This window comes from Strix aluco, chromosome Z (assembly GCF_031877795.1).
Source record: "Strix aluco isolate bStrAlu1 chromosome Z, bStrAlu1.hap1, whole genome shotgun sequence".
Classification (NCBI taxonomy): domain Eukaryota; kingdom Metazoa; phylum Chordata; class Aves; order Strigiformes; family Strigidae; genus Strix; species Strix aluco.
In genome coordinates, this window is record NC_133971.1 from 20,284,200 (window position 1) to 20,391,449 (window position 107,250).

Here is a 107,250-nt window from a genome sequence, read left to right on the forward strand (position 1 = left end):
AAAGGATCTTGTCAACCACACCTACTGCATTTTTAAAACATCTTTCCCTGTAGCGTTTAGAGGGATGCAAACTTTAAACTTTACTTTCTCGTTAACTTAAACAGGGCAGACTTGGAAGGGACTGAGGTCTTTGGTCAATGCTGATGTGGTAAAGTGATAGCACTGGGGAGGGCAAACTCCTCCTGAGCCATGTGTCTATGAGGAGCCCTGTGAAAGAAGGTCGTGGTGGTTGAGATTCTCCTGCTGCTAGTTACAGGCTCCATGACAGGTCAAAGTTCAGCATTAGTTGCCTAAACCGATCTAAGTTTTCCACTAAGCTCTGCTAAGGACGGCGTAAGGTTAGGCCTCCTCCCGGCAGCAGTGGGGAAAGGGGCTGCCCCTCAGACGGGGCGCAGGGGAGGGGGCTGCGTGGCGTGGGCTGGGAGGCCTCGGGGCGCCCCCGGAGCTGAGGCGCGGGGTGGGAGCTGCCGGGCCTGCGCCCCCGCCCCCGAGCCAGGCGCGGGGCTCCCCTGAGGGCGGGCGCCGCTGCCGCCGCCGCGGCGCAGGAGCCGGGCAGGCGGGAGGGCAGCGCCGCCATTTCGGCCGCTCCCGCCGCTGGACGCTCCGCGCCCGCCAGGGGGCGGCCTCCGCCGAGGGCCGCGCCGAGCGTGTGGGGCCGCGCGGCGGGAGCCCGGGGCCGGCGGGGGGGCGGGCGGCTGGTAGCGCCTTGCCGCCGCCGGGGCTGGCGCGTTCCTTCCCTGGCTGTCCGGCGAGGAAGGCACCTGGGAGGGCGGCGGCACCCGGAGGGGTGGAGGTAAGACGGGGCGGCGGCGGCGAGTCGGCTCGGTTCCTGTGAGGGGAGAGGTCGGTCCCGCTGCCCCACAAACTTCCCGCCGTGAGCGGGCCGCCGAGTGGGACGCGCTCCCAGCGCTCCGCCCGCCCGCCCACTCCCCATCCCGCTCAGCCCAAATGGAGGCGCTTCTCCCAACCCCGTGGAGGGGGCGGCCCACGCTGTCCAAACGCGGGGGCTCAGCCGGTGCCCGCCCCCACTGGCGAGGATCTCCCGCTCCCCCACGGCCGTCGTGACCTGCTGCCTGGGGCCTCCTCCCTCGGAAGGTGCCGGGGCGGGGGGGGGGGCGGAACCGGCCCCCTGTCCTGGCCGAAACGGCAGGTGGGCGCCGTGTGAGAGGACGGGACGGTCCCTGTGAGGGGCTCTTGGCTCCCTGGCCACGGACACTGTGTAGGCACACCAGCCGACTGGCCCGGAGCCCGTGGGAAGGTGCATTTTCCTAAGGGCTTTTATTTATTTGTTCCCACCCCGCCCCCCCTTACCCTGTCTCCGAAAGGTAGGTCGCTGCGTGCTTTCCTCCAGCGCTCCAAGGGTTTGCTCGGTCTCGCTCAGGGAGCTGCTCGTTCTTAGACCTGTTGCCGCAGGGTGGATGCCTGGAAGCGGCACCAGGGCAGGGCGCGGGGGGCTCCCGGCGCCCGCCGTGTCAGGCACCGGGAGAGGGTGCGCACAGATTAAAGAGAGAAGGGAGGAGGCAGCAGCCGTCAGGCTTGGGTTTGGATGGTCTTTTCCCCCCTCTATTTATTTAATCGTGTCCCCCTCCCAGCCCACTCGTCCTGCTGTCTGTCTGCACTGTACTCCGATGCGGGGAGGTGAGATCCAGAGCCCTGCTTGCGGGCCCTGTTATACCCGCGTTCAGCAAAGCAATGGGAGCCTCAGAACCGCAGGCTGGGAGTTTGTCTTCTGTCATGGCAAACGCTGAGGCACAACCCGTTTAAAAACGACAATTTTGCTGCAGTTCTTCTGGTGCTGGGGATGAAGTTAGTGTCTCAAGAAACCTGCAGTGCAGCTGATCTGTGAGGTTTTTTAGTTGTGGAGTGACAGGCACAGGGTGACAGATTTATCTTTTTAGTTTGCAAGGTCGCTCAATGAAAACCAGTTTGTGTTAAACTCCTTGTTCACTAGTGGAACACAGGATTTGAAATCTCTGTGTCTGCAGCATCACAGTGTGACAGCCTGACAGCTAGCCTCTCAGAGTCTGACCCAGGGCTTGTTATGGAGAAACGAGTAATAGCCAGTGGGAGGACCAGCGAACCCTAGAGGTACCCACTGTTGGCTTAAAAGAGAACAGCTGCAATGCAAGCACAGGGTGGTTCTGCTTGACAGGGGCTCCTGGAGAGTCCTGCTTTGCAGCTGATTGACCCTGCAGATCATCTGTCAGTTTTCTGGCAAGCCTGCTGCCAGCTGACATTTGAAGATGTAGGGGGCCTTCTTGCTCCCACTTGATGGTGAGATCAATGTGCTCTGTGGCTGGTTGTGGGCAGCTCTCATAAACAAAATGTTCTGATTGGGGTGCAGGGGTGTGTCCTAAACCAAGTTAGAGCAAGAACAGGTTACCTGTATTATTATCAGAGGGATAAAAGGTGGTTAAGGATCCTTCCCACCCCTGCTTAGATTGCAGTGATTTCTTATATAGACAACAGGATTGTTTCTGTTCTCCAAGCCATTTAGTTGTGTTTTTACACACAGGTATAATTTGTATGTAATGAAGGATACTCATGAGAAAATCTTCTGGACGTTCTCAGACTGGAGAGTTTGTGGGCCAGATGCTCTGCAGTAGTTAGATGGAGACCCTGTTTCCCCCTTTTCCACCACAGCAAAGCATGTTATTCTAAGATTTGTAGACTCTTCTGAGTGGACCAACATTTGTGACAGCTTTGCTTCCCAGCTCTGTGGGGTAGAGAAAAGAGTGTTCCTGGCAGAAGAAAACGAGGAAACTGTTCTTTTGTAACAGAGAGTATGCACATCTCAAGGAGAGGGGGGTGGGCAGAAAGAAGAGGAACACAGGTAGATATGGTATGGTCAAGCAATACTGAGTTCCAGAAAGTGCTGAAGAGCAAAACGAGATGGATGGAGAATAGCGTGATGTTGTTTGGCATCAGGCAGTTTGCAACGATGATGTAATGCTGTTTGCTGCGGTGTTGGTGTAGTAGTGGGTGCTGCTTAGAGCACATTAGTGAGTGATGTGAAATTTGGGACTGGACCAAATCACTTCATCTCCTTTGCTGATATTTCTCTCACAATAAATGTTTCTTTATCAACTGCCAGCAAAGTACTCAGCATCGTTTGAGATCTCTGAGGAAGGTACTTGCATTCTGGAACAGAAACTAAGAGAATCAGAGAGGGCCAGGTGCCCTGGGAACATGAATCGCAGAGCTATTTGGAATAGCAATTGTTTAAAAATGTTACAGGAAAAACGTGGTGCTGTTCTTCGTTTAATACCCAGTCTTTATCATGAGTCAAGCAAACTGACATCTCAGATGGAATGGTTTATAGACAAAACTCAATGTTATTTTAATTTTTCTGTATTAGGATAATATCTGAGGATTAGATGCTTCAGGAGTACTTTTGACAGATAGGAGTCTTGTGAGCCTCTTCTGAGCCAGGGACTTTTGCCTGTGCAGGTAAGATGGAGACAGAAAGCTGAAATAAGTAAGATATAACCGGAATCTTAATGCTAACTACTGTACAATTAAATTTGCTTCCAGAGAAATTACTAGCTTACTACTGCAGTAAGCTTCTTTGGTGATGGGTAATTAGCAGATTAGTATATTAAAGGAAAAAGGATTACGAATGAACTGCAGGTATGGCTGAAGATCTATTAGTTAGTTGTATGTACACAGACTAACTGAGAGGCTCTTTTAAAGGAATTTGGACCAGATAACAACAGAAGAGGAGGTTTTGCTCACTGTTCTGCTGTGGTTGTTATGCAGTCTTGCTGCTGCGCTCCCCTTTCTCTTTTGTGCCGGTTCTCATATGCAGTGGGTGTTCTTCCCTGCTTTACTTTAAATCTTTACCTTGGAACAAAAGTATGGATTTTGTTTGTTTGTTTTGTTTGGATAATTTCCCGTTGGTCTGGTGAGCCCAGGAAAAGATGCAACAAATGTTGGAGCAGGACAAAAATATGGGATTGAAAAGTGGGAGAGGGAGGAAGAGAGGGTGTAAAATTGAACCTTGTGAACCGTAACTTTAGTTTGATTTACCCCAAAAAGATAAAAAGGGACTTAGGCTAATCAAATAACTTCATGGGAACACACTTTTTTTAAGAGCAGGGAGCTCTTCAGTCAATGCTTTCCAAGATCTGCTTGATCTAGGAAATCTGTGTTCAGATTTAATTTAAAATATCTGCCGCTTTTGCTGTTGAGGGTGTTTCCTTACCACACCAATACAATCAGAAAAAACGGATTTTCTATTTTTGTGTGAAGATTGAACATACCCTCATGCTATCAAAAGATGCAGATTTTTCATCCAGAAAAACCGTAGCAAACTCTGTGGCTAGAAATGTGCAGTATGTCCAGGTGCTTGATAATAGAGGACCCCTCCTCTTTTAAAAACAAGTCTTTTTCCACTGTAGTATTCATTGGTTTGGGATTTTTGTTTTTGTAATTTTACACTTACTACCACTTGGGGGTACAAAAAATGAAATTATTTCTATCATAATTATGCAGCTCTGAAGTTTTAAAACAAATGCTAGCAGACAGATGAGTGCAGTCGCTAAATCGGGGACTGGAGGATGTGCTGAACAGGCATTTAAAAAACAGCTTGGAGAGGCCTGACACCAGCCCTTGACTGGGTGGTATTCTCAGTGTGCTGAAACCAAAGAAGTGTGGATGAGGTCTGTAAGAAACGAAGTTCTGTTTTATTTCTCACCTTTTGGTCATGCATTCCTTACCCCAGCTCTAAATCTTGGGGAGAACTGGAATTTGTCTTCTCCATCTCACAACTGTCTATATTTCAAAGTGATCCAAGCTTTCACTGACCAGTACAACATGGTACAAATGCTAGCAGTGAACATTTCAGATAGCACTTCCCTGAAAAATATGGACTTCCACTTCTTTTTTTACCCAGAAAAATAGTTGAGAAACTGTCCAGTTAGAGGATCTTGAAACATAGTCAATTTTTTTCCTAAAAGAAATTTTAAGTGACTTTGAATCTCCATACTAAGTCTAAGAGTCTTAAAACACCATTTTTACTTTCTCATTTTAGTGTCTTTTTTCCCCTTGTTCTTGTATGGAAGTACCCACTGACATAATAGAGTGCTTGATAAGGTAGACATTGAAGTGGTGTGTATCCACAGTGGTATCAAAAACAACAATCTAAAAAAGCTTGAACAAACGGACATGGTTTTGTTTCTTTGAGTCTCCAGTTACACTAATCATAAATAATTACAGAAGTTACAAAAAGTTTAATTGTAAAAATTACACGTAATGAAGTAATCTAGAATTTTTCATAGAATGGTGCAGTACTTAATTTCTAAGTACTCCTGTGTATTGGGTTTGCATGGCAAGGTTTTGGTAGTGAGAGGTCTGCAGGAGCAGCTTCTGTGAGAAGCTGCTAGAAGCTTCCCCTGTGTCTGACAGAGCCAATGCCAGCCGACTACATGACGGACCCGTTGCTGGCCAAGGCCAAGCCCATCAGTGATGGTGGTAGCACCTCTGGGATAACATATTTAAGAAGGGGGAAGAAAACTGTGCAAGGGCAACTGCAGCTGGGAGATAGGAGTGAGAATATGTGAGAGCAACAACTCTGCAGACACCAAGGTCAGTGCAGAAGGAGGGGGAGGAGGTGCTCCAGGAGCAGAGATTCCCCCACAGCCCGTGGTGCCACCCATGGTGAGGCAGCTGTGCCCTGCACCCATGGAGGTCCATGGTGGAGCAGATCTCCACCTGCAGCCCGGGGAGGAGCCCAGCCCAGAGCAGGGGGATGTGCCCGAAGGAGGCTGTGACCCCCGTGGGAAGCCCGTGCTGGAGCAGGCTCCTGGCAGGACCTGTGGCCCCATGGAGAGAGGAGCCCACGCTGGAGCAGGTTTGCTGGCAGGACTTGTGACCCCGTGGGGGACCCAGGCTGGAGCAGTCTGTTCCTGAGGGACTGCACCCCGGGGAAGGGACCCACGCTGGGGCAGTTCATGAAGAACTGCAGCCTGTGGGAAGGACCCACCTTGGAGAAGTTGATGGAGGACTGTCTCCTGTGGGAGGGACCCCATGCTGGAGCAGGGGAAGAGTGTGAGGAGTCCTCCCCCTGAGGAGGAAAGAGCAGCAGAGACAATGGGTGATGGACTAAGCACAACCTCCATCTCCTGCCCCGCTGTGCCACTGGGGAGGAGGGGGTCAAGTTAAGCCTGTTAAGAATGGAGGGATCGGGGGAAGGTGTTTTAGGATTTGTTTTATTTCTCATTATCCTACTCTGATTTCATTGGCAATAAATTAAGTTACTTTTCCTGAGCTGAGTTTGCTTTGCCCATGATAGTAATTGGTGAGTGATCTCTCCCTCTCCTTATCTTGACCCATGCACCTTTTGTTATATTCTCTCTCCCCTGTACAGTTGAGGAGGGGAGTGATAGAGCAGCTTTGGTGGGCACCTGGTGTCCAGCCAGGGTCAACCCACCACGTCCTGTAAGGGAAAAGGTCAAGATTTAAGGTTCCTTGACTTCAAATAGTAGAAGACCATATTCAGTCTCAGACAGTGCAGCTCTTTCGACAGGAATAAAAAGTTGCAAATATATCCTCTTTGAGGGTTAACACTGAATTCCAGATGGGAAATGTGAAAATAATATTGTCTACAGTAACTTATTTTTTCTTCTATAAGATACAATTTACTTTAACTTGTAAAAGCAAAGATTTTTTGCAGAAAGCTAGCATAGGCAGTTCTTAAACACCTGTTCCTTCTAAATGCTTTGCTGACACCAGTCAGTTAAGCTCACCTGGATACCCCAAATTATTGCCTAATAAGTGTATGGCTTTAAAACCTCTCCATCTCCCTCTTTCAAAAAAACCCCTGCATCTTGAAATGGAAGAACAATTTACAGTACAGCATGCATGAGTTGATAGGCATATCTGCCTTAGATTCATGGAAGTACCTCCCCAGAAGAGCAGATGAAGGAAGCAAATGGTTCCACACACTGTCCAGGGATGGGCTTTTGCTCATGGTGCTGTCATTACCTAACCAAAATACGCTGTGATCCCATGAAGAATTGATGGAATCTAGTAGGATGTGTAAGGTTGTGTCCAGTCATATCTGCTAAAGTCTGTGCTGACTCTTGGCTTTTCAGAGACTGAAATCCAAGTGCAGATTTGAGCAAAGAGAAGTATGATCAGCATAGATAATAGGTACATAGATACAACTTGACATCATCTTGCACAATGCTTTATGCATAGGGAAACCTCAAGTTCATGGGCTTCAGTTCAGCAACTTTCTTAAGTTGGGTATACAAAATTGAGCTCTGTTAATTCCCCACAGTAACCATACATTAAAAGCAGTAAATTAAAAAAAAAATAATTTAATGTGCTTGAACATATTTTGCTGCTGTCAAATGTCACTATGGTGTCAACATAGTTGCAGAGTGTTTAAATTAACAAAACAGCGATTCCAGAGATTGATTAATGAGGTTATTGTGAATTTAACATTAACTATGTGCCAAACTGATCTTATGCTCCCTATACAATGTTAACTGTGCTCTTATGACTGTGATTGGAAGTAGATTTATATTCAGGAGTCTGAAACCCATTCTTTCCTCCCCTGTTTCTGTAAAATAGAAGCACATGAGAGTGAACTGGATGGGCCTGATCTCCTTAGCTCAGTGTCTAATTTAGATGCCTAAAATTAAACAGTTGTAAGTATCCTGTTATTGCACTCCTGAGATCAGGAATAATAATTGCATTCCATTAAGATGGCTACATGCAGAATTAGTTTTCCTTTTTTTTTTTTTTCCCCCGAAGTGGGAAGGGATTTTGAGATATATATTCCATTTAAATAAAGGAAAGACATGGGACTAAAGTTGCTGTCCAGCCCTCAAATTCTCAGGCAAAATGTTGAGATTATGTTCTCAGGTAATGGTAACAGCACATTGCATTTTTTCTCTTCAGAGTATTCCCTTTTTCTTCACCAGTTTCATATACTCACATAAATATTTTAACTCTTTTCCTCTTACATTCCCATTCAACACATTTCATTTATGATGAACATATTTTAGGAATCAATGAATTCTTAGAAATCTGAGGTGGGAAGAACTCATCTGATCTTCTAATATATAATGAATGGCAGTGAGACCCAGGATATTCAAGGTCTCTTAAGTAGCAGTTAAACTGATGAAGATGATGACTTAAAGCACTGCTTGGGTCTGCCTGTATGAGGGAAAGAAAGGGGGGAGAGAGAAGAAATTTGTTTGTATCTGTGTCCATATAGTAAATATTTTCAGATTAATCTTGTCTGCTTATGAACTCAAAGCAGATAGAACAGATACATATTTTTTATAGCGTTGTGAACTAGCATATCCTAAAAAACCCATGCTGTAGTTACTGATTATGCTGTAGTTACTGAATACGCTGTAGTTACTGAATATGCAGTAAAGATGGGGTTTATGTTCCCACAGGATATAGAGATGTTTACTTGCAAAATAAGGATCAAAGCTGGGAATTGACTTTTCTAGCTCAGAAGGTCTAGCCATCATTATTTCTGAGTTTAAAGAAGTCCAAGTCATGTTAAACTTTCATCTGCTTTGTAAATTAAGATCTTTGTAGCATATAGGACTTCAGGAAGGTCTGTCTTCCTTATGCATGTCTGCATCTTGTACTTTTTTCTGCATTAGTGAAGTAATGCAAAAATAAAATCTATGCAGTGTCAATGCAAGAGTTTCAGGTCCTAAAACAATTGACATATTCTGTAGAAATACTGCAAAACTTTTTTATAGTGCAAAGAGAGAATACAGAGGAGCAATATCCACTTGTTTTTTAAAGAGCTTACCTTCTACAGAAGCAGTGATACCAAGTGCCCCATTCACTCTACATGTTTAACTTAAAGCACTGAATGCTTTTTAAAAACAGGCCCCAGTTATCAATTTGAAAATGATTAAAATTTGGAAATTAAAAACCTATCAAAAAGGAGAAAATTATCAGACTCTTACAAAGAATCCCAAAAAGATTGTTACCTCTTTACGACGTGTGTTTTTTCATAAGACTGTCAAAAATTATAAGGCATGTTCTCAATTCCATTTGGACTGCTTTCCAGGAACAGTGGCTGTATTTCTTATCTTTTAGGAAATTGGTGATTCTTTGGAAGTACTTTTTAACGCTGAATGTAGTGCTTTTTAGGATGCATGTTTGAAAGCTGTTTCTTGCTTTTGATTGCTCTTCTGACAAACATACTTCTAATTGTTCAATTTGCTGGTGAATTCCATTTTGGAATTTCTGAATCTTGCTTGTATTCCAAGCACCAACAGGAAGATTTTTGCTAAACAGTTGGAAGACCTGTTGGAGGAACTCATAGATGATCATTGTGACATTCTTCTGTGTGACCTTGGTAATCTCCATGGGGAATCTGAAATCAGTTGTTTCACTGAGACATTCTTGAGAAGAATAGCCACCCATTGTCCACAGAAAGTTCATGTTGTAGTAGTTCACTTTCATTGCTTGGAAGAGACAAACTGGATGTGAGATTTTGATGTACAATGCCAGTGCAACGCAAACTCGCAGTAAACTTCTCTGAACCAAGATGGTCATGCTGATGAAGTAGTCAGCAGTTTTTTTCTTGCTTTTTTGCAGATCTGTGAGCTTACAGTTTCTTGGTTGTCTTGTCTGTGCTCACATACTTCTCTTTGGTGTCTCTAAATTTATTTCGTCTGTATGACATGCTGAGTATTACTCATTTTGTAGGAATTGTGTTTTTGTCAACTGTGATCCTGCCAAGGATTTACTGTTTATTTCAGTTTCAAACAGTTGCAAAGGTTTGCTCATTTCTGCTTTGACTGTGTTTAACTGAAAAAAGAGTACGTGAGTCAATCTGGCTAGTCAGAGGACATGGACAGATTAGCAGGTTAGAATCTGGTAAGGGCATTTCATCTTCTCATATTCTTACTAGAATAGGCAGTCTTGCTTTATGGTGAGAAAGTCTACTTTTATGCTTAAGTTGGCGAAGACTGTGAAAAAGAATCACATCCCCAGATAACAGATATGCAAATATGTGCTCTAAGCAAGATGTAATTTCATTGATTTAAAAACAATTGTCTTTTTTGGTAGGACAAATTGTTTCGTTTGGGGAGTGGCTTAAATTTTACTAGCAAACTGTTGACACAAGCATTGACTTACTAGGGCCATGTGTTGCTATCGCTATGGTGGCAATAAAAGGAGTATATACAATTCTTAAAACAGATGCCTTTTTTTCCAAAATCTCTGATAGTTTGCAACTCAGAAGACCTTTCTTCTACTTCATTACTTGATGAATTGCATACATTTTTAGAGCCGTAAAGAAAAGCATGCTTTTATGTAAAAAGAGGAATTCCTTACATTTCAGAGTAAGAAAACTTCTGTTCTGAAGCCTCCTTCTGTGAAGACCAGCTGTCAAAGAGACTGAATTTATTTGTGTTGGTAGCAAAATGTCTTGTCTTCAGGACTACCCCAGCCAGTGTAATGCTGGAATGTGTCTCCCAGATCCTGGCCAGTGTACTTCTCTGAATATCTAGTCTTTGGGCCATCTTGTAGTAGGACTGCCACCAGTATGTTAATTTTAAGTGCCCAAAACAGTCTCAGCTTTTTGTGATGACAGTTCTGAGATAGTGCTACCTAAGCACTATGCCTTAAAATTAAAGTGCTTGGTTGGTTCCTGAGTATGCACTAGCAAAGTGCCATGTTGCTAGGTACTGATGGTTTCCTCTAGTGCAGTACAGCCCTTTTAACTGGTTCCTGTAATCACAATATGAGAATTCATTGGTGACTGAAAAGAAAGATTGGGTTGAATATTAAGATAAGCAAAAGTTACAAGGCATTTAGCAGGCAGATTTGCTTCCTTGTGGAAATCTTTAAGGATTGCTAAATCTATACGTGAACCAAAGTGATTTGGCCACTGAAATGTACAGTTTAGAAAGCCATGGGACATGCCCTTATGTAATTCAACCTGCATAATTACAGGGGTATTTGAAAAATAATATGGAAGATGTTGAAGCTCAGGAATGTTTGGTGTAAGCAGAAAAGAAACTCCTGGATGCTCTTGAGATTTTAAAGTATTTTGTTAGAAAAAGTAAATCCTGTTGATATTTGGGAGGACCTGTTAAAACGTGACAAACTGAGTGATTACTATGGATAAGCAGTTTGTTTAGCAAGCCACAGCATGACTTCAGCAGTTACACAGTAGGACTCTACTACTACATTAATGCTCCTATGGTTATTCTTCTTGGTTTGCTAATGCTGTAGTAATATTGTGGTATTGTCATAAATTACCCACATCGAGAGATCTTCAGAGAAGTTATTTTATGAATGAAATTGCGGGGATGATGGTTTTGTGTTTGACAGAGAATCAAGAAGGCTATGGTAGATTTGATGCATGGATTTTCGACATATATCTTTTGGTGAGACACTGAATTACTTTCTCTTTCAGCTCTTACTTCAGTTCTTCCTGCTCAGCAAGAGAGAGAAGCAGGAAGAAGCTATTGGTATTCATGTGACTGCTCTGTGCGTCTGCCTGTGTTGTGGTCATGTTTATGCATATATATGTGCTGTACATGTGTTTGAGTGTGTGCCTACTGGGAATGCACATTCAACCTCACTACTGATTGGACCTGGGGGCATGGGGCTGCGGCAGCTTCATCTTTGTTGGGCTTCTGAATTCTGCCCACTCTAACAAATTACGGTCATCTTCTCTTAGCCAGGGACCAGACCAGCAATTCCAGCAGGAAATCCATAGTCTCACCTGAGTGCTTTTAAAGTACCTATCTCACCTCATTCATGTTATTGAGGGCTGTACAAGTGAAGGAACACTTGCAGGGATGAGTAGTAAAGATTGGTCTTTATTGGAGTGTCTGCCATGGTAAAAATGTAGAGGTCATAGCCTACCAGAAAAACAGAGGTGGAATATCCTACAAAGGCTGTTTGGCTTTCCAAGGGAATTTCCATTTGGCTGCACTGTCAGACTCTTTGTGTTAGATTTTTGTGACTCTAGTGTTCTCATCTGCTTGCAATCAATTGTAATAAACAGTCAGACTAGCATTATTGTTCATCTGTCTGTAAAAAGGTCATCTTGGCAGGCAACAAAATAGCAGTCATGAAAGCATCTCCACAGTGATAGGAGATCCAGGGTTCCTAATGCTGGTCTTGTTAAAATTTGTGTTTTTGTGGTAAAATAAGAAACCAAAATGCCAGACTAGTTTCCAGGAGAAAGACTCACTTGGTTTTCCTGCTGAGCAGTGTTTCTTTCTGGGAAGAGTGCAAACATCACTGTAATTCTTCTCTCAGATGTGAAGAACCCTTAGGCCTCAATCACAGAATCCAATAAACATGATAGGGAAGGTTCCACCCAGCCAACTTGTTTACCCTTAACTGCAGAGGAAATGTTTCATGCTGCATGTGTTTTTTGTAGATCTTTGTCAGTCAAATTACTCTTGGGAGCAGGCATCCAATAGGGCTCAGATGATGTTGAGTTTAGGGTGAAATTTTACCACACACACCCAAATTGATCTATTAGCTCCTTACCCAAAGAGCTGGTCCTGTTTCCCTCCTGTTTGGCCTTAGGGCTGCTTCTGCTTGGGAGACTTAATGTGACTGAAAAGCCAATCCCCTTCCCTTTCTCTGAGAGAGGCCGGGGGAGTGGGAAGGACAATTTTTTGCCTGCTTTTCTACCTTGAACTGGCTAATCAGAGTAGAACTGGTGCTGCCACATAGGGACAACCAGAAGAACATGGCTATTAGCACGTAAGCAGGACCTGCTTTCATCAGCAGGGAGCCTTCAGATCACCTGAGATGATATGTTTAGACTTGGATGATCTGATCTTGCTGATTTCCCATGGTAAGGCCTGTGAGGAAAAAAAAAATATTTTCTTAGCTTTTAGAGTGATGCCAACAATTTGTATCAGGTCTTTTTGCCTTCAGACCTTTTTAAAGGAGACATGACACTAAGAGGCTGGTATTCTGAATTTAGGAGCTTGTGCTGTGTAGAAGGCAACTTGAAGTAGTCACGTGCTGTTGTCTCGTCATGACACCCACGAGTCCTATTTTGCGAGAGAGGGAAGCATTAGCTATATTGCACGTGTCTCAGCTGCTCATTTCTAGTACTTGGTCCTGAGACTGGCTGCAGAATGTAGAACAAAGCAAAACCATTTAAAACCAAACTAATAAAAAGCTAAGAACCTTCCCAATTTAACTTGAGATTTCTGGTTATGGTATGTGTGCTACAGACCTCTCTCTTACAGAGTTGATGCCAGATACAAATCAGTCTGTGTTGCATGTTAGCCTGTATGAGTATCAGAGACCACAAACGTGCGTTAATATTATTCCACTTTAGAATATATGCATACAGTGGTTCTGTAGCCTATCCTGTATCATACTCATAATAACAAATAACAGAGTATTTCTGGTTGCTTACATTGGGTAGAGGGCAACTACTCTTATGATGTAATGAAAACGTCTTTGTGTTGCTGACAACATGGCATTTTGCTTGTGAAAAATGTCTTGAACAATCTGGCATGACTGTAGGAAGACTGCTAACTGAGTAGTGATGCAGAATTGTCCAGGCATGGTGAGGTGAAGACTTAACTGTACGTGCCAGGTGTGTTTATAATTCTTAAAATTCTATTTCATGAACTAATGAAGCCTGGTTTCTGACCTATTCTCACTCGATTCTCCAAATTCTTCTCCTTATGTTCTGTCAAATCTTTCAAAAGGTAAGACAGGATGTACTGTTACTAATTTTCTATTTCAATTCCACATGTACTCAGTGATTTGATTTTTCCTTAGTGATGTCAGTAGGCTTGTTTTCATTCCCATCCAGCTGCTAATTTTGTGAACTCTGGATGACAGTATTTATTTTGAGGTTTGAACTACTCTCTCAAACATCATTGAAGCTGGATGATGGTTCAGAAGGTTATTGTGGGAAGCAAGACAGACAGTTGGACTATAGCATCTTGTTTCTAGGAAATCGTTTGAGAAGTGTAATAGATGTATAGTTTTCCCTTAAAAAGTTGTTAGAAGTTAATAACACACATAGTATGTCTTTGGAATTAAGCATTATTGTCAAGTGTAGTTGCAGTGGGCTTTTTGTGAACATCTGTGAAACAGAGTATTGACATCGACTTGGTTTAACAGCAAGAGTAATGCCAGCTTCTGCTTGTTTGTTTTTGTTTCTTTTTTTCCCCCAGGTAAATGTTAGTGTTTCAGATTAGTTTGGCTGAAGGATTAAATGTTAAATGGTCACAGAGATACTTCACTCTGTGGTTGAGGGATTATCAAGTAACAAAGTTGTTGTTGAAGATTCTCATAAGCCTTGACAGGAATGTGTGATCCTATGTTCCTGCAGCAGGACAGATTCCAAGTTGGGAACAGCTCATGTTGCTCCATGAAAATAAGACTGTATCTGCTCCCTGTCTGCCACGTGCATAGGAGTGACTGTAGTACCATCTGTTCTTACACTTTACACTACATAAGAAATAGTCCAGACTTCCTGCTTGAAGACCCCCAATGAATCCAGTGACATTCAGTTCACTTGTTGTGTAGATTGTGACTCCAGACTGAAGAACTATTTGTACTGTGTGTTTTGCTACGTAGGATTTTGTGGAAGTCCTGTCTGTGAAAGAGCTAGGTGAGTTTCCTAAGCATTTTCTTGGTCCTTGCTCAGTAAGAGATTGTTTGGACTGTATGGGAGATCGCTTCTGGAATTAGTGAATTGACACATGTGCCTTTTAATACCATGCAGTTAGTAAGTGGTCTAGGCTTTTGGCACCGATGCTTATTTTGAAATTGCTTAGCACACACGACAGGCAACTGAGCAGGCTAGAGCATGACACATCAGTGTTTTGGACAGCGTCCGAACACAGGAACTTTTGATGCTCCAAAACTGTGAACCAGTTCACCATAAAGCTTACTTCAAAGCCTATAGGAATGACAGCTTTAAAACCCTGGATAGAATAAAGAGTATAGGTTGCTGGGTTTCTGTCTGGACACTTGCATATTAGGCAAAGAGGGGTACTATAGCAAACTGCCACAACTGGCTGCAGTGCTATAAACTTACTCATCCCAATTCCAGTGATTGACACTGACTAAGCAGCTACATCCTCACTCCAGAGGCCTAGTAGTCACCTTCTGTGAACGATAATTCAGATTAGCTGTATGGATTTGTATCAGCATTGCAGTGGGATTGCATGCTGAATGCTGTAAGGAGAAAGCAGCTGTGGGCCCTAAACTCCCACCTATTTCTAACAGTAAGGTTAGCAAGTTTCTGGAGAGGTTGATGATTTCCTGGAAAAAATAAAACTAGGCTCAGTGAATGAGTCCCCTTTTAATCCAGTACTCCTCCTGACTGAAAAATAACCTGACCTGGAAACCCTGAGAGCTGCAAACTTTCCTAAAGCTTCTTTCCTAAATGCCACTGTTGCTTTTGTAGAGATTTATAGCAGAATCTTAGCACTAATGAGGAGAGAGAGGAATTCAAACCAGTAACAGTATTTTATTGTCAGATATAAAACACACACCTACCCTGTAACAGCATACTGAAGGGGCTAAAAGTTTTTTATTATGAGCATGCCCTTGGGCTGCTGTTTATGTGGCAGGATTTATCTGCTGTGCACACCTCTATACTGAAAGGGTGAAGCAACTGAAATTTCTCTTGCAGTTCCCACACCACAAGGTGTTACAAGGTGAACCCCTGAAATGTACCAGTGTTTTGGCAGGTATGTCAGTTTTGTTCACCTGTGATGCTATATTAAAATAATAAACTAGAAATGTTCTGTAAGAAAAACTCTTGCAGCAGTGGCGTCACTGTTTATACAGTACCATGATAGTCTAAGGATGGGGGAAGAGAATTACTTTCATTCAGCAGATACAGTTGAGAAAGAAACAGACAGGTTTTCTGGTAGAGGAGCTTTTCTTGGAGGGAAGAGATGCGATTCAGAGGGACCTTGACAGGCTTGAGAGGTGGGCCCATGCAAACCTCAGGAAGTTCAACAAGGCCAAGTGCAAGGTCCTGCACATGGGCCAGGGCAATCCCAAGCACAAATACAGGCTGGGCGAAGAGTGGATTGAGAGCAGCCCTGCGGAGAAGGGCTTGGGGCTGTTGGTTGATGAGAAGCTCAACATGACCTGTTAATGCACGCTTGCAGGCCAGAAAGCTAAATGTATCCTGGCCTGCATCAAGAACAGTGTGTCCAGCAGGTTGAGGGAGGTGATTCTCCCCCTCTACTCTGCTCTCATGAGACCCTCCCTGCAGTGCTGTGTCCAGCTCTGGGGCCCACAACATAAGAAGGACATGGACCTGTTGGCGTGACTCCAGAGGAGGCCACAAAGATGATCAGGGGGATGGAGCACCTCCCCTGTGAGGACAGGCTGAGAGAGTTGGGGTTGTTCAGCCTGGAGAAGAGAAGGCTCCAGGGAGACCTTATAGCAGCCTTCCAGTACTTAAAGGGGGCTACAGGAAAGATGGGGAGGGACTCTTTATCAGGGAGTGTAGGGATAGGATGAGGGATAATGTTTTTAAACTGAAAGAGGGTAGATTCAGATAATAAGAAAGAAATTCTTTACTGTGAAGGTGGTGAGACACCTTCAGAGAAGCTGTGGCTGCCCCCTCCCTGGCTGTGTTCAAGGCCAGGTTGGACGGGGCTTTGAGCAACCTGGTCTAGTGGAAGGTGTCCCTGCCCGTGGCAGGGGGGTTGGGACTAGATTATCTTTAAGGTCCCTTCCAACCTAAACCATCCTAGGATTCTATAAAGAGCAGGAGGAGTCCACACTACGCTACTTGTTATGTTATTGCTTAAAATGTAAAAATGATTCTGGTTGTCCTGCATTTTTTAAGTGAAATAGTTACTTCTGGGTCTGAAAGCCTCTATTTGAAAGGAAAGTCTTGTCTGCTACTGTGCGGTTAGTAGACATCTATTTTTCTGTTCAGAATTTGGACATTAAAAGAAGAGGTGAAATGGGATATGATTAGTTTCATGAAATAGAAATTTTAGTCCTTTTAATACCTCTCTGAGCTCAGAACAGGTTTCTGTTTAAGCTAGTATTGTATGTAGTACTCTCAAGACTGCTGAAGTGTTTTTATAACCAGAATGGAGTATGATCTTTTTCAGATTGGATTAGGCCAGCTGTAAACAGAGCAGGGTTCTGATTTGCCCTGCAGGTGGGTCATTTAGTAGGATAGCATTTGTGTGAGTCTGGAATTTCCCCACAGTGCAGAGTCTTCTTTAGTAACTCTTAGGAGCAAAACTGAATAGGACCACTTTCTAAAAGACAGTTCCCACTTTAGGCAGTGCTATTATGTTCGTGATGATAGGCAAGAGGACAGCCCAGTACATATGTCATCTGAGACAGCTGAGAGGAGAAAGCAATATTGGTAGTTATCTCTCTTCTCCTTTATTTCTTCCTCTGCTGTGACTGCCAGAAAGATGCCTTTATTTTTTGCCAGCATTTAGGTCCCAGGCAACCAGGACAGCTGTAGCTGGACTGACCAGTTTGAGAACTGCTGTTAAAAAATCCTTAACTTGTCAGCTGGGCCCCCCACATTTCATGTCAAAGGAAAAAACATACTTGCATGATCCTGATTACTAACAGAGCATTTTCTGTCTACAAATGCTTGTGTCTTGGCAAGGTGATGAAGAGAAGTAACTTCGGGTAACCTGCATCAAATTTCTGTGGTGCTAAAAGGGTAAGGGTTTCCTTGCATTATTTCCTATTTTTAAAAAATTAAAGAGTATTTTGAGAAGTGGAGGGAAAGTGCTGTTCTGGTTTTATGGCTTTTTCTACCCATCTCATCTCCTTGTTCTGGGCCATGTTTACTTTGTAGAGATGTTATTTCATTCACAAAGAGAGTCCATTTGTAAACTTGGTGAGTGGTTTGTGGTTTGTTTCTGTTTTTTTCCTGTAGCTTATGCAGCAGCTTAATTTAAAATGCTCCACAGGAAGGGTGTTGACAACTGCTGTTGCTTATGAAGCAACTAATAATTATATGATGCACCTATTCTCTCCCAGCATGGGGTAAGAAGGAATGGGAACTCCGACCACTCACTGAGTGCTTAGCACTGCCATTCTTTTTTCTGGACAGAATTTGGGCTGAAGGATTTAAGTCTTTCTATCTCTGTAAAGAGAGTGGGATGGGATACTCACATAGACATTTGGATCTTGAGCAATGGAGATAAATTGTAAGCTGTTTCTAAGAAGTTTAATTTCTTGTAAAGAATGTCCTATAACTAATATATACCCTTATAATTAATATCTTTATAAATATAGCGCATGATATTTCTAATGGGGTCTTGAACAAAGTAATTTCCTGAATTAAAATATTTTTTCCTTTATTTTGTTGTGGTTGTCAGCACCAGAACTATTATTAGCAAATAGAGGCCTGACTTCTTCCTTCAATGGGATAATGATAATTCAGCTTGGAGGAGATGCCTTTTGTTCACCTGATCCAAAGGACTTGGTTCCAGAGAACTATTCACTGTGGTAGAGTCCAAACCTACACACAAGTGGGGAGGTGTACAGAAATCACTTGATTAAGTTCAAACATACAGAGGCCTTTACTCTAGGTGCCCCAAGTTGAATGAGTAACTTCTCTGTTAATCACAGATTGATGAACAGATGTGCTATGTTGGAAAGAGGCACAGGAATGGGTGAGAAGATGCTGGGCCTTGGAACCTCAAGAGGTTTTTCATTTTCTATCGTCAACTACATTTGCCCTTGATACCATTTTTCTTTCTCCTCCTCAGAATTTACTGTTTTCAGACAGTAATCTTAGGCAACACCTTATGAAACTTCAGTCTAAAATACTGCTCTTTCTTTGGAAAGTGATACAGTTTCCAGAGCTAAGAAACAACACAGTGAAGAAGTGACTATCAGGCAGTTAGATGAAGGACTAGAGTACCTGCAGGAGACAAAGGTGAACTCATAAAGTAAATCAAATTCATCCTCTACTCTTACATCTGTCCCAAAAAATCTAATGAGTCATGTCCATACTTTTTCCAGTAACTTGAGCTGACCCCTCCAATGGCTACTATTTTCTGCTTTGCTTGCAGGTTGAACATGTTAGATTAATAATTATGACCATGCCTATTCTAGTTTAATGACATTGAGACTTTAAGAGCAGTGCAATTTCCTAGTAGGCCAGAGAAAAAAACTGGAGGAATAAGATGATGTCAAGTCTGTGCTACCCATTTTTCTGCCATCTGAAAGTCCAGACATTTAATTTCCAGTGTGAATCTGTTAGATGCAGATGACTCTGTTATCCAGTGGAAATTGGGACGTAGCTTGAACCTGCTCACTGAAACATCATGAGTTAAACAGAGGTGCCAAAGTCTGCTTCAAGAACATGTTTGGAGTCTAGCTTTATGAACAGATGGCAACTCCAAATGAGGCAGCTGTGATTTTCTTCCTTGGTCTTCTGTTGGCGTGATGGACAATTGACCTTGGACAAATGACTTGCTCTCATGTTTCTTGCTTTCATCTGTTGTTCTCAAAGGACTTGAGGAGACAAATATTTTGTACAAGAGACAGTGGGATTGATTTTGGTAAGAATTCTGTGGTTATATCTTACAGCAGAGAGAGAGGCCGTTTGAAAAACAGGTCTTTTGCTATTATAATAAAGTAGCTTTTATACTCTTCTTTTTGGTTTATTGTACTGACAAAGACACCAAACACAACTTGATTACATTAATGGCCTTTAAAGAATTATAAAGAAGGAAAATTCTCCTTGGGTCGTACAGGCCTGCAGGTGTAGGCTTCTTACCTCCCAGCTTTTTCTAGTGCATTGTGCTAGCAATTTACTGGTTTCTGCAGTGTCACCAAATGTGGCAGATTGCAGGGGCAGTGTGCTTCCACTGTAGGACAATGTAGGGGACAAGAGTCCTAAAATGTAATGTAAAGCATGTAGAATACTAACGGCATTCCACTGTAATCCCTGAACAAAATCTTGATTTGACACTACCTTTAAGATACCTCTCTTTCAACAAAATTGCTTAAGCTGAAAAGCCCTCTGCTGAAGCATCCTTCCCCTGGTGATGGAGGGAAAGAATAGAATGAGGTACTAAAAAATATGTCTGATCTCTGTAGTGCATAGCATGGGGGGTACATGATTTAACTCCCTTAGTGTCCTGAGAGCAGAGGAATTAGCAAAAATAAATTTTTACTTGCAGAATCCTTGGGAATTTTGCATTCCTTCCAGACTGCATATCTGCTTTTCTCTCTCTTTTATGAGGGATTTGGGGGAAGCAGAACTTTGCTTCTGCTTTTTGCTTTAGACAGTCCTGAGTCCTGCTGTGTGCTGCTTTACAAAATACAGTCACCCAAGTGCCAGTGCCAGGTCACTTTTTTAGGCAAAATTGCAAATCATGTTATTAATGGTTCAGCTCTTACCAGTAAAACTTGGAGCATGAGCTCAGAGAAGCCTGTGTAACCCAGCCCTCCCACTCAAACAGGTAGGTTTGCTGCAGACAGTCTCCAAAATTCTCAAGTCTGGATGCTTTCCTTTGAGACAGGCTGCAAAATCTGTACAGCATGATGGATGAGAGTCTGCTTTGATTATCTCATTAACTGATATCCTCTTTTCCGGGTACTATCTTCTGCATAATACTATAAACTAACATGGTAATAAAACAGAATTTACCATAAAAATAAAGGCCTGGAGAGAGAGCTGTGCCAGTCATCACTAGTATAGCTTCTATTTTCCAAATTCTGGCATAACGCTATTCTCGTCTAGGAATTAGTTAGGATTAAAAGATGGTTATAGCTTGAGGTCTTCTAAGAGAAAGTAAGGCAGGTGTAAGGGGTTAATTTATGCTGTAGTAGAAGGCTAATAGGGAGTGCATATGATTTATTAGATAAAGGATTTAGCCTTGAGAGTCTATTCAACTGGTTACAGCCCTTTAATGTGAGCCTGGTGCCTCATGGCAACCTATTCAATACAATGAAAATAAAATAACGTGACTGGAAGGAGACTGTATTTGTAAGGACATGGGTGGAGGCCATGTAAAACCATTTGAATTTAGCAGTCATTTGCTTTGGATGGGTAAGATCAAGAATAGTTTCTGGGGAACTACCAAGGAGGAGCAAGAAAGATATGTTAGTTTCCAGTGTTTTTCAGCAGGGCTGAATTGTTCAATAGATTACTAACAGTATTGCTTAAAAATTGTTACTGAGTTCTCACCAGCATATTCTCACTCAGTGGAGTTTCAGCTGTTACACACCTTTGCAAGTAAGTTACTTTAATGAAGGCCATGAGGGCTTTCTGTCTGCCATGTTAGTGGTTAACCTGCTTAGATTTCTGAATTCTTTGTTATATTTTATATCTGAATGTATTGAGTCAATGGAATTGCCTTGTGTTTAAGAGAAGTCTGGAAGAGCTAACTTTTAAGTATCAGTGCAGTATGTGTGAGGACACCAGTGGCTGCACTAACACCGTAAGGCCCCTAATGGGATTAGATAGAAAGTGTCAGGGTTTGGTTTTTTTTTTTTTATTGTCTGGTAGATTTTAAGTCATGTGTGTACAAGAATCTTAGTTCTCATAATCTGTTGCAGCAGTATCATTTGCCATGGGAGGCACTTTACACTACCTGTATTAAAATTCAGCAGAGAACTATTACTCCTTTTCGTGAAGACCCACTACAATTTTTACGTAATAATAATTCATTTCTCAAAATGTCTTGTATCAGAGAAACACACAATGTTTTTCCTGGATGTATTAATGAAACCTTGTTTCACATATAGGCATTACTGTGCTTCCGTTAAGACAGTAGAAGTAAAATGGGCAGAGGACCTTGCCCATAATCTAATGGTATGCTAATGATGAGAGCATGAAGGGGTGTTAAGGATGGGATCTGCAGCTTCCAACTTATACTGTAAGAACTGCACATTTGGGCTTATTACCTTAGGCTGCCTTTATTATCAGGGGAGATGAGCATTTTTAAGTTTGGTGCATGTATTGTATTTTACGTGTCTAGGATGAGATGAGTTGTGTTACGGAAATATGTTTCTCTTCATTAACTGTAATGGGAGTCAAGAAACAAATGTGTCAAAATATACAGCAGAAATACCTACATTTGACAGATGACTCCCTTCCCAAAGGTTCTAACTGTAACCCCCTGCTTCTTACCACTACCCTACACCTCATCCCAGAAGTAATAAATTTCCTGGGTTTATGTACTTTGCTGTGACAGTAACCCACATGGCTTACCTGAAAGCTTTAACTTTTGCCATGTTCTCAGTCACATCAGTGGCAGCTGTGCTTGCTTTTGCTGGACTACTGTATTTATCTGTGCCAGAGCCACCAGTAACTTAGGTGATTAGGCTGTGCTCTGTATGAAATTGTTTCCCTTGCTGGAATTGTTTTGTCCCTCTAAACTGTACAGTCAAAATTTGTTTAGTCCTAAGCCCTTTCAGAATTTAGCAATGTCAGTTCAGAGGCACAGTTGCCTTACTCTCCCTTCTCCAGGTTTCCTACCCTATAAGCTACTGATAGGTAAGAGTTGCTAGAGTTGCTTGTTAGGTACTCTGTTCATGCACTTATTTGATTTAATAAGTGTGATTGTTTATTATGCTATATAATCTGACATTCAGTCCAGAAGAGTGGCTGAGTTATTATTTGTAGTTATTACATTTCTAAGGCAGGGCCATTAGTTGCTCTTACTACAGACTTGCGCTCAGCAATGCAGTAAATAAAGCTGATTGTAAACTAAGCTAATTACATTATTGTGTTGTTCATATTTCCCTGTCACTGGTAAATTGTGGGGTGTAATTATGTCGTGATCACTGTGTTGATATTGCTGCAGTAACACTATCAGGCGTTAGTATTAAATTCAGCACAATCTGTACTGGTTTTAGTGATCAAAGCTAAGCTTCTCTTTAGACAGGTCAGTCTCGTTCTGTTAGTTAAACTAAAGTAAGGAATGTACAATGGTCCAGTATATTTCATCTGATGTCACAACTATTTTTCAAACATGTCTAGGGCTCTTAAATTCCAGTATTTATTTTCAAAAGCATTTTATGGGAAACACACAAAAAAAATCAGATTCACTAAAAGTGTATTTTTGCCATGATTTTTCAGGTTGAAAGACCAAATCTTTGCTGGCCCTCCAGACTACTCTTTTACAGTTTAGGCAGAAAGGTGACAGAATTACCATTAGTGGGCTGGTTTAGTACAATATTATGTAAAGGAGCAATTTCAAGTGCATTTTCTGAAATGTTAAATCCTCATGAAGAAATGGCTCTTAAAGCTTCGCAGTTAGGAGGTCCATTAACATCCCTTTGCATCTCATGGTTGACAGGTTTAGTTCTTCCAGAGATGACTTCTTCCTTTAACAAAAATAGTTAAAACGGATTGTTACTACTTATCTTCCACAGGGTCATCATTATAGTTTTCCTCTGGAACTAATGTACTGCACTACTAGAAGATATTTGTTTCAGATCTGTAAGCATAAGTGACTGTGTATGGGTACAATAGCAGAGAAGGACTGATACTCGGTCTGCAAAACTAACATGGAAGCTGGTTTTGAAATTTGAACTTAAATGGGAACATGTTTACTCACAAAAAGATTGCTGCTTTACTTTAAGAAGGTGTTAATCTGATTGTGGGGTAAATTTAAGTCTTTACAGGATAGTTTTGTGCTATTCTGTGCTCCTTTTTACGTCCATCTTGGGGAAGCAAAGCATGCCTCTGTTCTTACTCTCTGCTTGGAGTGAGTATAGCTTAAATGAGAATTTGTCTTTATACTGAAAGTTTATTCCTGAAGATCTTTCTGTGTGCATGCTAGTGTTTCAACTCAAAGCAGACAGTAGGATAACAGTAGAGGTTATTTTAGTTTTCAGGCCTGAAACAATAAATTGATTCCTTGTATTCCCCACAGATGTCCCTTTTCCTCAGTCCACTTCATTATACCTTCACACAAACAGAAGTGCAGCTGAACCAATTTACGTGTTTCGGTTGCTGCCCGCACTCTTGGAATCTGTTCCAGTGAAGTCTCATCTTCTAATGCTCATGTGAACAGTAGTACAGCAGTGCACCATCTGCACCCTAGACTAATTGTATTCATCTGATAATGTCTTAGAAACCAAAACATGATGAAGTCTTAAGCAGACAAGAAGCGTAATGCTTCACATAATGTTTCCTGCATTTTTTCAGTGAACCTGTTCTGTAACATCTGCCTGATACTGGAATAAACCATGCAATTAATCTAACAGTCCTATTGACAAAGGGATGTGACAGATCAGAAGCGAGCATATAAAGTTACCCCTTACCCTTTATCAGCCGTATGTTGTAATCTCTTTTGTGCAAGGCACAGTTCAAGTACGGAGTATGCAGTTTCACAGTCTGGATACAGTATCTCTGCCACACAGATGAAATATGAGTCAGTATATGCAAAGACCTCTGTCAACAAGCAAAAGTTTTATGTGTCCAGCCTACCATATATTCAACTGTTCTGTGGAGTTTTGCAGCATATTATGTCATTTGGCTTAACGGGTGTTGGTAGGTACCTGTGTATTAGAAATTAAGGATTATATTCTACCTCCATGGTTCTGTCTCTTGAAAAACTGGAGTTTACATCAAATGTACAAGCTTTGAAGGAAATCTATGGAATGTGAAGGAGGCCCGTTTTATCTCTAGGGCAGAACAGCTACATATTACATCTGTGTATCTCTGTAGATGTAACCTGCTTCACTAAATTACACTGGACTTTGAATAGTACAGTGTGCATGGGGCCTACACAATTTCAGAAGCAAGATTGTTTTCCATAGTTGAACCTAGGGGTAGAAAAATCAATAAAGACAAAACAGAATGTAGCCAACAGCCTTTGCTTTGGTGCTTACTGTCAGCCTTCTAAATTGCCGTTCAGCTGGCACTTAAACTGAAGCCAGTTGCAGTTCCTGAACGTGACTGGGAAACACTAAGTAGAAGAGTGAAGAAGGGGAGAAAGTGAAAAAGCATAAGGAAGATGAAGAGGATATTTTGGAACAAAGAGATGACTAGGAGGGATGGAAATGACTTGTAGAGAAGAAACAATAAGGGAAGGCATTTCTGAATCTTTTTCTGATTTTACAGCATGTCTGAGATGTGTGTTTTCAGCATGTGAAACAGTATGGGAAAAGCTGTCTATTAACTACCATCCAATTTGCTGTAATGATCTTCAGATACACCTCCAGTAATTTGCACCTTGGTACTCCTCCGGTATTATCAGTGGTTCCTAAAGAAATATCTATAGTCTAAGTTTCAAATCTTGCTGGAGCCAGAGTAGTGGTCTGCAAGACAGTGAGTCTGCAAGACCTCAGAAAACTGCTTGCTTATAAACTCAGTTGTGTGGCTTGCCATCCTGGGTTCTCATGCATATTTCTAAAGAAAACTTGGACTTCTGTCCCTGCTGTGTTAGGATAGGGATTCAGTCATCTTAGTCACCTGGGTGGCATGCTTTTCAGAGAGCAGATGTATTATTATTTGGGAGTACTCTTGGGATCTGTGGTGATTGCTGGCTCAAAAATTATGATGGCATCTGCCTCTCTAGTAGCACATATTGTGTATGATACAGCTGGGTTTACTCAAATAATTTGGAGCTGGATCAAAACCATAATGCATGGAATGCATGGGTGGCAAAAGATCTGACTGAAATGGGATAAAGAATAGCAAGGTAGCAATGCAATTTCCTAACCATTTATTTATGTAGCAATCGGAATGATGAAAGCATCCTAAAGGACAGTAGGTCTAAGGCTGTTTGGGCTTAATGCCAATTTAGGAATAGATTACAAGTGCCAAAATTTCTGTGAACATAATCAGTATTCTCAGTATTGTTAAAGATTCTGTAAAATTCTAATGGATAAATTAAAATGTTAAAATAAATACAATAAAGCCAGGTAGCAGAAGTGCTAAATATATAGTGAGAAAAATATCTCGACGCCATTATCTTCTGGGTGTTGCAGGATGTGTGTTTCTGGTAGAAAGTAGCAGAGGGAAAGAGATACAGAACCTGGGCATGGAGACATTCAACAGTGTAACAGATACTCACTTCCATTATGATGTGAGCCAGGGTATGGCATCTTGGCCACAGTCTGGATGAGTGGGTGAAAAGTGTGGTACTGATCCAAGTGCCTCCTGTAAGGAAGACTGTACAAAAGTGAGGGGAGGGCTGGGGTAGGGTAGAAACCTCAGGTGCTAATAACCTGCTAAGACCAAGCAATAAATGATGTTTTGGGAGGATATTCTTTTGGTGTTATTTTTCTTCAGTTATATACAATTAAGTTGAATGTACAAATTATCATTTATGTAAGGTTCTCCAAATTATCTGCAAAAATTGTATCTTGCAGCCTGCCTGGGAATACTTTTAAGTCAGTTTTCCAGCAGCAGAATATTAGTGGATAATGAAGTGCCATATATTCAGATTTTCACACTGGGAGTGAGCTGTTAAAAGACTAAGATAGAAGACTCAGAATCTGAGTGTAGCTAGTCCAGATGGTGCAGGTTTGTTTACCCCAATGACTTCACACATTTTGGAGGCTTTCCTGCTTTTGATCTCACAAAGCCCATTTTCTCTCTTCAGTGGTCTTCTGGGTTGTTTGTTTTTTGCTAGAATTACTCTGCTTCTGATGTCTTAAGGGTTATGCGAGTGTGTGAGTTTTATGAAATCTAATTTTGAGTGAATAAGAATCTTACTGGTGTATGGGTTATACGCATATATTTAATGATATACTGGAGGTGCTGTGAATTCCTCTACTGCTGTAACCACCAGTTGGTTTGGATGTGTCTTTGATAAGATAGACTCTCCTGCAACATAAGTTCCGCAGCATCTACACTCTCTTAGCAAAAAGTGCCAGGACTTAGGTCCTGCCTTTTAGCAGTTCCCTCTAAAGCTCTTCTGTCCGGCTCTGCTTTAGGAGATGGGAGGCCATGGAATGATGTATGATTGAAAGTGGCCTTAAAGCTTCAAGGATTCATTAAGAAACATCACCACAGAACCTCCCTACTGACATTGTAGTTGTACTAGCAAATAAAAGTTTGTAGTGGTGTTGCTCTGGTCAGGGCCTGAGACAGATGGAGACCTTTCGAGTCACAGCATGTGCTACATACAAGTGTACAAGTAGAAACAGGAAGCTATCAGGTTTCCTTTTTTCTTGGTCAGAAATTGTTGGGGAGTTACTGAAATCATGGTGTGGGAAACATGATGCATGAACTAGTTCTGTAGGAGGAAGCTTAGCCAACTTGATGACTTCCAACTTCAAACTGTGCCAGCTTTACAGTCAATTTTTGATTAAAATCAGCAATTGGCTTTTAGTTAGAGCTAAACTGAGCAGTGCCAGGCTGTGGGGAACCACTCTAGTTCAAAGCAGAGTCCTTCAAAATGGCACCTTCCAGAGACTGTCAGCTGTGCTTTCCCCATTTACTGGCAGCTATGTCTGCACAGACCACAAGAGGTACTCAATTTTTGCTTCAGAGTAAACTGCTTGCTATAATGGTCAGGAAAGAACCAATCTTAACCCTCTCTGCTGGTCATTTTTGCATGCTCTATGAATAATGATTTTTGTTCCCTTATTTCTGTAGTATTGGGTATTTACTGGTCACAGTTGTGGGCAACTTGGTTTGAAAAGCCAGATTCTTAGCTTGCAGTGAAGGGAGTTTTCCTCTTTTTAGACCTGTTAAGAGCTTGGTCCTATAGCTCTGTCACAGTAAATGTTTTTGTGCATGATTAGAAGCAGAGTACTACATAGTGCAGAATGGTTTAGGGGAACACAAAAACCTGATTTCAGAGCTAGTGCTGGATGAGAGTTGCTTTGACCACAAACTGTAAAGAGTAATCAAATACTGTACTTTTGCCTATAAAGTGCTTACCACAGGGACTAATTAAAAACCACGCAAACCTTCCTTCCAGATCAGTTTGTGAGGTAAGTTTTGTTTGCTGTGTTAAATGCCTTCTGAAGCACAGTATGGGTTAAGCAGTATGTGGAAAAGGCTTTGAAAGTAGTTTAGTTCACTAGAAAGTTAAAGTAGAATCATAAACTGGAAAGCTATTCTTTGGTGTGTAGGGGGAGGAAGGCAATTCCACAGTTGTTCCCCACAGTGTACTGCTAGCGCATTGCTCCTCTAGTGCTGGTGTATTATGGTCTGTGCAGAGCTATCTAGTAAATATGGTCCTGGCCACTTACTATCTGCTAAACTGCATTGAAGGACAGCACATTTTTTTCTGTCCTATACACATCTCAGGGGAACAATCCTGGTTACAGCAATGGTTGTGTCATGAATCGGAGAGGAGGCTGGCTGTCCTTGGAGGAGGTAGTTACTATCCTCAGTGTTCTTTCCAGTATCAAGTGTTTGATGTCTCTGACTTAATTTCCTTGCTTTCATTATATTTCAGGTATCACAAATGGCAAAGAAAACACTGGTTTTTTTCCTCCAAGTGAGTCCTGCAAGACTGCTCATCTAGAACTCTGGAGTGTGGATGATTACCTCACCCTAGGTATTCTGTTTCTAGCCTGGTTTATAGGGGGGTGCATATATTTAGCAGATTCTCTGTTTCCGCCCCTGTGCGTAATAGTAGGTCATTTTGGCCAAATGGTAACGTTGAACATGATAAAGTTGCAGGGTGCTGATCAGAATAGTTACCTGGAGAAAAATCTCTTCAGCCATCAAGTCAGTTTAGTCCTGCAAGTTAAGACCAATATAGAAAAACACAGTGGATGATTTATTTTTCTGAATTTTGAAAGCACAGATCACACAAGTAGACACTTATGACCCCAACACCAACTGCAAAGGCTATGCCTTGTAACTGCATGCTGTTGAAGCACAGTATGACTTGCCAAGTTGCGTATTGAGCACTTTGATTCAAACCATAGGAAGCAAAGATTTCTTCTGTGGTTTCATACACTTTAGCTTTTCTGATAACCATGCAAAGCTGTTGTTTAAAGTCAATGGATTGAGTCCTACAGCTGCTGGGCTTCCATTTCAGGACGAAGTTTTAGATTTGTGATATAAATAACTGAAAGATTAGCAATTAAATGGTTGTGGTTTTTTTCCATATTTCTCCATTTGTAGAGAACTATGCATTTTGCCTTGTCTTGATCAGCCCTGCTTTATAAAGACAAATAAATCCTATTTCCCCTTTATTAATACTGACTTCACTGTCCTCCTACTGGAGTGTTTAGTGCCCACAGCAATACCACTCAGTTTTGAGTTATTGGCAGTCAATTTGAGGGGCTGCATAGGTCAGGCTTGACCTCAGTTACTGACTCACACATGATTTTAGACAAATTTTGTCTCTCAGCATCATGGAGTTAAGGGTAATTTTTTGTAACTGAAAATCACCATGCCCATGTTGAGAATTACGTGTTTGTTAGAAAGGGTGCAGCACACCAGTTGATGTCATAACCTCCTTGCACATCTTTGCTTTGAAAAACATCTCTGAAATCCTGAGATTCTTAGGACTGTTGCTGAGGCACTGTGTCAGCAACCTGCCTCTCCCCTGTCCGCCCTCCCCACATTAACTTGAGCTTTGGTGGGAGAAGTCAGACTAAGGCTGATGGATCTGAATAGATGTCAGCTGACCTTTTTACATCTTGTTTTCAGCATCTATGCTTGCAGTAATTCCTGTTTTGTCCATGGAGTGTTAGTTATTTGTCTCTGCCAGCATAGTGCACATAACATGATTCTGCATTTGTATCTCTGTTTCTTTGCATGCTTTCCCTGGACAAGAAAGTGAATGGCTTTAATTGAAATGTCACTGAGATGAAACATACGATTTAGACTTTTTTCTTAAAGCAGAACACATACATGGTTTCCTAAAGCTAAGATTTAGACCAAGAATAAAACTGAGTTTGGCCTCTGCATGTAGAGCAGGGTGGCTGAAGTTCTAGGAGATAAACTGCTGGTTTCTAGCAGATAGGCCACTATATTGCCTTGTACAGAAAGACCTGCCCTCTGGTTGATCTGCTCACAAAGGAGAAGAGTAAGGCCCTGACAGGAGGTCTGAGACCATACTTTTCTGTGTGCATGTTTTCCTGTTCCCTATCACTCACATGACTTGACTGGTATTTTTTCAACAGACTTCAGTAGATTTAGTTTTTGTATGGGAATTGTGCAGATGTTCCCAGAGTGTAGGAGTGAGCAGTAAATCATATTTTAACTCTCTCACTCTCTACTCAATTGTGCCTGTGCTTTTAAAAGCCAGAATGTAGATTTAGGAGCGAATTAAACTGAACAAAGAGATTTGTGAAGATGAACTGTAGTTTAATAAGGAGTTCTTACTGTCTTGTCAAAGGAGGGTGCTCAGAGTGTAAAAGTAAAATTTTAGCTCTGTTGAAGGAAGTATCAGAGCTCCCACTGACTGCAGCATAGTCAAAATTTAATCTTTAGAAACAGGGTAGAGTCAGAAATGAAACAAGCTGGAGGACAAAAATGTGTATTATCATGGAGAATGACCATGTAATTTAGTTTGTATCTTGTCTTCTTCTTCAAGACTGTTAAAATTTTCTTACTCCTTTCACCTGTCCTCTGTATATTGTTTTTAAAGAAATGAAAGCTAACAGTTCTCTGTTGCAGCAGATGATGCAGTAAGCATGCTACAAAAGTGTAACAACCATACACTGTTGTGGTGAGGACTCCATCCTCAGAAACAGCAAGATTTTGACAGGAGCAGCGTTAGTGAGCTGTTCTACTGCTGCTCCTGCTGCAGCAAGCTAGCCTAAGCGTCCAATCCACCTGTATGGTAACTGTTTACAAGAGCAATGATTGTAACAGCAGCTGTGGAAACAAGGCATGTGCACTCCTAGAGGCTTTGCTTTATTAGTGGTGGAAGGACATAGCCGGTTGCGAGGGCTAGATAACTGAAAGCAGAGGCTGTTTGTGTACTTACAGAGAATGTGGTTTAGTGACTGCTTGTACATGTGATAGCCACAGCTCAGACCAGTAAAAGCCTGTGAGGCGGGGAGAGAACTGGGAGAGCCTGGGTGTGTAATAAAAAAAGTCGTTCTAAGGGACTATCAGAATTGCATGCTTCACTGTGATCTGTCACTCTGTCAGACTTCAGCCTTGGTAATTGCCTGAGCTAAAGCGAGTTCCCCACGTGCTGTAAAAATCTGGGAGGTCTGAAACGATCATGGCAAACACTGCAATTCACTAAAGTGGCCATGGCTGAAAAAGCACTCCCACAGGTTTCCTGTCTATCTGTCTCATTCTCTGCCTTCCACACAGACTTTTCCTTATGCTGTCCTCTTTCCTGTGCTGTGTGTCCAGGCAAGGGATCAAATAAATTGATTGGGATGAAAAATTGGTTTGTTGTTTAATTATTGCAATTTAGGTCTTAGTCTCATAGAGGTCCTTTCAAGGGGATATATAACCAGCTGGGCCAAGTATCATAGGGGAGGTGGCAAGAAGGCAGAAACATGAAAGGGGAGAAGGTGAAGCAGGACTGACTTTTCAGAAAAAAAATGTAGCCATACATGCCCCTGCATGACTATCCATCTGTAGAGGGTCAAGACCTTAAGTTCCTGTATGACAGAGGAACAGAGGCTGAACTTCAGTGTAATCTAAACCATGCAATTTTTGCAGTTTCTTTACTGTGGTTCTGAGAGATGCCTATTTCAGTTGACCTTAACCTGTATGCTACAGGAAGGCCCTGTTCCTGACTGGATTGCCATGGATACTGTTAAAATATAAACTTGCAGTGAAGAAGTGCGTGCCAGGGTATGCTCAGTTATCTTCATAGTGATCTGTGTACCTTTCCAGAACTTCAGATGATATGTAATTATATTTAACGCCTGTAAAAGGCATTAGAGTGATACTAGTTGAGAGGTGAGTCCTCTGTTAAAACGTATCTATCCTCATGGTGAAAAGCATGATTCATTTGGGTTAATAAACAGCACCTTATCACCTAAGATTTGAGCAGTCTTATCTCATTCTCCTGTTGTCAGACAGCTCATGTACTTCATCATAGAAATGTCTGTTGTTTAAGTCCACTTCTAGTTGCTTTGTACAATTTTCCTAAAAGGAAAGGGAAACTTCTTTTTGTAGTCTCTATAGAAGGGAGATTTGTTGAAAGAAGTGGAATTAAATGGTTGTCAATAAAGCATGGGGATACTAAAATGCAACAGTTCTACCTAAAATCACCTCTGAAACATGCTCATGACGAGTATGGTGATAATATGATTAATGGCATTTGTCTAAAAAGGACTGCAAACTTCATGTTTTATCCACAGATGCCTGCCCAAGCCATTGCTGCTCAGTCACATCAGAGGGACCAATCCGGCTCTTTAGCTATTTATTATTTTTCAATTTTATCCCTACAAAAATCTCTGTATTTTGGCAGAATCATAAAGCATCATTTTATTCCCTTTGTCAAATGTTGCTGTAATATTAGCAGAGCTTAGAGATTTTCAGACAGGAGCTGATCCAATTTAGTTATTGTTTGTCACATGTTACATAACTGCATTCATTTTTAAAGCACCCAGTTTTATAGACAGTTACCCATTGTATTTTGCTGTCCCTTTCCAATCTTTTACATTAGAAATGGGGTGGAGTGGTTATTAGTCTAAACAAGAAAAGAATCAAAGGTCATTTATATTTACTGCTTTGAGTCTTGACATTTTGATTATGAAAATACTATTTATGCTATTTTCTGTGATCTTACACAACTGTGGCTTTTATTAGTTTCATGAAATCACTTGCTGCTTTTTTTTTCCCATGCACAGACAGAACAAAGGCTAGTAATTGCATGTCAAATGAATGGATGTTGCTATATGTGGGAACTGTTTCTCACTGTGGGAAGGCTTCTTTCCAGTCAGTGCTTTTCACCTGAGTACCTTGAGGCTGCAGTGTTGGTACTGTGGTTATCACATATGGATTAGTGTAAGGTAATCCTAGTACCTGTAGAGGAAAAGGAAGAACTTGGAGAAACCTCAGGAATCCTTTCTTGGGAAAGACTTTAAGCCAAATTCTCTCTTTTTTTTTTTTTTTTCCTAAAGTTTCTGGGACTTCTACAATAAACAGAAGAAAATTCTTGTCCTGAAGCATCAGTAGGCTTCCTTTCACTGGATCCTACCATTTACTATTGTTAATTTGTGTATTAATTGACATGTTCTAGGATTCACATAAATAAAACAGAAACCATGGACAAAGGCTGCAACAGGACATTGTTGTCCTTAATAGTGATGGTTTTACCTGAAAACTTCCACTGTAGAAGCCATGGAGAAGCCATCCAAGGCAGCACCTGGGAAACTAAGACATTGTGGATACTTCTTCTAAGTCTTACAGTAGGAATCAGACACCCTTAATTCTGGGAGCCTAGTCTTTATGGAACTTGCAAGATTGTGGAGGATAGGATGGAATGTAGGAAAAGATACACTGACCCTCAGAACCTGGTTCCTGTGTTTGTATATGCTGCTTTTAAGAGACATATTCTCTTGGTTTGATCCTTTTTCCTTTCTCTTTCAACTCTGGCACAACCATCAGGCAAATCTTAATCTCCTTTTGTACATAATAGGTTAGTAAGGGGAGGGGTTTTTTGCCCATGAAGAATATCTTCTCATATCATGAAGTTTTCACTATGAATACAAATAATTGTACAACTTTTTTTTTCCTTGTGATTTCAGATAAAACTTAGCTGAACTGCATAAATTTGAGTATGTAAATAAGATATATGTAATATTATTGTTCCTACTCACTTGGCTGATTTTTACTTTGTAAATAGGAAAGCTGTTTTCAGATTTCAGGACAGGCCTTTCCTTGTTGGATAATTCTTTGTACTTCAGAGTGTTAAACAGAGAAGCTGTTCATTGTATAATACAATTCTGGCTCTCAAACAAGAGCCTGGAAATAGAAACAGTGTACGTTTGCTCAGTCAGAAAGGAGCATGGTTCTATGTATGTGCCTCCAAATAATGTGTTTGCTGCCCCAGTTATCTGATATAGCCATAGTGAAATGGCCCCTTGTATGGATAGTGAAGTACGAAGCCAAACATGAGAAGTCCACAGAAGGTTGGACCTTAACGAGATTTGGATCAAATGTGTGCTTTCCTGCAGGCTTCAGCTGGCTTTGGATCAGACTATGCAAGTGCTCAAAATGGAGAGTAATATTTTGGAAAGAAAAATGTGAAAATCAGCTGATGCTGAGTTGTTTTTCAGACAATGTATTGCGGGATAGACGGCTTACTGTGGGTTTGATGCTGGAGAAGTCATGTCTCCTTACTTTCTTGATTAATAAAAAGGAAATGATACCAGCTACTTTTCCAGCAGCCTTCTAGAGTTTGCGTAATGCTCAGTAGAGTGCTGTGATGAAAGATGTGTGTTTATAAGCCGTGTGTGTGTCATTTAACAGTCTTATTACCTGTGATTTAATAGAAGGTATATGACGAAATGATACAGTATGTTTTTAACTCAGCAGTGACTCAGACATGATGGTGATCACAGCATGTGGTTTGTTGTGGGTGTTTTTTTAGTGGTATCTGCATGGGTAGGACTGGTTTATTATTTCCATATGTTGACTTGGTATACCTGATATTTAGACTGAGTCTCTCTGTATGTGCATGTTTCTACATAAAGCTGGGGACAACATTGATTACTGTGGTGCTGACGCCATGGATGAAACTTGTGAGAGTCTGGTTCTCTGTTCTGAGATCATCTCCAAATCTGCAGTTACCATTCTCAGTCATGGCTCTGCGAGCAAGGGAATTCACCCAACTGCATTATTCATGCCATGGAACAGTCCCTCAGAAAAAGCTGTTGGTGACTGTCACACATCTTCAGAAATACATTGCCCTGAAAAGAAGGAAGAGAAGCTGAAGTGTTGGAAGGAGTTATCTGTCTGAGCTGCTCACACCAGGACAGACATATATTAAGCACTAAGTTCAGAAGAGCATTCAGAACATTCAGAACCCAAACACTATGAGCCACAACATCATTCTTTATGCCCCGTTGTATAGTTAGGACCTGTCATAAAGGATCAGAAGCCAGATTCTATCAGCTTTGGCACAGGTATAAGTCAGGAGCAGTTCTGCAGGCATTACTATGATATGAGAGGAGACTGCAAAATACCTGTTAGCAATAGTAAAATTTAATTTTATGTGGAAGGAGGGTGGGTGCTACTGTACCACAGATTTCAAGGAGTTATGATCCAATCTAACCAATACCACAACACTGTTCATAGTGTTTCATCTCTGAAGTAACTCTCCCAAGACCAGTTGTGATAATGAAACTGGGAATGTTTCTCATTATCATCAAGTGAAAATTGTCATGAAAGTGAAAGTGGTGGCCAGCAAGCCAAGTTACATTCTCAGTGCTTTAAAAATCAGGTTTTGCTCACCATTTGTTGTTGAGGTTATCTGGTAAGTTTTCCTTTTGCTAATGCTACGTGATTTTGAAGCAATAGCTTTGCTTTCCAAGTCCAACACTACAGAGTTTTAATTGACAGTATGTGATCTGGGGTGGAATGACAAACCTCTCATCACTGATTGTTGATTCAAACACAGTGCAGCAACATGTTGGAATTCTAATGGTGAATGAGTTCCTGCAGTGGCTTAGTGATTCAGTCCAAAGCAGAGGAGTGGCCATCCTACCATTAACCACTGCCACTTTATTGCCTAAGCAGTAAAGATGCTTTTAGAGCCCACAGACTTGGGCTAGAGCTTTCCCATTAGCTTCAGCCTCTGAAAAATCCAAACCTAAAGTGTCTGTGTTTAATCTCTGCTGAAAATCAGGTGAGCCTGTTCTTTTGCCTCTTGTGAGTAAAGTGAAAGCTGCTTTATTTCAGGGAAGTAATTGTGGTGCTGTTTGTAACTGTTAGAAAAGCCTAACTGAGCTGGTTGCTTGAGTGGTGGGAGTAAGGGCAGCTGCGTAACCTCCAGGAAAGCAGCCGGTTTCAGCAGTGAGGGGGTGAGTCTCAGAATTCTAGTTTCTTTCTTCGTTCTTTTCTGTTACCATTTGAGTGAAGACAAGGGTTAATTAGATAGCAAGTACACTCAGGAAGCAGCATGCAAAAAAAATATTTCGGAGGGCTGATTCGACACAGTATTTCTGTGAAATCCAGGTTATACACTTTTCTGTTTTGTGTTCTTGCACGTGGAAATGCATGAGAAAGTAAGTTTATCCATACCCTGGATTTGCACAGTCTTTGGTCACCTTTTAAGAGAAAGAAAAAAAATCATCTAACAGAGCTACGTCTCTAAGAGAAGTTAAACAGTGAATTTGAATTCTGCAGTCCAGCTTTGCAAAGGTAGTGTGTGGTTTTGTGTAAAGTGATAGAAAGATGAAAGAGGAAAAGCATTAGATTTTATTGCAAGATGCTGAATAGAAGATTCTCCAGACAGGAAAGGTATAGGAAATTCTTGTTAGTTCTGATTCTGTTTTGATGGGTTAAAGAACAGTTTCATGTGGATGTGTAGTAGAGCAATGTTTTGGATTAGTCTTTGGGTTGAATTTGACCATGATGTATGTGTGCTTCCACAGACATTTCAACATGTGACTCCTGGTACACAGAAGAGTTGCGAGAATGAGTTGTTTGCTGAATGTTTTGGTTGCTTTTATTCTGTATGAATTAGTTTTAGGTAGACTTAATGTATGGAGAGGAGTGGGAAAGAGTATGTATTTAATATGGTTAATTATGTTTGCCTATTCAGCAGAAAATAGCTTATGAAATATGGTGTTGGAAAAAGTTTAACACCAGTGAGTACTGTGCTTCAAAATGTGTCTTCTGAAAATGAGTTTTATGTTGTGTTAAATAAAAACTCCTTGCATGTTCTGGTGAATATTTGCAGGTGGGGAAGGGAGTCAAAGTAGCTACATAAGAGCACCAGGTATAAAGTGGGAAAAAGCTGTTTAACTGTAAAGCTCTGGATCTAACATCCTTATTGCAAACTGGGACATTGGCTCCACGCCATCTCAAAGTGTGTTAGTCACAAGCTCAGTCTGTGCAGCAGTACTCACCTATTCTTTGACAGGCTTTTACATAAACAGCTGACTGCCACAGAGCATTTGAGAGCTGGGGGTTATGGCTCTTAGTAACAAACAAGCTGTAAGGCAAAGTTGTCTCTTTAAAGTGCCTTCATTTCCTGCCAATGACACTTAACTAAATTGTTCAAAGGCTAGTTTTGTTTAAAGTCTTCTTTCCCTGACCTTTGTCAGGTTTCAGGATCTCTGGATTTGAACATTGAGGATCTCTGTGTTTGAACATTACTCCAAGGGGCATGTCAGATATGACAACAGTCTCCCTGGAGTTCATCTCTGAACTTCTCACATTTTGCTGGCATGGAAAGAATGTTTATAAACTCATGATTGGAGTATCCCTCCATCATGCCATCAGCAGAACAAAAACCAAGCAGTTTTCTGCTGGTTTTGTTTACCTGCTGCTTGGTGGCAAATTGGCTGGGATGCTAATCTTTCAGCTATTTGGGAGAGGATTTTTTTATGGCACCACATTTCTCTTTGCTTAGGTATGCGTTGCTTTCTTGTGGTGCTTCAGAAAAAAAGAAGCACCTTTTTCTCTTAATTTCTGTCCCTCAGCAAAGCTTTGTGCAACTGTCTTTGCAAGAATTCAGTGCTTTCCATACACAACCTAGTAAAGTTTTCATGGGCATGATTTCTGTTATGGGGAACAGTGGAGCATACATTATCCCATGATGAGAATTCATCAGCCGTTGATAGGTTAGGGTTTTTGTAGTGCTGTGCAAATTTAAAACATATTGTGTTATTTAATCTAAATAATGCACAGCATGAAATGTTTGCTCTCTGTCTTTAATCATAAAACCTTCAGTATTAAAACAAGTCTGATTGAGATAGCCCCTATCTATCCTATCACCTACTAATTGCCTCCATTTACTGATTATAATACTTTTCCACATATATGTATAAGAATAAACAAGTCTCTAATGCAGTAATTTATTTTTTCAGTCAGACTGGCTGTTAAAAAAACATTCTTTGTTGCCACAGCAGGTTAGATGGAACAACTCTATGTCTATGCTCTTCCTTTTGTAAGAACGGCAATGCCAAGCATTCCCTTGTGGAGAAGATGAATAGAGCTATAAAGAAAGTGGCAGCTTCACTGTTGCTTTCTAATCATTCTACACAGTCCAATAGAAAATTAAGACCACTACTGAATTCCTGAAAGTGGGTCAAGAAAAATCACAGTCTCTGTACAGTTCTGTGGGAAACAGGAATTACTTCTGTGCAATACTGTTGGTTTCACTCTAACTAGGTTCTGTGAGGTTTGCAAAAACAAGTATCTTGTTAATTAAAAATAGAGAACAAATATGTAAAAATCTTGGTTGGGGATTTTTTGCCTACAGAGAAGAGCACTGAAACTATGGTGAATGCTTAGGGGCACCACTGGTCACTTCAGGAGCAGTTAGATAAGACTTATAAATTGTCACATAGTGTTCTGTCTACTGAATTTATATATACATTATGTATGGTATGCGGTCACTGTAAAAATGCAGCAAAATTAAAAGGTTGGTTTAAAAATGATCTAAAGATGGGAAGATTATACAAGATTTATTGAATTCCCATTTTATGATAACCTAAGAGCCTCTATTTGGGTAAATATTTAAAAAGGACAGAGAAGTTATTTCCTTAATACCTTAAAAAATGACACTTGCTTTTTTCTTTCAAATGTTCAGCAGGTTAGGAGTTGGACGGTTTTTAAGGCTATCTTGTTATGTATTTTTCAGCTCATAATTACTAGAAAATGATGGTAAAACAGTAACAGACAGGGCCAGATTTGAGCTTACCACTAATGTATATTGTTTTCATATCCTTAGGGACATGAAGCCTTTCGGGAAGGCTTTCAAGAGGAAGAGCTAATAGGCTACTCTGAAGTTGATACAAGCTTCTCTGAGAAAAAGAGCAGGACCTGGAGGACCTGTGATAGGGAGCAACTGTTTTCAGATACCTTCATTAAATCTCAGCCGTGCTTTTCTGCCAGCCACTTCAGAGCAGAAGATTAGCAGACATGTCCATAGCACTCAAGCAAGTCTTTAATAAAGATAAGACTTTCCGCCCAAAACGCAAGTTTGAACCTGGAACCCAGAGGTTTGAACTTCACAAACGAGCACAGGCCTCTCTGAACTCAGGCGTAGACTTGAAAGCGGCTGTGCAGTTGCCCAGTGGAGAAGACCAAAATGACTGGGTGGCTGTCCATGTTGTTGACTTCTTCAATAGGATCAACCTCATTTATGGAACTATCTGTGAGTTCTGCACAGAGAGGACCTGCCCAGTGATGTCTGGAGGCCCTAAATATGAGTACCGGTGGCAGGATGACATGAAGTACAAGAAGCCTACAGCATTGCCAGCACCCCAGTATATGAATCTTCTCATGGACTGGATCGAGGTGCAAATCAACAACGAGAATATATTTCCTACAAGTGTAGGTAAGTGTGAAGAAGAATTCCTAAAGTATAAACTGCCTTTCATTCTGCATATTAAGCATGTTTTTTTCCCACCCTCATTTTTAGAGATTGTGGAATTCAAGCCTTTGAATAGCAGGTGGGGAGGAGTAGGGTGTCTTGCAGGAATAGTGTGAAATGTATGAAGTGCTAACTGTGGCTGCTAGATATGGTGGGGTTTGTTAGCCTAAAATGTTTTAATTCTAGCCATTTGTTCCTGGTAAGCCTCTCAGGTTAATCACTAAGGGTGGTCATCATTGCATTAGTAGCTTTCTGAAAGCTAATCAAGTTTTCATTGCTTTGCATTTTGCCTGGCCACTTAAGCAGATACAGAATGGATGGAAAGCAAAGCCTAATTAGAGTTGTATCCTCCCTTCTAAGTGTGTACAGCCATGTGCAGTACAAGGCAGTGGACAGTCAGGAATGCAGCGAACTCTGCCCTCCCACCCTCTCTTGACTTCCTATCCAAAACTGACAAATTGGGAAGTGAATTATTCTCCAAATTACTATTTCTAAGAGTATATATAACTAACAAGCTTTGTTATGGTTTAATCAGACAGCCCACGTGAGAAAGCTGTTAAGGGCAGCACAATTTTCCTTTTATAATACTATAGTTAGTTCTCCTGAAGACTGTAGCAAGTAGGTGGAAGTATCTTTGCTGGAATAGTTCCCTCTGGATGAGGAGGACTTGGCAGAAGAGTGCATTGTGTAGTGTAGACAGCCTAACTCTTTATGACCTGTGGCTGCAGGTAATAAAAGACAGGATGTTATAACTTAGAGATGTCAGTGTACTTACGTAATTTTTAGCAGTTTAGTTAATGAGTCCCGATTCATTTCTTACAAGTGGGAAAGCTGGAAGCTTGCTGAAAGAAGTGTGAGGTGTTACATGTAAGTACTTGGCCCAGATGAGTAACAAACAAGAAGAATGCTCATGTGTTAAAATTAGTTCAGCCAAATATTTTGCAGTTTATATGCAGCTAGGGCCTGCAGCTAACTGGTAGACAATACATCAAGAGGATGTGTCAACCAGTATTTCCTGACCTTTGAAATACCTTATTCTTGGCCTTGACAGTGATTTCTCTGGACAAACTTGTGGTTTGTTTCCCAGTTCCTATCACTTTTCTGTTCTAGACTGATAGGTAGAAAGAAGGCAATAACTATATGTCCTGGTTTTGGCTGGGATAGAGTTAATTTTCTTGAGCTGGGAGAGAGCATTGCTTTTAGTCTGAACTTCACCAGCACAGCAAGAAGAGGGAGGATTTCAAAGGAAGCAGTACCACATACTTTGTGTAGTGAAAAATGGGTTTGATTTCTCAAGCATTTCTTGGTTTATATTTCTTCAGGGTGAATGATTTTTGGAATTGAAGGTGGGTTGAAGGTGCAGTGAAGTATGTGATTTTTGCTTTCATTGGTATTTCTGCAGGCTTTTATTATACCAAGTTTCCATTGTGGCGTATTCCAATATTATTCTGCTCTTGCAGTTTGCATATGCAGAAAATGTGGTCTGTGTGTAAGCATGGGGAGCAGGTAACAGGTAATACACTGGCATGCTGATGGGCCTTACTGAACCAACAAATAAAACAATCTTTCAGCTCTAGATACTCCCGCCTTATGTTTGTAGTAAGATACAACTGGAGAAACTTTCATTCTGAAGGCTTACCTATTGTAAGCCTAGGAATGAAATCAGTAAACACCCTCAATCTACTGTTTTTCTCCTCCCAGCAGCTTCTGCTGTCATAGATTAAATTAAATCTGAAGCAGTTGAGGAAGGAGAAAGACCTGTGGTCTCTAGAATGGGTCTGGACTCTTGATACTCAGAACAGGAATGCTTGACATCTGTGAAAAATCTTTATCTCACTATGAATTGTCACAAAGGAAGGGGAGAAGTCTGCTTGAGCTTTCATGGAGTGGTAGACTGCACCACGCTTGTATTACAGACAGACATGACTGGACAGTCCCATAAAGAGATTTTATAGATACCATTTGGAGCATTATTCCACAGAGCAGCACTAGCATCTGTATTCCATTCTCCCCTCCTCTTGACCCTTTGTTGCGCATACTATAGTGGCCAGCCACACGCTTCCTGTCTTCTTGATTCACCAATTTGTGGTATGAAACTGTTGGTAAAATTGCTTGGGAGGCCTTAGATCTTACAATTCAGAAACAGGTGCACACTGAATTGAATCTGGCATTCTAGGTACCTCTTCTTTCAGCAAGTCCCTACTTAAGCACCCAGAACAGTCAAAGAAGTTTGAGTCTGTTCCTAAGTAAGTTACTTTTCTTTCAAGGGAATCTTTCCGATTTATTTGCACATCAATCTCCTACCTGTAAAATGGAGATGATACGACCTGCCAGCCTGTCTGAGTACTGCTTATAAAGCTGTTGAATGAAATGCAATGACTTGGCATGTATATTGTTACATGTTTTGCTTTCCACAATTGATCAGAGAGAGAAGCTTTGTTACAGTGTTGGGTACTGTTTGTTCCTACCTGTTCTGCAGCAGCCTTTGGTTAGATGCACCACAGGCTTAGTATTGATGCAAACCTTTGTTTTCATTCAGAGAAATTGATGATGGTGGAAATGATGATTGTTCATTGTTCAAACCAGTTGAAATAGATTTTGAAAGATATACCCAGATATGAAAACAAAACAGGCTTAGATATGTCCTTACTAATAGTACAACAGTTCTAAAGCATTGAGTGTCTGTAACTTAGAGATTCATTTATTGCTTTGAATCTTTGTAGCATATGGTCGGCAGAGAATTGTTCTGAAAAAAGTGTATGTCCAGTGGATGGGATTTGGGCTGACCTTTCCATTAGCAAATGAGTTCGGTAAAGAGATCCAGAGGGGGATTCATAGGAGCTGTCCACAGAAACCTGAACACATTTTTCTCAGCTTAATCCTATTAAACTTGTTCTATTTCATTTGACATATCTCTTGCAAACTATCTAAAAAGGAATTTCAAGAACTCTGATTTAAGCACAGCTTTCATTGAGGAGCTACTTTCAAGGAAAATAATTTTAGGATAGGAATAGCCAGGCTTGGTGGACTTTGTGTGTTGTTATTGTTGCTCCTCTGTGGTTTAAAAAAAACCCACAAATGCAGTTGAGTTATAAATTGTTATGGATATTACAGTTAACCCTGTCAGTGTTTACATTGGCATGATGATCTCTGGCCACTTACTAGTCTCTGTACTTCCTGTGGTCTGGTGCTATTTCCTCTCTGCTTTCTCTAGTCATTCTGGTCTATTCATTTGCTGGTAAAGAGCCTCTTCCTCCAGCCACTCTCCTACTAATACTAAACTGGCTGGCAGGAGAAAGGGGAGCTGGTATGGAACAGAGGAGCTGTCAAGAATTTTGTACACTTGACAAAAACGGGTGCTGAATATTAGGACCACTTCTTTGTATAGCAAAGCTTTAAGGACTGTCTTTGTAAAATGGCCTCACAGCCTCTAGAGGATTTTAGACATTATTATGTCCTTGTTCTTATTTCCATTATTCTGAATTTCCTTTATCCATTTTAAGTGGATTTAAGGCATGTAAGAGACTGACAGCTCTGGAAACAAGTTCTGTATGTAACCACAGATACACCCTGACCTGTCTCAGCCCTCACTGAGTGGGAATGCAGGAACAGAATGGGGGAGACTTCACTCTTTATGCCTGCTCAGGCCACTATGGTGAAGCTATCCATATTAGTCCCCAGCATGAATTTTTGTAGCTGGAGTTTTGTTTAGCTTTAGAGTAAACTCTTTTTCTTCAGTAAATACTAGTTGCTCTTCTAGGTACCTAGTAGTCTCACTATTTAAACACTTTCAAGGGATATATTTTCAGGCTTATATGGACAACTTAAATACTCCATAGCCTCAAAAGTGCACCCCTTCTTTTTTTTTGTCACTGTGCTTTTTGGTAAACAGGCTGAAGAAATCATTTGGAGCGGGAAGTAGTAGATCCTTGGGACAGCTGCAGGTTTTGGTGAACTGCAGTTGTCAGGTTTCACCGTATGTGTTTGGGCAGCGTCAAAAAAAGGGAGATAAGAAAGCAAGCAACTCTTTACAGCTGTGCTCCCTTCAGGCCCCGATTCCCAGACAAATTCAGTTGCCCTAGGTTTTTTTTTCTTCCTCACTGCAGCATTAAATTGAGAGTAATTCTGGTTTGTTTGGATTTTCAGTGGATGGAATGTTTTTTTCTGTTTTAAGAGTTACTAGGAAAGATATCCAGATATTTAAGGCCACAGGGGATTATTTCATTTATTCTAATCTGACCTCCAGCATAACACAGGCCACAGAATGTCACCACATGATTTCTTCATCAGGTCCATAGTTTGAAATGAGAAAACAAGACAGAGAGTCCTGCTGAAATAAACAAGAATATGAACTTCTTTTCTGACTTGACATAATGAAAAACTTTTCCCAATGAGGACAATAAAGCAGTTGAGAGGGACCCAGAGAGGTTGTGCTGTCTCCATCCTTTTTGGTTTTCAAGACCAGGCTGGATAAAGCCCTGAGCAACCTCATCTGATATGATGGCTATATAAAGCAGAAAGCTGGGATGCAGACCTCCCAAAATCTGTGCCAGCCTCAATTATCCTGTGATTTTTAATTCTAATTTCAGCACTGACAGGCTGCTTCAGGAACAAGAGCTAAATTGATTAGAAACCGATTAAGCAGTTTAAGAAGCTGCAATTTGGCATTTAATGGAAATACAAAATCACTTTTAAGCTATGAGAGTTTTTGCAGAAGAGGATTTCAAAGGTTATTAAGTTACTGTAATCAAATAGCCTAGTTATGGCTGATCAAAATGGAAGTGTTTAAAATCTAGGACTTAGCTGAAAAATTAATGTATCTTTAGAAATACACTACTTCGTCCATGCTTGACTACTAAATTTTGGTAGTTGGCAGCTTCAGAGTTTTTGCAGAGTGCATGTGTGTGACGCTACTTCCAATACTCCAAGAGGAGCCCAATATATCACCACAGTGCATCAACAAAAGCAGACCAAGACTCTGGAGGGCCCTTGAGGATGTGATTCAAAACAACCACTAAATCAAGAACTAAACTTTTTCAATTGTTTCTTACTAATATTGTAGTAGAATTTTTCTGGTTCTCTAGCAAGTAATAATAGTTATCACTTGGGGCACTTTTCTGCAGGGACAGAGGAAGACCTGTTTGGTGAATGTGAATAGAGACTCCTTGGCTATTTTTACTGAGCAAAGGCCTCTTCACAACACAGCCTGCAGAAATGGGGGGATAGTGTTTGACATCACTGACTTTGTCTTACAACTGCCCCTGTCGTACTGCTCTTCCAAAATATGAGGAGGTGCCCATAGTGTGGGCAGAGTAGCATTCAGTGGCCTTAGCTGCTTTTTCTTCATTCTTTGCAGCCATTGCAGTTGCACCAGCTAGGAACCACCATTGCTTCATGCACACCTGCCCTCCAATAAAAAATGTACAACCTTTACAGCTGTTTGTTTGTTTGTTTGTTTGTTTTTTTAATTTCATTTTAAGACAGAGCTTTGCCAGGGACTGAAGGGAGGGGTTAGATTGCTGCCTGTTAACTGGTCATTCAGTCAGCCAGTGGTGGGTGCATATAGCTGTAGGCTACCAGCTGAAGACTGTTGTAAATTCCAAACAGTCCTTTCTGCTTGAGCTTTACACCTGTAACACCAGTGCTGGCTTTGGGCTAAAGAAGAATTTTGTTTTGTAAAGCTTGTCTTCTTTTCACTGTTGCTGCCCTTCCTTGGTCCCTCCTTCAGCATGGATGTGCTTGCCAAGAGCTTTGAGTTAATCTCTTGTGCCAATGAAATAAAGAAAATTCTGTAAGACTTAGTCTATTATATGGCTGTAGCTTTCCTCTAGTCATTAAACTTTGTGAATTCTGTGCATTATGTATGTTACAGCAACATTATAGCAGAAGCACACTTAGAACACTCTTTTAACTTTCTAACACTCTTAGAAAGTTTGGTGTCTTGAAATATATGTGCCTGGAAAATACCAGGTAGATATTTTACAACTAGATTATATGTCAGAGCTTCCTCCTCCTCTGCCCTTTTTCCTGTTTCTGTGATTCATAATCTAGCAGATGCTTCTGTGTAAACTAAGCAGATGAATCAACCCACAAACCTAGTACACTTCAAGAGTACCATCAAATTGATAAAAATTGTGTTGGCCCCATCTATATGGTGGGTGATACAGTTTACTAGATAGCTATCTATCTGGCCTTCTTAGCATTGCATTACTTTCTTGCTGACTGTTAATACTTTGGAGCAATTTGATTCCCGATTTTTATCTGGTATCTAAAATGCCTTAATTAGTCTAGGCATTCTGCTTATACAAGAAGAGAGACTAAGGTGTAATCTAGACAATCTTCAAGTGCCCAGTCATTGTTGACTGACAGGTGTCTGCTCTCAAAGCTATTCTCCCCAGCTGTCTTCCCCAGTGTACCCTCTTGATCTGATGCCAGATATGCTATTTGAGGAACTTATAGATCTGTTTCCAGCTCAGACATACAAATAAACCCATTTTTCGGTCTAGTTCTGATAATAATAGAAAATATGTGCAATAGAAAGTAAGTGCAAATTCTTTAGCACATTCTCTGCTTTTCCGTGAGAAGGATTTGGCACTGCTGGTATGAAGGAATGCTGCCTTACATAGAGAATGCATTTTAGAAGACTGATGCCTCATATGCTAGGTTTCCTGTATTATTACAATCATTAAGGGCTAAAAAGCACTTTTACTAACATGTAGAAAAGCAGGTCTTAGCAGATCTCTTCTTCCATTCTCCATGCCACAGAAATGAAAAAAAAAGAGAATAAAAACTTAAGTGATAACGTGAATGATGGAGGGAAAGCTCACAGGGAGAGGGATGCATTAGCTGGCTCTGCGAAGGCTGAAAGGTTTCAGGATCTCTGCTCACTCTGATACTCTTTGGGAGGAAGAAAGAATTATAGAACACCTGCAAGAAGTGGTGTCCCACGTGGGAACTGTAGTGGTCTGTCCTATAGCTGCCAGGTCCCTTGTTCTCGAGGAATTTAGCTCTCCAGCACATTGTGATTGCATATACTGTGGGACATTACTTAAATTAGTCTCTCAGAGTCTCTTCAGAGGATCTGCAGCTCCACAGCCACAGTTTCTGCCCTAGCTGAACTTGTGACCTTGTCTCTTTAGCTACCTTCACAGCATGGTTGATGTCTACAGTGTGTTAAGTCTATGGCATACTGGGGTTGAGCTTGTGCCCAACTCAAAACTGTGGGAAATTTGATACCTTGAACATGCTTTGCCTTGGGTTTGTGTGAACTGAGTGTTGTGTGTATTCCTTTCCCTGATGAACAAGGAGAATAGCTCCTCATCTGAAACCTTATAAAACAGACTTTGTCTGATATTCTGCAAAGCAGAATATGTGTGGGGTAGCATTTACAGATTGTAATGACTTTGCTGGTTTATTTTTTGGAGCCCAAACTAAATAAGATTCGTGAATATCAGCTTTCTTAGTGGCTACTTTTTGCCTATGTTTATTTTGCCAAATTTGAGTTGTTATTTAAGCTCAAAAATACTGTAGAAAATTCATGGTAGTCCCTAATCCCATACAGTATTTTCATCCTTAAGGAATCTTTTGAGGAAACGCTCGTACTTTTGGGACATGTTTTATGCAGAATCTAGTCAAGGGAAAAGACATATGTCAGTGGGGTCTTCAGCTGCCCCAGACATATAGTAACAATCATCAGAATAAAGTGTGGTCATAGGTATACGAAAATAAAATAATTTAGTTCTGTTTAAAGTACTGTCTTTCTTTTACTTCAGTGTGGAATGGCTGGAGTGCTGCAGTAGTGTGGTTCTAAGGGAACTTCTGAAAAAGCCTGAAGCGAGAACAAAGTCTTTGCTTCAGCAGAGGTATATTCACCAATACTGCCTTTAAGTTTGGCCACCTTCTTTCAAATAGAATTTTGGCCTTCTAGATTCACATAGGGTATGTAAATAGAGCAAAATTAGAAACCTTAACAGGGGAAGAGCATTCGTTTCTTTTAAATGAGGTCCTCATGTCTTTTATATATATTTTTTGGAGGAGAGTCAAATATGTTCTTAAAAAATAGGTGGTTTAAAAACCCCTTCTGTTGATAAAAGCCATGTGTGAGCCTTTGTATCAAAATAGTATGGCCAGCAGGACTAGGGAAGTGATCGTCCCTTTGTATTAGGCACCGGTGAGGCCACGGCTTGAATACTGTTTTCAGTTTTGGACCCTCACTGCAAGAAAGACATTGAGCTGCTGCAGTGAATCCAAAGTAGAGCAATGAAGCTGGTGAAGGGTCTAGAGTGCAAGTCCTGTGAGGAGCGGCTGAGGAAACTGGGGTTGTTTAGTCTGGAGAAAAGGAGGCTGAGGGGAGACCTTATCGCTCTCTAGAACTACCTGAAAGGAGGTTATACCAAGGTGGGTGTTGGTCTCTTTTCCCAGGTAACAAGCAATAGGATGAGAAGAAATGACCTCATGTCAGGGGAGCTTTAGATTGGATATTAGGAGAAATGTCTTCCCTGAAAGGGTTGTCAAGCACTGGAACAGGCTGCCCAGGGAAGTGGTTGAGTCACCATCCCTGGAGGTGTTTAAAAGACGTGTAGACGTGGCATTTAGGGACATGGTTTAGTGGAGGACTTGGCAGTGTTAGGTTAATGGTTGGACTTGATGATCTTAAGGGTCTTTTCCAACCTAAATGATTCTATGATTCTTTACTTTTTAAACACAAAACCAAGAATGACATATTGACATAATCTGAAACATTTGTATGTGCAGTATTCATCCTGATAATGTTGTACAGAAAACCATCAGACTTTCTTATCAGTATTATTTGTAATTGTAATTAAGTCACTTGTGTTCTTACCATTAAAGACAACTGTAGTAATGCATTTCTGTGCCTAGTTATGCAGAAGTTCTCTGTCTTGAGGAGCTTACATGCTTGGAGAAACAAAAGTCAGCAAGAGATTTTGGGAAGAAAAATGATTCCCAGAGAAAAGCTGTTGTTTAGCACGGTTCCTGCTAGAATTAATTTTTCTGCACCAGATTAGTTTGGCCACTGTCTTCAGCTGAACACTCACTGGTAGTGCTGCACATGATGTGACTAGCCCTTTTCTACATGTCTGCATCTTACAGTTTATCTTTTCTTCATGAGTGTGTTTGCATGTGTTTACATTGGAAAAGGCCATACCAAAAAATTGAAAGTGGGGGGTGATGATGGTGGTTCTGAAGGGGGTTTATTTCAGAGTCTCAGAGTGTCTTCTCCTTAATTTTGTGGTTGTTTGGTTCACCATTTCTGTGGTATGTGAACCACTGTATTCCCTCACGCAGGGGATTATCAATACTCGGTGCCTTAGCTATTCAGTACCTTGAAGAAAACAGTTTGAAATCTCAACTCTGATGTGATCTTGAGGAAGGTATCTGTATTCCTTCTATTGTATTGATTTTTAGGGATGATGAGAGGCCTGGTGCCTTAACAGATAATAGGCATAAAGTAGGAAGGGCAACAGTCTCCTTTTGTTTGAAAATTGTAAGTTGGTGCAACCCTGAAAAGAAGCATATAATGTTGCTTAGGCAGTAGAGGAGAAGAAAAAAGCAGAGGCCAGTCTTTATACTATTAAGAACAACGTTCATTTTGCTAGAACAACTTTTCTACAGTACACTCAAAACTCCTGCTTATTCACTGTTCCTTGGCCGAGGCTTGTAGTTTCTGTTCCATAGGACTTAGAGTCCACTCATTAAAATGGAACACATTTAAGCTTGATTATCTTCTACATTCAGGAAAAGCTGAATTACTCTTGAAAACAGTCATTGGCTCAGTAATGGAGAAGAGTTTGCAAATATCTTTTGTCCTAACTACTAAGCTACCATTGCCACACAGGATTCACAGTTTTTGGTCTCTGTTCAGCTGAAGCAAGCCTAGCATTGGTCTAGCAGAAAGAAATGGAGATTAATAAGGTTGGCGTTGGGTCTAAAGTTGACCCTTAAATCGTATGATCTTTGTGCAACTCACTAATTATTTATTAGACATCATAATTCAACCAGTTCGCATTCAGTAACCTTAAAATTAATGAATCAAATGCTGTTTTATTATACTGGTGTGAATCTACTATGATACAAATCGGTATGAATACCAGTTATCAGAATCCTTCCATGTTCAAGCCAATGCAGTTATTTTGCTAAGTAGTCATATTTAGCGGTAGTATAAAGCATCCTCCTTGTTTTTACTGATGCTTGTGTACTGAGGGTCAGAACCTGTATAACAAGAATGGACCTTACTTTACCTTGTCTCACTATCATGTAATACGCCTCATTGCTTTTTATCTAGTTAAACCAGGCATGTGCTGCTGATGCCAGCTAGCATCCAACAGCGGTAAAGCAAGAAATACTCCATTAAATGGTTTGGGAGTGTACACAAATGCTAGTTAGTGATACTGCTGTAAAATGTGTTTCTTCATTTCGTGTTTCTGTACCTTGCTCAGGTATTTTTAAATGGATAATTGTTTTCTTGTCAAAAATGGATTTTGAACATAGAATTGTTTGTATTAGACGTACTGTAATACTCCCCAATCATGTTTTCTACAATATCCTTGCTAGTGGAATCTTCAAACAGTAAGCAGCACAGAAGTTTCTGAAGTGTATTTGTGTGTGGAAAATAAAGTATCTGAAAACACTTGGAACAACAGAACAGAAATGGATACTGGTCAGTTTATGCCCCATGTTGCAATGGACTGTATATGTGCTCTGATACTGACACTGCCAACTGTTACATGCTGGGGGACCACCTGACTTCAGGAAAACTAAAAGAAAAATTAAAAGTTTTGGTAGGTTGTTCCTCTCTGTGCTTCTATTTCATCCACACAGGGATGAAATGCTTTCATACACCTTAGTTAATATCCTGGAGAAATCCAAGCAGAAGTCGTTAAGTACTGGCTGCTGGCCTTCTACTGCTTCAATGCAAACACTTCCATAAATATGACCAACACAAGGCATGTCTGTAGGTGGTAAGTAAAGGGGTTTTTTTCCCTTTATAATTGTGAGCTGCGTTTTTCAGACCACTGGTGCATGCAAGCTTGTCTTTCTAATGACTTGCTTGCTCCTAAAACAACTGTTCTGTGGCTGTACATGTGACATGTGCAACTTTACATATTCATGGTTTTTAAGCCCCATAGAACTCCATCAAGTCTCCCATCTGCCCTCAAGGTAACTCTACGAAGCGCTGTTACCCCCATGAATATCTACTTACTATTTGAATGTTGGAATCGCATAGATATATGACAGAAGCTGGAATTTAATTGATGTTCTCTTTCGTTCTTCTCTTAACATACCTAGCTGCTGGCATAATTGTTTGTCTTCCCCCCACCCCACCCCAGGCTGGGCAGTTTTGTCTGGAACCCATCAGCCAACACAGTCCAAGAACTGCTTACAGTGAAACAGGAAATGAAAGGTGCATCCTACATATGCATTTTGGTCTTTGAAGATCAAAGGCGAAGGCCAGCCTTATCAATGTACCTATGACAGGACAAGCACTTGTCCTGCAAAGAAATCTGATGAGTTACAGAAGTAATGTAAGATAGTTATCTTCATTCTTACCTTCTACCAGCCATGTGGAAGAACTGCCTAAGCTGCCTTAATTGTAGCAACAAACTTCCCTTCTTCCCCATTGATGGTTAATGTAGTTCCAAGTGCCTTAAGCAGCGCACTGTGAGATGCCAGACAACTGTTGTTATGCTGTAACTCACATTAATGACTGGATCCCCAGAGAGAGGCTCAGCCTCACAGTCATTCTCAGGCTGAGTTGTAAGTTCTGTGTCACAGGGACGAACAACTCTTACAGTAAAAATTCTTTGGTTATAGTAGGCCATTTGCCACAAAACTTAGATGTGCAGCATATGGAATGTGGAAATATCAAATAATTTTCAGTGTTTGACATTGTACAAGACCCAAAGTCTTGTGGTTAAACATTTAACCTCAAAGAATTGTTTTCAAGTGGAGAAAACCACAAAGCCAAGGTCTAAATTGTTCCATTTTTCCTGAAGACTGGCACAAGATGCTCTCCAGCAGATGATTCACCACAGTAGTTGATGCCTCCACATGAAAATAGATACAGGAATTTCCTAAAACACAGACCTCCGTAGTGTTTCATGGGTCTCTCTTTTCAAAAGTTTTGCTTTAATTGGAAAATCTTCTAAGCCATGCTTAGAATCCTTGGAATAGGGGGTAAATGCAGGCCATGATACCTGGTGGGTGACTGTTTTGTATGACTGAGCAGAAGAACTCACTGACAGCAAAGTCAGAGATTAGGAAAGACCTGACAAATGCTCAGAGCATCTCAACAACACAGTACAGAGTGAAACAGACTTTACCAACAGTGCTGACACAGAGGATTTTTTTCATCTTTCCATCTCACAGTGATTCACATGTCTCTGTCCTTCCATATGCCTGAAAATATACAGTGGAAACTTTATTTTCTTCTCATAACATGCATCAGTGGCACTTTGACTCATGAGAAACAAGAGGAAGGATGCTGAGACATCTGGAATCAAAGATGATCAAGAAAGGAGTAATCAAAGTCTGTTAATAGTTGGAAAGGGAAAGGGAGGTCAGTAAACAGCTTGTCTTTGAAAGACAAAACTCTCATCTGGATATAGAAAGAAGTACCTTTTCTTTTAAGAAGCAGATGTTCTGCTGAAATGTTGTAGTTTACCAATAAATATATGCTGTCAACGTTATCATGGTGAAATAATGGTAATTGTTGTTCGTACAGCATCAGCTCTAATCATCCTTAATAGAAAGAACTCAACCCTCTAATAGACAAATCCCTAAAGCTTGAAGCTATAGTACTCAGCAACGAAGCCACTTCCAAACCACATGCTGGATGAATCAGACCTTTTAAAAAAGTGCCAGTGAATATTTGGGCATTAAAACAATACATCTGTTTAGAATTTATGTGCTTTAAAATTAGTTGCATACCATGGCTGCCTTTTCACTTGGAGTTTTAGAGCTCGTTTTTCGTTGGGTTTTTTTTGTAAGATCTAATTGTTGAAGAGCCCTGTAAAGCAAGGTAAATGTTACTATTTCATTTGTCAAATAAAGACCAAAGCTCGGGTAATAAAAGTATTCTGCATAAGGTATGAGTAGCTATTCAGATAGGAAATTCTGAGTAGAAGTGATCTTGGATTATACAGTGGTTCATTGGTGGATCCAGAAACAGGTAGTGTCAGTGATTCCAGGAATACTCTTGATCTGTTCCTAAACCCCTAGCTTTGTGTATGCATTTGGAGTAAAGGAAGTGAAAACTGAAACTCTTTAGAAAGACTCCAATCCCATGCATTTCTAGCCCAACAGGAGAATGCTTGACAGAGTTTCTGGAGGAATTAAAATTGCAGATCAGAGAAGGGCTTTGCCTAGATGTTTGTTTTACATAGGACCTACAAGATTGCAGTCTTTTGAAAATGTGGTTCCAGGTCCATGGCTTTTGAGCACATGATTTGCAGAAGAAAGGCTGTATAATTCAAAGCAAGGGTCCATCCAGACCAATAGAGGATGTCTATGGGAGAAGAGTGTAAAACAAGGGGAAGGTGCTATTTCCCACCTTCCAGCAACACACATGGTAGAGATTGTCTCAGAGGTGACATAGCATCCTTTGATTCAGGAGATTCTGACAAGAATGAGGATCTAACAAATGGCAGTCCCACTGTTTTATCTTTATGGTGACTCCCTGTTCTGCTCATTTCAGTTTTGTACTGGTTTGGGCTTCAATGAGAATTTGCCTATAAATTTTTCTCGTGAAGAAAAGAGCAGTTGGAAGGTTTGGGCTGAAGATACATCCTTCTTTTCTCCTTTGCAGTGAAAATAAGGGATCTAATACTTTATGCCAGTTTCATTTACACTTGCAATTCCTTCAAATACTTTACAAATTTTCTTTGGACAGGCATGTTTTAAAAACTCTTTATGTCACAGTAGCCATCACATCCAGACCAAAAAATTTTTTGAATAAAAATCAGTGCTCATTTTAGTATTCAGGTTGTGTTGTAACTTGAACTAGTTGATCACCAGTTAGCTAACCGTATATATTTTTGCTGCAGAGATCACAATCATTTGTAACTGTCCCAAGGCACATCAACAGCTGTCAAGAAAGTAAAAAAAAAAAAAAATTAAATTGAAATTTAATTGCCTTCTGAAAAACCAACAGCAGCAAAAGAGAGAGAAATAAACACAACTGAATCTTGTTGATGCAAAGAAATCAGGGTTATTCACTTGTGAACATTTGTCACTGGGTTTGTGATAGTTTTAGTTTTGCATAGTCCATACCTCCTGCAGACAGTTGGGTTGCAAGACATTGAGGATTTCATTTTGAAGCTGCAGCTGCTTGCACATGAGCTGAGAAGCTTTACAGTAAAGCAAGCAATGATGTAAATATTCAAGATGAAAAAATTGTCATGTGGAATGTAGCCTTTAGCTAAAATTAAGGATTTTCTTGTTATCTCTCATCATCTGCACAAACTTATCCTAGCATGTCTCCTATTATGAGGGCTCAGCTGCTAACACACACACACAACTTCCTTTCATTCCGTTTAAAATAGTTCCCCTTTAAATAAATTTAAAAATCTTTCTATTTTCAGAGTAAATGCTGGTGACAATGACACCTTCCCTGATTTTTTGAGATGGCTTTTCTTTATGTGAGCTTTTATAGGGCTAATTTACAAAAGTTATGTTTGTTGTATTAGGATCTTGTTTTATCAGTAGTGCAATTTTCCCTGACATTTTTTTATCATCAAGTTGGGTTTTGTAAATATGGAGGGAACAGAGTCAGGCTCTGGCAGATGTCATTGACTTCCAGTGAGATTTCTGAATCTAAAATCTGAATTTTCTATAAAACCTTTCTAAGGCAGACTGATTCTATATGGCCTAACTGGGAGCATTAAGCTAATTATTTCTGTCATTGGAAGTAATTCAGGGGGTGTAGGCCAAAATAGAGAAGAAAGCCCAGTTCTTTTCACTGGCTGCAGTCTATTCACTGCTTAGCCAAAGCTGTCCTAAAGGTCTGGGAAAATTTCTGCAACAGGTGGGATCCTCATACATACACCAGTATCACTGTAGTGCACCAAACCCAGTTTAGGGGGGATGTAGCATGAGAGAACAAAACTGGATTTCTGCTTTGAGTTCTGTGTCAGACAGCTGCAGACATCCTGCAAAAAATCAGAGCCACCTTTGAAAGCTATTTCATCTCTTGCTTTATCCTGCAGTCAAACCTACAAAAGCTCACCTGAAATAGCAACAGCTAATGAACTGTACCTGCCTTTCAGCATCATGGGGATATATAGCTATGGAAGCCATACATGGAGTTAGAGGTCTCATTAAAGCACTGTTCCTTCAGAGAATTGAGAGCCCCCATTTTTTCTAATAGTTTGGCTTTTCAGATTGAGCAACTCCTTTTCAGTCTTATTATATGTTACATATTGTGATAATGTAAACTCTCATCTGCTAAATTTCTGGCCCCAGACTACTAAATAGACATTTACAAACTTCTCCAGTGATAACTAATTTTCACTCTTCTTCCAGTGTCCAAGTCATATTCTGCCTTCACCAAGGTACATAAAAACCTTGCTGAGCATGTACCTAAGTTATCTGCACCCTGAATCTGTTACCAGTCTCCAGGCTGTGTTGTTGGTCTGAAGTGGAAATGTACATGCATTCCTCTCTTGCTGTTGGGGGAGGAATTGCTCTCTGAACATGTCAAGATGCCTGTATTCAGTACTGTTTGGTCTAGATCTGGTATCATAAATTCCTCTGTCAAAGTACTCCTACAGCTGTTGGGAGTACAATTCCAGATGGGAGTTGTACAGTACAGCTCCAGTACAGCTTCAGGTTGGCAGGTGGGAACAGGCCTCCTCACCTCTTAATATGGTTCTGTTTAAATAGTTCCCCTAGCAGCTCCAGTGTAAAGGTGTTCCTTAAAGGCAGTGAGTACAGCATAGTAAGAAAGTGAACACTCTGTCCCTGATCCTGACACTTGGAGCTGTATTGGACAGAGTTAGAGAATCACAGAATAAATTTAGGCTAGAAGAAACTTCTTGATGTCATCTAGACCAACCTCCCTGCTCAAAGTAGGGTCATGTAGAGCAAGTTATCCAGTTGGCTGATGGAGACACCGCAACCTTTCTGGGCAACACATTGCAGTGTTTGACCACCCTGACAGCAAAAAAATCTTTTCTTGTGGTCAGATGGTATTTCATGTCTTTTAATTTGTGCCCCTTTCCTCATGTCCTGTCAGTGAGCACTATGGAGAGGAATCTGTCCCCTCATCTTCATTCCTTCCCATCAGGTATTTATACACATAGGTAAGATCCCCTGAGTCTTCTCCATAGTGCGACGTCCTGCCACTCAGCCTCCTCATATGAGAGATGTTCCAGTCCCTTCATCATCTTTATGACCTTGTGCTGGACTCAGTTCAGTTAAGTCCATATCTTTCTTCTGCTGGGGAGGCCAGAACTGGACCCAGCACTTGAGGTATAGCCTCACCAGTGCTGAGTAAAGGGAAGGATCACCTCTTTTGACCTGCTGCTCATGCTCTTCCTAATGCAGCCCAGGATACTGTTGGCCTTTTTTGCCCTGAGGGTGTATTGCTGGCTCACGGTCAGCTTGGTCTGCCAGAACCCAAAGGCCCTTCCCAGAAAAGCTGCTTTCCAGTCACTCAGTCCCCAGAGTGTACTGGTGCCTGGGTTGTTCCTCTCTTGAGGCAGGGCTGCACATTTACCCTTGTTGAACATAGTGAGATTCTCTCTGTGGTTTTTTCCAGCCTGTAGAGGTTTCTCTGGACAGTGGCACACCCATCAGGTGTATCAGCCACTCCTCCCCACTTTGTATCATCTGCAAACTTCCTGAGGGTGCACTCTGACCCATCATCCAAATCATTAATGAAAACACTGAACAGTATTAGCCCTGTGTCAGAGATGAGTGATTTAGATTGCTTAAAGAATCACCATCAAAGGTATTAGCGAAAGTGATTTTAATATGATGTTGTAAAAGTGCGGCTTAACAAAGTTCGATGGCAAGATTCACCTTATTAATTACTGCATGGAAGAAACATACAAAGGAAACTTGAATTAGAATGATTCACACAGAGACTGGAGACAGAAAGGGTAAGGGAGACTCTCCCACTGAGTCCCGAGGTTCAGAGTGGGCCCCCTTGCTTTCTAAACTCCTATGGAGCCTAGGTGTGGGTAGACCAAATCTTAGTCTCAGGCTTGGACCACAGTTTATGTCTAACGTAATTATCTATACAAAGTTTATAACCATTAATATTGAATAGCTACATGGATTAGTAAAGTTTCATTAGTATTAATTCAGCATCTGTCAGTCACTTACCAAGGATCTGTTGCGAGTAAGGGATCTCTCCGGCTTGGGCAAGGAAGGATGTCTCAGGTAAGGAATCTCAAACCTTGAGAGGTGTCCCTGCTCAAGAGGAGAGTCACCAGGTGTGCAGTCCTTTAGTAAAAAAATCTTATTAGTAAAGGCAGAGCCCAAGAAGGCATTGGGTACCTTGTGCTTTTCTGTATCATTTATCACCAGTTCCTGTGCCCCATTCAGCCGCAGACCCACATTTTCCCTAGTTTTTCTTTTACTGTTTATCTCCTTGTAAAATCCTTTATTGTTGCTGTTCACATACCTTGCCATATTCAACTCCAGTTAGGAGCAACTTGCTCATACATGCAGGCCTCCTGCATCATTTACTTGATTTCCTACTTGTCAGGACAGGCCTTTCTTGATCTCAGAGGAGGTGATCCTTGATTATCAGCCAGATGTACTGGACCCTTCTCTACAAGATTGTATCCCATGGGATTCTTCCAAGCAGATCGCTGAAGAGGTTGAAGTGTGCTTTCATGTGATCCATAGGCTTGATTTTTGCCCCTCTATCTTCTTTTAGGATCCTGACTTCCACCACCTCAAGGTCACTGCAGCCAAGGCTGCCTCTGACTTTTGTGTCCCCCACCACTTCTTTCTTCTTCATTAAGTATCAGGTCCAGCAGAGCACTTTCTTCTGTTGGCTTCTCCTCCACTTGTGCCAGGAGTCTGCAATGCACTCAAGAAGTCTTCTAGATTGCTTGAGCCCTGCTGGACTCTCCTTCCAGCAGATGTTAGGGGTGTTAAAGTTCCCCTTGAGGACCAGAGGCTGTGACTGTTAAAATTCTTCCACTTGTTTGCAGAAGGCCTTATCTACTTCTTTTTCCTGAGCAGGCAGTCTATAGCAGATTCCTGTGACAACAATGCCCATGTTGTTCTGCCCACTAATCTTGACACAGAAGCTCTTGACTGACTCCTGACCTGTCCCAAGGCAGAGCTCTTTGCATTCCCAATGCTCTCACACAGCAGGTCGTTCCCCTCCTTGCCTTCCCCGCGCCTCCTTTCTTAAGAGCATGCATCCTGCCATTGCAGTCCTCCAGTCATATCCACCAATATTTATAATGTGGTCACTTTATAACCTACCTTTTAAAAGAAATTTTGTGGTGTAATCATAGATAACAAAGTAGCCTGAAAAAGACCCTGCCAAAATGCTCCTTGCTGTAACTGGTGGATGGCAGCCCCACTCTTTCAAACCCCCTTGGGATGGCGTAGCTGACAGGGATTCAGAAGTGCTGGGAGTGGTGCTGGGAGACACAGACAGGTGATTCTTTGGGGAGGGATAACAGAAGGTGTGGCAAACAAAATCAGTTTCTTTAAAACCTCCCAGAGTATAGCTAGTTACACACCCTTACTTGTTCAGAAAATAAGTCTTGGATGATATACCTGGGTCTTGTATGAATCAAATCACAGATAAAGTTTGAATGATTTAAAACTGAAAATTGCCTTCACAGTAGAGTGGATGGCAGCAAAAAGTGTAGGATATTGAAGATCAAGCTTACTAGTTACACATTAATTTGACTTTTTTTTCACTTCAGTAATTATGGTGAAAATTCATATAAAACTTTTGATTTTCATAATATTTTCTTCTTGAATAAAATGGCAGTGAACAATATCTTTCTCTTGTTTATATTTTGGCTTTGTTTGGCTGCTATGTGTCCCCAGCATTTTCTTCTATAATGTCTATATTCATCTGCTCTAGATTTAATACCCAGATAGGAATTGAAAGCTGTGAACTTCCGCCACCAATCCTGTTCCCCTGACATTGAAGTTTTAACTTATGACCTATTTGTCAGAATATGATCCCAAAAAGGCAAGTAGTTTGTCTTCCCATGTGAACTTCCAATACCCTTTGCTGAGAAAATGGACACTGCTTGCTTTCTTAAACTTTCTATTGTCAATTCCTGGTGACTGAGACAGACAAAGAAATGAGCATGAGGACTCTCAGCTACAGACTCCAGCCACTAATTCAACCAACCAGTGTCTGCTGGCTTTGGCAGATGGTTCTTTCTTAGCATGACATCTTTAATGGCCCACTTCCCCTTGGTGGCTAGGGACAAGCCATAAAATCATCTAATGGTACGTAAAGATACCTATTAAACTTCTCATCTGCATACCACATTTGAAGTCCACACACTGCCTTGTTACTAACATGGTTTTCCAAAGACAGCCAGCCACAAAGTTTCCAATTCATATTTCAGTTTTTTTTGAACATCGTCTGTATTAATTTTTTTTACCTAAATTTTTTTTGAAGCAGAAGTACAAAACTTTCTGAATGTTTACTTTTAGCTTTGGTGGTCTCAAAGGAGAAAGAAGAGCTTGGAGTAGCTTTTAAAATCTCAGAAATTATTAATGGTTCGAGCATGTTAGTGTGTGAATGCATGAAATGAGAGATTATTTGAAGAAAACTTGCTTTCTGAATGTTCGCAATGTGTAAAAGGCAACATGTGATCCAGAGCAATAGACAATCTCTGAATCTAAGGCTATACTTAGCATTAGCCTCCATCATTGTGGGAAACTTTACTTCCTGAAAGAATAAAGAGCAATAGGAAAGTTGTAAGAGTTTTCTGTGATCTGGAAAGTGGGAGGAACTGTTTACAAAAGTCTTATACACGGAGGGCACCAGATTAGTTCTCATGATGCCGTGCACCTGTGTACTAAGTTGAAATAGCAGAAAATGGTTAAACTGCCATAGTTGACTATGAATAACTGCCAAAGAACATCAAACAGACCAAAGGATTATTAGTGGGTGAGCTAACAGAGTAAGGAGCAACAAGCCAGAGACAGCTGAAGTAGCTTGTACTCCCGCTTCACCGGCAACTGAAATTGGTCTTTTCTTCCCAGAAAGAGCTAACCATTCCTGTTGATGTGCTGTTACTGCAGGGAATGGGACAATTAACTCTTGTTGCTTTACTTTAGCAATTAGGTATTCAGTGTTACCCTGTCATCTGCCTTGCTGCTGGTTTTTTTTTCTGTCTTGAATCAATTGACCCAAACATTATTTTTATTAATGAAATCCATCTCCTTGATTACCTTTTGTGTCTGTATTCATCTCCCTGTCCTTACACTCCATATTTTTTTCGTGTGAGCCTTTGCCAGCTGTATAGCTGCATTTTGATTATAGTCTGGATAACTGGTCATGATAACATGGGTATGGCTGTTGCCAGCAGAAAGGGTTTCAAAAAACTATGTCTATTTTCAGTAGACCCATCATCATAGAGTCATTTGTTTGTGTACATTAGTTTCTCTTTCTCTGGAAAATTTGTTTCAGGGTGACTTGATTTTCATTGACTCACTTTCGGGGCCTTGTCACATAAACTATCTCAGTTTACCTCCTAATATGTAAAGGGTTTTTCTGTTTGTTTTTTTTTAACAACCAACACAATTGAAGAACACTGTGTATGAAGGCTTTTCCCTGTCTAGTCCTTGTTCTTTATTCATTTTTGATTAATCCCCATGAAAAAAGTGGTCTCTTGATCATGATACAGTTATGATATTTGCATACTGAAAGTTACTTTGCAGTCGTGAGACTGCAGATGAGAAATGCATAAAATATTGGCTAGAAAAGGAAGCAAAGGATAGGAGTAAATAGTCGAATTCTTCCACTGTGGAAGTGAAGAAGGTGAACAGTGGAGTTCTGCAGACTGACAGGCTGGGACTTCGATTGCTTAACATAGTCATAGGTAAGCTGGAAAAAAGGGCGAGCAACGAGGTGGTAACATTTGCTGATGCTATGAAGTTATTCAAGGTATCAGGACAGGGACTGACTTTGAAGAATTGTAGAAGGCAACACTGTGAGACAGTAACTGAGAAATAAAAAAACAGATATAATTCACTGTAGAAAGTAAGAAGTGATGAATGTGAGAAAACAGTCCTCATTTCTGTGTAGAATGATGATCTCTGAGGTGACTGTTACCGTGCGGATTAAGAAAGACAGTTCAGTGCCAACCACATATTAAGAATTACTAGGAAATAAATTGGGAGCCAAACAAAAAGCATAATTATGCAATTGTATAAATCCCTGTTTCTCCCACACCTTTTTGCAGTTCTCTCATCACAGAGAAGGTAATGTTAAAACTGGAAAAGTTTCAGAGAGGGCGGCAAGGATAGGCAAAGGTGTAAAAATGCATTTGAATTAGGAACAGAGGAGTTGACTTAGACATGCCTCCATAGAAAAGAGGCAAGCTGACGTGCAGGATATGGTATGAGCATTGCAGGCAGGGTTTGCCTGTTTACCACTTCTTCCAACCCAAGACTCACAGGGGAGAGTGAGGCATAGAAGAAACGCAGTACTAGGCAGATAGCAGAGCACCTTGCCAAAGGAAGCTGTAAGTGGAAAAACTACAAGGTGTAGCGGGAGAGGCAGTTTGAAGAGAGATCCCCTTCAAGCTACTGAATAGACAAGCTACAGTAGGCTCAGCAAATCACTTGAGCAGAAGGTGGGCAAGGAGGGCATTATTAGGAGAAAGTATCATATATAAAATACTGGCCTGAACCAGAACTCTTGTTTTCATGTTCCTCGTGAAACACATTGCTTATTCTTCGTAAGTCCTTTGGATTTAGTGTATTCACGTCTACACCTAATTTGGCTTGAACAAACATGTAGTAACAAATGGAAGAAACATTCCCCAAGATGCTGCTGTTCTGAGTTGTCTGTTGCACCCTTCTAACAGATGGTGCCTCCCCTTGAGATCTGCTTGTGAACCAGTATCCAAACTGCTGCACTTTTCAGCACGTTACAATAAACCATCTCTGATTTAACTTTCAGAAGTAGATCAGGCATACATATAATAATAATAGCAAAGTATGTGAAGGGAGTGTAGTGACAGGTTGAAGTGGTAACAGCCAATTGGTTTGCTGTGCCCCATGGTCTGTCTGCCTGAGCTGTAAGTTTGAGAGAAGACAGACGCATTTGTGGATGGTAAGCTGAAATCTGCATTGTTTGGCAGTGTAGTAGATCTTTTGAGTTGCTGATGTAGTGCTACATTTAGCACTGAGTGCAAGGGCTTTTTTTCTCTCTCACTAGCTGTGTTACTAATACTCAGATTTTCAAGGGAGGATAACAGAAAGATAAGAAATTTTGTAACACTTCAGTGAGAAATGTTTGCTACAGTAGGGCATCCCATGCAACTTGTACTTGTCACCTCATGTTGTGCACTGAATTTTTTCAAGAATATTTACCACTTTACAAAGGTAAGTGTTTAACAGCCATCACATAGTGCAGCAGCTCCTCTAGTTTTAGAATTTTTTGGACTTCTTGAAGTATACCTTCTCCTTTGAAGTATTCATTCAGACGGTACATTCTGCCACTATAAAGGACCAGCAGTATCAACAACAGGTTTTTGTTGGTTTTTATTTTTTTTAGTGCTTGGACAAGAGCTTGGTATCATTGCAAATTCTGACCATAATTTTCCTGGTCTTCCATGCATACTAATTTTGTTATTGCGGAAGAAAGAACTGTCCTTAGGCATTTTATGCAGCAATCAAAAGGGAATCTGTGTAAAGAGTATTTGTAAAGCTTTATGCATAAAGTCTCAATGCAGAATAATTGTTCCCTTTCTTCTTGGGGATTGTATTTTTGTGGGGAACTACAGTTGTCCTTTTTGCAAATACTGTGATGGAGCAACCTCATTGTTTTCCTTTCCAGTTCTGGGCAGTGTGCATTTATCTACATGGATCACCCAGAAATCGGAAACCATTAATTTTGAGTGTATTGTAGTAGAAGTTTAACTTCATGGCAATTTCAACATGCATTGCTTATTTCTGTCTCATTGTGGGGGTTAGAAGAGTAGGAATAACCTCATAAAAGCTACAGTTTGCTAATCCTCACATTCAAAGTATGTAAACCAGGCCAAAAAGTGTCTAAAGAAAAGTACTGTTTATTAGTTTTTTCTGAGTTTTGTCAGAACAAAATGTTTAGAGTTTTCTTATTACATAAGAGGGTAATACAAGATGTGGAAAAATAAAAATGCTAAATAAATTTACAGCCATACGAAAATTCACAAAAATAATAACACTAATGTAGAAATTTAGTAAGGCATCAAAATCAAATTGGACTGTTAGACAAATAATTTGACTCTAGAAAGTTTTCTTTTATACAAGATATCAAGAGGAGGAGAAGGGCCAGCCTAGACGCTGGCAGAGCTAAAGATAGCTTTGCAATCCACCACTTGCATGGAACACTATTTTGGTATTAACATGAGAAAAATATAAAGGAAGTAGAGCAAAAGACAGAATGAAAAAGGAAAGAAAGCACAAATCAGGTGGGACATAACTCCATGATTCCACAAAGCCCTACCTTCTATATTTGTTATTAAACTTGTGCTTACATCCACCCCTCTTCAGGTAAACACCCAAGAGCAATCATGTAAAATGGGCAATGGTAGTATTAGAGAATCTTGCCATTAGCTGTCCTTACGTTACTTTTTTTTTTTACTGACCCCACTAGTTTTCTGATAACAGGAATGTGATGCTTTAATGGAATCGCATACTCGAAGAATAGTTTAGGGAAGTTACCTTCAGAGGGAGTGTTATTTCCTCTTTCCCCTCAAACTATGGGTTACAAATCAGAATGGCAGAAATTTTCCTTCTTTGTCATACAGAGGTTTTGTCAGAAAATTAAAAAAGTTTTATTTGTATGTTCTCTGTTGGAACAGCTTAAATTTAACTGAAAACAGTAATTTAAAGGCAAGTGGAAGGTTGATTTTTATGCTGACTGATGAGGCTACATATTTTACACTTGAGTTTCTCTCTTTAATATTTCTGGAGCTGCTGTGTATTCTCCTTTTTGCACCAGAAAGTTTAGTGGAGATACTGCAGCTGCTCTTAGTACTTAGTAGTGCATCATAAAAACAACTGTGCTGTAAATAGATTTTTTTGAACTGTCAGGGTGCCACAAACATCTCAGATTCAGGGATCAATGCAGTCTTTATTCTAACCTGAAGTCTACTGCTAGGAAGGAAGTGGAAGTATTACAGACTATACATACTAGTTCATGATCTATACTTGGGGAGATCTTTATATATATATATTCTTTCATTTGCCTTGTTGTTAAGCGATAACTCTCCACAGTCGTGACAGTGCTTCTGCTGGGACTTACTGTGACTCAGTGATGGTCTGGAGAAGCTCTAAAACTGTAGCAAAGATTTTTGTAAAGGACCATCCATAGCAAATTTTGAATGAATGAACACACGATGGGGTCAGTGTGATGTCTCTGTACGGTTTTCAGTCATCTTGTGGGCAAATTTAATCACAACTTAAAAGGCACCTTTTGAATGAACCTTCAGTCTGTCTTAATAACTGAAAAAGAGCAGATTTTAAAATGAAGTTATTTTGTTTAGTCTTCTGAATTCTGTGTTTAGTGTTCATGTTTCAAACTTTTTTTTCTGCAGAATCAAGAAGGCTCAGACCTTGCATTTGATTTTGGGATAAATATTAGAAAATTTTGTGTATACATGTGTATAAAACCAGCCCAATTTTTCACATAGCCCAATGATTCCAGAAGCTTAAGTGCTGCAGGAAAAGATGTCCATATAGGAACACTTGTGATGGTGCTGTAAGAGTTTCCCATACTCCCTAAGGCAGCAGGATTGCCTAAGCCCTTGGAAAGGTCTGCGCATAAAGTCTGTAATTTTTGAATGTCTTGCAGCCTTCACAAAGTTTGGAATATGTTACGAGGTCTGAGCATATTCCTTCACAAAGTATGCTCAGACCTTGCTCCGAGACTGGTAAGCACACTGTCCTGGGAATAGTCCCACTGAAAAGGTGTCTGTATCAGGAGCAGGAGTGCAAGACTAATCATGGTGATGCTTTCAGAGGAAAAATAAATGGACTAGCAATGACCTGAAGTCTGGAGAACAATGCAGTTGTATCCATTGGGTTCAGAGTAAACTTAACTCAGTTTCCATAAGTAGAAATTTAGAAACTCTACTAGAATTTGTAATAATGGACTGCCCATACTGATGCAGTTCTGCTTTTGAACATTTGATAAAAATGTATAGACATTAAAACATTAAACATGAAGATAAATGAATGTTTGCTCCTCAGATGATTAATGTAAAACTTATAGATAAATCACTCTCTTCAGCCAGAAACTCAAAACTGTATGTTTAGCTCTATTACTGATTACCCTTGCTAGTATAAGTGCTCTTAGTCTTGCTGTAGGTTTCTAAAGCTGTGCTAAAACCAACAGAAAATCCCTGTAAATCCCATCTTCAGTTAAATTGTCCTTGCGTAATAAAAACAATGTGGGGATCTGACCAGTATTTCAATTTCAGTTATAAGGTGAAAGGAAAGGCAGAAGTGTGGATGGTATCTGTTATGTGTCTTGAGGAGTGGAGTGGGGCTATATATCATTTTTCTGGCATATATAGAAAAGTATTTTATTAATTTGTATGGAAAGCAGACACCCTGAAGAAATATTTTATGCTCCTGTATTTGAATTTCTTTAGGCCTTTCATTTATGAAAATTAAGGCCTAATGAGTGTTTTCTTGTTCTTCTTGTAATGAAATAAAAGTAATTCTTGCAGGCTAGCTTCTAGCAAAAGATATTAAGTTAAAATAATCTTTGCCTTATTTTCCTTTCAGTTCTGTGACATTCAGTAGGCATTAAATGGAATAACAGAAAATGTTTACAGGCAGTTTTCAAGACTCAAAGAGTACATGCAGCTGAAGCTGTTGCAATGTAGAAATGTTCTTTATATAATAGTTAAGAGTCTGTTGATAAGATGGTGTTGCCCATGAGTAGTGGGGCCAGAGGTGTTTCTTCTAAAGGTAGTATTCAAGGGTGTTTAAAGTCTTTGATATTCCAGGCTTTGGTGAGTGGAAATTAGATGATGGATACTGAGTAAGGGAAGGATTCAGAGTGTATTAACCCTGTTCTGTTAAGGAGAAATTTTTACTCTAGTGAAATAAGGGGGCCTCCCTTTCTCAGCTGAGTTTGATAATAGAGCAAGTCAACTTATTCTGGTCTAGTTGTTTTAAAATATTCCTTTCATTGTTCTCCTTTAAAATTTTTGATCCTGTAGTGCATTTGATTTTTATTGACTTACTTTCATTCACAAATTTTATTAGCAAATGAATCTTGCAAAAGTAGTTGGTTAAGGTCAAGTTAGTGCAACATTTGAAATTGTTTCTGTAATTGTCCTTTGCTATTGACATCAAAATAATATGCAGCTTAGCTTCATGATACTTTAAATGAAACAGGATACTCTTGCTCATTGATCTTCCAGACTAATTTTTAATGAAATTAGTGGTAAAGCTTATTTTGATTTCTGGGTACCAGATGGGCTTCAAGGCATCTGAAGAGTCAGATCTTATCTATTCATGACATATTGGAAGGATCTGTTTATATGATAGTAGCTCCTTTGTGTGGGCAATAGTAGTTTTTGAGTGCCTTGTAAATCCAAGCGTTACTGGCCTATACTTTAATAGTAAAGCTAGTCTTATAGGGGCATGTGCAATCAAAATATTCAAATCCTCTTGTATGACTTTAGTTCCTGTTTTGGAATTACACTGGATTCAAAACCTGTCAGTCAATGATAGCTTTTATGCAGGCTTCACAGTATGAGTGTGTGTGGGTGTGTTTCCAAGTGTGGATTTGTGTGTGTATGCACACGTGCCTGCTGACATAACCTGAAATCTCTTGGAAAGTGCTGTCATCGGCATAAAGTCCTGTGTACTCTGTTTCCTATTCCAGAATGATTTGAAATGAGTTTCCTTTTATGAGATGAATATGTTACTGCAAAATGCAGGAGCACTTCCAAGAGTTTTACCCACTGGGCTACAGAGTCATGGTGTGTCTTCTGCTGCCTTTTGACCTTGCAAGTCTTCCTTTCAGCACAGTGACATCAAGATGGCATGAAGAGTGCAGCTGCCCAGGTTCATCAGTTTTCTGTTGATAAACATACTTCCCTGCAAAACAGTACAAAGAGATTTGAGTATCCTTAGTTCTAGAACTACCACCAAAAAAACTGAGTGATATATAAAAGACAGACGACCTTCTCTGGCTCTGCTCTGAAATGAAAACAATGACCACTGCCTTTGGTACTGAACCTGATGCAACCAGTGCATACCAGGGATGTGCTGAGTGTTTCTCAGAGGAAAGCTGGATATCCTTTTTAGTGTTTGAACATCAACTAGGGTTTATATGGGAGGGAGGGACTGACCTCTTCCAGTAAGGCAGTTCTGAGAAAACAAGGGAAGGAAAACTTTGGGTGCCTGGGGAGCTCCTCAGTTGAGCAAGGGCCTGGACTGGCAGCAACTGGAGACGGAGTAGCTCAGGTTGCAGTTATAGATTTCTGAAGAGTGAATCTGGCTTAGCTCTCCAATGTTTGAGAGTACTTAAGTGTGCTGGGAGGGGGTTGCTTGCCTCTTTTTCCTCAGCTGATGGGTTCATTCAATTTTACAACCTTCTAACAGTTGTAAAAACAGAGTAGTGAAAAGCATCTGTGTGTTACCCCCAGATCCGATGTTATAAAAGCAAAAATGGTTAAACATGTAGGAGCAGATTTAAAAGCCCCGACTGGCTCTTGCTTGTCAGCCTGCAGAATTCTCTCCCAGGATGCCGGACTTTATTCCAGGCTGTGCTGTTATAAATCAGGAAAGTCAGGGACCAGGATTCTGTTGTTAGATTTTTTGTTCTTAGTTTTCTGGACCAGAACTTCTGATCTTCCACTAAACTTCCCTTGCACACTGCTGTATAATTGTCTTTCCCTATCTCATGAAAGAACTACATTTTACTGGAGGGAAAAATAACTTATTTAAAACTTCTAAATCACCTCTCAAGGAACTATTGATATGCACTGAGGATGTTTTCATACACATACAAGATTCCTAAGTCATCACAGATATCAAAGGGCTGGAAAATGACTTGCATTAGGAGACACAAGGGCTGTGATCTGAGATGTTAGAACTGCCTGAATATGTCTTTTAAAGGCCCACTGAAAAGGAATTTAGCACAGTAATGATCTGAAGAACGAATGTTTCTTTTGTGATACTAACCTTTCAACTACAGTTACTTGTTAATGTCATGCCGTGAGTTTTGGCAAATGTAAGTCCTCTGTTTTTCAGTTAACTACTGGAACATCTGTGTCTTGGGGACAGAGGGCTGTTTTGTCTGATTCTGAGTGCATCTCCAAGACCACTCTGCTTCCTGCTTCTGATAGTGTTTCATATTGCTGCATCTTGCTGCATCAGTTAGGCCCTTAGAACAGCATGTTTCTTCCAGTGTCCCTGTGAAATTAATGGTGAATGTTTGTTTCCTGAAGGCATCAGAAGTTAATAACAAAAATAAAAGCCATGCTGGCCAGTGGTGCACTCAGCATGGAAAGCTGAAACCATGTCATTACCCAGAAATTGTCACGCCATGGTAAGTATTGTAGGAACAAATCTATTAACAATCTGCAAGGTGGAAAGTTTCTCCAGTGATATCTTAGCCAGGCTCCAATGTTCATACATACTTTTTTCCTTACATTCACTCATCGGATTAGTAAACTCTCTTTTCCCATCCTAAGCTGTTATACTGCCAAATGGCTGCTGTATTTTCTGTCCCAGGAAAGGCTGCATTTTGTTCATGTGTATTGCAGTTTCTGCTAAGGCAGAGAGAGCTCTAAATTATTCTAATGGATCTCAAATCCTATTTTAGACTAGGTATATATTAATGCCATATGAAGTTGTTCAAATGCAACGCTCCAACAAATCTCATTTTGTTACTGTGGTGAAGATGGATCTTCCAGGGCAGGTGAGTTACACTGTCACACAACCATGACTCTGCAGCTTTTTATGACATTTAGTGTTCTCATTGCCTTGAAGACCTACAGATCTATTCTAATATGTTTATCAGCCTGATTATTGTCTGGGGTAAAACTAGCCTCGCTTGGTCCAGGCAGCAAGAGTATTCGGTATTGCAGTGCTTCTCTTCTGTTCCTCTGCAGCAACAGCAGCAGAAGTAATAAGTAACAGGAAGGATGTCAGATTGTACTCAGGAACAGCCTTTGTAAATTTGCTTAAAATCTCAGGGATCTGACTTATGCAGCGCAAGGATTTAGGTCCCTCTGTCCTCTGATTTCAGGGAGAGTCAGTTCAGGTGCTTTGCATACTTAGGTGTTTCACAGTATTTGCATTATAAGACACCTATTCTGGTGAAATTGTTAATTAAATGGCAAAATTTAGTGCCATTACCCGTTTCTTGATATACGGCAGCAGGGAGAGCTGTTGTGGAAGTTCAGGTAGTGCAAAGGCTCAAACAATTTTCTGATCTGTACCCTGTTCCATTTACAGTTCTCTCCAGGACAGCACATGAGTACCTTTGTTGAAAATCTGACAGTGGGCCTGCCTGCTGATTTATTCACTCAAGAGTAACACTGTCAGAAACAGTCCCATTTAAAAAGGAAAAAGGACACCATTTTGCTTAGAAAGGCATATAATCTCAAGAGTGTTTTCCTTTCTTCTGCTCTCTCTGATATGAGAGCAGAAAGAAGGGCAGTATCAGAAGGATGCAGGTACATGGTGGTCTAGTTAATCCCTAATATTTTGCATCTGTCTGCTTATTTGTGTGAGGAACAAAGTCCAGTAAAACTGACATTGTTCTCTTTGACCCTTGAGACAGACACTTCCTTGACTAACAAACTGAGATAACATTAAACATCTGTTTGGATCAGAATAGGTGTTTTTGCACCAAAGCTTCCAGCAATAGCTGAGGGCATCTTCTGCAAATTTTTCTACTTGGGGCAGGGATAGGAGAAGGAAAACATGGAAGGAGGAGGGGAGGAAGGGTTTGGTTCAGGTGCCTTCTCCAAATTATTAGTTTCCAGTAACACTGTTTTCTTGCTCCTTATTAAAAAACTGGGAAAAAATCTTACTTTACCAGGCTGGTACGTTTTTAAGCTGTGTTTGCAATAGTATAGTGTCAATCATTTTGTCAATGGACATGGGAGTTTCTCTTTTGTTGCTGTTAGCTCTGCCTCTTTGAACCTGCCTCTCCACGTGTCAGTGGCGCTCAGGTCACAGAGACTAATACTGCAACACCGCAATTAGCCTGCCTCATTAAACCTGCCAATCCACGTCAGTGGCGCTCAGATCGCAGACTAATGCTGCAGGAGGTTAAGACCTTCACGGGGACATCAGTACAAACACCAATATGATGGATACAAAATGTCCGTTTATTAAACTGTGTATCTCACCTATATAGGTTCACCAAGTACCTCCTTCGTGGGTGTGCCCATAACATTACAAGCCTATCCATCACCTTACCTCGTAACAAGGGAGGGCTACAGCTATTCCTTCCGTACATCGCGAGATCTTCTGAACGCCACTCCCTACACTCTTTTTCCCACATCTGTATTTTAAAAAAAGAATTAATTATGGCTGTGGCCTGTAAAAGGATTTTCAAATGTGCAGCAAAATTTCTGTGCACAATTGCCAGAGGGCTTATCAGCTTCCCTTGAGTAAAGCGAGACTTCAAACCACACAGATACAGAAGGTCAAAACTGCTCATGCCTCTGGCATCACAGAAGATTTAACTGGGCAGTCATTTTCCTTGCATGTTACAGGCAGGAGTGTGCACCAGTCAATCACATGTAACATTACAGCAAAATGGGTTGCTCTGCTATCTCAGCATTGACTTTCTGGGACCATATACTTTCTGACTCTTGCCTAGAGATAATGAATCAGGCAATAAAGACAAACTGTATCATGACTTTTCTTCTGTTGCTTCTCTAACCTGTGCAACTGACCTACTTCAGGGGAAGTTGTCATGTGTATTGAAGTTAGACAATTTGATATTGTTGTATATCAGAATTTTTGCCTGTTGCATTCATTGCAGAGCTTCAGTTCCCATCCTTGATCCCCAACTAATTTAGTTTCTTTAACTTTTAGTCTCTCTGTCTTACCCCATCATTTTTTTGCATTGTACAAAGAACAGGTTTTGTATCAGCAGGGTTTAAATGAGGACCTTCATCATGGCATTAAAACATCTGTGTTTTAAACCAACAGACCATTAATTTACTGGTAATCACTGCACAAGATGATCAACATATTTTTCCATGTTATTGTGACCAGCCTTTTGGGCAGACAGCAGTCGTAATACTGTTTTTGGGGAGTGAGTGTTTTGAGTTTTGAGGAGGGCCCTGACACTATCTGCAGTTGTCATGTATGTGGAATACTCAGAGAAATAAGGCAACAGATCAGTGACATGACTCACTTTGTTAGCACTGTGCTGTGTGTCCAGTTAGTGATGTATAGATTAGATCTGGATCCTTACTCCAGCACAGGAGCAAATTACCTGCCAGCAAAATAAGAACATCTAAGGAATGAAGTAGAGAGCCTACAGAGAGCTGTGGATATACAACTGTTTTCAAAAAGAAGGGAGAAATCCCTCCATTTTCTGATGGAAAAGAACTTGATAAATGGATTGGGGAAGTTGAGTTTTGGAAGTTGTAGAGAGTCCTGCTAATGTTAGGAGTGGCCTTTTCTATCAAGTCAACACAATCAAAAAGGTCAAGTGAGTATGGGGAGGTTGGAGCAAAGGGGAAATGACATGATTGTTCTCCTGTGCTGCTGTGGTGCATCTGTCACCAGGGTATATGGATGCAGCTTTTCTGCAGGAGGCCTTCTGTTAGTACAGCACTGGCAAGTATAGCACACACTCCAGAGAGGTATGGATGGGTACAGTCATGCTGGCTGTGTTTGTTACTGGTTATACCATGCCTATCCACTCCCCACTGAATTGTTTCCCAATTGCATATATAGCCCTGAGTTAAAGGAGCTTCTACTGTGTGACTAGAACATTTGAAAGCTCCTTGCACATTCCTGGGACATAATGGGGAGCTCTGGGATTTTGAACACGAGGTTAACAAAAAGGATCCTTCTGTTGCTTTCTTGTCATGCAGAAGCACTGAGGCTCAGCTTGCAGATGAATCAAGGCTCCAGTTCACTCATCCATAAATACTTTTTTCAACAAATAGCAGCTACCTCAAAAATTTCAATGTCATCTTTGTGTTTCTTTGCCTTTTAGTAACCATAACTCAGCAATCTAATTTGGTTTTTTACATTCTGTCTCTTTATAGTATCACCCTGCACCTAGAAGGATAGTCATCTTTCTTAGAAATTTTTTTCACTGTTAAAAAGAATCCAAAGTTTAAATAAATACTTGGACTTTTGGTGGGTTTGTTTTTTTTTTTTCTTCCTCTTCTTTTTTAACTACAGAGTACCAGGAAAGGAATTATTAAACCTGGACTCCATGTTAAATGAGGGCTTGAAGGGAGAGAAGGCCAAGACTACTGTGTCTGAGCTGAAGGACAGAGAACAGACTCCTTAACAAGTCAAGGATCTAAATCTAAGCTACTCCATTCCCAAGAGCCATTTGTAATTATTATGTTCTGTGGTTGATTTATTTATAACTATAGCAGTTGCAGTGGGAACAAAACATTAGGACAAATTCTGACCTCAGAATATAAATCTAGAATCATTTCACTGATTTTTTAAATTTTGATAGCATTTCTTCAGATTCATTCTACCTAACTGAGATCAGACTCTGTTCTGTTGTATTAGTTTTTCTTAGAGATTGTATTTCCACCATCCTTTTGTCTAATTTTGAATACAAAGAGCATCAGAGTGTATGTTTAAAGTAGTGCTGCAGCCACTTCCATATGCTCATCTGTACCTTGAGGCTGACTGGACTTTGAGCCTCCTCTGTTAACTCCATGGCAGGCTCTCCAAGGCTGAGGACTCTAGCTCACCGTACAGCTACCGATTGCTTTCAGTGATACAAGGAGGCACTTTTAAACTATTGAGGACACTGTGTCAGTTCATAAACCAGTTTTGCAGGAAGGGGAGAAAAGTCAGAGGGCCATTATGCCATACCCAGATAATAAATCTGTGGTAGCAGCAGTGTTTCATTGTTTATTTAAGAGTAAATAAAACAGATAGCTTTGCAAAATTGGAGAAGTTCCACAAAGGCAAATGAGACTACACAGCCTGCCTGAAAACTTAATACACAGGAAGAGCAGTGAGAATGCTGCAAGTTTATTATGCGCCCTAGGCTGTTCTGCACCAGCTATCTTTTTTTACTGTGTGTTAGTTATGTGTCCTCAAATTGACTGCCTAACAGATCTGAAAAGCTGTCAGGTGAAAGTCCTCACTCTCAGCAGAAACAGTGCTCTATGGCCTTTGCACTTACTGCCTGTAACTGTTAAGTGGGAACATGGGCTGCAGAGAAGTTAAAGGATTTGTCATCTTGGTTTATTCAGCTTGTTTTAGTCAGTTAATACAGAAGTACGAGTTTCTTCATTACAGTAACATTCTTCAGTAACAATCATATATCAACCCATGGAAGACGAAACTAATTATTCTCCATTTTGGGACGTGCCTGTTCTGGATCAGAAAACAGAGTGCCTTCAAGAATTCATCTCTCAGTTCATTGAACCAGCTTGCAGGAGCAAGTGCCAGCTATTCTCCTTAGCCCTTTTTTAAGACTTAACATTTTCTTGGGTATATTTAAAAATTCTGATTTGGGCAGCTTTTACAGAAATGTAAAGCAGGCTGCTGCTGTAATCATGCCTGAATTTAGCCATGCTCTGATGACTGAAATGTGATTACCTGATTGATAAGCAACTAAGTGTGGTTTCTGTTACGTTTTTTGATAGATTGTTTTGGCCTTGGAAATAGCAACAATCATTTGTTATAATCCAGGTGTTCAGCTAATTGCCTGGAGTTTTGATTCAAGTATTGCCAAGACATCTGTATGTATCATCATTTCCGTAGTTTAGCTATGTCACAAGTGGGATCCCCCAGGGATTGATACTGGGCCCAACCCTGTTTAGTATCTTCATAAGTGGTCTGGATGATGGGATCAAGTGTACCCTGATGAAATTTGCTGATGATACCAAACCAAGTAGGGAGGTGGACACTTTGGAAGGGAGACCCGCCCTGCAGGAAGACCTGGATAGGCTGGAAGAGTGGGCTAACAAGAACCTTATGAAGTTCAACAAGGCCAAGTGTAAGGTCTTGCATGTGGGAAAACATAATCCTGGAGTGCAGCACAAACTGGGATCTACCTGGCTGGAGAGAGGCTCTCTGGAAAGGGACTTGGGGGTCCTGGTGAACAACAAGCTCAACATGAGTGAACAGTGTGCTGCAGTGGCAAAGAAAGCCAGGAGGATGCTGGGCTGCATGGACAAGGTCATCACCAGCAGAGAAAAAGATGTCATTATCCCACTCTACTGAGCGCTTGTCAGGCCACACCTGGAATACTGTGTTCAGTTTTGGTCCCTGCTATACAAAAAAGATGTGGACAGGCTGGAGAGGGTCCAGAGGAGGGCCACAAAGATGATCAAAGGACTGGGAAGCCAGCGCATGAAGAAAGGCTGAGAGAACTGGGTTTGTTCACCCTTGAGAAGAGAAGGCTTAGGGGAGACCTTATCACCATGTTCCAGTATTTAAAGGGTGGCTACAAAGAAGATGGAGACACCCTTTGTACAAAGAGTCATGTGGAGAAGATAAGGGGTAATGGGTACAAGTTACTCCTGGGGAGATTCACATTGGACAAAAGAGGAAAATTTTCCACAATTTTTCACTGAAATAATCTCTGCAGGGAAGTGGTGGATTCCCCAACATTGGACACTGTTAAGATTCAGCTGTACGGGTGCAGGGTCATCTTCTCTAGGCCGTGCTTTTGCCAAGAAAGGCTGGACCAGATAATCCTTGAGGTCACTTCCAACCTGATATTCTTTGATTCTGTGATTCTGTGATGTCTTGCTTCATGACCTGAGCATTTAGGCCTCCTCCATGACCTTTGATATTAGCTTAGCATTGAGATGAATGGATGTGACAACCAAAAGCAAACGTTTCTTAAGGAGATAAAGTAGTTGTGCTTTGATAGATGTGGCTATTTCTCTGGGCCCCAGTTTTTACGTCAGGAGTAAGAAGGGCTGAACTGCATCTCTGAAGGTACTTCAAATTATATCAAGAGGATTTGCCTCTGATGAACCCAGTACAGACCAAAAAAAAACCAAAGACACCTTCCTACATTATCTGTGCCGCAGCAATAGCAAATGTAGATGCAGTTCAGGGATACACTGAGCAGAACACTTCTGCATGCTGATGTGCTTCCCCACTTGCATGCTGACAGGCACAGCAGTGTTCACATCTGCAGTGGATATACCCTGGTAGCTCCTTGGCCAGGGATTCCAAAATAAGGTGCATGTTTCCGTTGTTGGGACCCAGACTGATTACAGCCACAGTTGATAATTTATGTAATCTATAATCAAAAATCTGTTTTCAGTGTGGAAATTCTCACTGTATGTCCTCACGTCCTCCTCAGTGAAACTGGACAATTTGTCCATTAATTCACCACTCTTACGAGTGCAAACATTATTCAACAGGAGACTAAAATTTGAAAACTAGAAAGCTTGCAACAGTGTCAATTTAATGTCTCTGTCTTCTTTCTGCAAATAATAAATATTTTTCTTGTTGAGAGCATGAGCTGGGCTTTTAGGGAGTATGGGACTGGTTTGGTTTGAGGTTTTGGGTTTTTTTAAAAAGAAGCAATAAGTTACAGTTGCAGTTCAAATCTGACTAAAACATGAATTATAACTAAAAAATCAGGAGGATGTGCAACAAAGAAAAGTAGCAGTAGAGTTTCGAGCATGGCACTAGAATCATCATGTCCAAGGCACAATCATAGAAGGAGATGAACCCTTCAGCTTTTTGGGGCAGCTCAGTGGTACACAATGCCATGCACGATCAGTCTTTAATGAAGGATGGTTTTGAAGGGATTATTGGTGCCACATTGTGGATACCTGGCTGTTTACTTGCAAATGTTGCTTTTACTGCTGCTTTGGAGTCTCCAGCTGCAAAGTGGTGTAACTTCAAAGGTATTCTGGAAGAGTTGTTCCTGTGTGTCTTTAAGAGTTTTTCTATTAAAAGAGCAATCATAGTGGTACACATAACTGGAAAGAAGGTGAAAGCAAAGGGGTGGGTCCTTCAGTCAGTTATTTCAAATTCATCATTAAATTTGATGCTGTGAAATGCTGCTGTTGAATAAGATGAGCAGGAGAGTGTCTGTCACTTCTGGGATGAGCTCTGTCTGTATCAGTATGAGGAACATCCATCTCAGGATGTAAAGCCGTTGATGTCAATGGGACAGTGTGCACTGCAGTGAAAATCATGTTTCTGAACATTATAATACTCAATGTTTGTCCATTAAATTACTCAGGGAAAAAGGACCAGTACCTCTTGGTCTTGATCCATTAGAGTTGCTTAAGTATTTGTTTACCTTTGGAGCTAGCAGTCAGATAAATGTATGCATTAAGTGATCTTCTGGATTGGAAAGCAGGCCTAGGAAGTCATAATCTATTTTGCAATTACAAACTCACACTTTGCTCCAAAGCTGTTGTCTTGGGAGGATGACAGGATGGTTATGACAACCCTGCCTTCTCTATTCACAGGTGTTCCCTTTCCAAAGAACTTCCTTCAGATCTGCAAGAAGATACTGTGCCGGCTTTTTCGTGTGTTTGTTCACGTCTACATCCACCACTTTGACCGTATCATCCTCATGGGGGCTGAGGCTCACGTCAATACCTGTTACAAGCATTTTTATTACTTTGTGACAGAGCTCAACCTCATAGACCGCAAAGAACTAGAGCCTTTGGTAAGTGTGGGGTCTGGGGGAAAGGTCTACGAAATTTTCCTCCTACCTTCACTGAGCCTTTCCCACACTTGTTGCAGTGGGTTTCCTCTGGGCATAAAGGTCCATGGTTGGACACAGGCAGTTTAAAGGGATGAACTCTTGCCTCTGTCCATAGACCAATCCCATTTGCTGCAGTATTTGTGAGATGCTCAGTAGAAAAAGTGCAATGTATTTTGTATGGAAAAATACAAGGTGGGAAATACTGCCATACAAGGTGGGAAAATAGAAATTTATTTGTCTTCTGCTTCTTCCTGTACTATATATTTTATATATAATTTTATTCTGCCTTTTTTCACTGGTCAGTAACAGCATGGTACTCATAGCAATCACTTGAATGCCTGTGAAGGGAACAGTGGCCTATATAAAGGTGAATTGTTTTCTGTTTTTTTTAATCTTTAAGTAGGTGTTTTTGAAGGTACTGAGTGTGTTAGATCCAGAGCACACTCTGGATCTAAGTGAGATGGATGAGGTGAGACAGAGGTTCAGACAATTAGCAGTGTAACAAAACCAGACACTTCCTTTTGGACTGAAATAGATCAAAATTAAATTCGTTGTTTCCAAAAGTAAGGCTCCAGAAATGGAAACACTTTTGCTGTTACTTGCAAATGCAAATCAAATCAACATGTAAGCACAGAAGGAAAAGTAGGGCATAATTCAGAAAACAGTTTATGCACAAACCCCCACTTGTGGGCATTTAGCCAATTTAAAAGGGATCAGGGCAACATTTCTCCATGGGTCAGAATCTGGAAAATACTGTGTCGTAGAGCTTATTGATGAAGTGCTAGAACCACTGGGATTTATTTTTTTTTCCACAGAATCACAGAACAGCTGAGTTTGGCTGGCACCTATGGATATCATGTAGTCCAAATCCCTGCTCAAAGCAGTGTCACCTAGAGAGGGCTGCCCAGGACCACGTCATATTTTCAGTCGTTCCACATAAAGGCACGTTGCAAGGAGGTTTATAGCATAGTTGGTATGAAACACTTCTGAAACACTTCTGAAACACTTCTGTGGCAAAGTGATGTTTACCTGGATTTCTTCAGGAATTGGAGCTGTTGCAGGTGTGGTACATGTATATGCTTACGTTGATTGAAGGGAGAGACTGTAAGGTGAGACAAAATAGATGGTCTTGTTTTCAGCAGTTCACAAGGCCTCCTGAAAGACACTGTGTATCATATATATTGATAACTTGCAATGTATCTGTAGTTTCTTTCTAGATAGGAAAACTTAATATGCCACCTAATGTGTCCTAAGGGATAGAATAAGGCCCTGCAAAAGAGAATTTCCCTGCCAGGCTAGTGATCCTAGGTTAGCTGTGGCTGATAAATTCTGAGGATGTGTCACAAGCAAGATACAAGGCAGGGTATCTCAGAGGTAGGAGGAGATGCAATCTTAAGGCCGTTGCTAGATACTTGCTTGCTTTGGAATACAGAGAGCACAGAAATGATTTAATGCTGCAGCTGGTGGTTAGCAATATTCCTGCACTAAGCAGACAGACAAAGGACTGGGGCCAGTGTGGCGCAGGAGGTGGCCCAAGTCCAGCAGCAGAGCAAGCTAGGAATGCCTCCAGATGGTGTGTGCTTTCCGTTTGCATTCCAACATTGCCTCCCTTCACAAAATTATCCTTAGGATCATCATATGATGCAGTATGATTAACTTTGCTGAGATGCAGGTCTCCCAGAAAAATGTTTCGCCTGCACTGGGGAGGCACCATGTCAGCAAACTGACAAACCTCCAGCTGCTTTCATCTTCCTGTCCTTGACATGGGTGGGTGTCAGCAATGTGGAAATGCAGAAGAAAACCATATGTCTGTATTTTCATCTTCAGCTGGGCAGAGAGAAGGGAAGGAGTTGCCAAACAAAAGCAGACATTACAAATAATCTTGAATTTTAATGCTGTAGTTGAGGACAACCTGTGCCCTGTGAGGTTCACCATGGCAGGAAATGAGCCCACATTATCTCCCATAATTAGAAAATGGGCCAAGAGCTGATTAAATAAACAGACTGCCACATGCTTTAATAAACAGGAAGGCAACGGATTTATCAACATAAGTTCAAGAATGGAGAATAATTGGAGAAGCAGGCAGTAGATTAATAGTAATGTTAGCCTGCAGGACTTAAACTCTTTCTTTAAAATAGATTTTATGAGCCTTTTGCAATCCAGTGCAGCAGTTATAAAACCCAATTAAGCAGATGAGTACAAATAGGGTTCCCCTTTCCATTTGGGAGTTGCATAACTTGTCCTTTCTGCAATCAGAGAGGGGACTATAGTTTAAAATGCTGCATATCTTTCTCCCAGCCCCATCACTGTGTTAATTTGGGAGATCCCAAGTCTTTCGTAGAGCAGTTTTATGTGGGGACAAAAAAGGAAGCTGGCACAGTCACTGACCCCGCAGGTGGTCCTGAGGAAAAAACATGTCCAATTGGTTATTTGGGGGAAAAGAAGTCTGAAAGCATATCTGCCCTTTCCCGAAGCTAACAGGCAGACAAGAAAGACTGCACAGTGAGAGCTCTCAGAAGACCTTTAAGGTATGTCTCCATGGGGAGGCTATCAGGAAATAAGCTAAGATTTGAATTTTAAGATGTGGCATTGGCTTTGTGCTGGCTCCCTGTATGACCAGTTTATTTTCCACTGGCAGTAGTTCACTTTAATTCATTTCTGAGCCTCTTCCCATGGCCAAAACTATCTAGTGGAGTGGTGCCTATTAGCTCCATCCCACCCTCCCCCAGTGTTGGTGACTGCTTGTATAGGGTGCTTTAAACACTTCATCTAAATGTGCTTTTTAGTGAGAATCTTAATGCAGCTGCCTCAACACAGTAACTTACTGTTGAAACAGCAGCTCAGCTATGGCAAGTAATGCCCCTCTACTTCCTTCCTGTGATCCCTTTTCTCTAACAACAGATTTCATAGTGTGTAGGACTTAAGAAATGTGCCAGAGTACTTTATAAGCACATCACGAGCGAAACAGTCTTGGTGCAGGGAACTGTACTTAATTTATTGCCAGTTAACAAAATTTTTGATTACAGATCTGGCTATTGAGGAAAAAAACATAATTAAACAAAACACTTGGTGAAGAAACATCTTTCTTCCCCAGGCTCTAATTCAGTAAAAACTTCTCTTCCCCCCTTCCAGGTCTCAACTTACCTTGGTTTTGCTACACATTAACACTCAGCTACTCCTAATCCCTTTGGTGAGGTGAGGGGCAATGCAGAAGACCAGGGATGTGTGTACTGCTTGCTTCTTACTTGTTTTTCTCCACTCCAGCATGGGTTTACTGTGGGACACAGTCCCTCCATGGTGTCCATGCTCTGGTGTGGGTTGCCCATGACGCACAGTCCCTTCAAGGGTTTGCCTGCTCTGGCACAGGGCACTTGCTTCCAAGAGTACATCTCCAACCACATTCCCAACAGTACCACCAGCTGTGTGTCCTCTCCTCTTAGCAGCCGCTGCTTTCTTAAGTATCTGTGAGCAGAGGCACCATGTGCCTCTCTGACTGGTTGAAGTTTTGGCACGTGGTGGATTATTTGCAGCAGTTTCAGGAACAGCTGAAAGTAGCTGTGACTGGCACAGGGCAATTCATGGCCTCCCACCACAACAAGCCGCCTCCATGGCCCACTGCTACCAAACCCCTGACAGTTATGTCCAGTACAAAGCATTCTCTGCAAAGTAAGTGATATGCAATCTGTTGGTTAAAGCCTTGCTTTCTGTTTCCAGTTTTATTGTGGGTTTCTTGCCTATCTCTGGGATATAGCTCTCTTAATGAGTCTTCCCATGTGGAATATAAGAATATTTAGCATTTGACAGAAGTATTGTGAACCTGAACTCAACAGTGTTTGCAAAGTATTCTGATGACACAAAATAGGAGTTGTAGTAAGAGTAGAGTTTGCTCCTAGTTCAACTGCCTACCTTCAGCAGTAAGCTGAAGTAAGCTGTAAGCTTGACACATACAAAGGGAATGGGAAGACGAAAATTTCCTGAGTTCTTTAACTTGGTGTTTGTTGATTTGCTTTGCTGTTGCTTTAGGACTTCCATTGGTAGAAACGAGAAGCATGCAAGCACTATGCTGTCATGCTTTCTAGCTCTGTAGATTTCACATGAAACTAGCAGTCCATTAGTCCGGGCTCTGAACTACAGACCCAGACCCCTGTTCCCCTGCTGTCCCAGGGAAGATTTGGTATCTTCAGAACTGCTTTATAGAACACCTCATCTTTATTGCAGTGTTCTCAATATATGCAACTATGTACTCCATTCTCACTTGTGACAGGTGTAGCTCTTTGTAGATAAGATATAACCTGAGACCTGGTTTTAATATATCTTGCTGGGACAGGTCACTCATCAGCTTTTTTCTGTTTTTAAGGAATACAAGCTGCTGTATGCAAGGCAACATAATCCTTTACAAATAGTTCTTGATTTCTTTAGCTCAACACAGCATAAATCATAACAAATCTGTTTTTCCCTTAAAGAGAGCTAAGTACCTTCTTGATATGCATCACTTTCTATTACTTCCATCTCAGAAAAGAAAGGCTAACTCCAGGACTAAAGTACTGCTACAGGTAGAGCAGGTCCCCCCTAAAGGAATCTATGATTTCAAAGTGTCTTCTAGCAATGTGGCAGCACCAGGTCACAGAAGAAGTTTCTCTGGCATAAATAACATTGTTTCAAAGAAAAATAATTCAGCGCAAAGCATTTTGTCAGCTAACAGTTTGTTGGTGATGCAGCCTGTGTGTGTTGCAGTATCTTGTTTTGATTTCTAAATCTATGCATTTTAATTTGCCTGATCTCACTCTGCCTTGTGTTTGTCAGAGTTAAGTCAAAAAAAAAAAAAAAAGCCACCTAAAACTGTGGTGAGAGTTCAGTGTTAAATTTGGAGGTCTGAGCATGGTATAATTCACTTGAAGGACAAGGTTCCCAACATGCATTTATGGGTTTTTTTAAACTTGTGAGAGGTATGGACCTAGCTCTTTTTCTCACTGTTGCACATTACTCATTAACATAAATTATATCTCTAAAAGAGGAGTGATGGGAAAAAAAAAAAGGTATTTGGTCTTTTTGCTGTGCAAATGTGGGCAAGGTCATAGAGGGCCTGAGAATGTGTGCAGAACTTTGATATGTACTCTGAAACTTGTGTTATAATAAAAAAATCTAAGTGTCAAACCCAAGTATACTTCCATCTCTCCATGGCTACCTAGTTACAGAACTGTGGTCAGGTCACACACTCGTATTGTGCCAGGGAGCAGTGGGAAATGATACACAAGGAGGATCCATCCAAATAGGAAGCAATGATTCACGTGGTTTGAGTACATTTGCTTCTGTCACAGCTATTAGGGATTGTCAAATGCACAAACCTGTTTGCCAGAGGTACTAGTATATGCCATTTTTATACATTTCTCTGTTTAACCAATGTAGTGTCCTCTTATGGAACAAAGAGTACCTTCTGTGCTCTTTCAGAAATATCCAAAAATATATTGCAAACCAGTCAGATTCTCAGCAGATTCCTACTTAACTTTGGAAACTATTGATGGCAGTGAAATTTTCCTGTGAGGATGGGCAAAAAACAGCAGAATTTGGCCATCTGCTTTGCTCATTCTCATCTTTTTTTTGTAAGTCCCATCCTGTGAAAACTTTGATCTTTTTCTCAGAAGTCATTTTTTATAGAAATTTTGTTTATGAGAACAGGAAGTAATAATTACACTTGAATGAAGAAAAATAGAGAGGGATATTATTTACATGTGTTGTTCTGATAACTGTTAAGTTGCTGATTTCGTTTAGATGTGGAGACAATCAGCCACGTTAGCAAGTGGATAGCGTTGGGGCTGGAAGTAGTGGCAGGCAGTGGAGGTGAGTGTATAAAAATGGTGAAGCTGGTAATTGCCTCCATGAGGATAGAGTTCATCTGCAGGATAAGCAAAGACAGTAGGGTTTTCTTGCCTTATTCTCCATTATTTTCAGTGTAAAAGATTCCATTGACTTTACAGCATGATTGTCTTCGGATGACGTTTTCATCCAATATGTGAAGCTACTTAGAAGTAACCATCTAAATGTTGGGGTTTTTTCCCATCTCTGTAGAAAACTGAATGGAATTTCTAGTGCTTGTCCAGGCAGTCTACTAAGTAAAATGATGAGTGTTTAATACATTAACCTATCATTAAACTCTGTTCGGATGTTTGGGGTTTTTTTTCTTTTTTTTTCCTCACTCTCTTTTTTTCCCTTAGGAAGCAGTATTATGTATTATTTGCAAAAAGCTATTATAGTCTGGGTGACAGAAGATTTCAAAGTTAAATGTGTTCAGGAAATTACACAATGAGGTTTGTGTAATGACCATAACTCTACCTTCCTAAATTATATAATTCAGAGCTGCATTGATGCCCTGATGACACTGACATGAATCTGAGGCACCTTCTTTTCAGTCAGTGAAATTATTCCAGATTTTCAAAAAAAATTTGGAGAAAAATCTAGCCCCGCTATCACAGGTGGTATTTTCATGTGCTGTTTTTCCACCAACACTAGTATTACACAATATGCTGCTTTGTATGCTGCTGTAGGGTGCTCTGCACCCCATGGATGTATTAATTGACAGGTTTGTAGGCCTGTTTAGCAGAACAACCAAAATCTACATGGGAAGAGGAAGAATTATTTTTGTACTTACAGCCATTGTTTATGAAAAAACAGTGTTTCCATCTCCGAGCCTTTCAGCCAGTATCTTCCATAATCTATTTTAAAAAAAAAAAAAATCACTTAAGGTATAGTTCCACAATCATTTTAAGGCAAGATGAGTGCAGTCTGAAACCAGAAATGGTGATACTGTCCTTCCTGTCATTACTCACTGGATAGTCCTCTCTTCTCCCTTGTGTCAGAACAAGCCTTTTTGTTACCATAGTCAGATCCAGAGATGGATCAGCTGAGCACCTGATGCTCAGCCCAAACTGGTGGTTTTCTCAGAATCATTGAATGGTTTGGGTTAGAAGGGACCTTTAAAGGTCATCTAGTCCAACCCCCCTGCAGTGAGCAGGGACATCTTCAACTAGATCAGATTTCTGAGAGCCCCGTCCAGACTGGCCTTGAATGTTTCCAGGGATGAGGCACCCACCACTTCTGTGGGCAACCTGTTCCAGTGTTCAACCACTTTCACTGGAAAAAATGTCTTCCTTATATCTAGTCTGAATATACTCTTTTATTTTAAAACCACTACCCCCTGTCCTATCACTAGAGGTCCTACTAAAAAGTTTGTCCCCATCTTTCCTGTAGGCCGTTTAAGTACTGTAAGGCCTCTATAAGATCTCCCCAGAGCCTTCTTTTCTCTAGGCTGAACAATCCCAATTCTTTAAGCCTTTCCACATAGGAGAGGTGCTCCAGCCCTCTGATCATATTTGTGGCCTCCTCTGGACCCACTCCAAAATGTCCATGTCTTTCCTGTGCTGAGGATCCCAGAACTGAACACAGTACTGTAGGTGGGGTCTCACCAGAGCAGAATAGAGGGGCAGAGTCACCTCCCTCGACCTGCTGGCCATGCTTCTTTTGATGCAGCCCAAGATATGATTGGCTTTCTGTGCTGCAAGCATGCATTGCCAGCTCATATCCAAATTTTTATTCACCAGTATTCCCAGCTCCTTCTCTGCAGGGCTGCTCTTAATGTATTCATTGCCCATTTTGTTCTGATACTGGGGGTTGCCCCGACCCATGTGCAGGACCTTACACTTGGCCTTGTTGAACCTCATAAGGTTCACATGGGCCCACTTCTTGAGCTTGTCCAGGTCCCTCTGGATGGCATCCAGACCCTCAAGCGTATCAACTGCACCGCTCAGCTTGGTGTCATCTGGAAACTTGGTGGGGGTGCACTTGATCCCACTGTCTGTGTCACTGGTGAAGATACTAAACAGCACTTGGCTCCAGTACAGACCCCTGAGGGACACCACTCATCACTGGTCTCCATCCGGACATTGAGCCATTGACCACTACCCTCTGGATGTCACCATCCAACCAATTCCTCATCCACAGAACAGTCCATTCATCAAATCCATCTCTCTCCAATTTAGAGAGAAAGATGCTGTGGGGGACCATGCCAAAGGCCTTACAGAAGTCCAGATAGATGACATCCATAGCTCTTCCCTTGTCCACTGATGTAGTCACTCCATCATAGGAGGCCACTAGGTTGGTCAGGCAGGACTTGCCCTTGGTGAAGCCATGCTGGCTGTCTCAAATCACCTCCCTGTCCTCCATGGGACTTCACATAGCTTCTAGGAGTATCTGTTTCATGATCTTCCCAGGCACAGAGGTGAGGCTGACAGGCTGGTAGTTCCAGGGTCTTCCTTTCTACCCTTTTTAAAAATGGGTGCAATGTTTCCCTTTTTCCAGTCTCCAGGGACTTCACCTGACTGCTGTGACTTTTCAAATGTTGTGGAGAGTGGCTTGGCAGCTACATCAGCCAGTTGCCTCAGGACTCTGGGATGCATCTCGGCAGGTCCCATAGACTTTATATGTATATTCAGGTGCCTCAGGTGATCATGAACCTGATCTTCTCTTACAGTGGAGGGACTTTGCTCCCCCAGTCCCTGCCTTGCAGTCCATCCACTTGAGAGGTGTGGGGAGAGAGATTGCCAGTGAAGACTGAGGCAGAAAAACTGAGTTCCTCAGCCTTCTCCTCATCTGCTGTTGCTAGTTTGCCAGTTGTGTTCATCTGTGGATGTACACTTTCTTTGACCTTCCTTTTGTAGTGACATACCTGTGGAAGTCCTTATTCTTTGCATCCCTTGCCAAGTTCAGCTCCAGCCACACCTTGGCCTTCCTGACCCCATCCCAACACAACCAGGCAACATCCCTATACCCTTCCCAGGATACCTGTCCCTGCTTCCACTGCCTGTGCATTTCCTTCTTGCCCTTTAGTTTGACCAGCAGGTCTTGACTCATCCATGCCAGTCTCTTGTCTTTCTTCCCTGATCTCTTACACCTGGAGATTGAGAGCTCTTTAGCTGTATGGAAAGTGGCCTTAAGGGTCTGCCAGCTCTGTTCTGCTCCCTTGTCCCTGAGGGCCATTTCCCAGGGGGTCCTATTGACTAACTCCTTGAACAGCTGGAATTTTTGCCAGGTCACTTTCCTGTGCAGTTACACATAGCCTAATACTGGCACAAGACAGGTGGTGGAAACAAGGAGCTGGGGGAAACATGATGGTGCGACTGTCACTTTTGTGGCAGCCTGCACTTCTGATGATACAAACACAACCAAAAGTGTAGTCCTTCACTGTGTGCTGGAAGACTGAGTGTCCCTACCTTCACACAGGAGTTTGGGCTTGCAGCACTTGCTAGTGCTAGTCCTGCCAGGTGTTTTGGGAATCACACGGAAGTCAGGATACCAAATGAAGAAGTCTCTATTTTCACATGAGTTTCTCCAGGATGAGCTAATTAAAAGTACTGTAGACAGATGGTGCTCAGGAGAACACTTAAAGTTTCTCTTTCTTGTGTTTTGCTTTGCCAGGGCTACAGCAAGGCATAAATATCACTCCCCCAGCTCTGTCACTACTGTGCATGAGGCCCAAGTAGCTGCTGTTACACATCCAATTTTCTACAAACAGTACATCTTTTCACAAAATAATTAGCAGCTTTGTTGCATCTTTGTCTATACCACAAAAAATGTTTACTCATCAGGCAATTCTTTGCCAGAAATGCCATAGACATAGTAGAAATACCATAAACATAGCTCGTCTGGCACTAGCCCCATCCAGCACTCACAGTGGAAAAAGCTGTACTAGCAGGCTTAAAAAAACATGGCAAAGTATTGGCATTTTGACAAGGATACACTCAGATGAAGCACGGCTCAGTGAAACAAGATAATTCAATGAGACTTCTTTCTACAGACAAATTTTTCAAGCATGTATTTTAAAATAAAAGTATACCTTTCTTAGTTCACTTGATTTTTTTTCCAAATTATTGTTTTGTCTGCTGAGTTAATTTTTTATGTTTATGGTGAAAATGAGAATTTGTGCTTTTTTAATCCATTTTGTCCATATGTCCATTTACAATCTTCATGAAAGCAGTGATGGTACCCATAAATCAATAGACTGGGAAATATAAATTATCTGCCAGTCATCAGAGAACATTGAGCTCAAAAGTGGATGAGAACTAATTTCATTAAAGTCACTGTGTTCTTGTTATCACTGTCTATTATAGCTACCCAATTCTATTTTTATAATGCTGCTCATTGCCATGAATGTACAGCTCTTCAGATCCCTCTGAAGTGCCCTGTATTATAGCACATACAAGAAGCAAGACAACAATAATATTAACACACAGTTTTAAAGATATCTCTGGCTTTTTCTTGTTCTAGACTTCCCAGTGTGTTCTGCATGCTCTCTGGATGGCTAAAAGATTCACCCCTTTAGTTAGTGAACATGTAAGGTTTAATCTTGTTTAGAGTCATAGATACTGCTAATGCTCCAGAAGGATAACTGATCATTCTCTAATTAATCTGTCATTAACAGATTTTGACCCAAAAATCTACCAGTGAAGCTTCTGTATGAAAAACTTCTCTTTCTGCTTTCCTCATGCCTTGGGGCATTCCAAGAGAGACCTGGCAACCCCCTGTCACTCTGATAAGAACAGGCAAGCCCAACCCAAATAGCTCCTTCTGGAGACGCTGGCACCTACCTAGCTTTTCCATCCCTTCTCTGATGTGCTTTTGTCTCTCCTCTCATAAAATTGCACACCATATCCTCTACAACATGGAAATGACTACCAGCCTCTCTTAATATAAAATTCACTTGCTGAGTATTTACCAAGTGCCTTGTAGAAAACTGTGCCCAACAGTTGCATAGGCCAGTAGATGCAGAACTAATAACACAATATGCGTGTACATACAGATAACTGAGTCAGAGGTTGTTTACCTGTGTGTGTGTGTGTGTTCAGTGCCTCTCTTTAGGCATGTAATGTAGCCATGCAGGTATTCTAAAACTGTTCAAAAATTCAGGTACTTGTGCATTCACAAGTTGTTGCAAATCCTGATTTAGGATTCTGCTGACTACACCAATTTGTCATGGATGAGTAGAATGCACCTCACTCAAAAGAGAGAGGCAGCAGTATGTTTTACTGAGTTAGTTCAATAAGCTTGATGGAATTTAACAAAGTTTAACAGTAGTTTACCAAGGTTCAGTAAGTTTGATGGCAAGATTCACCTTATTAATTACTGCATGGAAGAAACATACAAAGGAAACTTGAATTAGAATGATTCACACAGAGACTGGAGACGGAAAGGGTAAGGGAGACCCTCCCACTGAGTCCCGAGGTTCAGAGTGGGCCCCCTTGCTTTCTAAACTCCTATGGAGCCTAGGTGTGGGTAGACCAAATCTTAGTCTCAGGCTTGGACCACAGTTTATGTCTAACGTAATTATCTATACAAAGTTTATAACAGTTAATACGGAATAGCTACATGGATTAGTAAAGTTTCATTAGTATTAATTCAGCATCTGTCAGTCACTTACCAAGGATCTGTTGCGAGTAAGGGATCTCTCCGGCTTGGGCAAGGAAGGATGTCTCAGGTAAGGAATCTCAAACCTTGAGAGGCGTCCCTGCTCAAGAGGAGAGTCACCAGGTGTGCAGTCCAGTTGCAGTTCTGGGAGAACTCAGATTGGACTCATCCAAAGATCTGTCCTTGGTAAAAGGTCTCTCTGCCTCAAGGAGCAACCCTGGGAGTTGTCCCAGCTCAAGGGAACGTCACTGCTGTGCAGTCATGCTGCCTAGCAGGGAGAGCTCAGAGAAGGCTCACTTAGGCAGTCGTATTTATGGAGTAAAGCAGTTGGCTTGTAGTAAAATTACATGTGATGGGAAAGGTATGTGCGAGACTCCTTGTACCCACAACTTTCTTTGTTCCTTGGTAAATGAGGCTTGGAAAAGCCACCTGCTATTCGTGTGCTAATGACATGATGGGTGTTCCAAGCTCATATGCATTGATGCTCACTGTGTCAGTCTGCTCCTTTGTGGGTTTCCTAGAGTTCTTGGCCCTGCTGTGGCTCAGGCCTTTGCCTCCTTTGGAGTCTGTACCAAACTACTGCTAGTTTGGGTAAGGGGTCAAATGCATCCATCACACAAGTACAATTCACAATATGAATTTATCTAATAATTTAGTTTTCCTACAAGGTTGTTGCTTATAGTTGCTTTAAATTTTGTTACTCATCACAAATTGGTAGTGACCTAGTACTTGATCAGGTGTTATCCAAAATTAGATAAATACTTGTTCAGCCAACTTTAAAGTGGGTATAATTTTCTTTCTTTTTTTTCCACCTAGTTGTTTGCTTTAGTAAAAGAGTCCCCATTCAGGCAAGGCTTGTCACTGCTGTCAACTAGCCAACAGTATTTTTTTCTTCCTTAAAAAAAAAGGGGAAAAAAAGAAACCAAGTATTCCCTGCCCCCAGTCCAGCTTTTCCACTTCAGGAAGATATGGTGATAATTTCCAACAGGGTTCCTTTTACACTGTACAATTGATGAGAATTTCTCAACAAGAAACCAGTGGTAGCTAAAAAAATGCCATCTTTTTCATCTCCTTCATTTCCTGCAATAAATTAGAGGGAAATGAGATCTCTAGGACTTAACATTGCTGAAAAACAGGATTCTGAACTTTGATGCTCAAAGAAAGCAGAGTCATAAGATGCACTGTGGTGCCAGAGTTTCTGAGTAAATAATTTTTGGCATGCATGTTTTTAATTACTATTTTTATAACATCAGCTTCTTTGCTTGCACTGAATGCAAGCACTCACTGCTGGGAACAGGAGGACAGAAGGACTTCCCTACTGACAATTTCCTGTGTGTCATCAACTCATCAGAGCTTTTGGAGTGGTTCCAGTTGGTGCTCTGGATTAACCTCTCTGCTGTCTTGTGCTTTGACACAATTATCTCTCTTTTGCATGTACTTAAGTACAGGTGTCTGTTGTTGGTGTGGAGTACATCACATAAGTCCTGTTTTAAAGTTTAGCTAATGAATGTAAATTATAGCCTGTTGAATGAAAAGGGCTTCTCCAAATTAATCCACATTTTAGTTTGCAATAAACAATACCATATTTGTACTTCAAAGAGATTATTAATACAAGATAAAAAGAGTTATAGTTAACAGTCCAGAATAAAGTGAGAACAGAACATTTTTGAAGAAGCTTATTCCTCCAAATGTCTTCAATTTTGCAAAACATTAAAAGAGCAGAAATTGCAAAATAGCATCCATCTGATACTTTTCCACTTTTCTTTTTTCTTTTTTTTTTTACAATGAACTCCTATGAGATTTCTAGACTACAAAAGACATGACACAAAAATTATTTTCCATAAGTATTTAATTCAATTTGATCTTCTGATGAGTTATTGTGAATCTTGCCTAGTCAGTAGGTTGTTGCTCTCTGCTAGCACAGTATGTGTGGGGAGTATCTGGCTTGGTTATAGCAACAAGGAGAAACAACAGAATAGAAAAAGGCAATTGTGGTTGCAAAACCACAGAAAATGACAGGTACCTTCCACGTCAGGTGTGATACAAAAAAGGAATTTGAAACTGTTTTCTTTATAATGGATACATAAGTGTTTCCTCTACTCTGCTCACATGTGAGCTTCCTGCACATGGACTTGCCCCTGTGTTTAAATTCTAAGCTGAGTCAGAGCCAAAATTGCTCCTTAGTAATCACAACGTGATACCTTACTCTCCTTGTTCTAGTATCTTGTAGCTGATGTGAATCAGAGTTGCAGTTCATGCCCAGTCAAGGAAAAACGCTGGAGAAGGCACTGTGGGTAGAATCAGAAAGTGACAAAACTGTTAATAGTTTAATCAAATAGGCTCTTCTGTCTATAATTTATATCGATCCATTTACACTAGTTCTTATACTGATTAGCAAAAGCGATCCTTGCTGATTGTCAGTGCTCTGTGTGGAAAGCACATGAACAGCAAGCAGAGACGGAAAAAAGCTTTTTCACCAGCTTTGAGAAGAGTGTGATGGGAACTCCTCCACCGTGGTTCCTGTAGTGCTTTTGGAAATGCTTTTGTCCTATCTTCATTAGCATCTCGACTGTTCTTATTACTATGGAGAGAACTACTGCTGTTCATCCTCTTCAAGGAAATATCATCTTCCCAGTTTACATGTATCCTGTGCTTCTCTGAATAATGTAGATCAGCTACCCTTACTAGACTGAAACAAGGAGGCAATCCACTGATTGAGTGTTGTCAGTCTTCACAAATAAAAGACTGTAAAAATAAACCCAACAGCAGCAAAACTTGAGATTTCCTAGAACTCAAAACAACCTGAAATTTTTGATAACTATTCAAAAAATACCTGTAATTTCCTTCCTGTGACACTTGATGGCTTAATCCAGTAGTCTAACTAGCATCAGAAGGCAATTATGAAGACGTTATTATGGATATGTTTCATGAAAGCTATTCTACCTAACTAAAAATACGTATTTTTATAATTTGAACAGTACTTGTGGAGTTACTCTTAGTTTTATTGAGTGTTGAATTGGGCTGTTATTACTCTTTCTAAACCCACGCGAATCAGACAACTGAGAAACAGCAAGTCCAATTTTTCTAATTGCCAAAAGAAAAAATCTAGTGCCACATGAACTTGACAGTTTTGTAAAAAAACGGGAAAGATGTATTTATTGTCCCAATTAAAGGGATCTATTAGTGTATAAAATTATTTACGTAAAATACCTAGTATATGCAACAAAACTGCCGTTTGTTTAGTAGAGAACTGACGTATCTCCTGATAAATTTTATCTCCTGCAGAATTTTTTACTAGAGATGATGGTACTGTTTGCTTATTCACGCTGCATGACCTCAGTGTCAAAAGCAGCACATTTAAAGTCCACTTAATAGGGTAAGATACACTAAAACCAACCACAGGACTTATTTTACTGTTAGAGAAGACAAAAACATGCAAGGTGAAAGTACCTCCTTGGAATATGATGCCTTTAAGCAAGTCAGTCATCCGAATGCATGTTCTGTGTATCTATCTGGATCTAACCCTACTGAGAGGTGCATTTTGCAGTGTAATTTCCTGATACTGTTCCCTATTGCAGTCAGTTGCTAACATGCCTTTGTCATCAGTGATAAGGGATTAAATTTGCAGGCAGGAGTATTATCTGTGTCCTGAAAACATCACCATACAGATTCAGAAGTAATCAACTAGGATTATTATCAGGCCACCCTTAGTTTCAAAGTAACAACCCTGAAGCCAAACAGATTGTAGGAGAGATTGAGGTAGCCCTGTGCATCATGGTAATTGAGACTCATTCAAATGGAAGACATCCTGAAACCTAACAAAGGAAATACCTAAATGATCGATATACCCATTGGATAGCAATTACAAGTTTTTTCTGTCAGTATACAGAGACAGGGGCAACTAAAGAAGTAGAGGAAATTTTTTTTAGTAACTTTGGATTAAACAATTTCTAAATGAAGATTCAAGGCATGTCTCTAACTAAAAATGCCAGAAAAAAGCAAGTTTTGCAAATGACTTAAATGTTACAAAGCTGGCTTCAGCCCTTCTATCCTGGTCAGTTAGCTGTCTGAATAAAGATTAGTTGTGCAGCACAGGATCTTAGATCGTATGATCTGTGCTGTTCCATAGTAAACAGCCTCTTCTGTGACCACGATACAAAGAGCTTTGTCCACATGGCGATTATTTGTCAATTGTTGAAATCTTTGTGAAGAGAACAAAAAAAGTCGCAGAAGTCATAGCCATTTGTGCTTTGAAGAACAGTATGTAAAATGTTCTTTCAAGCCTTTTGCTTCTTCATCTACTTATTCTGTGGTTCTGATTTGAACAAGACTACCGTGAACTGGCTCCATGGCTACATCACTGAGCCCCTGTGCGTATATATGGGATTTCCCTTGGATGTGGCTTGCTTTTCTGTCTGTGAGAGCAGAGAGGAGAAAGGTATGTCCCAGGGATACTTGTGACTGCTCCAGCAGACCTTCTAATCATGAACCACAGATCAGAAGGGTTGTTTGTGTATTGCCTTCCCGCCCAACACTGTGTATTTGTTCACAGGATGGTTACACAGATACTAAGTTCCTTAATCATAAGAATATGGTTAAGGCTGGACAGTGCTTTTTGGGGGGATTGTAGTGTTTGAGGACATGAGTACATGACAAACTACACATGGAATGTTGTTTCCTCTTAAATCAGTAAGTTTAGACAAGTGAATTGGGCATGGTGTCTGCTGCTGGTATCTCCTTGCTGTCAGCTACTTGGTCAGGTCTTCCAAGGGTGCCTTTGGGCAGGGTATCCCTGCCTATCAGGAAGTATTAAGTTTCCTCTATCCACTTCTCTGCTGAGTTACTTGTATCCACACCCTCCTCACAATGTTTAAAACAGTTGTCAAAGGGCTGAACCAAGCTGTTGTCACATCATCCTTGGAACTGACAGCTGGCAGTAGGAGGAGCTCAAGAGGGGGAATGGCAAGCCCCCTTGGCAGCGGTTTGGGGAACTGGAAGTGAGGGTGGGACACAGGCACTGAACGAGGATTCAAATCTTTAAAGCAGCCCTGATTTTAGTGAAGGTGAATATTGCATTTATTAATTTTTCTGGTGTTTTTATAAAATACTATTATTTATATTATTTACTCATGTCACTTCACCCATCAGCTTTTGCACAAGACAGACTGCAGACCTCTTGCTTCCATTAAATACTGGTACAGAGGTGATGTCTGGTGATTTTATGCCTTATGTTTTGCCAACTCCATATTTGACTCATGCAAGCATTGAAACACCATTTTCTCAGAAGAACGATTTTTTACTGGGGAAGTCATTCTTGTAACCCATTCAGATTTGATCAGCACTTCCCCATAGGTAGGTTTGTCCCATTAAAAAGAGATTTCTTCAGCTACTTATGCATACTCTAAGATGTCAGATCTTTTCCATTCTTTCCCTGCTTTATTTAAAGACAAACTAAGGAGCAGAAATTTAAATAGTTAGGTATAGATTTATGTGCTAAATGTATCTGACATGCATGTTAGAGCAGTAGGGAGGGGAGAGGACCAGACAACCATCAGAGATAAAGATTGATTACACTTTTAAGACTGTGTTGCTTTTTTCCCTTCTTTTGGGAAATCATGTTGGTATTTCCTGAAAAATATTGAGGAATGCATCCTTCTGTGAAATCGTGAATACTAGTGAAACAGACAGATTGCTGGTGCTTACTAAGTGGCTTGTTAGCATTAACTCCAGCAAGTAAGGAAGCACTTTAAGGACTTGAAAAAGAATAGCAATTGTTTCTCTTTAAGTTACTTAGAAGTTAGTTCTGTGTTAAGTTCTCCTCAGTGGCTGGTCTGTGGGCATATTCAACACACAGATAGGGTCCAGATTTTATTTTCTCTTTGTATTTTGGCTTTGAAAAACAGCATTTATTTCTGCTTTCATTTTTTTATTTAATTGTGTAATCCAAAATTGAGAGCAGGAAAAAGTCTGAATGCAGCTATACAGGATAATGCTCTGGAATTTCTTGTAATTTGTTTACAAGAGGAAGCACATCTGGTATAAAAAGTTCTGGTATGGAGAGTTTCTGTTAAAGATGTTTTGGGTGTTTAGTCATCACAGACTTTAAAACAGAAGTTTTAAATATCTTTAAAAACGTTTGTGTATGCCTGTCTGTGTCTCTATGTCTGATTTCCTAACTTGTCTGTCTAACCTGTATACTTCATTTAATATCCAGCTGGAGCTGAGTATCATAGTACCTTAAGCCAAAGAGTCAGCATTTCCAGTCTTCCTGCCTTCTCAGAAGAGTCAGTCAACAGCTAATTGTCATTTCCCATGTTTGGGAAGTACCCTTACATGCTTTTAACTGATAATTATTAGTCAAGAACATACCTCTACACCTTTCCCAAATTAAAATGAACAGTAGAGTTTCAGAGAAGCATAAAATGAGGAAGACTCAGGAAACGCTGAAGTAGACTCAGCTCTGAGTTTGTGTTAAAGGCAGTGCTCGCATAATTGCTGGGCACCACCAGAGTAACTAGGGAGCCAGCTCTCTGATGAGGTTTGGGGGGGACTTCTTTGCTGAGCTAAGTGGAGTGGGACTGTGTGCTAAGTTCCCTGAAGCCCATCAGAACCAGTGAGAGATTTTCCAGCAGGCTCTGTGAAGAGTGGGTGATTAATTTTTAAAGGTAAGTATCTCTGAGAGAGTATTTGGCAAGTAGGAGTGGTTTGCTCTGTGAAAGGCTCAGCAGTAAGCTCTGCAGCACACAGCATGCGCCGTGCTGCTGTCTGGCCGAGGTCAGATGCTGTGGTATGACCCTTCCTCTCATTCTCTCCAGCATTTTGAGTGAAGCTAACTTTTTCTTTGCCAGCTTCAGAATTGTATCAGTCTCTCTGAGAAACCGTTTCCTGTTTGTTTTTCTTCTCTATTGTAAATTCATCTAAGAAAAAAACAACTAGGAGTAGGTCAGTCTCACAAATTATGTACCAAATCAGTGTTACAAAGATCATGTTGGTTTTTGGTTTTTTTAAAAAACACATCTAGTTCATTGTCATTGGTAGAAATCAGTAAAAGCTTAGGCATGTACATACAGGAGTGCAGTGTGACCATACACCTGTACTTCTGTGTCCTTCATTTACTGCTAACAATATAGGTCAATACAGAAAAGTCTCTGTGCATCGAAGATTATGATGTTTTGTAAGTTTTAACATTTTTCTGACTTTACATCTTTGATGAGCATTTCCAAAACCAAAGCCAAGCAGATGTTGGAACAGAAGGCCTGTTAAGTAGAAGCAGGGAGAAAACTGCAGAGCTGTTTGCAGCAACACTTTCCTGACAGAGTGGGGAGAAGAGGATTTAGGGGGAACAGTAGATGTAAGGGACTGTGAATATAATTGTATAACCAAACAAAAATCCAGAAATTAAGGGAGGTAGAGACTTGGGAAGAATTTTTATTACTATTAAAAAAAAATCTGCCTCTACGGAAAAGTTAGGAATGGCATAGTCAGTTCATGCTGCACGACTCTTGAGCAGTGAAACGCTCACAGCTGCACATACCTGAAACTCATGTGGCAAACTGGTTTAAAGCCCTCTAGTTTACATCTCTTGCATAGATTATCTAGACTCCTACTCTTTACTTTGCCTGGATACGCTTATCCAAGTCTAAACTCTTGCCTCTGACACTGTTTTTGTCTTTAATGTAAAAATGGAGACGCATTCTGCGTGTTGAATGTGTTGCTTAAGTTGTTTTATTATTCTATCAGGAGGCAGTTTGCCTCCCACTGCTCCTGAAGGAGGGTGGCCAAGATTACAATGACTCTGATACTGTCCACATTACCCTCTTTACTACTTTTCTAACAGGATAAGATGCTACTGTCTGACTGCAAACAGCTGTTCAGCAGCAGCTGCAGAAAGAAGTGATGATGTTCTACCTCACAGACCTATCAGCTGTAGTTATTGGTAGTACAGTGTGGACATGGAGACACTGAGTATGTGTAAATTTAGGGGTCTGCAAAATGCTGCCTCGAGAAACATTAGCACCTAATTAATCTTCAGATAAGGGAAATAAAAGAATAATGTAAAATCCCTGAAGAAAACACAAGACTTTGGCAACAATATGTTTTAGCTCCTTTCCACTTGCAGCAGATTTTGATGAAGAAGGTGCTGAGCAGTCTCCACAAGGCATGTGCCTCCTTGGCCCCTAGCAAAAAGCCTGGCACCACAAGCCTGGCAGCACCCTGCCGAGGCAGCTGGAAGTGCTGACCGCTGGGGAGCAGCCAGGGCAGTACCTGGCATCCTGGGCTGGGAAAACCACCTTTAGAAACGATGTCAGGCCAGGTCAGTGAAACTTCTGCATAAGATTCTAGGTGAAGAAATGATCTGTTAAGCAAGAAGAGTAAGATACAGTTACAAGACTGTCAGGAAGCCATTAGGTATTAGGTACATTAGGTATTAATGATACCTTTACATTAGGTATTAATGATCTTATAACAAATTATTCAAGCAAGCTAAGAAGATTTTCGGAGACTTCTGATAACTTGGTAAACCTAAATAGATTTTCCAAGTGAAATGGTATACGGTCTGGAGACGCTGTGAAAGAGGGCCTAAAGGGTATGGTGACCTTCAGATGTGGCAGCCCTTCAGCCTTGGCACACATTTATGCTGTGTATGTAGATGGCTGGTGGACAGACCATCTGATACATCTTTCCAGAAAATCTGCTGACGAATATGAAGAGTGAAAGAAGAGAACGGATCAGCCAGTTACCAGAGAGTTTGTATCAGAGTGCCTGTAAATCAGATCAAATAAAAACCTATATGGATCCAAAACTCCATTTCTTAATGGAGTCTGTGAATGCTCCAAGACCCCATCCTAGAGACAAATACCACAGCTCTGGTCAAGTCTTAAAGATTTGTGTCCACATGCCCTTTGTGTCCATTTGTAGGCAGAAATAACAAGGCAAAGAACGTATCTCCATGTTTCTTATTGGCTGCAGGTTCAATGACAGCGATTGGAATCCTTTTTCTTACATTAAATTAAAAGGTTTCTTGCTTTTGCGGGTGATTTATTTCTTTTTTGTGGGATGCAGCACCATTTACCTGACATGGCTAGAGAATTAGTAGGGTATTAAAGCTGTCAAATGACAAAATGCTGCATGCTATTTGCCAGTTATGTTCATTGGCCTTGAAAGTGATGGAGAAGAGCAGAACCGTGGTGGCATATAAAACCACATAAATTTGCAGAGATACAGAAATGTTAACTGGGAAGAGGTGTGTGCACACTTTACAACAAATGCCATTTGCTTTTTAATCTCTCTTCCTTGTTTTGCAGAAAGAGATGACAACCAGGATGTGTCACTAAAAAGCTACCCACTGAAGAAAAGCAAAGTCCAATTTCCTTCTAACTGCAGAGTTCAAGAATGCGACAGCCCTCATGGGCTGAGCCTGTTAATCCATGAAAGCAGGAAAGTTGGGAACCACAGTTACTTTCACAAATTCTTCCCACCACTGTCAGTGTTGTTAACCCTGAATATGCTGCTAGGAACCTCGTCTGAGCAACATGAATTATTGAAAGAAGAATCAATTTCATCTTAGTTCTAGCTCCTTATTAGGGATAAGAACCGCTTCAGCCATGAATGATGAGAGACTGTGCTCCTGCTGCTAAAGCTTTACTGAAATTCAGGTCCCTGGGCTGACCTCCAGATTTTTGTTTTGAAACAAAACTGTATTGTTAGCTGCAATGTTGTTTTCTTTTTCTTTTGTTTCTTGGTATGTGCTTTGTTTCCTAAGTGCAGCAGAATATTAAGACGATCTGGAATCGCAGAAGACTTTTAGCCTTTAACGCCCCCCACCCCTCACCAGGCCACCCAAGGGTGGGCCATGATTCCCAAATGCCAGCGAGCCTTGTGTTTCCAAGAGCACAGCCCTGTCCTTCAGCTGATCAGGCAGTTTGTGCTTCATTGTGACTCATAATTGGGTGACAAGGCGACAGTTTCTGATCTCAATTACATGAGCAGGAATACAGATACGGCTCTGCAGTGTTGAAATCTTTTCTTTGAATTCGTACCAGACACCAATTCGTGACTGACAGCAAATCTGCTCAGTATCTCTACATTACATAAAAAAGCAGCTATAGTCAGCATTTTCCTGAAGTACCCTACGAAGTACACCAATCTGTCATATAATTTGTTATCCTCCCGTCCTCCTCCAAAAAGGATCCCTCTCATTCACCTTAAAGTTTCATCTCTTCAGGGAAAAAGAAATTTAATTTTAGTAACTGGGAGGGAGATGCAGTAAAAATTAGTAGTATAAAGGTTAGAGTAGGAGGGACTGAGTGAAGGTCTCTATTGCATCTAAACAGTGTCCAGCAGCGTGGTTTGCTTTCCGCACTGGACTAACACAAAATTTTTTTCCAGTACTCAGTCCAACTTAACTAACCCATATATGGGAAGCCTGGAAGAATCCCTTGCAGTAAATCAAGTCTTCTATGCCAAATATGCCCTTATAAGAGGCTTTCTTCTACAAAAAAAAAATAAAGCAATACTTAACATAGAGATCACAAGAGAGATACAGCTGAATAAATGGGAATCAAGTGGAACACACCTATATATTCTGTGCCTTCTAATGAATTTTGCACACTTGTGTTATTGTGAAAGATTACTCCTTCCTGAGTAAGTGCTGAACCCTGTAGCTGCCTCTCCTCAAGGTATCAGAAGCAAATCTTGTAGCATCCAGTGATTGGAACATTTGAAATAGAGGAGTAGCAGACACTAAAGAATAACAGCAAACCTTTTCTAGCTCATATTGTGGTACGTTCTGATTTGCTTGCCTGCTTGCTTAAAATAGGCCTTGTAAATGTTAGTGATCAGTCCTTGCTGGGACAAAGGGTTTTGTCTGTGAACATTCAGTGTAGCTATGGTGGAGACTTTCCTGCATCTTTAGAATTATGCAAGCAGCATTATCCTTTGATTTCAAGGGGATGGACTGAAGTGTTCCTACCTCCTTCGGTGGTCTTTGCAATCAGGTAAATTCCTTGGGGATTGGAATGCACACACAGATAATTTCTGGCCTGTTGGAACTTTTGCAGGTTATAACTAGCTTGTGGAATTCATTGCCACAGCTACTGCTGATCTTAGTTGCCTCATTTTAGAGAAGATGAGATACGTTACATCTTTGGAAGAAGATACATGGTACGGGATGACAACTGCCTGATATTACAAAATCAGTTGCATACGAAATGGTTTCTTGTACTCCTCCGAAGTGCCTGGGCTGTTGTACTGTTGGAGATAGAGCTGTAGCCAATACAGTGCTCTTGAATTTCACTGTGGTCAGTTGCTACCAGGTGTTCTTATGGCTGGGCAGTAGTGCAGTGCTGTATTTTAAAGATTGACATGAAGATGCAAATGTGTGGAATTCTGTGCATAAAGATTGAAGTCACTACATAAATTGAAAAACATGGTATTTTATGCATAAAATAATTTATTCTTCATTTTATTATGCTACTTACCATATGTTGTTTTGAGTCTGTTCACTGTAGGTCAGTCTGAAGATGAAGCAGAATTTGTTCCCAGTTACTTTGAATTATTTCTGAATAATCTTTTTGTGAATGCATTAATTTTGTAAATTCATTAATTTTGTGAATGTAAAACTTACCTGTTGAGAATATTTTCCTTTTTCTAAAACTGTTTTTCATAAAATCTCGTGTTTCCTTTTCTAATACAGCACGCTGTATGAGGCAAAGGAGGGAAATGCAGAGTTGAACCCTAGAGGATTTGTGTTTGACCTGGTAAAAATTCCTGCAATGGGAAAAGCCCATTACAACCCAGGAGCTGAACCAGCCACAAAGAAGTGGAAAATTTACTTGTTTTGGTTGCTTACTCTGCTGGGAAGAACATGGAGTTTGCTAGGTGATGAAATAAGCTTCCTGCAAATGGCAGGGTTTGGCCTTCGGCTGAATATCTCCCAACAGCTACTCTTGCTTCCACTGCAGAGATATTCAGCCACAGCCTGGCCATCTCATGCCACAGGCCATTTCTCATTTTCCTGTGCCTGTCCCTATAAGGACAATGTCTGGAATATGGCATCACTTACAGAAATATCATATTACCCCTTCCCATAGAGGAGAGAGGGGCAGCATCCTCTTGGATCTCATGCTCAAGGATTCCAGCTTCATCAGTAATTTACTGGAGGCCACATCTGGTCAGAATTGTGTTTTCATTGTTAATTGCAGGTCCTGATTTATGTGATTCCTCAGGATACGTAACGAGAACTGAGTTTAAACATGATTGTATGCAGAGGCACCCATTTCACCTACTGAGAAGAACTTTCTACCTGATCTTACCAATTATGTATGTTCCTAATCATTCCAGCATTTCATATGGTTTTGGGATTTGCAGGGGGAAGGGATTGTTGTTTAGGTTTGTTGTTTGGGGTTTTTTTAATAATCTTTCTAGTGTTTCAATCAGGTCTTGTTTTTCTTGCCTAAAAAACAATTTTTTTTTTTAGTCTGGTGCTTATCTTAAGAGATGCTGTTAGTGTTAAGCTTTAAGGCACTGTAAGAGGGATCACTTTAGCTGACTGAGACCACAGTCAGCTTTATTTCAGAGTGTGATCCTGTGATACCAAAATTGCCTTCAGTGATTAAAGATGTAATAGCTTTCATTGATTGTCTCTGCAATAAGGGATTTTGTAATGAACTTCTACTTTGTGTGAACTAGACTAGTGTCACTATAGTGATAAATGTAACATGAAACAAATGTTAACGTAAGCTCCCTTAGCTTTTATGAAGGATGGAGTCCCATAGTCTATCAAAGGGTTTTTTTACTGATACACAGCAGTGAAATTGATGATTTTCATCAGATTTGGGAGAAGTTGGGTGCTTATGAAAACCTGAGTTTTTTCCAAGAACTCAATCTCTAAGCAGCAGAACTTATACCAGACAAGGTATTTGATTCTCCCAACCAATGGATTCATTAAGAACAAGGCAGGGAAGGAGGAGAACAATTAATGTGTAACTCTGTGGGGACCTACCGACAACTATTCAAGACATGCAGAAACCTAAGGGTTGACCCAGTGATCAAGTGCAGAAAAATTCCTGGGGCTCTGTGGAAAGGACACAGAGAACGGTATGAACCACTATTACCAATTTTCTTTTAATAATAGACTAAAAAGGTCTTTTAGCACCTTTGTAGTTCGAGTTGAATAAATTACACATTCTGGAGCCCTCTCACAAAAAGCCATTCCTTCCTTTAGCTTTTTACCTTTTCTGCATGTTCTTCAGGTTTCCCAGATTTTCCAAGAGTGAGGTCTCAGAGCTGGCCTTCCGCCTTTTAATCTTTTTGCTTCGCTAAGGACAATGTTGTTACAAGAAGTAGCTTTCTCACTTCTCTCTCTGCCTCCAGAACGGATATCTTTCACCTGTGCCCTCTGAGGAGAGGCCTCCAAGGGTTGGTTTTGCATTATATCTTCAGAACAGCAGAAGCAAGAAAGCAGGAGGTACCTGCAAGTACTGCAAAACAGTATGCACTATGTATAAAATGCTGGCTATTGTATAACATGCTTTAAGTGCTTTAGAAAGGGGATAACACTGGGGGACCCAGTATAGACAAGTGGTCAGTGTTTAGACATTTTTTCCTATATATTGGAAGAAATTAAAGCCATTTCTAATAATTATGGAGACTGTTCCAAGGGCAAAACAAGCCAAATCAGGAATAAGAACTTGGTAGTGGTATACATTTAAATCTAAAATGATCAAACTTAATTTTTCATGTATTTCATGCTAAATAGAGGGGCAATTTTTTCAGGGTCTGGCCAAATAAGTTACAGCTATTAAAGTAGTTGTTTCTTTTCTGTTTTGATAAGTTTTCCTGTTTTAAAGATAGATATAATATAATATAATAAAGAGTTATAATAATATTCTTCCAGGGAAAAAAATAAATTACTTGTCCAGTCTAATACATGTGTGTGTGTGTGTATGTGCATGTGCGCATATATATATACATATATATGTATGTTTGGGTGGGGATATGGATGTGGAAGTATCAGTGTGTGCATATGTACACTCACTGCTCTTCTCCACAGAACACATTATTTTGGTAATTTTTAAGGGGGATGCATCTTTCTAAGAATAAGTGGTTGATTCTTTTTCCACCTCCATGCATCAGCACTGTTTGGTATGTTAATTTTTTTTTTTTTTTTAATGATGTCTTAGGCTCTTTCAGTTCTGTTACTAAATGGTGGTTCAACTGTATGGGAAGAGAGACCAACACTAACTGTTGCCATTAAAAGAGAAGGAAAGATCACTTTTCAAATCAGTCCTAGTGGATGAAGCAATGAAATCCAAGTATGATTGAAAGAAGCATAACCTTGCAGAAATGTAGTGAAGTTGTTTGGGATCTAACTCTTCTGCAAGAAAAATGCAAGTGGTTTTCATACCACGGGGAGGATTTTCCTGGTAGGCTCACAGGACTTAGAGGTGAGTGGGATCCATCACTGCCAATGCACCAACTTCCTCACAGCCTGCGTGGAACCCATGTGACACCAAGAAAAATCGACCAAACATCATGCTAATGAAAACTGACCAGTCTCTCACTGACACCAGTGGGATCAGACTAGCCATTCAAGACACCTTTCTTTAGCTAAGCTGGTCTGCTAGTTCTTGCCTCTCAGTTCTTCCAGTTTGGGTAACTCATGGGTTTCATCATGTTCAGCTGGTTCCTGATGGGGCACTTCAAGACAGGAGGGACATGTAAGTAGCACCAAGCCAGTTCAGGGCAAAGTTTCATCTCCTAAAAACAGAACAAGAAGAGACTTGGTTAGAATTTGGCTGCCACAGAAGGAAATGGATGGCAGAAACTATCTCCAGCATATGGACTTACAGCTCATTGGACCGTTCTCTTTGTCTCTTGGCCTGATTCCTAAAACATGTATAACCATATATACATACACACGATTATATATAAAACTACTGTATACTGAATACGAGTCAGTTATGGAGCTTGAGGGAAGCAGGAGCATAGGGGTTAAGAATGACTGCTGGCTACGTAGAGACAGCGCCCAGGAGAAGAAGAGCTGATGCTGGACTTGGAGTGTCTCTCTTTGATGGTGGGGAGGAGCTGAAGATTAGAGATGCTGGAACTAAAGGAGCAACTGGAAAACAGCTGCTGAGGGAAGCTGAGGAATTTGGCAGAGAGGTAAGAAGCCCAATGGCAAGGGTAGCAGGAGGGTTCTCAGGGTAACATGTACGTATCAATACCCCAGAGGGCTATGCCACCATTCACAGGGCCCTCAGTACGTTGGGAAAAAAGGCCAACAGGAGCCTCATGAAGTTTAATAAAGGGAAATGCAAAGTCCTCCACTTGGGGAGGAACAGCCCCAGGCATCAGTATATTCAGGGGGGCACCCAGCTGGAAGGCGGCTTGGCAATCTGCCCTCATGGCAAACAAGGCCAACAGCCTCTCCTGGGCTGCATTAGGAGAAATGTTACCAGCAGGGCAGGGGCTGATCCTTCTGTGCTCAGCCCTGGTGAGACACACCTGGAGCGCTAGGTCCCCATCCTGGGCTCACCAGTGCAAGAGACAGTACAGGCTGGAGCAAGCACAGAAAAGGGCCACGACAATGGTGAATGGACTGGAGCATCTCTCACACAAGGACAGGCTGGAAGAGATGGGCCAACATGTTTAGCCTGGAGAAGGCCCGTGGGGGATGTTGTCCATATGTATAGAAATTTGATGACATGAGTGAAGAAGACAGACTCTTCTCAGTGGTATCCAATGACAGAAGCAATGGACACAAACTGAAGTACAGGAAACTCTTATTAAATGTAAGGAAAACCTTTTTCTCTGTGAGGGTGGTCAAACACTGGAGCAGGTTGCCCAGAGAGGTTGTGGGGTCTCTGTGTTTAGAGATATGAAAAAACCTAACTGGGTGCAACCCTGAGCAACCTGTTCAAAGCGACCCTGCTCTGAGTATGGGGTTGGGCTAGCAACCTGCAGCGGTAATAAGGCTCTTTAGTCTGCCGTTGTTGGTTTCCCTGTCTAGGCCAGAAGAGACCTATGATGTCAGGGGAAAGAGCTGCAGTCAACTCTTCCCTCTCCAGCTTTGCTGCATGCCTCCCTCTTTTTCCCTAGCCTGCCTCCATCAAGCAATGAAAGCTGAAGAAGGCACCTTGTGGGTCAGCCAAGGAGCAAAGCAGCAGAGGAGTGTTGCATCCCACACACCCTTGCTACACTGGAGACATTGTCTCAGCTGTGTCATTGCCACTGGCCCTGGGATGATGATTGCCTGCTGCTGCACAGTACGATGGCAAAGCAGAATTCAGCTTCCCTTTTCTATTCCATACTGCTCCTCACAGTCCTCAGAATCAGCATAAATAAAAGTGAGGCAAATCCAGCGAGCAACACAGTGAAAGCCAAACAGATCTGCCTGATTAAAAAATAGTTCTGCCATAAAAGAGACGGACCTCATGATTTGAGCCCTTGGACTGTATTTAATATGTCACAGCAATTGGAGCAATTCAAGTAAATTGACTGGTCATCTGAAGGTGTCACGCCCCTGGTGCATGCTTTTGGGCAAGTGGAGCCATGCCGGCACCATTAGTAGCAGAGTAAAAGCCACACATTACTCCTAAAAGCCATACTGTAGGTAATTACTAACCACTCACTAATAAATATGGCACAAGGGGTAGTAGTAGTCAGGAGGAGAGGTGGAATCTCATTGCACAGACAGTAAATCAAGCCCCTCTCCTGCTGTAAGCCAAATTATATCACATTGTAGTAGTCAAACAGAAAAAAACCCCACAACAACACAAAACAAAGAACAGATCGTTCTAAAGTTTTACATTTATATTGTATCAGCAGGAGCTGTGTCACAGAGTCCTCCTAGAGCACTGCAGGCTAGTCACTCTGCAAATCAGGACACTTTTTAGTTCAGTATTACACCCCTGTCATGTTATTTTCTGCCTTTAAATGGGCAACTTCTATCAGCTGGCAGTACTCGTAGGTATCATTGCTGTTCATAGCAAAAGGGTGACTTCTAAGAAGTGGTATTGCTCTCACCAAGCAAGTGGGGGAAGCAGTTTGTTGAACACACTCATCTTCGTGTGGATGTAGCAACAATAGTGGCTGGGAACCCACTGAACTTAACTGCATCTTTTACTGTGATAGCAGAATTCAGGCCCAAGGTTTGGAAGACCTGCTCAGTCTGCAGATAGGTCTGAAGTCAGCTGTGAGTGATTATCCAAGCTTTGTGCTGACATGCTGCACTGGAGTGCATTTCACTTGCAGTCCCCGACTGTTTCAGGCTCTCCTGGGCTCAAGCTGTAAAAATCATCAGATGTTTCCACAAATGGGTCTGTTCTGCTCCCAACAGACAAGTGCTTAGTAAACTAAATGCATGTGCACTTTATACTGTGTTAACAGGAGTAAAAAACAAACCACCACCTGTTCTGACTTTCTGAGACTTTCTCTTAGCAAATGATCAGAGAAGTATGCTAACAGGGCAGTCTAGCAACTCATAATTACCAGGAGTTTCAGTGACACACGTGTAAGGCCTGCACAGTTAAGCCCAACAACTAAGTCACCTGCCCTCCCAGTTGCCACCATAGTAACCATATTAATACTATGCCTAGTTAGTCTGCCTACTTGGTTGCTTAATTTTTAAGTAGCTATGACATGATCAAGTGTAAGGAGAGAAATGGTATATGCTAGTTGGCAGACTCTTCAGGGATAAAAAAATGAAAATCCTAATCATCTAATACACTGCATTTATCCTTCTCAAACTGGGTGGTATAAATAAATTCCTGAGCTGGTGCATGTAGCCTGAGAAGCAGAGCTGGTTTCCTTAGTAAGCAGGTCTCACTGGCAGGACATCCTTCATTAAGTGTTCTTGTGCTAGGTTTTCTTAGCAGAAAAAATATCCTATAAAAAAAGAAAATTACACAATAACTGTATTGTTTTGTTGCATTTGGAGCCCATCAATCCATCAACCTGCTGGTAATGTACTTCTAAGCTAATCATCCATGGCAGTGAAATCAGACTTGCCTAGCCTGTGTTTATAGCTCTGAGTTACTTGGACATGACATACAGTTATAAAAATGGGAGAAAGGTTAGGCTAAAGGAAGAGGCTGAGTTGACCCAAAAGACTCCACTTATAAGTGGCACTTAGCGACTGCAGTGCGTGATCCTGAGCTTCCCAATATCTGGCTGACCATCAAAACGTCTGTTCCAAATACCGCATGGAAAATTGAATTTTACTGATAGGTTAATGCCTTGAATGCCTGTCAGGGTTCCCATTTCAAACAGCCTGAATGCTCCTGCAGGTGAGCAGGAACTGTCATAAAGCTGCTACCTTAGTCTGACACAGCATTTTGTTGCTATTAGCTAACATTTCACAAGCTGATTTCGTTGGATGGACCTACATAAATCATTCTTTATGCCAACCCGCTGGAAAAAACAATTTCAAAATACAAAGTACAGCAGAGAAGAAACATATCTTAGCAAAGGGGAAAAAAAAAAAACCAAAACCAAACCAAACTCTGCAGGCCTGGAGAGTGATGTTGAAGGTCAGTCTGTACTGCAGTTTTTGACACTAAGACTTCAGGTGCTGGGAAACTCAATGTCGTTCAGTTTGTTACTTCTGATTTGTGGGTCCCTGCATTTCCACAAGTTGTCGTGATGCAAACTGGTCTCTGAAAAATGATCAGACTACTGAAACAGGGACATAACAGAACTCAAAACTTGCACCCAAGTTCAAGCAAATGCCTGAAAATTTGACCTCTGTAAAGCAAATGGTATAAAAGCCTTACCGCAGCAACTCACCCATTAACAGACTGGAATAACAAATGGGACTAAACTTTATTGACATTTCCTGTGCTTCGTTTGGAGGTGGTTTTGCAGGATTCAAAGTGGACCTGATGCATTCATTCAAAACGCTTAATTGTTCTAACAGGTTGGCTGTTCCCTGAGGGTCTGTGGCCCAGCCAGAGGCTCGTTATTAGATCCAGCTAGGATTTGTTATGTGCCACGTTCGGAAGGATGAAAAAAGCTTCTACTTTGCTCAAAGGAACGAGAGGGGTACAGAGCAGCACAAGTGAGTAAGGGAGAAAACTTCTTCTTGAACCAATTAAAGAATGAAAGACCATAAAGAGAGATAAGTATGGTATTTAAATTTTCCCAGTGAAACAGCTGGAAACCATTACCAATTACTTTTTTTCAAGTGGAAACTCTAAAATACTATTTTTTTCTATTCTTCTAATTCCTATGTGAATGTACAAAATTCAGCTGTTGCCCATATACTTTTATATTTAAATAAAATGAAATCAGAATGTCTCTTCTGTAGCTGTTCTGACTGTCCAGACATCAGGCACTTCAGGTTGGGTCTTCTTGGGTTTTTTGTGGTTTTTT

General features: G+C 40.9%; 1 protein-coding gene across 7 annotated transcripts; it reads left to right on the forward strand.

Annotated features, from left to right (window-relative positions):
* Positions 1-701: 701 nt before the first annotated feature.
* MOB3B (MOB kinase activator 3B) lies at positions 702-104,247 on the forward strand. Of its 7 annotated transcripts, XR_012621579.1 has the most exons (8): positions 702-793; positions 28,329-28,430; positions 38,712-39,320; positions 76,181-76,383; positions 77,238-77,483; positions 97,182-101,344; positions 102,060-103,041; positions 103,978-104,247. XR_012621579.1 is itself a non-coding variant. In XM_074812190.1 (5 exons), exons 3-5 carry the CDS (start codon positions 38,903-38,905, stop codon positions 97,209-97,211), a joined length of 651 nt encoding a protein of 216 aa, XP_074668291.1. In that variant the 5' UTR covers positions 702-793; positions 28,329-28,430; positions 38,712-38,902; the 3' UTR covers positions 97,212-101,803. The 7 variants fall into 7 exon arrangements, 2 of the variants coding, with proteins under 2 accessions (XP_074668291.1, XP_074668293.1); XR_012621578.1 differs by having other exon boundaries at positions 102,060-104,247; XR_012621581.1 differs by lacking the exons at positions 102,060-103,041; positions 103,978-104,247 and having other exon boundaries at positions 97,182-100,197; positions 101,130-101,803.
* Positions 104,248-107,250: the final 3,003 nt, after the last annotated feature.

What these genes read in the sequence shown, in the direction of transcription:
- MOB3B (XM_074812190.1), top strand. Translation starts at nt 38,903, where the DNA reads ATGTCCATAGCACTCAAGCAAGTCTTTAATAAAGATAAGACTTTCCGC. An exon ending in TATATTTCCTACAAGTGTAG is followed by an intron (nt 39,321 to 76,180) that starts GTAAGTGTGAAG and finishes CTCTATTCACAG; the next exon opens with GTGTTCCCTTTCCAAAGAAC. An exon ending in GCAAAGAACTAGAGCCTTTG is followed by an intron (nt 76,384 to 97,181) that starts GTAAGTGTGGGG and finishes CTTGTTTTGCAG; the next exon opens with AAAGAGATGACAACCAGGAT.